The sequence below is a fragment of the Thermobia domestica genome, chromosome 8 (genome assembly GCF_964235325.1).
Source record: "Thermobia domestica chromosome 8, izTheDome1.hap1.1, whole genome shotgun sequence".
Classification (NCBI taxonomy): domain Eukaryota; kingdom Metazoa; phylum Arthropoda; class Insecta; order Zygentoma; family Lepismatidae; genus Thermobia; species Thermobia domestica.
The window spans coordinates 137,179,068-137,323,246 of NC_137461.1; the positions used below are offsets into that span (position 1 = coordinate 137,179,068).

Here is a 144,179-nt window from a genome sequence, read left to right on the forward strand (position 1 = left end):
CTAGCCATTCTTTGCATAAAAAGCTTATTTCTGAAGCCCATCGAGCTTATTTTCTTGAGAGGTTGTTGGCAACACTGTCGCTGTCAATTCAAAACAATGTTGCTTCAACAAGAAAAACATTAATGCTATTAATAGAGTCATACGAAAAATATGAAATTTTTTTTATATAACGTGAGCACGATTTATATTATTTAAAAAATGCAAGAATAAAGGTATGCAGTGAAATATGAACACTACAGGTGTGAACAAATGTAATTACATCTTTTAAAAGAATAAAAATAGGCGATTTAAGTATATTGTGCAATTTGTATACCAAAAGATAATGTAATATATTATAGAGAGCGTGCAGTTTTACTTTTGGCGCACCACTTGAAATAATTGTTCAAATATTAGAAGTATTTGACTAATTCCCTTATTGTTTCCTAAATGATTTGCACTGGGCGACATAAAAATATCTGATATGGCATAGTTAAAATTTAAAGGGGCCATCATAAGCAATTGTTGAATAATTACAATTCGTTTGGGGTTTTCGTATAAATACAGCGGTCCCATATTTGCATAGAAACTACGGAGCAAAAACAAAACAATCTGTGCTAGGTGGCCACTAAAAAGCACGAATGCTATCTAACTGAGTCAGGGCAGTACGAAGCTTGAGGTCCCGAGCGTTAGTTAGGGAGTGCATCCAAAGGGAGCGAAGGTGAGTATACGCATAAGCGAGGGTAGTTTAAAGAGTGGGATTTGACAATGATACGAGTTTCAATGGCATTCGTCATGGTTTCATACTAGTAGCGTTCCACTCGTAAACATAAAATACAAATTCTGTACATTGTGCAGAAATACAGCGCCGGTGGAAAATCTTTTATATGCACTCACTTATTTTATCCGTAGTAAATTATTTGTAAGGATTTCACACTAGTCATACATTTGTAGACAAAATACAGATGTATTTGTATTTAATTCTATCGCTTGCAGAAATTTGTTCTTTATAAATATGTCTTTCATGCAAAGTATTTAATTTTACCTGTATATCTTCCAAAATGTGGTGCGCCAAAAGTAAACCAGCACTGAAAAAAAAAAGATGAGAGTTAATTGTCATTAGTGTTGTATGGCCATTGTACAATTTTAGGGAACAGTTCTAGAATGCTAGGATAATACAAAATGTCCGAGTTTAGCTCATGAGAGGGACCCTCGGTGCGGTATAAATTTACTTTATGGGGTATGTGGATATCTTTTGTGGGTAGTGAGTTGGGCGGATACCCTCAGCACCTATACAAGAAAATTGCTCTTCCTCCTTTATTTTAGCTTTCCGCGCCTGATAACTAACTGCGTTCATTTACATATTTGGCCAAGTCGTTTGATGTTCAGTTCGATTGCGAAGAAGAAAAATAATAATATTTACGATTATGATTGTTGAACTCTGTACGTAACACTTTCTTCAAGTGTTTTTCGCTTGTTTAATACAGTGGCCACGAGAGGCTCTGCTGGTAAAAGCTATCTAGTTTTAAAGATCGTCTGAGACCCCTACATAACTTGAGGATAAAATAAATTGCATGGAAGTTTGAGTTAAGCAACACTGTCAAGTTGTAACCTGGTTTGAGGCCTCAGTTCAGGTCCGTGTGGGACTGGCTTAAGCAATGCAGTTGTAGTTTAGATTTGCAAGTGCACGGTTACTAGTGTAAAATCTTTGCAAGCGTTTTACGACTGTTAAAATAAATGAGTGCATATGAGAGATGATTGTATTAGATACCATTTTGCAACGGGAAAGTATTTCTGCACAGTGTACGAAAGTTGTATTTATGTTTACAATTCTAGGGTTAGTAGTGTAGAACGATTACAAGTGCTAATGGAACTCACTGCGAAAATCCAGTTCTTTTCATTTCCTGCTCTCGCCTGGTTAGATAGCATTCTTGGTTTTAAGTGGATACCTAGTAGTTTTATCTTTTCACCAAAGTGTAGTTTTTATGTCACATTTCTGGATGCTGTATTCAGTGGCGGCGGTTGGACGTTAAAAGTGGGGGGGCAAGACATGATCTCAATATTTGTATATCAATATTTGTTTTCCTGGTTGCTTCTAACATTTTGTTTGACGAAAGGTTGTATAACTATTAGGATACTGTCTTTTCCAGTTAAAATACTGTATATCGTGTTTCATATTTTATTAATTAAATTGGCAAGAGCAACGCAAGTATATACTAGCTCTTTTTACTCTTAAACAACGAAGGTGTAAGAAGAGATTTGATTTCTTCCTCAAGAATATCTTAAAATTCTGTCTGAAAAATTGTGTGATCAGATTAGGGGTCTATTTAATAACAAATCTGCAAAACAATTAAACAGAAAAAATAATGTTAATCGAATAGTAATGAAAAATGAGGCTTGTTTTGCAAAAGTTACATTGAAACGGGGATTAATGAACAACTTATATTTTTAATTCCACACATGGCATTAAATGTATGTTATTACTCTTAGAAAGATAATAAATACTAGAAGCATATGCTGCGACATTTAAAGAAGTACTTTGCAGCTTCCTGATGCATGTTCGTTGCCATTAAGTACAGTTTTCAATTTCTTGGAATACGTCAAAACTCAACAATACTTAGAATCACTCCAGTTATACAAAACAATCCTAAAACCTAGAATAATGTTGAATTCACTAAATTTAATTGTATATAAAAATTGTATATGTATACCCCTAAACTCGTATATTACATTGCAAACATTGCCGCGCCTTCACAAGTTGTGAAGGACTTTTTTTTTTTTTTTTTTTTAAATACGAAATGTTATTTCAATTAGTACCAAAGCGGCTGACTAACATATTGAGTCCTTGTAAGAAGAAGGAAAGTACACTCGAGTTGTGGCGCTCCAATAGGTTAATTTTTGGGTCATTTTTCGTGGCAATTAAAACCGAATTCCTGTAGCTTTCTTAACTGAACGGGAGACAACCAATACGTACTCACGGGACGGCAAATATTTTATGGCACAATTTTTATTCTATGAACCATTAATACATACAAAAATTTTATATTTCCAAATGAAACTATATACATTAATGTGTCATTTCAAAAAAAAGTGGGGGGGCAACTGCCCCCCTTTGCCCCCCCTAATCGCCGCCCATGGCTGTATTTATACAGCGATGTTAAGAGAATTATCGCAATTTTTAGTTTGCGTGTACGCAAATTTCTGTGAAATAAGGACAAAATGCCTCTGAGAAGCTTAAATCGCAACAGTGAACAGCATCTACGCAATAACAACAGTGAACAGCACCGGTGTTTCCGTCAATGTGTTTTTTAAATAATCTTAAGATGAATTGAAAGGATTATAGCTGTGAAATATGATGAATTGAACGTTATAAGTAAGTTTTCAACAATATTCTTTTCTACCTAATCTAATTACAATATTTACAGTTAAAAGCATATAAAGTTCTTGTGTCTTAAGGACATTGATCAAAATAAGAACAGTTGAGTTTTACACTACCGTGTTTTACTTAGTGTTGTTCCCAATGGCAGAACTCTCTTCGTCTTTCTGGATGAGCTTTTGTAAGAAAAAAAAAAAAAAAAAAAAATTGGAGGAATTCTGCTGAAAATTTCTACAGAAGGAAAACTTGTGATCAGGCCTGTATTTATATATTGTGCGCGGAGTATAATTAGTACAAGGGGTACAGAAGCACGTAAAAAACAAAATTTACAGGAGAAATGAATGATGCAAGTACTTAGACGTCATATAACGTAAGCAAATCGAAACTAACCTAAGCTAACCTGAACTAACGTAAACTAACCTAGTATTAGTAGAAATGTCCTATGTTTAGCAGAAGGGGTCCAGCTCTTTTCTCTAAAAAATGTTACAATTTTGGTAATTTCTGTTCACATTCGGTTAGTTTAGAATACGTTAGGATAGTTTAGGCTAGCTTACATTAGTTTAGTTTAGTTTAGGCTAGGTTAGGGGTCCCGCATAATTTTCCAAAAACCGATAGAATTTTGCTTATTTTTACTAATATTAGGTAAGTTTAGGTTAGTTAAGGTTAGCTTAAGTTAGTTTATGGTAGGCTAGGTTAGATTTGGTTACGTTATGTTACGTCGAAGTACTTGCATCACTCATTTCTCCTGTAAATTTTGTGTGTTTTACGTGCTTCTGGACCCCTTGTACTAAACATACTCCGTAGAAATAAGCGACTTTTTTTTTTTTTTGAAAATTATGCGGGACCCCTACACTAATATAACTAACCTAAACTAACCTAACCTAACCTAACCTACCCTAAACTAATCGAATGTGAACTGAAATTACCAAAATTGTAATATTTTTTAGAGAAAAGAGCTGGACCTCTTCTGCTGTGCTCTAAATAATTTGCCGACCCCTCGAAAATGATCTATATTAGAGTTGAATTCATGGTTTTTCAGGTCGCTGAGATGAATAGTGGCAGTTTTAATCTAATTCAATTTCTTGTTCATACTTCACTTCCCAGAGAGAGGGTGAGATGGTAAGAGTGCACTTTATGCTGAACATTCATTAAATCCGATTCCTCGGAACAGTTCAGAGATCAGTTCCCAAAAATAATCCCATGAATCGAAGCAATCGATAAGTAAATTCTGGACAAATTCTGCAGACCACCTAATAGGCAATCGTAACCTAACTTCGCACCAGCAAACTAAGGTGTATCACAACAGCGACAATAGATTACGATTGCTAACCAGAGATTTACCACACTCACCAAGAATTTACTCTTCAATTGCTACGAATAATGGAAATATCCTTGAGAGGTGACGCTAAACTATTCCGAGAAATCAATTCAGGTGAAACGGTAACAATTCTGAGATCGGCGCGCAAATCCCCCCCCCCCTCAAGAACCAGTAAAGAAAACATCCAAAAAAACAAATAATAAAACCACTACTATAAGTCTAACGTAATAAGGAAAAAAATAAGTGCAATAAAATAAAGTAACACTCACCACTTATTATAAATCAATCCAAAAAATAAATAAATACATTTCACCAATGGAGCAACCAGCAGCAAACTATCCACTTATGACTACGGCGCATTCAACCGACATTAAATTTGAGTCTACCGAACAAACTCTCGTCCACCTCAACTGTTATTCCAGGACCTCCGATAAGGTTACTAGAATTTCTAACGATGTTTCAAGACACACCTCTCTACAGAAACACAACCAATCCGAAACAGTGTGCCTATTAAGCAGGGTTGGCAAAAACCATGGTTTTTATTGAAAAAACCAAAAACCAGGTTTTTTTTGTTTAAATAATTTACTCTATGTATTTATATTAGATATGGACAGAAATGAGTTTGTTTCGCTTTCGCGTTATTATGCAACAACAAGGTTATGCTGGAATTGGGTCATATAAGCTTAAAGCGGAATTCAAACCGCTTCTCGGCTTCATCCAAGAAAAATTGTCCATTTCGGCACGAAACCGGGACTAATTTGGTCACAAATGCGATTGCCGACTCACTCACGAAGGACTCCTGATAAAAGTACGTTGTACTTATCTTTACATAGACCTAGTTAATATAATTGTCAAGAGTCATTTTAGAAGGACAAAATGATAAACAGTTACACAAGTAAAAACATTATACAATTATATATAGATCGGGAAACTCCCATCTTAGCCATTGGGAAAATCCTGTTATTACTTTAAATGTATTTGTATATAAAATTTTAAGGTCAACGTATCATAATCACTACGCTAAAACTGAGGTATTAAATTACAAATTTGGTACGTAGATATCATTCAATAAAATTAAAACAAAGTCAAATCCAAGCTGATGTTGAAAGCTGCGTAGGCAGTTGATAAATTTTGCCAATTTCTATTAATATATTTAAGCAATCTTCGCTTCTTTATAAAACATCAGGCAAGTAGAAATATATAATTTGGTTTTGTTTCGTATGTTTAGGCTTAACATCCTTCGAAATACTAAGGTTATCACGGAGAAGACTTTCGCTTAAAGGGACACCTCGAATCGCTACTTGGTTTACACTTGAAAGATGGGTTGTGGTTCGCCCGAGAATTGAACACGGGACCCTTTGATTAAAAGGTGAAAAGTACATAAACGTAATGCAAAAGTGGAGACGTCACCATGAAGTTCACATGATTTAAAGCATTTTTCGTTCTTTTTTTGTTTGGTTTAAACCAGTTTTTTTTTTTTTTTTTTTTTTTTTTTTTTTTTTTTTTTTTTTTGAAAAAAAAACAGCTGGTTTAAACCAGCCAACCCTGCTACTAAGTTTCGAGAAAATTCGTTGATAATGAAATCATAATTAGTAACATTACATACAAAAACATCTCTTATCATCAACGTCTCCTTTAGTCTAACCGGCATAACCGTGAGACGTAAAACAAGAGATTTAATTTTTTTTGAAAAAAATATGATAAACATTCTTCTCAATGTTAATCAATCCACATAATATTGCGAAACGATTGGCATTCACTTCAGCATCACAAACATATTTGAACAAAATAATAATAATAATAATTAATATCCGAACCCGAAACTCACTTGAGAATACTAGTACGCTTATTAAATATGAACTACAAAATTTTCGCCTTGTGAAAAGAATCAAGGGACGCCCGGGTGTTTTGATGAAACAAGGACCTGTTTCTTTTAGTGATTCGAGGATGTATAAGTAGATAGATAGATAGACTGACTGACTGACTGACTGACTGACTGGACTGACTCACTCACTCACTCACTCACTCACTCCCCCCAATCTCCGACCCTTCAAACAAATAATGCAAACTGATAATATCCTTACAAATGTTTATTGTTTAAAAAATTATGCGTGGTGAACCAGGAGTTGATGTGTATACAATAAAAAAAAAAAAAAAAAAAAAAAAAAGGGTAATTTCAGTGAAGACGAAAACGATAAAACTACCTATTAACTTTAGAACTAATTGTTTTTAATCAGCAAGTAGGAGAAAATAATGACAAAGTGAGCGTCTTGTGGGTTTCTTCCATAGCATTTTCTTCTGAATCGAAACTTCTGGCTCGTTTGAGATTCAAATGACGAGTCTGCTATCCTGATCATGGGCGTCCGAAGGGGGAGGGCAGGGTGGGGCCCACCCCCCTGGGTCACGAAAATGTATACGTACTATAGCAAATCACGTATATTAAATACCAGACTTAATTTAACAACTACGGAATGGACCCTCCCTAGAAAACTTTCTTCGGGCGCCCATGATCCCTGACTGAGGACTTTTGGCTTTTCTTCACCAATATGTTGGTATCGAGGAACTAAAAATATCAGTTGAGTACGAGTAGGCCAAATCGAAGGCGTACACAAGCATAAAGAAATCGATTGTACAATTGATAATAATTTAGATCAACTTTAAGTCTAAAAGAAATTTATGAAATATAAGTGTCACTGTTAACACTAAACAAATTGAAAATAGTTCGGAAAATGTATCGGTAAATATCGGTGTCCATTCGCCGATACGGATACTCCCAAAAGTGGCCGATATCACCGATACCGATATATCGGTACACCTCTTAAAAAAAACTACATTTCAGTAAAAGTAAATGAAGTGAAGGAAAACAGACAAAAACGACTGATTTTGTGCATCTTTAAAGAATTATACATTCATTTCAAAAACTGTGTCCAATGATACAGAGAGGTTTCTCCAAACTCTGTAGCTACAGACCTAAATGATGTGTCGTTGTTGCCTCTGCAGGTACCCACACAGTTTGTGTGTGTTTGTGTTTGTACCATTAAAATGTCAAGCGTTTGGTAGAAGGAGCAGGTCTAAATGTTGACTTCCGAGACATGTTAGAACTGATGACATGTGATATACGTAGGTACAAGGGTATTATGGATGTTTGTCCTAAGTGCCCTGGTATAAAAATTATTGATGATATGCTTAATACTGAGATGGAAGAAATGGATGAAACATACCAATGTTTAACAGCAGGGTTTGATTTAAAAAAAAAAAAAACGTTTTTTTTTTCGTTTTTTTTTTTCGAAATATTTTAATGTCTTTGGGGTAAAGTGTGAAAATGTGATTTATATTTCAAGATTGTCATTGTCACAACTTGCAACAATTTTCTGTTCTGGCCGTCATTTTCAAAGTTTACAATGGATCGCCGAGAAACTCTATACAGCAAATTTAAAATGTTTCATGCTTGTACCCTGAAAATTTAAACTTAAAAGACCGAAAGTTAGACCCTGTAGTGTGTGTTGTACAAGCAGAGAAACGAAATGATGTAGATCGAGTCATCTCAGGAGCCTCAGTGACGTTCGTCTAATATGAATACTAAATACATTAATTTAAAACAACCAATATATGTATATATAATTCATGTTTTATGAAATGTTTCAAAATATCTTATGTGAAATATTTTCCAGCGTAAAATAACTGGTTTTATTGTTGATGTTCATTTCCGATACTTTGTGCGTTTAATTACGGGAATTTCCCGAGCACTTCTTTCGCGGCGGGGTTTTCCCGAAAATGCAGCTTTCTTTACTGTACATCGAAACTTCCACTAGTACGGAAGTTTAATTCCACACTTGAAACAGTTGCGTTACATAGTCTTCGGAACTCCGAGCATTAAGCTTCTTAAATTTGACAAGAATTTTCACGCTATTGCTGGTGTTGATTCTACAGAATGCTTATTTGAGGAATAGCAACTAATGACTGAACTAAACTGTTGTTGTTCAAAAACCAAATTTTATTGAAGAATACTTGTTTTGCAATCAAAGATAAGAAATAATACTAATAGTTTTGCTGATGTATTTACATATTTACTGGTGTTACCGACACATATGACTTTAAAGGCGTCAAACGTATGAAGGATAACGTTCCTTGGCTCCGCCGAGTCGGCGAGCACACTATTCACGGAAAGTACTTTCTCAAATATAAAATTTTATATTTTACTTCAAATAGGCTATAAGCATAATCCTTACATTAATTTGTTCTATAATTATCTTAAGCTAAGGTGGTATTACTTCTGCATTCAGAACTTTATAAAGGTCTTACGTTGAATATTGATGTATCAGGGGGTCTACCAGTCAGGGAATTTGTAGGGTCAGGGTATTTCATTGTGTGTTAGAGAAAATCTTGCACAGGACCTCTATAATAGAAACTAACCTAAGGCAGCTGGGGCTATGGTCTCGCACCTCATAAACCTGCAAGCATGCCAGTTTCTTCATTATGGCCCTACCGGAAGTACCAACATTTTGGGGTGCAGAATATGTGCCACTTCAATAACATGGGAAAGATTTTTCAGTTTCCCATAAGACCCACCTAAAATTGATTTTTTTTTTTTTTTGTTACTTAGATAACGCTGTCAGAAACCCAGGCCTCCCATCTGTCTTGTTTTTCTATTTTTTTTTCCTATATTTTGGAAATGTGTGTATATTTGTCCTATATATGTCCTATTTTTAATCTTGTTCTTTATTTCCTGTATTTTTCAGTCATTGAATTATTAAAAATACAAGCCAAGGGCAGTTTCAGTGATTATTTAAATTGCTATATATTAGCAATATGCTAAATGTTTCTTAGCATTTTTTTCTGAGGACTAGTCACTAATTCTCCTATTATTTTTTTTTAATTTGCTTTTTCCTATCTTCCTATGTCCACTCTTTTTTCTTTGTTTCCTATGTGCTTGTTCTTCCCCAGCGAAGCTTAACTGAGGAACCTTGCCATGCTCCAGTTTCTTATAACGCAAGCTGTATCAGCGTTTTCTTTCAACAGTGTTTGCAGCAGTATTGGCTGGTCATTGAGGTGTGTTGATATTCACCAACTTTCCCAGTGCCTTCCAATATTGCTGTACATAATTACAGCAGATGAAGTAAAGAGGCAATACACATCTTTCCTCAACTTTGAAAGTTAATTTGGAGTGCTTTTCAAGAAAAGCAGACAGGTTAGATCAGTTATATTCACAACTACTCAAGGGCAAAGAGGAATATAAACAACTATATCATTTTGTAAAGAAATGTCTTATTTTATCTCATGGAAATGCCTCTGTTGAGTTCGGCTTCTCAATAAACAAAAATATCTTATTACCTAATCTTCAAGAAGTGTCACTTATTGCACAACGTCTAGTGTATGATAGTGTTCTTAAATTGGGAGGCATTCTGAACATCGAAATTACGAAGCCCATGATACATTATATGCGAAATGCATCACAACAAGAAAGGAAGCATTAGCAGAAAGTCATATTCAGAAGGATGAACAATCAGAGCGAAAACGAACGGCTCAAAAAATCAAAGGACTTGAAGCTAAGAAAGCCAAACTTCAAGAAAACACTAACCAGGAGATTGCTAAATTAGACAACCAGATAGAAGTGTTGCAGAAACTGTAAAAAATCTGACTAACATTCTAAAATGCATGTAAATACAGTTTTAAGGTTGTATATTTGTTCGTGAACATTTAATACTACTCTGTGGAGTTAATATATATATATATGTGGAAAGTTGTATAACGCCAGGGATAATGGTCTAAGTTAACCATCTGTGTAAACAAGAAAGTTATTGTATGGGAAAACCCATTTCTAAAAGTTTTTGCATTTAATATTATGGTGTGATTACTAAATACTAAAAATAAATAGGAGTAGAAAGGGTGGCTGTGAGGGGTGAAGGGAGGCCACTAAAATAGTGATAAATTACAGATAAATGAATTGGTTCGTTTGTACGTTTGTAGAATATTGTATAAGCGTATAAACAATGATGAAAACTTACAGTTCACTTTAAATATAAGTTATTTTTCATGAGTTATACTAAGAAAAAAGATAGCGACAGAGTCAGGGAAAATTATAATTTTGTCAGGGAAAATCAGGGAATTTGATTATGCTTGTGTGGTTGGCACCCTGTGTATACTTTAACGTGAAAGCTCTATCGACCAAGGAAGTCCAAAATCTGATTTAAAAAAAAAAATAACTTTCAATGTGATCACCTTAGTTGTACCAATAATGTACTAACAAAAAGCTCTAAAACCCAGTTGGGTTTTAAGTTTTTTTTTTTTTTCTCAGATGGGTCCAACCCGAAAATCGGTGGGTTTTTTCGGGCTGGACCCACTTCGGCAAACCCTGTTTAACAGTGGGTGAGTAGACACGTGTACCTTAACAAACATTGTTTTGAGTTCCAGTAAATTCATTTGAAAGTCTCATACAGAAGTTGTTAGCCCTCAAACAGCATCACTATATCAAAACCTCCGTCTGCTCCTCTATAAGCCAACCTCGGTGATACTGATTGTTTAGTATTGGCTATTTTATTTTATTTTTAAATAGGAAATACGCTCATAATTCAAGATTAAATACAAAGTTATTTGGTAAATTCTCAATCCACTTTATGTCCTTTTCGTATATTATATGTTTGAACATCATCAATAATCATAACGGCTCGCCCGACACACCATCGACGGACAGATGTCGTATGCGAATGACCATTGACTATTGCATAGCTACATTACGAATACTTGCTCAGGAATTGAGTGTTCCACATCAACATGTAGTTCGGTATTGGCTGGAGTGTACAGACAGTTTTTAGTGGTGTCTATTGCTTCAGCTCACTTTGACTGCACAACGTAGGTCGGAATGGTGCTGAGAACGTCACAGATGGCGTATCGAATGGCATGACATCCTCTTCTCCAGAATCTATAGCATGATAGACACATGAGTATCTGGTAGCATCGCGTTGATCAATGAATGATTATGCCTTTTTGTCCTTTTTTCCCTAGAGATTAGATTAATGCAGTTCAATGTGTCATCTTCATATGATAAGTCATAGGGTGGCCACCATATTCGACAATTATTTTGGCTCACGCGTTCATATCATCTTTCGCTCATTGAACATAGTAGTCCATGATCGCAGATGATTCGTACATTCCTACGCAGGAGAACATGAAACGTCTGTACCTCTATACGCCTTGCTGTGTTGAACGAAATATTGGCGCCTGTGATGATTTCACTGATTCCGAACTTCTGGTAGACTCCCAAAGCGCCATCACACGTCGCACAGAACAATAAGAGTTATTATTTCATCTTTGTACAATAAGTTATTTGTGTATCAATTTGGCGTTATTAGCTCTTTTCTTCCCTAGTTCTACAACTTTAATGGCCAGTAATCCTATATTATTCTACAAAGAAATATGTAATTGAGGAAACGAGCGTGTTTTTGTTCAAGTCAACTCGCCAATACAATTGAAACAAACCAAGTAAGTAACGCCTGAAAACTTATGTCACTAAAATTTCCTGAGTAAAGTCTTTAAATATTTTGAATTACAAAGAAAACGCAAGTAGTTCGTGCAAAGCGTCGAAAGTTACAATATTCTTTATTTGCATGTGGGTGTACATAAAGTACGATTTAGTTATACTTAAGACTAACTGTAGTATGCAATGATAAATGTAAAATAGTGATTCTGAAACAATGGTGAATGAGAAATATTTCGAGATTTCCACTCTGCTCTGCTGGTATAAATACTACTTGTCCATCGTAAGATAGAAAGAACACTTTATTCATAAATAGTATTACAACTCAAAGATGAAGTTAACCTATAATAATTTGTACATTTCTAGAGAAAAGAAAATAAGTGAAATTTCCTAGATAAATTAGTTGTATACAATCGTGATCAAAATAATGATTACAGTTCTTATTTTACTTTCTAAGAACCATGTATTTACAATTACATATTTTCCGTGAAGTTTAAAAGAGTAATAAAATCGGTAAATACCTCGGTAAAGAGGCATTATCGTTGCATACAACATTACTATTTCTTTTGGAAGGATTTGTTGAAAAATTATGTCAATAACGAAAACCAAAGAAAGGAAAATTTCATTATCCTTATATCCTTAAATATAATAGAATATAAATTATTTCTTATCTTAAAAATTAACATTGTTCTTGGTTAATATTTTGACTTTCTTCTCTACATTATTGTTGTTATACTTGACCAGATCCAAGTTGTTAATTTTACTTACTAATCTAAAGATTGTCTTTTTCTATTTTAGATGTTACTGGCAAAGTTGACATGAACCCTGAGATTCCAATGGATGGCCAGATAAAAGACTATAGTGAAATTAAATCGAGTAAAAGCGAAAATAATAATGTAAATGGTAATCACTCCATTGAATTAACTAATCAAGATAAACAGACTGATACTGGTGAAAAAAATGGGTATGATGATAGCCATACAGAAGAAGATTTGGTAAATCATTTCGATGAATTAAGCGAGGAAACTGCTTTAGTTAATGACGGAAACATAAGTAATAATAATGATAAGTGCGTGTCTTCTAATGTTGGGATTTACAGTGCGCCGAAGTCTAATCATATGAGATCGCTCGAACAATCTAACGAACAGTGTTTAGAAAATGATGCGGAGGACAAGAGAGTTGAGAAATCAAAAGGGAATGAAACATTGAAGAACACAGGGCAAGAAGTGCTTATAAGTTGTACTTTGGGAAATGGAAAAAACATTTCAAATGATAGTGGCAAAAATTTACTTCAAGAACTCAATAAAGAACTAAGAAATAACGGACAGGAAATTTGTCCGGGCTCTGTCCGTATGACATTAGATATAAGTAGTGATAATACTGACTTTAATGAAAGGAGTGAAAACGGTATGCTGTATAAAAGGAGGAAGTTGAACTCAGATGATAGTAGTGATATATCTTCAAAACTTCATCCATGTAGTAACAATTCAAGCAATGAAGCAAGCAGTGAAGAAAATACTGACACAAATCGTAAAATGCTCTCAAATGACGGTCATGATTCTCTTAGTCACTGTTTTGATCTTCCAGTGAAACAAATTGCTAAAGCGTGGAGGGACTTTTCCAACAAGAATATTGATAGCTACACAAGAGGATGCAAATGGTAAGTCATGTATACAAAGATATAGAGGAATGCTTGCTCTTAGTACGGATAGTTATGAGTTCGATTTTTAATGTGCATTCGGTCACTTAACGTCTAGGGCATTCAAATGTCTGTTAAATTGGTGTGATTACAATATCCGAGAATGGAAAGAGTCTAAATCAGAGAAAATAGTTAAAAGCATTACGTATGATATTATTTTCGTGGGGAGGTTTAAGATGAAACGTGGATAGTTTAACAGTTGATGTGTTGGAACATTCGGCATGTTATATATTTATTGTTATTACACGTTTAGGGAAGGTACGGGTTATGAACGCAGCATACATCAAATCTTTACATTGAACCCAATGGGCTCCAGCTACTCTCGCTTCAGATCAACTTCACATAAATGCCATAGAAGCTTATTTGCAGTGATGGTCGTATAGTAGTCGACAAAGGTTTAATAAATTAGGTAAGGTTGAAAAGTTGGTAGCCAGTTAATAAGACATGTCTTCTAAAATCAAGCTATTTCCTTATTGTCAAGACTAAAAGCAAAAGGTAGAAAGGGGTAAAGGTAGAACTACTCATGACTTTACCTCAGATTTTTAAGCACTGAAAACTATTTTTTTTAACCTAAAATAATCTGTAAGAACTCTTAGTTTATGCTTTTAACCATTTCGTTAGTTTCATGTACCGGTATATCAAAAATTGGTTCAACAGATTCTACACTCCAAAACAAAGGAAAAGAGTCATTACAACAATCAATCTGGGCCACTTTGTTACCAATATATTGAGAGTCTTTTGAAGACGAGAGTGCATTTTACATATATTCGTTTGTAGCTGACCATTGATAGTACATGGTGTCCACATTCTGGAAAGTCAGGGAAAATCAGGGATAGTCAGGGAAATGGATTTTAGTCAGGGAAAGTCAGGGAAATCACAAGAAAAGCTTGCCAAGTCAGGGAAAGTCAGGGAAAATGCACAAGAAATTGTACGATCAATTACAAACATTACAATTAGAAAGATTTCTTGTATGTTTTGCAGTTGATTCCTGGAGGGACAAACACCATATGTTGATGGAAATGTACAAGTATTTTTGAATTCACCTTCTGATGCTTATCAGAAGGTACTTTCCCGCCTTCCTAGCGGCTCATTTTTTTCTTCCGTTTTTTTTTTTTTTTTTTTGTTTGTTTTGTTTTGTTTGTTTGCTTTTTACTTGACAGTAGAGTATTTTGAATCTCTTCTTGGTTTCATACATACTTTATTTTCATCTTTTTCTAACACCTGTACTATAGGAATACCAAGTCAATATTTCAGGCTCTTTGGTAGGCTAAGCGAAAAAAATTCAGTTGTTAATATCAGTTGAAATGTTTCGCACGACCTGAGCCCAATAATGAAACATACCAAAACTGAGGGCTTGTCTAGATACTTAATAGATTGTTTCGCATGGCCTGTACCCAATGATGAAAAGCAACAGGATGATTCAAAAGACTTGCACCATAAACTACATCCGTGAACATGTGATTGTGAGTCAATGATGCAGGCATAATGGGCTTGCTTATTCCGTGAGCGCTTGCTTCCCGTAAACAAACTTGGCCTAGCTGTCAGTCCAAAGTCCTTATCAGTTAACTATTCCTTTGAACACAGTGTTTTTTATATAAACAGGGCTCCCACTTGTCCTGTTTTCCTATATTTTGGAAATTTGTGACAATTATTATAGGACAAATATATATGTCCTTTATTTCCTTTATTTTTCAAGTGCAGTCCCAATGATGATTTAAATTGCTACATATTAGCAATATGCTAATTGTGTCTTAGGATTTTTTCTGAGGGACTAGAATATGCATATGCCTTTATGAGCTATACATATTTGCTAATTTAATTGTATTTAAATTTTTCTTGTATAGATCATTAGTTTACAATGCCAAGAAAAACTCGATTTTGCGATCAGTGGCTAAGTGATCAGTCCATATTTATTTTATTATTATTTTTTTAAGGATACAGCAGGTCTACTAAGTTTAAAAAGTAAAAAGATACTCTTATTTTGTATTAATCTAAATCTTGTTTCCGGTTGCCCTTGGAGGTGAAGGGTGACCTTTTCTTACAATACATTTATATTTTTTTCTGTGCTTCAGAGCATAATATTCTATTGTATCTACCTATCTACATAATTTCTAAACCGCAAAAGTTGGACCGCTTTGTAGTTACTAACATTGATATACTTACGAGATAACAGGTGCTGATAGTAAACTGTTACCCCAATTTGATTACCATCACTAATATATGTACGAGCTTTCGAGAACTAACTCACTGTTCTCATCATCAGGCTTAGATGGGAGAATAGGATGGGTGAGGGCAGCACGGACGATGATGTGAACAGTGAGTTAGTTCTTGAAAGCTCGTACATATATTAGTGATGGTAATCAAATTGTGGTAACAGTTTACTATCAGTACCTTTTGTCTGGTAAGTATATCATTGTACGTAATTTCTAATTTCACTTCCAAAAATATTTTAGATGCCTTTCTTTGCATTGCTTCAGAAATTAATATCACTTTCTCTTTTTGCAGGTTTAAGTGGGATGTCAACTCAATAATCTGACCTTATGAGTCATCATAATGGCTAATAAGTCAACTTCTTTTAATGATCAATGGCTTGATGAAAAGTTGTACCCGGAATTTTCATGTTGGATTGGACGTGTACATGGAAATAGTGGATGTGCGTTTTGCAAAGTATGTTCAAAATCATTCAAGCTTAGTAACATGGGACGAAGAGCAGTGTCCTCTCATGCTAAAGGACCTCAACATCTTAAGAACTTGAAAGCTAAACTCATGCAACCTGCTGTCAGTGTGTTTGTGCCTTCCAGTTCAACAGGTCAGTCATCAGGTACAAGTGACTGTAGCCAGGAATCTGATCAAACTGTGTGTAAGCATAAAGATGATCAGCCAGAATCAAGTGAAGGAAGTGGTGAAATCAATAGCAAAAATAAAGAGCGTGGTTTACATTCATACATACAGACCGAAGAAGTTATGAAGGCAGAAATAATATGGACTTTGGAGTTGGTTGCAAAGAAAATATCCTTGAATGCTTGCCAGAACATTAGCCAAACTTTCCAGTTGATGTTTCCTGACAGCTCTGTTGCTTCCAAATTTACCCTTGGGAAGACAAAAGCCTCTTATCTAGTAAATCATGGCTTGGCTCCATATTTTAAAGATTGTGTTATGGATAGAGTTAAACAGGCTTCAGATTATGTCATATATTTCGACGAATCTCTGAATAAAGTAGTTCAGAGAGGCCAGATGGACCTAGTCGTAAGATTCTGGGATGTAAATCAACAAAAAGTTTCTACATCATATCTAAATAGTGTATTTTTGGGACGGGCAAGAGCCGATGATCTTTTGGAGAGATTCAGAGAGGGAATAGGTCTTTCATTAGACAATTTACTGCAGGTTTCCATGGATGGACCAAACGTAAATCTCCTCTTCAGGGAAAAACTTAAGAGTGAAATGTGCCAACGAAATCCCGATGGAAAAAGTTTGATAGACACTGGTGTTTGTGGACTACATGTTTTGCATGGTAGCATGAAAAATGGGCTAAAGGCATCACAGTGGCATTTAGACGAGACTCTTAGGGATATGTATTACCTTTTTAATAACAGCCCAGCTCGCCGGGCGGAATATACTACCATTACAGGATCCACCGATTTCCCCAAAAAGTTCTGTTCTATCAGATGGCTTGAGAATGTGGATTGCTTGGAAAGGGCTGTGAAAATTTATCACAATGTGAAGAAATTCATACAAGATTCTACACTACCTAGTTGTCGGCAACAATCTTCTTTAAAGGAACAGATGAAAGACCCTCTGTTGAAGAGTAAGTTGGCTGGTTATAGAGTTGTTTCAGCAGAATGTGAAACTTTTCTTCGAAGATTTCAGTCTCCAAAGCCACTAATGCCTTTCTTGCACACAGCACTTTTGGACTTAATGCATAGTTTATTGGCTCGATGTGTGAAACCAGAAATATTGCAGCAAGCTGACTCTGCTCAAAAACTGATGTCTTTGGAACTTTCAAATGAGAACCTTCTTCCTTCAGCAATGATTGACATTGGTTTTGCTACGAGGAAAGTATTAAGAGAAACCGTATGTACAGACAAGGAAAAAGCAGAATTCAAACTTGAGTTTCGCAAATTAATCATAGGTTTAGTTCAGAAGTTGCGTGAAAGAAGCCCGCTGAAGTACAGGTTTGTGCGTGGTGTCACTTGTTTTGCCCCAAGTATTATTTTGGAGCAGCCATCTCTAGCAAGAAAGAGAGCGCAGATTGTTCTTGAAGACCTTCACAGTGCAAACAGGATTTCGTCAGATGTGGCTGAACAGGCAAAGAAACAGTTCAGTGTATTGTGTATTGAAGCACAAGGTTCCTTGAAATCATACTTTTGCGAGTTTACTGCAAGACACGACGATTCTGTAGGATTAGATGAGTTTTACTACAAGATGCTAAAGGATGATGTCAAGTTTGCTAGCCTTTTGAATGTAGTGAAAATTTGCTTGATAATGTCACATGGCAATTCACCGGTTGAAAGTGGTTTCTCCATCAACAAATCACTACTTGTAGAAAATCTTGTAGAACACTCTCTGGTGTCTCAAAGACTTGTGCATGATGGTATCAGCAGTGCTGGGGGTGTAGGTAATATATCCATCACCAGGAGCTTACTACAGTCTGTAAAATGTTCCAGACGAAGGTACCAAGATTATCTGGACAAACAGAAAAGTGTACAGCGCGAAGAAGAAAAGAAAGTTGTAGAAAAGAGAAGGATTAATCAAGAGCTAAAAGATTTAAATGACAAAAGACAAAAGTTGCAGAATAACTTGAAATCAGAAGAAAGTGCTCTTCAAGCAAGAATCGATGAGCTGGAAAAGAAGAAAGGCAGTTTGTAATATGGAACACTTATTAAAAATATAAACTCTGTTATTCCCCACTTTTATGGATAGTTGTGCAACCATAAGTGAGAAATTTTCATGTGAACACATTCTCCATATTGTACAGAAGACGCTTTATTATTATTATTATCATTATTATTTTTTATTTTAAACCATGATACTTTTCAGTTTTATGTCAACATGTGCTAATATAATACATTTTGAAAACTTGTAAATGTACGTTAAAAAATCTTTCTGTATCTTTGTAATCTTGTGTGCATAATGTGTAATAAAATGTAATAATACGACAGTAAATAAGGTGAGAGTTGGCTGGCTATGGGGATGGTGGAGGCCAGAAAAAGTCAGGGAAAAATTGGAAATGCAGTCAGGGAAAATCAGGGAAAGTCAGGGAAATTGAGATGGAATTTTCTGTGGACACCATGTAGTACACAAGTCTTGTACTAAACGAAATGATGGTTTAAGTAATTGGAAGGAATATATTGTAGATTTTAAATCAGGAATTTAAAAACGATAGAAAATTTAAATAGTAAACTCTGAGAAACGAGTTAGTAAGCTCTTTTCGATGTAAGTAAAAGGAATGTGATTGAGTTACAGAAGGTTGCCTACGATAAAAATAGTCGACTTTCATTGGCCCTCCCCAGCAACACATTTAACCACTATTATGTCGCGATGCGTTGCTGGCTCTGACGCTTGTACTTGATAACAGTGTCAGTTGAACTCGATCTGTGGAACGATGAAATGACATCTCTCTGAACGGGGATCATTTGTGGACTTTCCTCCTCCCGTTAATGCCGTCAGCAAAGCTGGTGTGAATCTCATCATCTGACGATGTGCCCAACGGGTTACTGGGGTACATGATCGGCCGAAAATTCTGAGAACAGCCCGTTCGAACCCCCAATTACAATGTACGCCATTAGGAAAGCCGTGACAACCCTCCAAGCAGAGAAATTTGGCCAAATAACACGGTTTCTCAAACGGCACAGTTCCCAACATTATCGTGAAGAACCTTGTATTGGAAGCGCGTCATAAAGCCCCACATCCAGGAGAGATTCACATATACCAGAAGACTGTATTAATCATACCTCATAGCAGACATGGAAATGAGCGTGTACCCTGAATAAGGAGTGGCCCTACTTAGGTGAGACCAACAGAATTCATCCAAATAAATCACAAGAGCCGTTCTGACTTTGTGTTGCAATGTAAGAAGTTTTCCAAGAAATATTGCAGTCGGGGATGCTGCCACTTGTCTAAGAACCTTCCAACACCAAAGACAGCGCTGCTTACCTCTAGGAGAACGTCATGGATCTTCTGTATAACACACACATCTCCCACTTGTTCGGTGACTAGACCATAAATTTCCAGATCCACATGGACAAGGTCTCGATCATCACAGGCGTTCCATGCAAGAAAGGGAGAAAAGATGGGAATTCGAGTGATCCTGTTTTCGTCTGTCTCTTATGAAATCTCCGGATGCATCACCAGTGGACTACTGTAGGTTTAAACTCCTCAAATACTGTACTTACTGGACGTCGTCCTCATATCTTGGAGAATCTTCGAAAAGTTGCCAAAACGGTGTGAAGAAATATTCCACATCCGATTTGACGCAGAAATTTGCTACAGTGGAAACTACTGCCGGTCAGTCGTTCGGGTCCATGGGTGTTACACTGAACACATTCAGTAGTGAAAAAAAAAAAAAATAAATAAAAATAAAAATAAAAAAATTAAATAAATTACGAGCCAGGTAAATGGTTCAAAATCGACTATTTTTATCGTGAGCAACCTTCTATAGATGAGTTATTCTCTATATTCTTAAGTGAGTTTAAGAATATAAAGAATAAATGATAGAAAAATGTTAAGAATATTTCAAGTACTAATTGAACTATTTTTTGTTGTACTACCTTATTTGATAATTTGTAATTTAAAGTCTGAATTATTTATTGTATTATATTTCTTTTTTATATATTATAAGTTTACTGTAAGCTTTCAGAAATATACAAATAATAGCTTTAATATACATGTTCTCCACATCCACTCCTTTGCAAAAAGCTATTATCACACTCACATACACTGCCTTTGGAACATTAATAACGAATACATACTAAACTACAACAGAAGAATACCAACACACAAACAATACCTTCACAAAGAAAATAGGTAAACAAATATTAATTTTGGAAGAATCAAAAATTATCTGGAAGTTCCACTTAATTAGCACAATAATGTTTCAAAATAATTGTTATTACAATACATAACTTCGAAAAAAAAAAAAAAGTTGTGGTATTTAGAAACAATGGATAACAATATAATATATATGTAAAATTTCTCTGAACGTTTATATATTATTTTTATTATTCTATTGTTCGCTTGTTTCTGTTGTACTAGAGAAGAAACACCTCCTCCAGTTCCCTTCCAGGCGGCAACGTACCAAGAACTGACGAAACGTTGCCACGTTGGACCGCAATGGATATACAGTGTACGTTGGAATAAGAAGGATGCTGAACGAACATTTCCAGAAACGATAGATATGCGTCTGCCTCTCTGATATATATGCAAACGATAGATATGCCTCTCTGATAAAATCAAGGCTTCTAGAACCCCATGCTCCACTGGTCTCGATAGCTATTGGAGCAAATATAAATTTATCGAGGAGATTATTGTATTTCCTTTCCTTTTCTGCCTCTCTACGTCTAGCAACTTCTCCAGCATTCACAACGGTCAATGGCAGGCTTGAATGGGCGAATGTGTCTGAACATGTAAAATCCCATACTAGAGATTTGCCTCTCATCCAAGGTATTAATGTCATGCCATCAGGTCGTTTACCATCGGAACGACAACAGCCTGACGGTTCACGAATCGAAGGTATTCCTGCCGTTGTGAGGGCTCGCGAAATGATGTCATTAACAGATGAATGTCTGGTGTTTCTGCCTATGTTCTTCATGCATGAGAGGCCATGCAGGCCGCGTTGGGTAACTTGATCCCCGCAAGCTGGACAGCGATGTGGCTCACAAACAGCTGAACCTAGTCTTAGGGCTACTGCGATTCGAAAGGTTTCATTAGATATGTGAAGACCTAATTGGGGAGAAGGTAACGCATTTAACCATGCACCAGCATGGAGAGATGACGCAGAAAGAAGTCTAGCTTTATCCTCTGGGACAGCAACGGATTGTAAAAGAAGTTTATGGAAATGTACTGCTATTGGTGTGTACCAAGATGCCTGAGAACCTCTTTTGCTGATTTCTGGAAGGTCCGTATCTGTTATATTTATCCATTTGGTAGAGCCTTCTTCAACTATCCCATCTGGGTCCAGTTGATAGCCTTGAGGAAGGAGAGCCTCGATTAAACGAAGGGATCCGTGGTAGGACGCTAGAAAGGTAGGAATCGCCATATCAACGGTTCGTCGAATACCAAGGCCTCCTAATCCAACTTTTCTTTATTTCATAATTTGTGAATAATCATAATTCTAATAAGAACTTCCATTGAAATGCTTAACTTCCACTTTTAGATGTACTGCTTATTCAAAGCCTTCCAAATACAAGTACGTGTGTATAAGAATAAGTGGGTAAATCTTTTTGGCAATCAAAATTGGTGTTATGGTTAAATGTGTAGTCTATCTAGTTTTATATATTATTTTCATGTGAAAACTCCTTACAGGTCTCCTGATGGTTCCTGCATCGTAACAAATAGCAATGATAATATATTACGAATCTTTGATTACCCTTCCGAATTATGTTCAAGCACGCTATTAGATAGAGAAATTGAAATGAATTCAGTTTTAAGGATGAGAGAAGGTGGCATCATTTATGATTTTTGTTGGTATCCACAAATGAAGTCATTGGATCCATCAACATGTTGGTGAGTTTTATGCAACTTTGATCACAAAAGTAAAATAGTTAGGACAATTTCTCAGTGTCTTAGGTTTGATATGAAGAGTGTTATGATACCTTGCGTCTGGCAGATATCTTTTATATTCTTACTAAATATGGAAAATATAATTAGAGAATATATATGGAAAATATAATTAGAATCATGCAAAAAAGAAGAAGGCACGTACAATTGCCTATTACATTGAGATACATTAATCTGAATAACAATAAAAATTCATTGAAGTTCTGTAATAATAATCAAGCCACATTTAATGAAGAACAAAATTTGTTTATTTCTAAGTTTAGTTAATTAACTATTAAATTTCTTTTACGTCATAGATTTTTAAACAGTAATTTACATTCAGAACAATTTGAACTTCAGAGATGCAATCTCGTTTTCATAGGCCCGAGTGATAAGGTAAAGCCAAGGGTTTGAATATTTTTGAAATGAATGTGACTGGACAGACAGATGGTTTTGCCCACTCTAACTAACAGGACAGACGCCACTAGTGTAATCAGAGCTACAGTAGCCCTTCTTGTAAGTTAAAGAACACTTTAGGGACTCAAAAATTATGAATGGAGTCACATTCTGCTTCCCTGAACATTTATAGTAAGAGTCAGAGTATATAGGACATACATTTGCTCCTGACTATCCGGCCTAATGTGGCGGAAGAGCATGCTGGATAACAAAGAGCCGGAGTTCTATAATTTTCACTTCCTGTCCCAACCATACAAGTAAAAACACTTTTTTATACTAAAACCCGCTCTTGTTCTTATTTTCTAGCCTCTTAGTGCAGGCCAGACATTATAAATGTTTGTTATGTGCTGTAATGTACGATTTTAAAAATATATTACAGAAAAAGGAAGATCAAGAATGAAAATATTCTACACATATAATTTAACAATGTGTAACTTAATGGCAGGTAACAAAATGATGTACCATATACAGTATAATCATACAATTGTAAAATAAACAAAACATTAACGTAAAACGTAGGCCTAATTATTTAAAATATGAATTAAAGTTACTTTACTGTTTATTATCAAATGTGAAAAGGTAGACCTAAGAAGAAAGAAAAAACAGGCAAAATTTAGTTTTTAGTTTTTGAACAAATCGTTGACAGATTACTGCTTCTCGGCAAAGTAACGGTTTGTATGAAAACGTTAAAAATCTAGAACTTATTTTTTATTTCATTACATAGCTTTTTTTGGAGCGGAAGGGGGGAGGGCTATGCCGAATAGGCGAAGGAACTTATTTGATTCTTTGTACGTCTGCAAAATCGTGAACTTTACACAGATAAAGGAATAGGGAAAAGCTTTATTAATAAACGCTTCTATTTGCAATGGCAGGTAGAACAAATTCTACAACTATGCCAGTTTGTTTAGTTACAAGACTTAAAAAAAGATATGCAGTAAAAAAATTCGTAATATTTTAAAGTTTGTGCTTACAATCAATGATGCGATTATCACTGTAAAAGTTCATTTTTAAGTGGATTTTTCTACAATCAATTAAGGAAATGACTGGGTTCAATCTACAAATAACGTTCCTTGTCTTACTAGTATTTAAGTAGTTAGAAAAGTACTGATAGTTTTACTAATTGTTAACCTTACCAAACTCCAGAAGGAGAATGGAGAGGAATTAGTTGAAATTGTTGAATGAATGAACTCTGTAATCAGAAACGCGATGAAAAATGTTAGTAAGAAATATAGAATTAAAATCTTCCACATAATTTCAGATTTTAATGTTTATGTTTAAAGTGATTGAACATCGTACGGGTAAGGCGATATTATTTTTAAAAAGATTTCTTCTTTCTTTGTTACTTTCGTTCTTTCTTTTTCTTTCTTTCTTTCTTTCTTTCGTACCTACTTTTTCTTTCTTTCTTTCTGTCTGTCTTATTTTGTTTGTTTGTTTATTTGTTTCTTCTTTCCGTCTGTCTGTCTGTGACTTAGAATAGAATATAATCAGATTAATTTTTGTAAAGTATTTATTAACTTTTCAATATATCAATTGAACAATGTAATGTAAATTAAAATTATATACGGAAGTATATCAATTTAATGGAAACACATTGAAAAAGTGAAGCTTACCAGATTTATGGCGTTGGACTATCTTTCTTTTTCTGAACAGCTGTTTATCTGATACGACGTGGAATGGAGTCATAGAGAGCGTGAATAGTAGCAAGTGAAATATTACACCAATGTGTCACTTAGTTTCGTAAAAGAGAATGGGGCCGAAACTCTGGCTGGATTGGCCAGAGGAGATGTTCAGCTTTATCCTGATGTTCCTAAACCAACAGCTCCAGTTGTGTAAATAGGCACATTATCATCCTAGAATATGGCATCATTGCCCGAAAACAGGCTATACCCTAGGATGTACAACATTACAGAGCTGCCGTTGTGTTTCACATTTGGGCGAGGACACTGCGGATCATACCCTTCTGTGGGCGCCACACCTGAACACGGCCCGTAGTTTGAAATAATGACTCATCGGATCATATCACACGTTTCTAGGTATCAGCGGTTCATGTTGCATGTTCACGGCATCACTGGCATCGTACTAAAGCGTTATTGTCCCTTATTAGCGGTTTCGCACGTGCAACCTAATCTTGTATGACCATGTCATGTAATCCACGGTGGCTGTAATTGTCGATACAGGTTGTGGGAGGTGCTGCTTGAGATCTTTTCACTTGCATGGCAGTTACACGACCGTTCTGAGTGACAACCCATTTTAATGTTCGGTGAGACTTGTCACTGAGGGTTTTCTACCGACCACTGTTCCTCTTCGCCGATTTTGCCCCGAGTTCTGTAAACCTCCACCATCTTAGATACTGTTCGTTACGACATACTCAACATACTCTCGTCATGCTCTCATCATATAACCGAGCGCCAACAATTTGCCCTCTTTGTAAATTAAAGATTTTTTTTTTCCACTATGACCATCTGCTCAGTTCACTGCATAGTGCCGTACTACTACAAGTAGTACAGAATTTGCTGTAACACAACTCTACCAACAGCCTGGCGCTGCGTTCGTCGCCTGATCATTGTAAGCCTAGATATATGACGTGTTTCCATTAAATTGATAAGCTTGTATATAAAGTAACATGTAACCAGCAGCGAAATTTTCTGTTGACGAAACGTTTTAACTACGTTTTCTTTTAACTTTATTTTCTCTTTAATTTTAAAATAGCTTTTCCTCTTGCTATTCAGATTGTATCCTTTTAGTCTTTCAGTCACTTTATTTGGAGATGTAATGAGTATCCATGTGTATATTTTACATGTTTATTTTATTATTATTATTATTTGATAATTTTAGTTCTCTACGATTTCGTCTAAAATAATAAATCACTGTAGACTGATATAGCTCGATAAAGGGAAATATTATGGTGATTTTAAATAATAAAAAGCTTCTGTGTTTATGATTATTGGATTATTCCTTATATGACGCGTGTACTATGTTGATCTTTGATCTTTTACGTATCTTAATAGAAAATTAAATATATGAACTCATCTAAGGTATTTCATTTTCAATCTTGTTTGTATATAGTTCATTTCGACGACTTTTTTTTTCTATGTGCTCTAATGAATGCAACAGAGTAAGAAAGTCGCCAAAATTATATTTCTAAATATGTATCCATTTATCTTGAAACTTCTGTGTAACTTTTAAACTAATAGATAGGAATTGCTGAAGTTTTTACAATTGAATTATCAATGGGAATAAAATCATTTGTCATACTATACAGTGCCAGCAGATTAACAGTGTTGCTAATCCAGCAAAGTTAAATTTCAAATGGCACTTCACCTGATTGTTCCATTCTTATTTCAAATCTACATGAGAAACGAAAGCTTTCATTTTTATTATTCAGTGTTACAAACTGAAGACGCTAGATTATCATAAACATTCAAACTTCGAGATCTCTACAAAGTAATGAAGCGTAAGTGAGATGCACAAGGCAGTGAACTTCTGTAGTACCTTAATGTCGAATATTATGATCATGATGTTACGTATTTCGAAGTAATAAGAAAAAAAAATAAAAGTTAATCTAGGCCAATAAAATTAGACTTTAAATTCAAAATTATTCTGAACAAGCTAGATTTTCGTAGGAGATCTTTCTTTTGATATCCCAGCGTATCCTGAAAAGTACCCTTAATTTGAGCTGTGGATTTTTTGTTTTGGGAGGTAAAACTAGAGGGGTTCCAAATTTTTGCAATTATCAGTTTTCGAGGAAAATAGCTATGAGAAAAATTGTAGTTTATAAAATTTTACACAAAAAAAAAGTCCTTAGACTTTTTCCCTGTACAATCAATCGTTTCAAGGATATGGAACGAATTATATCTGAATAGAAATAGTACACACCACTATAATCTTATATGTATATAAATGATTGTTGGTTTGCGTGTTTGTCCGGTATATAAATCCAAGCCGTTTGCTTGGCATACTTCTAAGTAACTTTAACGAAGGGACCATACTCTTGAAGAATTTAGGCTATTTATAATTTTTTGTTGCGCATTCTAAAGGGGGAGGAGGCGGACTTAAAAGGGAAGAGATAGTTTATCTTATGTATAAAAATGAACATTCGTTTGTTTGTTTTTGAGGGGGCGCGGTAGCTCAGTGGTAGAGCGTTCACCTGCGGTGCTTGGGGTCCCTGGTTCGATCCCAGCTTGCGCCGTGTGTGTACTTTGTGGTGGACAAACACCGTGCTGTGGGTTTTCTCGGGGTTCTCCCACTCTTCATTCCACCATTTCACTCATCTCTCATCATCATCATGTCCTTTAGCCTAACCGGCATAACCATGGGATGTAAAAAAGATTTCATTTAATTTTTTTCGTTTATTTGTTTGTCCTGTATACAAATCCGCTCCATTTGTTTGACATATTTCTGAGTAACTCCGTTTAAGAGACCATAGTCTGAAAGAGATTGTAGCCTATTTAAAATTTTTGATTCGTATCCTAATTAGGGGAACTCAGAGAGGAAAAAGTGTTTTTTCTTTTGTGTAAAAATGAATGTTTGCTTGTTTGTTTGTCCGGTATAAAAATCCACACCGTGTGCTTGACACACTTCTTAAGTAATTGTATCGAAGACACCGAAGTTTGGAAAAGACAGTAGTTTATTTAGAATTTTTTCACGTGTACCCTATGGAGGGAGAAGGGGGGGTTCAGAGTGGACGAGGTATTTTAAGATTTATGCCAAAAATAGAATATCTCACGAGCTTCTTACGTCAGAAAGATCAAGCTTAGTTTCTAGAAAAAATACTGTGTGTATAAGACATTGCTAGCACAAAGGGGAGTGGGAAGGGTGTGGCGTAAAAATAATCGGGAACAACTTATATTGGTATCGAATCCGTAGTTTTCGAGTCGCTGAGAAAAATAGTAACATTCCGATGCCTTTTAAATCGAGGTTCAGCCTCATCAGCATGGGTCATAGGAAAGAGTGAAAAATAAAACATCAGCAATGACCAATGTTAGTGCCGAATCCATAATTTTCGAAGTCTTTAAGCTGATTTTTTGAAGTTCCGATATCATTCAAGCTCAAGTTCACCAAAGAACGTGCATGCCAGCTGACCTGAGAATGTCAGAGACTATGCTTCGTCGTTATTTATAATACACAGTTCTTTATGTTTTGACTTTTTTTTTTCTTTTAATTAATTTTGCCTTTTCTAATTTTTCTGGGCTAGGAGTCTCCCAATTGAAGAATCTTAGAGAAATCAATTTTTACTAATTACAGTGCCATCTATCATGAGCCCGATAAAATGTTTCAAATAAAATTTACTTATTTTTCCTCGTAGAATCCAAATCCGTAGTGTAGAATGATAGTGGTCTCCATTTGAAGTTTCTATGTTGCCCCCCATCCCAATCACTTGGGGAGAGGGAGCTAATTTTATCACAGGTGAATTTCTCCCTCCAAAATATTAACTTTTTATTTTGACATTTTCTCCGTCCGATGCTTATTTTTCCAGATATTTTGCAGTCTCAAGTTAAATACGTCATTCTATTTCTGTTCAAATGAAGTTCAGTCTGTATCTTTGAAATGATTGATTGTACGAAAAAAAAAAAATCTAAGAACCTTTTTTGTGTAGAAACTTGTAAAATACAATTTTCCTCGTAACTATTTCTCTCGAAAAATTTATAATTTTGGAAATGATTGAAAAAAACTAGAAATCTCCCTCCCGTAAAAACAAAAATCTACAGCTCAGGTCAAGAGTACTTTTCAGGATATGCAGAGGACATTAAAATAATAGTCTCCACAAAAATCCAGCGTCTTCGGAAGTTTTGTGTTGTGTGTGTATACGTGTAACTTTCCTAGGCTATTATTAATTCTACTATTTTCTTTCAAAAGGCTTTATTTCGAAAAAGTGCTTAGACAAGTACCACATCCAATCACGTAGATCGTTTCAATAGTCATGAAGATTATAATGCCGCACAGTGGTCTGAAAACGGAAATTAGTCCGACAAAAATATTTGTTGTAGAACTGATGCTACAAGAGCATTGAAAATGTTACAAAAAATTAAGGCAAACATTGCCCTAATATAGTATGCAGTTTGGACCAATACCTATATGTGTAGCATTGTAATATATATAGAAGTAATTAATATTACGTATGCTACTTTATGACGGCGCAACTACATTTACCTTTTCTAATGATTGTGCGCTAACCGTGGCATTGTCAAATACAGAGACAATGTTAACAGCGAAATTATTAATTGAATTGAAACAATTTGTTATTAAATATACATATTTAAGTGGGAAATGCTACGTCATACACTAATAACAACAACCACCAACATGATGCATGTCCTCCCATAATTACGATTACAGAAGCTTATGTCTGCTTGAAATGTTGTGGTTTATACCAGATAAACATAAAGATAGTAATCATAATAAAACACGAAAATAAGTTCAATTTACATTTACCTAAATTTGAACAAAGAAAAAAAAATAAAGTCTTTTTGTGTGGAAGATGTCTATTTAATTTTTTTTTTTAAAAAAAAAGGAAAAAAAAAAGCTCTTGATACAGTAACCTTTGTGTCGATTACACAGCTGAAGCTCACTTTCTTCATTCACTTGTGCGCGATACTGTGAGAGCACGAACGTCACGAAGTATTCTAAGGAATCAGCTGACCTAGGTGACAACAGTTTGGAGTTTCGTTTGCGTAGGGCCTCAAACAGTGATCCGTTTGTCACCATAATTCTTGATTGCTTTTCCTGTAAGTACACAGAACAGTGCGATTCTGTAATTTAAGACATAACAGTCCAAACATAACTTATAAGTTGACTTACTTCAAAGCATCACATCCATACGATGTTTAATTGTTTCTTATAATGATTCCCCATAAAATTTACTACGCACGTCTGAAAATGAAAGTTAGTTGGACAAAAATACCCGCAAATCGTAAAAAGGGACAAAAAAAATTAAATGAAATCTTTGAATTTTATGTCCCGCGGTTATGCCGATTAGGCTAAAAGAGACGGTGATTATGAGAAATGAATGAAATGGTGGAATGAAGAAAGTGGGAGGAAACGGGAGAACCCCGAGAAAACCCGCGAGCACAGTGTTTGTCCACCACAAAGTCCACACGGCGCGAGCTGGAATCGAATAAAAAGGGAAAAGTGGGACGAGAAAATACGTCGATTGTAGGGAAACGTACTCTTAAAATGAATTCACATACCGCAGACCTCTACTAGCCCCTTCGTGCAAGTTCTGGACTATTGAAAATTCATCTTCTAGCAAGTTTGTATAATCAAGTCATAGGATGATGTCATACTTAATAGTGTAAAATGTGGGAATAACACATCCTTGAGAACATCACAGGAAAGTATCAACATATCATACATTCAGCCTCTAAAATTACTTTTCGAAAGCCACACTTGTCTTGAATTTGACACAGCTTTTATTCGGATTAGCACATCTAAAACAGGAGTGGTAACAAAGAAGACACATTCGCGTGGTTCTGGGAAAGGACAGATAGGGCCCCCGACAGAAATATCATAAAAATGGTATATTCAGTCTATTGGCAGCACAACCCACCAAGATTTATTCAATTTCTTGATACTCAATTTTACGACTTTTGTCCGGCTAAATTCCATTTTCACACCACTTTATGCCGTTTACAGCAATTTGATATCTCAAACAGTTCTGGAGATACAAGTAGAGATTACTGTACTGCTTAAAATGGCATATTTGTAAGAAATTTTTGAAATGATTATTGCTTTTCTTTGCTTCTATATCATTACACCAATAGTTGTTGGTAGTTGTAATTACAATAGGGTCTCGCAATTACATAACTTTAAGCAGTGTTGCTAATACTACTAATGTGTATCATATATGCGGAACATTTTGAGATGTAAGATTACTGTAAACGGCAATATGATATTTACGTCTGTTAAAAAACCATTTACTGATATGAAACTCAATTAGTTTTTCGAAATAAGGCATTTTTAAGAACTCTAATTCTCAATCACTTGTAACTTTTTCTTCCTATTTATTCGAAATGTTTCATTTCATGATTATAGTGTTTGACACTAATGTCTGTTGGATGTGCATTGGCCTGGTGGTCGTACTTGCGTTATTACTGTTGTAGAGACTTCAAAAACTTGAATGTTTGTGATGCTGTTGTTTGGATGTAGTAACACCGAATAATAAGTGTAATATTGCACATTTAGATTTGAAATATGAAGTAATTGATGTTGTACCATTCTAAAAATATATAACTTCATATTGGGTTGGCAATGTTAGTCGGATGTCGGATGGTATTGCAATATGTCAAACTATATCTTCGTGTCGATATTTACATCATACAAAATTTCAGCAGTTTTTATCAATTAGTTAAAAGTTACAGGGACATTTCAAATGGTTCATGTTTATACAGTATATATTGAAAGAACACACAAGATATTGAGGAGCTTATACTTTAATAATATGTTGTTATCGTACTGAAACTTATAAAAGTAACTATCCTATATACTTCTGTATAATTCAAAATTCGAAAATGCCAGTTTTGCGAAAATTTCATTATGAGTTTCGCAACAGTGGTAAATATTTTAAACTACCCACTTAAACCTTGCAAAGTATTTTTTTTTTAATTATATATTTTGCATTATAACTATTCTGTTTGATGGTATGTAGATGTTCGTAGTCTTTAAACTAGAAAAAAATGTGTGAGAGAGTGTTGTATTCTGTTAGAGGAAAACTTCCGAAAAAAAGAAAAAGTTATATTTGTTATAAAAATAGTATTACTTTAATATTGTACCTGTTAATGCTAATTAATTTAATATTGTTACTTACATGTTGAAGCCTGGCTAGTTCATGTCAAGACAGCCCTGTTCATCTGCTGGATGCATTCACTGGAGAACTCAGATGTTCGTACATCTCTTATAATATGTAAGTGATGTGAGGAGCTATCGCACTTGTACGGCTGTAGTAAACTATATATTACTTCGGTTTAGATCATGGTGGTTTAATTCATTGGAGGGCTATTTCTGCTGGGACAGACAGTACTTGTGACAGACTTTTTTTTTTTTTTTTTTTTTTTAATTTACCAGTAACCAAATAAATACAACCCTCATCAAATGTTGTACAATGCCGTTGAAAAATAATATTTCTTAACCTTCTAATTTCGGTTCTTAATTCTTCAGACTATACATACTTGTTCTAACAACACTTCCATTACGGGGAAACAAGTTAAGAAGGCGTGTAGCATTTTGCTAAATGGCATCTAGTCGTATCCCATTATCTCTTTGCTTTGAAAAGAGGTACACGTGAATGGCAACTTTAGGTTGGAGAAAAGCATGGAACCATATCTAGTGAGAAGTCACGTGGGAGTGTGGTAATTTGTGCTTTGACGGAAATTCTTTTATAACATCAGCATTATGGGTGGAAACATGATAATGATGGATCTGTCATCACCCTGACCTCCTCACACCTCCATGGTCGTTAAAAAAATATAAATGTCACTTTTATTTTGTTTTTGACCCGTCGTGCGAATTTCGATCGTGCAGGATCGTGAGATTTCCACTCCATGGATTGAGGTTGTATTTCCGGACCATAGGGCCAATCATAGAGAGTCGTCTTGTCTTTTCCTCAATCAGATGTTTGCGAATAAACTTTTCTACCACATGTGCATGACCAAATATAAAGTTAGAATCGAGTGCACAGAACTAAAGAAGTACCAATTTCATTCCCTCTTTCTGTCATTATAACGATACGGGCTCTATTGATTTTCGTTTGTTGACAAATTACAGGTTTCGCTCTCGGTTGTTGTTCGTCAGTTATATTATTAATTATTTTCCGTAACTCCCATTTGTGCCTATATGGTTCGCATACGCATCTTCGGCAGGGGAGACTCGGGTTCGATTCCGTATGGGAGCTCATGCGCTTCGGATTCCATATTAAGCTGTATATCCATGTCATATATCCTCGATGCTAAAAACATACTAAACTGTAATCCAACCAACCTAGTGTAACTCCTATACACTCACTACCGGAAAACTCATGCGCCTTCCTAATTGTTTCATCCTGAGTTTCATCATTTTCTTGACAAAACTTTATATATTCACGTTTCTCTGCAGTTCACTCATGGTTATATAAAAACAGAAAACCGATACCACTCCATTCAGCGCACAATAGCCATGTACTGTCAGCTTCTTACACACTCATTGGCAGTGATACTTGTCTCATGTGTAGAGAGGATTTTATGATAATTCGCAAAATTCTGACCGTGCAATAGGAATGTAGAAAGAGAAAAAATAAAGATTGATCGTTTTTGAGCAGAGTTTGATACTTAAATAGATAAAGTAGATAGATTTGAATTCTGTCTAGAAAAGACATAGGTTAAACGTAAATTGTGAGAAAAATGACACTTAAGTTTGTATTTCTTTCTCTTGTATGAAACTCTGCTATTCATTGTTTTCTTTTTGTATTTCCTTTTTCTTTTTATACATATATCCCATTCATAATTCCTCAAAGACTTATACGACTTCTTTCCACAAGAAAATATTCCTTTTCTTCCAGAGCTGAATTTTAACGCTTACAAAGTATTAATGAAAGAAGTGAATGTGGTTAAGATGCTAAAAGTTTGTTAAGCAAAGAAATGTAATCATAACAGTGAGAAAAGCTCCATAGGAGGAAGAAGTCTCAGCCTTTGAAACATAGCCTCATGGACATATTTATCTGGACTGGAATAAAAATATGAAAAATATTAGTTCAAATTGTTCTAAGCTAATCAGTTTACTCTTTCAAAAACTATAATTTTCCTTTCCAGTATTCATAAATTTCAACACTACTTCGTGGATTGACATTAGAATTAATTTGATACTATAATTATCAAAAATAGAATAGTACAGTCTAAGTTTTGCTTCGTAATAAGATTGGCTGAAGGCTGCTAATTTAAAATAAGCTAAAAATAGTTAATTTGTAAACACACACTTTTATTTACTTCCTTTCTATTAACTGTATTGTTAAGCTGTTCCCAGATTCCTTCCTTAGTTGATTTGATCAATTCACGTGCAGGTCTTAGAATTTTTCTTGCAATGTTTCGTGTGCACGGTAAACTATGACGAGGTTAAAAACTTAATATAAATTCCCTGCATTGAAATCCTCTTCTCTTGTAGCCTTATTGCTGTGAAAAACTTACGTAGAAGATTGTTTATGAAGACATAATTTTATGTCAATTTGTAGGAATCTTGCTTACTTCTAACAGGGATTTTGTGAACATGTTATATTGTTAAATCTATCCGATTATTTCATAAATAATGTCGTATTTTTGGACCATGAGGTAAAAAAAGGATAACTTACCTGGAACACTACCGTTAATCAGAAAAATGGTCCTCATCGGACTCCAAAAAATTGTAGCACCTGTCAACCAGTTGTCGAATCCACCGCTAAAGAAGTCACCGGTTGTGGAAGCGAAGAGCTGGGTCACTTTCGTCGCACGTCATCCTAAAGTCGATACACCAGAGCAGGACGTTTCTTTAACAATGCAATCCGTACGCATTCAAGCTGCTGACAGTAGACATCTGCATTGATTGTCTGGTTACGTAGCAAGAGCTCAAAATGGCTTATACCACGGATATCCCAACAAAGATTCAACAAAACTTTGCGGAGGTGGAGGTCCAATTTCGGAAAAATTCCTACGCCTACGCCCCTTCCCTCGTTTGCATGTAAAGTTATGGTAGAGGACTGACATCTGTTGTTGCTATTTGTTTAGAAATGGCTCACGTCTGTGATGGGTGAGCAAGGAGCTGCAGATGTCTAACCGCTGCTGCTTCTGTTGAGGCATTAACGCATGAGATACACATTTATCGAATTTCGACATGTACCCAGGGTCCTGGAGATGATGATGAACGGTTAAATGGGTGGCATGGAGTTCACTGGCCAGTTCTTCAACATTTTACATTGAATTTGCCTCCACCTCTGCTCGCAGGACATTGTTGTCCAGTTCATAGGCCTCCCTTCTCGTGGCTTATTGGTGAAGCTGGTGTCCCCAGACCGAAACCTCTGGAACTACCTTTTGCACTTCCACACATCCACAACGCCCTGATTGTATATGGCATTGATGTTTCCTGCTGCTATGTGGCTGAGTGTCCCTGGTGAAATTGAACCTGTATGTCGTGGCGTATGTGACCTTCGTACACTGCCATGATCAAACACAAGGCAGAATCCCAAAACGTTGAGTAGACTGTTCTTCTCCACTCTGCTGCACAATGAAGTTCCGTATTTGACACTAATAGCACGTGCCGTCTTATTTTACCATTCACTCGTGAGATTACGTCATTGTAGCGGTCATTGAAAAAACTGCATTACTTATGGAATGAGCTGATACGATTAAACGTTAATTGTTAATTGTACGTTAAACTTCGATGATTACACGCATAAAGGAATCGTTCAAAACAAATCAATGTTTATTTTATATAGTACGTATGTAGATTTAGATATCTGAAATTTTCTAGCAACTTAGAAAATTAGACTTTAGAGTCTAAACTGAGCCTTGTGTTTCATATGACAGTGAACCTTGTTTTGTTATGCATGTGATTTTGAAATAGGATTTAAAAAGAATAATAGCTACACTTAGTAACGGAATTTGTATTTCTTAGTTTTGTTTGTTTTCCTGAGAGCTGCTATTTCAATTACCCTTTCAATCAAGTTTAGAAAAATAGCAATATAAAATCACTTAATTCTCGGGTCTACTGCGTTTCATTTATATTTGAAATTTAGTCACTTTGTGAACTCCGAGGCTATGTGAGATAGCACATATAAACTAATTGAGTAGTTTAAACCATTTGAACTCTCATAGTGTTATAACTAAAACCTTTGCATAAAAGTTGGAAACTCCAACGATGTAGTCAAAGGAAAACCAAAATGTTATTTTCATCAGAAAATGGTAAAAGGATTGACATATCGTTATTGTACAGTCGTATGAGAAATAGGTTTTATCACCTAGTATGAAGATAGGTGGGTTGTATGCAGTTAAGGGGTAGAAAAAAAAGAACGTTGCAGTTTGATTGTGATACTAGTCACCCAGATATAAAACTTAAAAGGCGATTCATCCTTTTGTTTACATTATCGTATTAATTTATTTTCTTTTTTACAGCGTGGAAGCGGAAGACTGAGAGAAATAAGAAAAATCATTCCGCCATAAGTTGTAAAGTTATTCTGTTTTGATATAACATGGTGGATATACTTTTTATTTTTCAACAATTCTTACTTCTTAAGATTCAAAACAAGTGAATTTTGTAGGAGTAAATTAATCCCTCTCCCGATTAGAAAAAAATATATGTTCCTGGATAATTTTGGCTTAATAATAACCTTCGTTCGCTTCTATAATGTACAGCATCGCTTGTTTGATATCTCGTATCCATGAAAGAACGAAAGTGCGATAATTGTAAAGAAAAGGAGGAATAACCTTTTAAGTTTTATATTGGGGAAGCAAACTTCACATACGCACTGGAAATTCACCCTTTTTCATCATATTTGTATATAACCTATCTGACAGTGTTATAAACCAGTATAACAACCATGACTGTATAATAACAAAGATAAATTAACTGACACCAACTCACCCGGTAATTTTACTTGATTTGAACACCCAGAGGGATCAATTTGATTCCCTATTCTATTATGTACCAATAAGCAAAACAGTCAATAGTTTCCATCAGTTTTTCAATTACTTTGAATAAATAGAAGCTCATTATTATTTACTTTGGATAAAGTACTAATAAAGTAAGGCACTTACTCCATATCAATTTGAAACAAAATCTTTGTAGATTTATAATTTTTTACAGTAGAGTATAAGCCTAACTTAATATTGTTTTAGCAAAAATAGTACATGACGTCCAGTCATTTAAAACCACATTAACCTGCGTATCATTAACTTTTTTCTGCATTTATATGTTATTTTAGGTATACGTTTACCACACACCTATCATTTTGTAGGTACCACATTGGCCTGAGTACTTGTTTATGCATCTTTCCTGAACTTGACGTTTAAGGCACTTCTGTGCATTTCCGAATCAAAGTCGTAATTTTTATTATGCATTTTCTTATATTTCTTTCATTTATCTTCACGCTGTTGTCTTTTTACCTTGGTAAACAATCATAGTAAAGCCATCTATCTCGAGAATCTTCGAGGAATACAAGGATGCTGTCAGTGTCTTTATTTTGAAATCCCCTTTCTTGCGTTATCTAGTGTCCCCAAAATGCAGGTTGCTTTTACTTGTAGAAAGTCAGCGAGACTGAAGGATGTGAAATAATTGACCTGTGATGTCTGTGAACAACACATCCAACACGGAGCCATGAGAACCGTATGGCAATGTATTCAGGCACCTGCTGAACTGTGGAATAATTTTATCACCACAGAAACTTTCTCTGTGAGACGTATTACCACATACAAAAATACATCTCATAGAAGACAAACTTCTGCAACCTGAACACCTAATGCAAATGTATTAACAAATGACAACTACATTCCATAGACAAACTCAATTATTTTGATATATCGCAGATTTGTAGTTATCAACATAAGTATAATTATCACTTAGGGCTCTATGTATATAAAATAAGCAATATAATCTTGCTAGAGAATGTTATAGTATTTGGAATCAAAATTATCCCATTCTCGTTCAAGATATATTTAACAAATATAACGTGTAATTTCACAAGCCAATCTTTGTTTCTGACACTTGCTGCTGAAAAATTCGTAAGAAGTCAAAATGGTAGCTTGAAACCCCGAGAAAATGGTAAAAACAGAATAAAATATTTTTGCAAAGGATCGATTTTACCCTCCTTGGGCGTTCTAGTGTTAAAGATTTAGAAATTACTCCATAACTGGGTTGTAATAACACTGATTTCTTGCTTTTTCACATGTTCTATCATTGTGTTATTTGAAATTAAGTTAAAACGGTGTTCGGTCTTTTATTTTTTTTGTTACTATTAACCACATGAAGCGTGCTATTTGGTTAGTGTTTATCTTTAATATGTTGCTCAAATTCTTGTTAGGACTTAGTGTTGACTCCCTGAACTCGTGAATTTTCATTAGCGTTATTTCTTTGCCGTACGTTTTGTTTTACAGGGTACATGAAATAATAGCTGCTCACAGTGTAGCTTTCAATCTGTACGGAGATAAATTGTACTGTGGATTCAAAAATTCCATACGAATTTTTGATACATGCATACCAGGGAAAAAGTGTGAAGTCAGAAACTTAAAGTGTAAGTTGTTATTTACCTCGTTATTCAAACTATATGGAAACTAATAGGTTTATGTCGCTAATAGAAATGCTAAAAAGCAGTAAATTTGCAGTATGGCTTTTAGCGAAATTTTGATCAAAAAATAGTTGATTTACATCGATGCAAGAGGACCATTAAAGGTACATAGACATTTGTTGTAATTAGGCTAGTGTTAAATTTAATGATTCGGTCCTAATTTTTAATTCTAACAAACAATTTGATGTAGTACATGGGTCATAGACAATATTTTCAGCAGCAGAGAGTAGACGCTGAAAGAGAATACTAAAATGTAAGTGTGTCATGTTAGTTGTGATTCTTATTTTAAAGTAGCTTCTTAAACATGTATGGTGAAATTGTGTCAGTTCATTACCTTACAGCACAACCTACGTAGAGGTCCTATAAACTTTTTTTTTTTTTTTTTTTTTTTTTTTACTTTATTAGCAGTATACATACATTTTTAGTGATACTCATCTTCCAGCTACTACATTGAACTGACTTTCATCAATAGAAGTTTGATCAGATCAGACTAGGACGCTTGTATGGCCTCAACCTCATACAGCGTCGGTAAAATATTTAAGGACATCGTTAAAATCAGACATTCGCTTTCTGCCTAGATAATGTGATATACCTTCTGTATATATTCTTTAATAATTGTGATGTGTGTTTGTGTTAAGTGAATCTTTCGTTGTTACGTGTTGATTATTTACACCATTTTGTAGTTATGATAGTTCTAAAAGTTCTTGAAAAAATCTTACACCTTTCGCTATACGGAAGATGTTTTTTTCACCAAATGATAATAGTTTGTCTTAGTTTACTGTTTGTTTCCTTAAATACTTTTTTCTTTTTAATTTACTGTTTAATATATTTTTAGACATGTAGTATATTTTTAGAGTGTAACTTCATCCATTTAATACTTTTCTGACCAGAGTATATACTTATTTATTAAAATTTAAATAATTCGTAAGAATTTCAGTAACTGAACGTTATCTTCATCAGACGTTAACTAGCAGAAATATCTTCATAACATTAAATTAATACTATTGTATAATTTCAATTGTTTCATTCTGTAATTTTAAATTTTTAATATGTAACGATCAGGTATTGTTATAATTTACTGTTTTATTTTAAATGCTTAGTATAACTGCTTTTTTATAATCAATATTATTTTCACTTTTCTATTTTATTATTGTTATTATTTTAACAAATTATTGCAAACATCATTTAATTTTGAAGTTGCCTCTCATTTCAATGTTCTATCATATACTTTTTATTGCTTCTCTTAATAATTTTTCGTATCCTTGATTATTAAGCTTGCATCCATTCTAGCAATCTATCCCATAATTCATGTATTTAAAATCCATTTGTCCATTTCATTAATCTTTCACTTCTTTCTCTCTTAATCCTTCGCGCTACTTTTCATTTTCTTATTATTGTTCTCTCTTTTTCTAGACCTTGAACCCCTTCACAATCTATATTTTATTTTCTGGTCAGAAAAATATTAATGGTAAAAGTGTATATCATTAATGTCATTGCATTTCCAATTTTTGGATATTACCTAAGAATCTCTTCCGGCTATTGTTTATATAAGAAAATATTTTCTTAATGCTGCTGGAAAATGTGTTTTAAAGTCTTTTTGAAACCTCACATAATACGTAAAATCTGAACTTAGGTATATTTTATAAAATGTTTTTATTTCTTTATTTAGCAAAGAATCCATTTGTTGGCAATCAGAGAGGAATAATCTCATGTATCACATTTAACCCAGCAATACCTTCTATATATGCAGCTTCAAGCTATCTAAAATCAATAGGTAAGTTTTTTTAAAGTTATATTTAGCATTGATAACTAAAATTGATTGAAGTTAGCTTTAAATATATACCAGGTTCTGAAATAATGACGATAACGAATATAGCCATGATGTCTAGCAAACGTAAGGCAAAAAATTGCTCCCTCCAAAGTTACAAGCGGCCGAAAACGACGGAGAATATCTTTAAAGTTTCATGGCTCAAGAACTATGGGATCTATCGTAATCGGATCAAGGGATTACGCAGGAACTAGTGCATGCTGTATGTAAATATCTATGTTTCAGAATCTTGCGGTAAAGATACATCGAATTTTACAGAGAAAATTGGGCACAGGAAGAGACTTTTAAGCACTAATTAGACATAAATGACACTATTCATTCAAATGCCATTTTAAAAATCATTCCATTTTTCTTTTAATGATCAAAAATGACTAATATCACTTTCCCCCTTTATATAGTAATCAAAATATTGTGTTCAGGAGATATACAACCACGAACAGCATAACTTCACATCAAAGGAAAGTTTTTCAAAATGGTGTGGAGTCAAATCCTTTCAAATATTCTATTAGCAAGAATGATCCCACATGCAGATGAAATTATTGGAGATTATCAGTGCGGATTTAGACGAAATCGATCAACTATCGACCAAATATTTACCATTCGACAAATACTCGAAAAGAAGTGGGAATACAATACCCCGGTACATCAACTATTTATTGATTTTAGAAAGGCCTACGACTCGGTTAGGAGAGAAACATTATACAGCGTTCTTACAGAACTTGGAATACCGAAGATTAATTAAGGTATGTTTAAGTGAATCCCAAAATAAAGTCCGAGTAGGAAAATTTTTGTCTACGAGCTTTCACGTCGAAAATGGCCTGAAACAAGGAGATGCGTTGTCGCCATTATTGTTTGTTCTGGAATACGCTATAAGGAAAATCAAAGATAGCAACCAGGGCCTAGAGTTGAACGGTATTCACCAGGTTATGGTACATGCTGATGATGTAAATTTAATAGGGAATGATAGGAGAACAATAGAAAGAAATGCAGATATCTTATTAAACGCTTGCAGGGACATGGGTTTAGTAGTAAATGCAGAGAAAACTAAATACATGGAAGTGCGTTGGGACCGTAATACGGCAAATTATGGATGCGTTAAAACATTAAATAATACTTTTGATAAAGTGGATACTTTCAAATATGTAGGATCAATATTAACAGACGAAAATCATATTCATGAAGAAATTAAATGTCGACTAAAAGCAGGGAATTCGTATTACTATTCGGTTCAAAATCTCTCGTCGTCACGAATTCTGTCGAGGAATTTAAAGCTTAAAATATATAAAACGATAATCATGCCTGTTGTCCTGTATGGTTGCGAAACATGGTCACTTACTCTGAGGGAAGAACATAGACTGAAAGTATTTGAGAACAAGATCCTGAGACGAATATTCGGACTCAAGAGGAACGGGAATGGGAAATGACGGAAGCTTCATAACGAGGAACTACATAGTTTATACGGTTTACCCAACATTGTTAGGGTCGTCAAGTCTAGGAGGCTTAGGTGGGCGGGTCATGTAGCTAGAATGGAAGAAAGTAGAAACGCTTTCAAAGTCTTGACTGGTAGACCCATAGGAAAACGACCATTAGGAATACCTAGGCGCAGATGGGAGGATAATATTAAGATGGATCTCGCAGAGATAGGAATACAAAGTAGAAACTGGATCCAATTAGCTAAGGATAGAAGTCAGTGGAGAGCTTTTGTGAACGCGGCACTGAACCTCCGGGTTCCATAGGCCATAGAGTTAGTTAGTTAGTTAGGTGTGGAGTCAAATTTCGATATTAAAATGTAATTTGGTGATGTTTGGAGGTGTATTTACAAGCTGCTTCTTGTTTAAGAGTAAAAACAACTAAAATATCTTTCAGTTCGACAATTACTTCTATCTTGAAATACATAGTTGTTTCATAAGAGCTAACGATTGTAATTTAGTTGGTCGTTAGAAAGTACAAATGTATTTAAAAGCAAATATTTTTGAACTGGCAGAGAATTGAAGCCAGATCTCTGAATCGCTAGCTGTTACATTACCACTGAATTACCAGAAAAATACAGTTTTCCGGCGGTCTTCATAGCATTGTATGTAAACTAAATAATTTAAAATGTAGCTGTTTGAATCCTGTTGAAGTGCTTGTACAATAGATTGCTGCGTCTGGAAACTAACTTCTAGAGTTGCGATGTTAATAGAAGCTTATAGAGCAGCAAGGTGTGGCCACGGGGAAAGGACGGAGGACAAATGGGAGCTCGGTTTATCAAAAGATTTTCTACTCCCGTAAATCTTACGCGTTTAAATCTGAATGTTTACGGCAAGTGAAGAACGTTTATATTCGGTTGGTGCGAATGAATTTTCCACTTCAGTCGCGTCAATTCCAGAGGCCTAAGTCTGTAAACGGTAAATGAAAATAGTGAGGGTCTTCTAGCACACACTCTTGGCATCGCTGAAACAATTATTGGATTCCGTAGTGAAAGAAGTCTGGAGTTTGCGATGGGAAGAAGTCCTTAACCGCACGTTGCTCCACCCAATCATCAGGAAAAGTTCCCTCTCAAGAAGTGACCGAGATGTTGAAAGAAGTGGTAGTCAGTGGTAGAGATATCGATTGAATGTGACAGATGAGTTAGAGTTTCATACTGCCAATTCTTGGAGAAACTATATCACCGTATGAGCAACAGACTTGTCATGCAACATGACGACACCATGTATATTGACCATTGCTGGATGCTTACAAACAAGTTTACGGCATATTTCATGGATCTGCATTGATGGTTTCATCTTCCCTGAGAAAGACATAATAGATCACTCCCACTATAGATAACCATACCAGCGACAACACGTCCTGTGGGTGGAGAGGTAGTTTAGGAAACCGACCTGGAGGTTGACTACTATCCAATCATTGTCGTGACGATTGTTTACGATTGTCATAACAGACATTTATTTATTTATTTATCTGAAGTGACAAGCCGGTGCAGGAAACTTTCCAGGTTGTTCGTCACATTCACACAATTGCATACCTCCCGACGGCGATTTGTTTCCAGCGTTCCCACGAGTCCAGTGTTCTCACCTTACTGCTTATACACGGAGCCCCTGAACGACAGTTGTATGCGTAACTCGTTTGCAGTGCAACGAATATATGTCCAAGTGCCCGCTTTAACGATGTTGCTGAAGAGCTCATCCGAACATGATATTGGTTGGTGTCCACGGGGATCATTTTGCAATGCTGTGTCACCGGAACGAAATTTTGACAAGTCAACGGCGAATGGTACGAGAAATTGTGCATTCGTCATTCCTGACCCAAATGCACTGAATTTTGTGGCTTACTATGCAGAATGTCTATAAGTTTCAATTAGTAAAACAAAATCACTCGTAATTGTATGTTCTTCATGGTGCAGTTGCATAAGACCGTGTTTATCAACGCACTACTTCCTGACTGTCTGGATACCACCACAGCCTCTTTGCTGGATACTGTTGTGTTGCTTACGTGAGTTTCCTACCAGATGTCAATATTGACATTTCATTCGCATCAACCTAATAATAGAAGATGAAATATTTTTTGATATACAAGGGACTGATCTGAAAAAGTTCGTATAATCAAAGCCAAAAAGAGTGTGCGTGGAATGATGAAATTTGACAGTTACTCTACATATTCCCTCCCGAAGTTCAGTACGCTTCCTCGCACCACTGTTTCGTAGCATTAATCACCTCCTTATCAGATCCAAAATGGCGTCCTTTCAAGTGTTGTTCTAGTTTGGGAATAAGTAATAGTCCGTCGGAGCTAGATCTAGGGAATAATGAGGATGATCTAGACATGGAAACCTTAGATTATGCAATGTCAGTTGTGTTTTTGCAGTGCTCAATAGACAAAGACTTTGTCCTGAAGGAACATTTTTTAAAAATTTTTTTATTAATTTTCCGCTGCGTTGCACTTTCAATTTGTCTTTTAGTTTTGTGAATAGTGCAGAGTAATACTCTGCATTAAATGATTGACCTTTGAGTCTATGAGTACGACTCCATCCTTATCCCAGAAGAATGTTGCAAATAGTTTCCCAGCCGACTTCTGTCTCTTGTACTTCTTTGGGCGATGGGAACCCAAGTGCTGCCACTCCATTAACTGTTGTTTTGTTTCAGGATCGTAGTGGTACAACCGTGTTTCGTCCATGGTTACTATTCGTGACAGAAATTAGTCGACATTGGGGTCAAAATAAAAGATTACTTCCCTTAATACTCTCACTCTTTCACGCTACTAATCTACTGACGGATTTTTGGGAACCCATTTTGTCGAGAGCTTGCGAATGCCTAAGTAATTATGAATTATGCTACGGACACGTTCCCGAGAAGTGCCCACAATCTGTGTCACACGTTTCGCTGTGATATTGCGATTTTCAAGAATAATGTCATTTATTTCATCCACGATTTCTGGGACAGTCACTGTTTTTGGTCGTCCTGCACGTGGAGCAGTATGTGTTGAGAAATTACTACGTTTAAACTGTGCCATCCACTTGTTCACCATTGCATATGACGGAGGAGAGTTCCGTAATGTTTCACTGGTTTCCTCATGAAATTGCTTTGGTGAGTCCTTGGTGGAACAAAAATTAGATGACAGCTGTGATCTCAACGTTCGTGAAATTCGCTAGTCGGGCACATATGATCACTTCAGGGACTTGAAAAACACAATACAAATTTTACAATTTGCATGAAAATTTATATTTGTACATACAGAGAGATGTTCTCTAAAACTGTATAATTTAATCATTCTAATTGCACTCCTGGGTTGGGCTGCAAATCTTTCAGGACCTTTTCGGATTTTGTAAGCCACAGAACTGATGTTTAGTGACTCACTGAACATTGACATGCACGCTCGCGGCACACAAGCGTTCTGTATTAGATCGCAGAAGACGAGATAAACTCTGCCTACATTTGAAATGAAATATTGTAAAATATTTCGTTAGATAACTTTCTGAAAATTAAATATCCGATATATCAAGAAGGTTGCAATTATTTTGAGTAACTTATGAACAAAAACACTGGTCCGAACTTCCTAATAATTAGCACAATACTGATTAGTCATCCACTGTGTTACTCTCAAACGCCGAATTGGATGCACGTAGGTGAATTTCTTTAGTATCATGGACATAAATGGTCTGAATTTAATCTATTTTTTCTTTGTTGCAGTCCTTAGCTCTTACGAAACAACTACGTATTTCAAGATATAAGTGATTGTTGAACTCTTAAAATACTTTGAGTATTTTTAATCTTAAACAAGAACAAGTATTAACTACATCCTACAAACATTACCAAATTATACAGGGTGGTCCATAGTTCTTAGTACAGTGAATTATTTTGGAAGCAAACATGATTAAAGCAAATCTGACTAGCGGAGGGCGGACTTGGGTAAAGGAGCTACCGATTGATGCATGCGCGGTGAATGGCGGTCATCTTGATGACCGCCATCTTGGATCCAGGTTAATTTTTTCAAGTAGGAAGGTAGGCATGTGACACATCAGTTAACACTGTATTTTGCATGGGAATGCAGTCCCGCAAGCAGAAATGCGTTATCATGTCCCGTTCCAAAGTTATGACGCCCCAAAGTCGACAGTTTTCTGTTTCCTTGCAGGGAGAGCGACATGGCACTAACGCTGCAAGAAAGACGTGACGCCCCAAATTTAACAGGTTTTCTTTTCGTTCCAGGTACAGCGAGATGGCACTGATGAAGCAGGAAAGAATTGAGATCATCCTAATGTCTGGAGAAAGAAACAGTCGTGTGATTGCCCAGGACTTCAACGCGCGCCATCTTGAAAGACCTGCAATAAGCCACAGCACCGTTAGCTACCTCATTAGGAAATTCAGTGTAACTGGTAATGTTGCCGACAGACCACGGTCACAGGCGTAGCACGTGCTTCCGTGATGAGGATTCTCCATATAAACAAGTGGCATCTCTTCAAGCTGTAGCTTGTCCACAACTTTTCAGAGGATGATCCGCACCGGCTTTGTCTCAATGTGACCGAGATCCGCACTTCCCAGCGAGCGCTCTCTTCACAGACGAGGGAAACTTTTATTTGGATGGGGAAGTGAATCAGTGAATCACCAGAACATGCGATATTGGTCGTATGCAAACCCACATGCGATCAATCCCTGCAAGAGGGTTACTCCTGCTTATATCATGGTGTGGTGTGGCATATCAAACACGTCAGTCATAGGACCCATATTCATTCCTGCTACCCTAAATGGTGTCTGATATCTGGACATGTTACAGGAGTTGGTGTTTCCGTTGCTTCTCCGCTCCGATGTCACCTTGCCGCGATATTTTCAGCAAGATGGTGCCCCACCGCACTCTGCGCTGTCTGTGCGGAAATGCTTGAATCTGCATTTTCCTGGACGTTGGATCGGTTACCGAGGACCTGTGGAGTGGGTAGCCCGGTCGCTGGACCTCACTCCCTTGGATTTTTTTATGGGGACACTTAAAACACCTGGTGTATCAAAAGATTCGGGATGTTGCACACCTACAGGGACGTATTCAGGACGCCTGTTTTAGCATCACCCCCGCTGTGTTGTTACTGGTTCAGGAGGGTTGGATTGAGAGACTCCGGTTGTGTTGTGTTGCAATGGACGGGCAACATGTGGAGCACATCCTGTAGGTGGGACTTTGGGGCGTCATAACTTTGGAACGGGACATGATAACGCATTTCTGCTTGCAGGACTGCATTCCCCTACAAAAGATAGTGTTAATTGGTTGTGACATGCCTACCTTCCTATTTGAAAAAATTAACCTGGATCCAAGATGGCCGCCATTCACCATGAATGCATCAATTGGTAGCTTCTGTACTCCGACTTCTCTATAAAATTCGATGCATCTTTACCGCAGGTTTCTGAAACATGATATTTAGGTAGGGTGTATACTAGTTCCTGTGTAATTCCTTGATTGGATTATGATAGGTCCCATAGTTCTCGAGCTATAAGGACTATTTTCCTTCGTTTTCGGTAGCTTGTAACTTTGGAAGGGGCTTTTCCTGCCCTATTTTTACTATATATATATATAATATACTAGATGAGTCATTTATCTTGAAACGTCTTTATAACTTACGCAGAAATTTTGCACCTTGCAAACATCGACATGGGAACATTATTTGACATATTGTGCCGTATTAGCAGTGTTGCCAACCCAACATAAAGTTTTGTGTTTTCAAATGACACTACACATTAAGCGAGAACAAATAATTCCTTACTTATTGATCAGTGTTGCAAAGTAAGGACGGCACTGTATTACAAACGTCCAAATTTTGAAGGCCTCTTGATAATATAAACTCAAGTGAGATGGACGGAACAACGCATATCCAAAGTTTATGTCGGCTACTACGATCATAATATGAGGTATTTCGAATAAATAAAAACCAAGTTACAAAGAACTGAAAAATTGCCTTTTTTGGAATTTAATTTACGAACTCTCGAAGTATTTTGTACATAGAAAGAACAAATGATGAAAGTGTTATAATGGCGAAATGAAACGTTGAATTAAAAGTTGAATGCAGAAAGGTCCACAAGCTCTTTCTGTATTCAACCTTTTCATTCGACGCTTCATTTTCGCCATTTTAACACTTTCGACATTTTCCCTTTCTAGTACAAAGTTCTTAAATTAAATTTCGTAAAAAATGTAACTCGTGGACAGCACTATTTCACCCAAGTGTTAGATCTGGGTTGTTGTTGTTACAGGATTCATGGTGTAAAAACTTTAAGTTGATAAAGTGAAAATACGAACGTAATGAAGAATATTTATCAACCTTTTTCGAAAGGCATAATTTCGAAACAGTGCTTTTGAAAATAGATTTTTAATCCGTTGTAACCTGGCTCATATTTTTGAAAGTACATTATATCAGGATTATAGTGTTCGACACGAAAGTCTTGTAAAGTTATTCATTGTTCCATCTGTCTCACGTTATTACTGTGAGACTTTCAAAGTTTGGTCGTTTTTTGATGTTCGTGCAGCATCCTTAGTTTGCAACATTGAACAATAAATGTGGTATTTTATGTTTTTGTTGAATATGTAGATTTGATAATTGTAATAACCTGATGTATTGCTATTTAAAAAACTCAACTGTATAGTTGGTTGGCAACACTGTTACTCCGGTATTATTGCAGGATAAGTCAAGCAATATTCTCTTGCAGATATTTGCATGGTACAAAATTTCAGCGTTTTTTATCTGTTAGTTTAAAAGTTACAAGGGCGTTTGAAGGTAAATAGTCCACCCTGTGTATACATTGAAGGCGTAAAAAGTGAAACTAAACACCCAATTAAATAAACGGGAATTCCGGCTCTTTTATGGTGTTGCTGCAAATCGGATTACAGATATTGTTGGTGTGTCGTACGGTCCTAACCTTTCGTCGCTGCCAGGTTTGTCATCCGACTGCGGATCCATGAGCAAAAGCAACATAAGGATGTGTTGTGTCAAAATCTCAGTAAGCGTGGCTCGAATATTCTATCCTTCACGTCCAGGATGACCATCGGTGGAGAGTCTTAGGTCTGTTGGTACGTCCCTGAGACAAAGCGGCAGTTGTTGCAATGAAAGAGCGCATCTCCACGACCGAAGAAGACAATAATGAGCCTCACCTTAAGGTAGATCGTGACCATTGTGTTTCTCGATATTCGCTGCATTTTTCATTGTGGATTTGTCCTCCAGGGTCAGATCATCAGTACAAGATTTTATTGCGGCGTTTAAGAGAGAACACTCAACGAAAGAGACTGAATCTGTAGCGCACGAAGAATTGGATTCTCCACGATGTTAGTGTATCCTTCCACTGAGCACTCTTTGTTTGTGAATTTCTTGTCAATCAGAACATATCGCTTTCGCATCCACTCTACTCACAGACTTAGAACCTGCCTATTTTTTTCTTTTTCCTACGATTAAGACGAAGCTGAAAGGTAGACGTTCTCACACTATTGCCGAAATTCAGCGCGGATCGTACAAGCTTACTGATTTGCTTACATAAAATGACTTGGCTTCCAGCAGCGGAAGAAACAGTGGGACTGGTGCATTCCTGCGTAAGGTGACTATTTTGAATGAGATACTGTTGAGGGCGGAAATGGTTAGATTTCCGTGCACATGCCTTAAAAGAGGAAAAAAGAAGAAGCATAGATTGTTTATCATGATTATTAAGTTAAGATTGTAAATTGGTGATTGATGCGAAATCTTCATGTCTTTAGGTAGAAATTAAATATATGTTGTATTAGAGGAAACGGCTTAATTATTTTAAAAATTAAGACATAGAGTAATATAAGGTGAAAGAATAACAAATGGCACAGTCGGTATTTCAAAGCTAAGTGCAGTATTTTTTATATAGGCCTAAGTACTAATAATGACAATGCTCAAAGAACCATTATATGTTAATTTAAAATGCAACGATCAGATAATAAAATTTGTGCTGGATACAGGGGCAGCCGTTTCAGCTGTTGGGTATACTTCACCGTTACTAAAAGGGATACTGATAGAGCCGTTTCAAGGACGACTTAATAATGCTGATGGCTCTCCTATTAACACATTAGGTAAATGTACAGTCAAGGTACAGCATCTAGAACACAATGAAAGCTTATCCTTAATAGTCGTTAAGCAAGAAGAGTTCTATCCTATATTAGGGAGAAGTTGGTTGGATGCTTTGGTTCCGCAGTGGAGAAATCAGTTGGACTTAATGTTATATAGTACTGAAGAATTGCAACAGATGGAAGTTGCTGGAAGTCAGTCGGTAAATGTTTTACAGGATCAGATTATGCAACAGTTTAGTGAAGTTTTTAATGGATCTATTAATGTCCCAATTAAAGATTTTAAAATGTCTATTCCTTTGCGACAAGGTGTCACGCCTATATTTAGGAAAGCGTATGGCATACCGTATTCACTGCAGGAACAAGTTAAAAAGGAATTAGATAATTTATGTAAGGCTGGAGTTTTAAAGAAGATTTCACAAGCTGATTGGGCTACTCCAATGGTAATCGTTAAAAAAAAAAAAAAAAAAAAAAAAAAAAAAAAAAAAAAATGGAGCTGTAAGGTTATGTTTAGATTTTAAACGTACACTAAATTTAGTGACAGAAAAGGTTAGTTATCCTCTTCCTAAAATACAAGATTTGCTCAATAAATTGTCATATGCAAAGTGCTTTGTATTGTTAGATCTGAAGCAAGCTTACTTACAACTGGAAGTACAGGAAGATTCACAGAAATATTTGGTAATTAACACACCATGGGGTTTATACTTGCAACATAGGTTACCTTTTTGGATAATGTCATACAAGGTTTGGATGGAGTAGCTTGTTATCTTGATGATGTGCTTATCTGGGGAATTACAGTAAAACAATGTTATCAAAGAACAGTACAGGTCTTAAATAAATTCAGGAATTAGACATACAGGTAAACAAAGAGAAAAGTATTTTCTTCGTTGATTCCATAACATATTTAGGATATGATATTTCTCAGAAAGGTATTCTGCCTGCAAAAGACAAGTTACAACCTATACTGGATACGCCATCTCCTAAAAATATAACTCAGTTACATTCCTTCCTAGGTATGCTAAACTTCTATCATCGACACGTACCTTTATTACTATCATGCATTCCGGAATTATACAAGTTATTAAAAAAAAGTGTTAGGTGGGAATGGACTAGCAAGCAGGAGACAGAGTTTCTTTTAGCAAAACACATGCTGCAGAAAGCCAGAATTTTACATCCTTTCGATGAAACGGCAAAGGTGGTATTGATGACAGATGCCTCCCCAGATAGAGAAGGGGCAGTGCTGCACAATGAAGTAGACGGTCAGTTTAAAACAGTATCTTGTGCCTCAGCAACTTTATCGGAAGCAGAGAAAAAATATTCGCAGTTCGAAAGAGAGGCGTTAGCAGTGGTATTTGCAGTGCGTAAATTCCATAAATTTTTGTTTGGTATAATCTTCAAGATTATCACAGACTCTCAACCAGTGAAGTGGATTTTTGGATTGAAAGCCCCACCTGATGGAGCTTCTCCAAGAATGCAAAGATGGTTCTTACTATTAGCTAATTACGATTACGATATTGTGCATAGTAAGTCAGTCAAGGTGGCTGATTTTTTGTCAAGATTTCCCTTGGATGTTCCTACAGAGGAAGATCGAATAGCTCCGGATTACATCAGTGAAATTTCATCTACAACTTTAGATAAAACAGAGATAGAAGAAGAGTCTAAAAAAGATCATGTGATACTGAAGATTAAAGAGTGGATGTTACAGGGATGGCCCAAGAGATTGCCACCTTGTTTTGATTATAAGGAATATCAGGAGATGTACAGAAGAAGATTTCAATTGGAATTATATGGAAACTGTTTATTTTGGAAAGGAAAAATAGTGATTCCTCGAAAGTTGAGAGTACTATATAAGGAAAGATTACACAGAGATCATCTGGGAGAGTATGCCACAGTGAAACTGGCGAATGATGAAGTATGGTGGCCTGATATGAACAATGAATTGCGCAATTATGTAAAAAGTTGTGAAGTTTGTGCAGCTATGGCTAATAGTTCACCTAGAAATAATTATTGTTCTTGGCCAAATGCGGAAAAACCTTTTGGTAGAATACATGTAGATCATTGTCAGTTGTTTGGGTTCCTTTTTCTAATAATGGTGGATACCTACTCACACTGGGTCAAAGTTTGGAAGGTAGATTCTACGAACACTTACACAACATTAAATTGTTTAGAAGAGTTATTTGAATTAGTAGGATTTCCTGGAACGATAGTTACTGACAATGGGCCGCACAGTGGGGCGAAAACGCAAAAAGCTGGCCAAAAGTAAAAAAAAAAAAAAAAAAAAAAAAAAAAAAAAAAAAAAAAAAAAAAAAACGAAAGTTAATAATATAGGAATTTTTTTATGTATTTGGCTAGAGTCCATAAATAGAATAGGGTTTTTACTTTATTACGACTACCTGAGCCACTCTTAAGTAGATCCTTCAGCATGTCAAATGCGTAGAGAACAATAGAAGAATTGTGACGCGTCCGTAGAAACGGTTGTAACTTTCGAAGGCGTTCATAGTTTTTAAATCTGTAAAGTTTTCATATATCGCACTGGTAAGTAGAATAAGTGTATGAAGTGAAAAACTAATAATAATGATGTAATAATTTATAATTTGAATCGCAAGTCAGGAAAAATTTTCACATTGTTTATATATTTTATTAACTTAAAGCGTTGAAAACATTATGTGCACCCTCGTGCACCACGTTCATATTTCGTAGAATGGTAGTCTGAATATTAATTAATGCTATCGACAAAAACGTAGCTGCCAAAACGTGCCAATTACGAAGCGTGTTGATGTTAATTATTGTTCATTTAATGTTACAGTGACAAGCCGTTGCAGTTATCATAACCGAATCAAATACCAATAATTTGTGTCATTTCAGTAATAATACATTTCTAATAAATAAGAACGTAAGCAACAAGTAATTGTTCATCAAAATATGTGAAAAAAGTGAATGTTGTTAAAGATACATTGTGAAAATTACGAAATATGTTGACATTCTTTTTATTCCGCCATTTTGTTTTTTCAACTTTAGTTGCAGAATCGTAATCAGCAACCTCAATAACCCCTTTATAGCCACTTTTGAGAACATTTCTACGACTTTTTCGACTTTTGCAAATTTTATTCCGCCATTTTGGACCCGCCATTTTGTTTTTTCAACTTTAGTTGCAGAATCGTAATCAGCAACCTCAATAACGCCTTAATACTAAATTTCATTCAATTTGAATATAGTTATCATATTTTGGCCAGCTTTTTGCGTTTTCGCCCCACAGTGGGCCGCCTTTTAGAAGTTATGAGTTTCAAGAGTATTGCAGGAAGAGAGGTATTAGATTAGTATCTACACCACCATATTCCCCAGAGAGTAATGGTAGCGCTGAGAGGGCGGTGCAAACTTTCAAAAAGTTAATAAAGAAGAGATATGTACAGAATGGGTATCATATTAGTTTTCAATGCATAGTTAGATGGTTAAAGGAGATTAAATATGCTCTTTTACACACACCGTTGAAAATTATCAATACTTCACCAGCTTCCGTGGTGTTATCTTTTAAACCACACACATGGTATAATGTTACTCCGGCAGTATTCAATAATCAGGCTGAAACAAAGATTGGTTCGAAACGAGTGGAACTAACTTGGAAGGAGGGCATGTTTGTATGGGTAAAGAATTATAGAGGAGACGTGATTAAATTTATTAAAGGACGTTTTGTACGGCACTTAGGTAATAACATTTTAGAAATGCTAGTGAACGGTACCATCCGCAAGTGTCATAAACACCAAGTAAGAATTAGTGATTTGAATGACAGTATGGAGAATAAGGAAACAGTGAACTCCGGGAATAAGAGTGAGATGAAATTAAAAAGTCCCTAGTATAAAGTTACTGGGAAGTTAGGAGCAGACCGTCGGTTGGAAAACAGTTATTTGAATGGGGCCAATGGTGAAAGTGAAACAAGGAGATGTATAACACAGCAAACAGAGGCTAGTAGTACAGAATACAGGAGATGATCAGAAAGAATACGTAAGCCGCCGGATAGATGGGGATATGAACAATAGTTGAAGGGGAGGAGGATGTTGAGGGCGGAAATGGTTAGATTTCCGTGCACATGCCTTAAAAGAGGAAAAAAGAAGAAGCATAGGTTGTTTATCATGATTATTAAGTTAAGATTGTAAATTGGTGATTGATGCGAAATCTTCATGTCTTTAGGTAGAAGTTAAATATATGTTGTATTAGAGGAAACGGCTTAATTATTTTAAAAATTAAGACATAGAGTAATATAAGGTGAAAGAATAACAGATACTTTTTAAACTTAAATACGTAATGTACTTTTTGTCAATAGAGCTAGACTGGAACCTTCTTGGTATACCCTTGTATACGCTGTAGATTATGCACGTATGCCAATATTATAAATCCAATGACTAACCCATGTAGTTGTGAAAGGCTGAAATAAACAAATCTTTTGTTTAACGTATGTTGGTAAATATGAAATCATTGTAATCATGGTAGTGGTCTTCGCGCAACTATGTATTAAATAATTGTGTAGCTTCCATTATTTAAGTATATTCACAAAGCAAATATGTTCTATATATGTGAAAACTTGTAGATTGCTTAAATTAATAACATATTACTTCAAGTATACAGTGTGCGAATTACCAGTGGACGAGGGAGCAGAGGATCCTCATTTCGAAGATATTGTATCCCTTCTTTATACGATGAAAATTACCCGTGGGAATGTCTATATATAGGAGTGTACATGAAAGATATACTAGTTTATTGCCATTTATTGCTCAAGTACATTTGACTTTCTTCAGTGAAAATTCTCTTCGTTACTACACTGTTTGTAAAATTCCAAGTGTATATAATGCATATGGTGGATCATTTCTTGGTGAGTACTGTTATTTAAAGAAAAAAATATGTAGAAAAGACAACGCCTTTATGTAAGATACCTTACTGGTCTTGTAGAGTAACTGAGGAAATTTTGAGAGAAATGTCTGCAACGATATCCAATTTAAGTAAACTATGAAGTACTTAACTCCTTTTTTTCAAAGTAAAATGTACCAATATTATTCTCTATTCAAATATGTATATTGTTATAATTTTAGTATTGCGCTTTTACCTTGAGGATTAGTATTGTGGATCTATTATGGTTTGTAACTTTTTCTTTATCAGGTCTCTATAGCGAGCCAGGTGGAATAAATTTGTGCGTACTACAAGGACAAAGTGGAGGAATTACTCACATGAAGTTCTCGCCAGACGGTACTAAATTGTACAGCGGAGGAAGAAAGGTATTCTTGTTTGAAATTTGTGTTTAACAGAAAATAAATTATCAATATAAATATTAATAACATTTCCGTATCTCACTGTGTTGATTTAGAATATGCTAAACATGAGATAACAAAGCCAAAAAAAGAGAAAAAAGAAAAAATCAAGAGCTAAAGATTGTTTATTTCAATTTTGTTATTCAGTCGCCTCTTAAGATTAGACAGCTCTTCGATAGTCAAGAGCAAGATATTTTTTTTTTTTTTTTTTTAAACATTAAGCTCTGGCTATATGGTTAGCAGGTGTGTCCTCGGTGTTGGAGACCCGTGTTCGATTTCCAGCGGAAGCTCATGTAGTTCGGATCCCTCTTTAAATTTTAGATTCACGTCTCATATAGCCTTCGTGCGGAAAGGGACTCTAGAGAAAAGAAAGAAGATATGAAACGCAAATATTAGAAACTAATTTTCGTTGTACACAAATCTCAGCTGTATTTTGTTGCGAAATTCATAAACTGATCAGTTTTTTAATACTATAAAAGAATATTTAGTTATCAGACAGCTTACGTTTTTAATGATAAGAACTACTTCGAAAACTTTTTCTTTTCTATCCATAAGAGAACAAACGTAGGTTTTTCTTCATTTGTACGTGTCTATGAATAGTGTTCACAGAAAAATAATCAGAACATCGCTGGTTTGTTGCTCCGCCTTACAACTTCGTAAGTTACGGTATTGTAAAATAGTAAAATTTTCTTAGAAATCTGAACTAAACAAAACCATAAAAGTACATATTTGGAAGAGGAACAAATGTTACACCGATGAAATAACAAAGATATGTTTTATGTGCAAGTCATAACATATCTGTACATGTGATACATTCAAATATTTATTTGTGATTATATTATTTATTTAGTTATAACAGGTTTCAGATACAGCACTAGGCCATTTTACACTGAAACATTTTAACAACTTGATAACACAACAATTTCGTGGTGCGATACCTGAAGAAACATAATTTTTTTTTTAATCTTGCGAACTTATAACTATTTTAGCTGCTAATAGAAGAAACGTGCCGTTTTGGTGAAGTTACAATATACTGTCGTACTTGGCCACTTAAAGTTGCATTGTTTAGAATTTATATCTCGTAACTGGGTGAAATTCAGAAAAAAATGTGATGAGGATAGTTTTCGGGCTTAAAAAATATCACACTTTTTTTTTTCTTTGTAAGACTAAGATTTTGACACAAATGTTGAGAATTTGTAGATTTTTTTAATGTTCACTGAATTGTTTTTCGTAGAAATTTATTGTGTATGTTATACGTATATTTAGGAAAGTAGTACATTACGTATACCGATAATAAATCGATCGTACCAAAATGTTTATCTTTCAAGGATAAGGAAATACTGTGCTGGGATATAAGACACCCTGGTCAAATCCTGTACGTAATGGAAAGAACGGTGGAAACCAATCAAAGAATATACTTTGATATCACTTCAGACGGGCGGTATCTTGTATCTGGTGAGTATGTCTTCACCAGTTATTATTATTATTATTATTATTATTATTATTATTATTATTATTATTATTATTATTATTATTATTATTATAAGATGAACGAAAAAAAAGAAAGGATATTCTTGTATTTATACACACGGTCGGAAATTTGTCTAACCCTAGACACGTCCTATTTGGGTAAATTTTGGTGTTTCACAAAAACCGTAAAATCTATCTTATATATTATCATATTCGAATAAAATACAACTTGTCATATTCACAATTGATCATTCTTTATGATCAAGATACAGTAGTTGAGCAAGCCGTTGACCGATATGCTGGTCAAACATTATTTAAGTGTAAACATTGTTAAGAAGTACATTTTATATCTAGTCCTAAGTATAGAGAATTGTGTTGAAAATGTATTTTCATTTTTAGAACATTGGAAAGAATGGCCTAATAAATGGTTCTAATTGCCCGACTCTAGATTTTTGTAGATTTGTATTAGCAAAGAACCACATTTCCCTACAATTAGTTTAGTTTGTAGAAAAATAGGAAACTTCATGTATATAAATAATAAAATAGTTATCTCCCTTTGATGTATGTTAATATACAAACCTTAACGTATAGAAAAATATAATTTGGGGAAGGTTGGTCTCCACTGCAGCTTTTCTGACATCTGTATTGATCAAATACGTACCGTGAATTTGCTATTCTACAGCGATGCCTATTAGTTGCCATTCCAGACAGCTCGAGACTTTTCATCTTTATTCATACAACTCAAATGACAAAACGAAAATGTGCGCTGATTTGCCAACCGATTACACATGTTACTTACCCTTTTTCTTTATCGTAAACTTGTTCAGCATCAGAACACTCTACACGTAGTACTAGATATGCGTTTTGAGAACAAAAGACAAAACTTGCAACGAGTAACGCGCCCAACATCTCCTACCTTGACGCCATTGTTGTCCTACTTTATCAGTAAATATAAAAGGTTTGGCATAATATGTATACATTTCACTATGATATAATATAGCGTCTTATTAAATATAGTTGATATTATAGTTGATAAATTGGGAAAAGAAAATAGGAATTGCATGGCCATTTGAGGGAGTTTTAAAAGAAATAATATTGTGTACGTATTTTGATGTAGTGACTACGTTTACTTGTTTTATTATGTTGATTTTTTGTATTAATTCGCTATTTTAAATGACCATAGATTTTATATTACTGGCCGTCAATTCTATTTAACACGGTTATGTAAATCTGTGTAAATGCGTTTTAAAAACCATTTCAATTTGGTACGTTGTGTGTATAGTGTTTATATGTGTATTATAATCAAGGCTTGCAAGTACTAGCCAGCCAAAAAATCTACTAGCCAGACCATTTTGCAGTCACATTGTTTATACAAATAAATTGATCGGACTTTACTCGCCAAATGTAAAAAAGTACTCGCCAGTGGCGAGCAGGCGAGTGGATTTTTCAAGCCCTGATTATAATGTATAAATCATAAAATTATTGTATGTAAGTACAAGAATGGAATAAAAGAAGAAGGCAAGTTAAAGGAGTGTATCGATACCGTACACCGGGAATACCATTGGAAACAAAAATTAGAAGCGTTAAATGTGGTATTTAGGCTTTTCATCAAAATAGCTATGAACTTGTTTCAGCACCTTTTGATGTTTTTCCTAGAAGGGAAGTAAAAAGAATGGAGATTGCAACTGTTCTAATAAGAGACCATATCTCGAAATCCCTGAAATTTTATAGTGAGAGTTGAGTTTGTTTAAATTTAACTTTACTCACATTATTGTTGGAATTGCGTCACGAATCTGGTTCAATCCGAGAAGTACCGAAGTTTACTTTTTCCGCCGAAGTTCTATTGCCGAAGTTTTCTTTTTACGCAGTGTTAAGATCTTGGATCATTATCCACAAAATATTATTTTTTGATATATACAATGTGTATTGCAAAGCATGATTGTACTTTTATACTTGTATGATATATTGTATACTAGTGTACTTGTAATGTATATTAGTGTTAATTTAAGCATTGGTTTTTAAAACTCATAAATGCAAGAGCTAGTTAGAGAGTTCAGGATGAATCCTCAGGTTATTAAACTTTTATCAGCATTGGGAAAATCGTTTGGGCTTTAATAAATTAGAGACATGAAATTTGGTACTTAGATTTTTCCTTTAAAATAACTGAAGACATATTTCAACACTTTTTGATATTTCTCTTAGAATGAAAGAAAAAAGGGTGGGAATTCCAATTGTTATAATAAAAATAGCCATATCTCGAAATTCCTTAAGGTTAGAGACATAAAATTTGGTACGTAGACTTCTCATTTAAAATAATTAAAGACGTGTTTCAGCGTACTTTGATATTTCATCCAGAAGGAAAGAGAAAAAGATGGGAACAAAAGATGATATGGGTTGCAATTGTTGTAATAACATGACCATATCTCAAAATCCTTTGTAGTGGTGGTTCGAGACATGAAATTTGGTATTTTGCTATTTAACTTGAAATAATTAAAGACATATGTACTTTTCCGAATTTCAAGTTTCTAGCTTAAGCAGTTTGGTCTGTGTTTATCAGTCAGTCAGTCACTTAGTACTTTTTCTTCTATATATAAAAATAACTGAAAACCTGTTGCAGCACCTTTTGCTATTTCTCCTAGAAGGGGAGAAAAAAAATGGGTGCTGCAATTCTTATAGTAAGATGATCATATCTTGAAATTCCATAATGTTAGAGTCATGAATTTGGGTACTGAGACATTTCATTTAAAATAATTAAAGACATGTTTGTACATCTTTAAATATTTCACGTAAAAGCGAAGAAAGAAGTGGGAAGAAAAAAAGGGTAGGAGGTTGCAGTTGCTATAAGCTAGTATATCTCGAAATCCCTTATGGTTGAGACATGAAGTGTAGTACTTACAGATTTTAATAGATTTAAAAAAAAAAAAAAAAAAAAAAAACATGTATTGCAGTATAACTGTAAATACAACTTCTGGAGGGGGAGAGGGAACAATTTGAATAATATTGAAATTTCTCTTTTTATTCAGAAATTGCCGAATATGGGGATTAGCTTAAGTTGGAGATAAGTAAAAATAGGAGAATATGTTTTTCAGCGTTTTCGAAAATACCGCTTCTAATGGGGTAAAGGGTGTCACTTCTGTAATATCCAAATTTCTCTTTCTTTAGTGAGAAATTGCCCAATGTGAGGATTTGCTTAAGTTGAAGATGTGGAATTTGATATACAAAATTGTAAATAAAAATAAGAGAATACATGTTTCAGCGTTTTCAACTTACCCATTTGAAATTAATTTTGAAACATAGTTTATACACTCGCTCAAGGGTTTTTATCATGACACATTGATTAACGGGCGTATCCTAAAGAAGTAGGGTGGATCAAAATTTATACCAAAGATAGAGTATATTGTGGGATTTTATAATACACCTTTATTAAAATGCGTATCCTAACGGAAGAAATGCTTTCAAATATTTTCTATAAATCTATTTTCCTCGTACGAAGAACGAGCATTTCATCGCTAAGAGAAACGCCTTTGGCATCCCATGGCTTGCACCATTTAGCAATGGCAGTATAAAGATTTTCGATCGTATTCACCACTCTTCATGGAAAACCTGATCCATTTCCTTGAAAGGTGATATTGTGATATTGTTAAGGGAAGAGGACCTGGCTCTGTTTTCCAAAATGGATCACAATGGCTCAGTTATGTTTAAATCTAGTGATTATGGAACCCAATTGAGATGTGATAGTTTGTGTTGATACTCCTCAGACAACACTTGGAAGTACCTTGAATACATTTCATATGGGCGTGTTAGTCCTCCAAAATGAACTCTTAAGGTATACCAATCATTCTCCCATGCACGATAGCAATGGTACCTGCAGAATACCAGTACACTGTATTGCCGTCCACAACATGACAAAACCTCTTCCATGCTTTACAGTTCGAAGAGACAATGTGGATTGTAGATTTTGATTATACTTGCCAAGCGTACACCCCTCCTTTGAAAGAGAGTAAAGTAAAGATTGATTTATATGACCCTTTACATGTTTCCATTCATTAGCAGTCCAGTTTGTGCCACTGTGCTATGAAATTCTCGGTGTTACGAGAAGCCTGGCATAGCAACTCCTCATTAATACTTTTGTAAAGTTCTCACCCACCACACTTAGTGGAAACACGATTCTTTGAGTGGAAGTTGGTTTCTCTAGTCATTTCCGTGGCCCTCTTTGCGATGATAATCCGATAAAACAACCTCCTGTCCCTATGAGAAAGTTTCGTTCTTCGCACACTGTTGTGTTTAACAATTCCCACTGTATGCTGGAATGAAGTTCTGACACAGTTGCTCGCGATACCCCCAGGACACCTGCAGCTATTAGTACAAACCGGCCAAGTAGCTGGACACTAAAAGACTTCCCTCCGTGAAAGATTGCAAACTCATACATAATGACACACCTACACAATATTACGGTATTCATGGATGAACTGATCACAAGTAGTAATTAATCAGAGTTCACACCGAAGGTGGAAATAAAACCGATCATAATCTGCAACATTGATATACAGTCAAGATGGTAATTTGGTGATGGCTTTTCATGGCTGCTTATTATTGTCCCCCATTCCAAAATGCTTTAGTATTAAAAACAACAGTTACTGTTCACAAGAACAGCTTTATATATCGTTCAATCAAATAGGAGTGAACATTTGATCTTTCACTGATTCAGGGGCACTAAAATTATCGGTAACATTCGTTTTTCTGTAACTTTATACGAGTTCACTACAGTCGACTAAAGTTTGCTACGGGGATGAATAAAAATGTAGAGCCACTGCTACAGGATCCATAAATTCGATAACACATGACTGAAACCATTTGGCTTCTATTTGGTACTTATCTTTGATAATGTACCTTTGGTGTATGCCACTGAGTGTTTGTGCTGTATTGATTAAGCGTAAATTCATCAAATGAGAATACAAGGTGTATGCAGTATGAAACCCATGGGAAGTTTTTCTCAGAAATGCACTGATGCAATTATTTGTACCATATCTTTAATTGTTTTCAACTTATAGCTTGTTATATGCTGCATAGTACAGGGTTCATTATGAAAGTAATGAGCATGATGCTACCCTGACTCAACAATCCACCGCAGCGCGTGCTGCCGGCGCGGAAAAAAGTAGTGGGTGGTCTGTCCTTCCAAACGCGCCCAGAGTCAGTCTGCTGCGAGCAGTGACAGCGTGTGGATGTCGATCCGCGTGAAGCACGTTTTTACAAGTTGTAACACGGCGCGATGGGGGGTTCGCTCGAACAACGCTACGCTATAAAATTTTGCGTCAAGTTGGGTAAGAATGCTACGGAAACTTACCAGATGCTGAAAGAGGCCTACAAGCAGGAGTGTTTGTCAAGATCCCAGGTCGGAAAATGGCACAAGTCGTTCAAGGAGAGTTGGGAGGAGGTCGCCGACGAGCCCCGTTCTGGACGCCCAACAACGGCCAGGACCGACGAAAACGTTAACCGTGTGCGTGAAGTGTTGCGCTCAGACCGGCGTGTGAGCATTCAACAAATCGCGGACACCCTAAACATGTCAACATTTGCGGTACATTGGATAATGACCGAGGACCTGCAAATGCGAAAGGTCTGTGCGAAGCTTGTGCGGAAGGTGTTGACGAACGAACAAAAAGAACTTTGAGTTTTGCGTTGCAAGGAGTTGTTGGCATTGTGTGAAAGTGATCCGGACTTTTTAGACTCGGTCGTAACCCTCGTAACTGGAAACGAATCCTGGATGTTCGAATACGATCCAGAATCCAAAATGCAGAGTGCGGAGTGGCACACCTCATCCTCCCCCCGCCCCAAAAAGGCGCGCATGAGCAAATCCCGAATCAAAACCATGCTCATTGTCTTCTTCGACGTTCGAGGAATCATCCATTTCGAGTTTGTGCCACCAGGACAACCTGTCAACGCAGGATTTTATCTAGAAGTGCTCAAGAGACTGAAACGCAGGGTCGCCCGCGTTCGAAGTGACATCAAAGACTCAATGAAACTCCACCACAACAATGCACGAAGTCACACCGCCTTTACCGTCGTCGACTTCCTGGCCCGGAGCAGAACCCCAGTGGTCCCCCACCCTTCCTATAGTCCTGACCTGGCTCCTAGTGATTTTTTTTTTTTTTTTTTTGTTTCCCCGTTTGAAGAGACACCTCAAAGGAAAACATTGGTACTCCGTGCAGAACATACAAGCCCATGTTACAAGGTTTTTAAAAGCCATTCTAGCCGAGGACTTTAAAAATGCTTTCCAGGCGTGGAAAACATGTCTCCAGAAGTGTATCGATGCAGAAGGAGCGTATTTTGAGGAATTTTAACGATTTATAACAATCAGAACTTTCATAATGAACCCTGTATGTAGGATACATCACGAACAGTGCACAGTGTAGTGTCTTTTAGAGTTAAACATATTTCTAGACGTCGATGTTTACCAAAGGAACATATTGATAGGACAACCTCAAGTGAAGTTCTGCTCATTTGCTATTGAACAGTGGTGATATCTGCTTTTCTGTAAAATCGTGTTTTGTATCCATCATAGTCCACTAAGTGTTTGTGACATTGACAGTAGCTTCAGGAAAAAGAAGAGGAACGAAGTAAATCGTAAAATAATGATAATAATTAAGAAGGGAAGAAAGCATAGTGTACCTCGTAATGCAGGTACCATTTTTGAACCATTTTTCAGGTGCTGACAGTGAGAATATCCACAATAATACTGAGTGTAAAACAGCGTACTTAATTCCTGTTTCGTTTTTCTTTTTCGTAGGAAATAGCTCGGGAGATGTTACAGTATGGGATACATTAAGTTCACCCAGAAGTGATAAGGAAGAGCAACTATTACAACCGATTACAAGTTTTCAGGCTCACAGTGATTGTACAAATGGATTAAGGTATTGTATTCACATACAGTAAAGAGGTAGATAAGATACTCACCTTACTTTTGTGTATCATGCTACAATTAAGATTCAAATATGTTGAACATTGAAGATTTACTGACAGCTGTACGGTAGACTTACTTTAATCCTTTCTTCCACTGTGGTCCGTCCAGTAATTCGCCGATTTCTCTTGGACTCTGCGAGCGTGAAAGAGGAACGTGTTACTGGCCTCACGGTATCTAGGGATTAACGAAGAGTCTACTGTACAACTTTCCATTAATCCGACACAACCTTCTCTAGCATCTGTCGGATTAGGGAGTATACTGTACAATCTTTCTGTAAGCCGATGATTTCGGTAATCCGACACAACTTTCTGTAATGTCTTCCGAATTAAGGAAAGTCTACTGTACTGTATTCCTGAGAATGAGTGTTTATTATAAAATAGGCCCTTATATGCCTGTATTTGAAATTAGCTTCAAAATAAACTTAACAATGCTTTAACTGGTTAGCGCTTGTTGAAATTACCTAAATTCGTGAAGCTAGTCGTTAATTTTATCCCATGATTTTGTTTCAGTTGAAGTTTTTTCAATAAAGCACAAATATTTATATGGTGCATCGCTTATCTTTGACGCTTTTAACGGTTTGACTAAGTATTTGAAGACAGTTTGGAATATACTTGCATTGAAAAGTGGCGAGCTCTTGTTAAGAAAAGCATTAATAGGTGTGGGACTTCCGGTTTGCTCATTACGTTTTTCCAATCATCTGGTCGGTTTAAGTTCTTCATGGCAAAAAGTTTTAATTTTCACTTCATATAGGGGCATAACCATGGAATTCGAACGGCTACTTACTCTCCTCAAAATGTTGAAATTTTAATATTGGATGGTTAGTATACAGGGTGTTTCTAAACAACACGGATAAAATAATGGAGGCAAAAAGGTGAGTGAAGCAGTGTTTTCTGTCAGAGCCATGGCCAGCCGAAAATTTGTCGGGAAAAATGGACAAAAAGATGGAAGTCGGGTAAAAGAGAATGTTCATTATTTTTAGTGGTATATTCCATTAATATTTAATTGGATATGGTCTAGGAAAGACGCAAGAGTAACAACTCAAAGAAATTGAAGAATTCATTGGGTATGTTATCAAAACGTTGAATGTGGAAAAAACAAAAACAAAGTACAATATTTCGACGATTAAAAAATCATAGTACATTGTTAAATGTAGAAGAATACTATTAGAATTTGAAAAAAGGAGAGTTACACATATGATTAATCTATTTGCCCTAGTACACTCGAAGGAAAAGCTGAAGTGGAACAAAATCTTTAACATCTCACGGTGATAAATTTTAGGCTAGTGGAGACGGATGATTAATGAAAGGTAATCAGTATGAAAGAGTTCATGGAATGGAAGTAGGAAAAAACGTATCTCCGAGAAAACTCACAGACACGATGTTGTTCATCCAAACTTTCATGGACTGAGACGAACCAGGGACACCCTCGCACCAGAAATGAACGTTCTGTCACTGAGCCACCGTGCCGAGACTTCGGAAGAAAAGCTACGATTCCGGTAGATGTATTGGTTGAGTAAATTCTTTGTGTGTAAACCAATGTGCAAAAAATACTGACGCTCAAAATGTTAAATTCGAAGAAATTTGTTCGTTCGGAAACGGCAAGAACATTTTTTTTTTAAGATCAGGTATTCTCAACTGGTGGTTGAGATGCTTTTATTACTATTATTATTTGCAAGGAACAAGGAGGTCGTATGGGGTCAGTAAAAAAGGATGTTCTGGTATTTAAAAGGCTGGAAACCACTGTTTTAGATTAATTATAAGAAAATGTAAATTGCATGAATAATATGTAACACTTCATCAGCCTCGATTTATGAACTTAAGCGTTATTAGTCGTTTCACAGATAATGTGCCTGATAAAGTGATCCAAACGGTTCTCTAAGCTCTAGGGACAAGCAAATTGGAATGAACTACATCAGAAATAGTACAGTCGTGAAAGAAAGTATTCTTCAGTTGACAAAATTCTTTTCTTAATAACTCAACGATAAGAAAAACCTATTACAGTACTGATTTTGGCAAGTTATCAAATTATAAGTACCTATGAATAACAACAAAAAGACTCAAATTAATTCATTTGTACCCGAGTTATTGGCAAAAGAAAATACTGTCAAATACTTTCTTTTCCGTGTGTATACACAACTCCAAAAGTGCACTACCATCTGTAATTCTCCTCTTCCTGCAATAGTAGGCAACCCAAAAAACTCGGCCGTTGTGTTGGGTCAGAATTCGAAAGGCGTTGGACCAAACCTCAATTCTATTACAAATATATCAGTGTGGCAAACTGCAAGAAAGAGAATAAAGTAAATTGCTAAGAATGACGGTTTTATTATTGTGAGGGAAATGGATGACACAAAAAGTTACAAAATGACCTTACGTAAGCAGTCGAAACGAAGTGAATGGTAAGAAATAGATATCAGAGGAAAGCAGTTTCTTTCCTTAAAAAAAAAAAAAAAAAAAAAAAAAAAAAAAAAAAAAAAAGCGGAAATAAGAAAATAGGTTGCATAATGTAAAGGTTTAATATAAACGCCTAACAGCACAGGAAACGGAAAGAGAGACAAACACAGACTAAGGGACAGCATTAGCGTAGTAGATTTGCGGGCCTCCCATGCAAGATAAACAGACAGACGGGACCCTACTTGTAAACCCAATTGTTATATTATTACTATTATTATTATTATTATTATTATTATTATTATTATTGAAAACTAGTTTTCTTTCCGAATCTCTTGATTTTGCCTAAGAGTATGTCTGATATAGCGGTTATGTGTGCAGTTTTTGTCAATGAGTTGTCTCAAAGGCCAAATGAGATTGAAATCTCCGAGAGAGAGGAACAAAAACACTTTTTTATGATAAATTCTAGGTGAAAGTTCGAAGCACTTGTTCCTCACAGGTGCTTTTTTCTTTCTTTCTTTTTCGGGAAGAAAAAAGTTTTGGCGCCTAAGAAATTACAGTATATAATGCAAATTTGCGAGTGGATTTATTTACATTGCTATTTGTGGTAATAAATAAATTGTCATTGGAAGACATTATTGTAAAAATTAAATTTTGTTTCGTCACCCATCGCAAGTCTTAGGAACCCCCTATCCCCCCCCCCCAAGATCGATATCGAAGGTTCGATCGATGGTTCCTTATAGACGTAGCAAATCTTGCATATTTCGCATTTCATACATGGATAAAACAAATTGAAAAATTATAGGATGTAAACGAATTTTGTCAAATTAATTTAAATAAAATCTCTCTTGAAACCCAAAAAGTGGCCATTTTCTAGTCATTTCTGTACATTTGTCTGTTCCGAATATCCACTCTCGATTCCACCTATTGCGGATATAACATTGTAATTCGCAATGATAGAATTAACACGCTAGAGCTGAAACGGGTCATCGCAGTGAAATGGCGATTCGATTGAGACTCCGTGACCCACTGAGAAAAGAGCCTTTGTGTATTTCCTTGACATAGATTGTGTATTTGTGTGTGTGAGAGAGAGAGAGAGAGAAGAGAAACATGCAAGACATAATAAGGAAACGTCAAGAAAGATGGATAGAGAGAGAGACGAATATTAATATGAAAACTGCTTATCATTACTCTGTATGATGAAGACTGCACACGCTGTTTATTCGGATTCTTACCTTGTAACTTCTCCAACCAACGTAGGTAGCGAATGTTTTATGAAAAAAAAAAAAAAAAAAAGAAAGAAAGAAAAAAAAGCAGACCAGATGAGGATTCGAACTGAAATTTTCCGTTTGGAAGTCTAGGACGGTATTAATACACCAACGGTTATTCTACCTGAAACATTACGTTACCCCTACCCTACGCTGCCACCTGAAAGTACAACTCAAATCTTGCTAAGTTCAGTTCTGCTCTTTGGAACGAACCGGCTTCTTTCTGTAAGATTATTTACACCAAAGTGAGAGCCGAAATTCATTCATTCGAGGACATGGAGACAAATTAGTGCCTACTAATAAACGAAATAACATACAATCCAGGAAAAAAAATACAGAAATAATAACATGCTATGCAGTAATTACGCCGTGCAAGCTCAAACCCCATGCCGTGAACGTCGCCAACACCTAGTGGCCCACTTGCTGGTGAATGTCGACCGTCGCTATAGCGACGCGTCGAAGGATTGCCGCTAGTATGCCACTGGCGGCAGGGTTTCGTCGAGTCGAAAAAAATATCTAGAGTCGGGATATTGAAGTTACCACAGAGTAGCAGCGAAGACTTCATTTTGGTCCGGATTTCTTCGATTCGTCGCGGAGAATCGCGATGGGACGAACACGAACTATCACCAATCATGTGCATGCGGTTATTATTATATACTAGCTCAATATACCTATTCTTCGTATGGGGCAGTATTTGGAAGTCAACGCCTGTGGGAGTATCACCATTCATTTCAGCGACCGCGAAAATTATAGATTTGACAATTAATATCGGTCATTTTGGATTACTTTTACATGACCGGCCCGCAGCCAACTAGGGTGAATTTGGAAGTTAATGCGATCGAAGTTTCACCATTGATTTCAGTGACCGCGAAAACTGAATTCTACAGTAATATCGGTCATTTTCTACTACTTTTACATGTCCCGCTAAACGCCCCCTGAGACCCCCTGGTTCAAATTTTAGCAAAGTGCATCGCCTTCGTCTGGACCCTGGACCAAGTATCTGTGGCCAAAATTTGGTAACTCTCGTTCAACTTGTCTGGTCCCCAGGTTGGTCCCGGTAAACGCTCCCGTGAGACCCCCTCCTGGTTCGGATTTTGATAAAAAAAAATCTTTCACCTTGGTCTGGGGCCTGGACCAAGATATCCGTGTCCAAGATATGATAACTCTCGGTCAACTTGTCTGGTTCCCAGGCCGGTCCCAGTAAACGCCTGCCTCCCCTGAGACCTCCCTGGTTCGATATTTTTTTTTACCAAAAAAAAAAAAAAAAAAAAAGAGGCTTCGTCTTGATCTGGAGTCTCGACCAAGGTAAATGTGACCAAATTTTGTTAACTGTCGGTCCTATCGTCTGGTCCCCAGGCCGCACACAGACAGACAAACACACAAACAAACTCCTTATTTTATTTATATTAGATTATTTTTTCCTGACGAATTGTTCCTAAAGTTAGCTCCAGGGGTCAAGTGTAACCCTGCCTTTACATCATGAAGTGAAAAGTCTTGAGATGAGTGCGTATAATTGTTTGAATTTAGATGGCAAATGTCACCGATAATTTGAAACTTAATATGTTAGAACCATGAAATAAAATAAATAGACGCGCGTCATTTTGTTATAACATTACATAGCGAAGAGAATTTATCTGACCCCAAACGATTATCGTCGAATATACACAGTTAAAAGAGTACTCTGATTAGCCAAATTCAAAAGACCTCAATGATTTATACCTCTACAAGCGACGTTTTTTTCACCGCCTCATTGGCCAAGTCTAAAGAGCACTCGCCTACTAATCAAAGGGTTGCTGGTTCTTGCTCACTCCAAGCTGCTTTTTCTTTTTACTTTTAAGTGTGTTTTAGATTCACCTTAATGTAAACAAATTACGCACTTACGCGATTTAACATATTTTGGGGAGTAATTTTTGTGGTTCATTGGCGTTTCATCGCATCTCTGCCGCTGGTGGTATAATTTTCAAAACGAAAGTGGGACCACGGCGGATCGTCGCTGCGGGGCCGCCAATTTTGGCGAGATGTCGCTAGTTGTCCATCGGTGGTCCACCGACGCTTACGGCATGGGGAAAGTACGCTTATAATAATAATAATAATAATTATAATAATAAATGTTCAGCTTCCCTGTGCAGTTGTCATTTCAACTAATAATAACATCAATATGCGGAGTCAATCTAACGAACGTTCTTTGAAGATTAGGCAGTTCTTCCATTTAGGCTTCCGTTTCCAGAAAATCCACGCATGTAGTGTTTATCCACCATAAAGTCCGTATGACATTAGATGGGATCGATCTTATGTATACATAAAAGTCGGAACCAGTACTACACATGTTATTGTCGAATAACTCAAGCTTGTGTGCAGCGTTACAAAATATTTACTTACGTCTTGTGCGCGTGGACATAGGTTCGAGTCCATTGGGGACCATAGAATACAGTGGTTCTTAACATACTTTAGCCAAAAATGGAAGTCCAGTCTTTAGGAGCTCAGCTATTCGTTTTAGTTTTCCGTAGTAATTATTATTGATAATGAAATAAATCATCATCCACGACGAGCTCGGTGGTCGCCGATTTGCCTCAGATTTAGATGTGCTAAATGTGGTGCAAAAGTGGCTTCACGACCAACGGAAAACCTTTATTTGGAAGGAATACGAAACTCGTTGACCGTTGGGCCAAGTGCATTGATAAGGAGGGAGATTACGTAGAAAAATGATGTGCATAGTATAACCCTAGGTTCATGTAAATAAACTGTAGAATGAAAAGTGTAGATAATTTTTGACTTGCCCTCGTATATTAAAATATTAAAGTAGATATGTTCATTGCTGCAATCAGTTGAATTGATTGTGAGTTAACGTCCCTTTCAGCAGCGAGGCTATATGAGACGGGACCTACTGATTAACGTGGAATCCTAACCACATGAGCTCCCGCCGGGAATTGAACCCAGGTCTCGCACGCCAAAGGCACGTACGCTAACCGCTGAGCCATGAAGGAGCTCTCATTGCTGGAATGAATGCATTCTGTATATAGGAGAGCAATTTGCAACGCACAGCGGTGGCTCAGTGTTTTTGGTATACTTGGACCCGGGTTTGGTTCCCGTTAAGAGAGCCTTTGCAATTTTAACTGTCCTCGATAATTTTGTGTTCGTGTCCGGTAGTCCTGAATAGTTGATAAACAATATATGTTATGGTGTTTCCTCAACAGATGTAGGTACTGTCATTGCTGTTTCAAGTGATACATGACGTATGATAGCGAAACAAAATGGCCAGTGCACGCCTGACGTTTGAGGAACGGAAGTCATTTCTAAAGTGGTATTTCGAGTTTAACACCTCTGAGCTTTACCTTCATATAACCTTGAACGATGTCGTGTACTGCAGGAAACAGACTACATTGGGGGACTTTTTGTGAAGAAATTACTGCGATATGTGCAGCATTTCCCTGCTCAAGCAACCGCTTGCTATTGTGATATGTATCTGGACTCACTCACGAACACCTACCGTAACTATACAGATCTTAAGAAATTGTTTTGTGCTAAACTTGTGATACATACAATATACAATTTTATTTCGTTAAAATGTGTATACTTTTTTACTATGATTATACTATTTAGTGAAGAGTTGTAGGTTGAATTCGTCAAAAGTAGTTGAGACCGTGCAAGTTCATGCAGTATGAGGATAAATATGGGAAGGATTACAGTGAATTTACACAGTTTGAAAATGTTTCTCTTCCGTTTTAAAAGTTGTATGTGGTGTCCTATGAGTTCAAATGAATAAACTTAAAGTTTGATGCAGATTATGCTATCTAATATAAGTAGCATTAACTTGTGAATCTTCTCTTTCAGCTTGCATCCATTATTGCCTATCATCGCTACATCATCTGGTCAGCGACATTTTGCTGAGCCAAGAGGATCAGATAATACAGACAGTTCAGAAGACGACTCAGAAGAAATATTTACAAGAAAGTATATAAAATCTGAAAATAGCCTGAAACTGTGGTGGGCAGGAAGATGACATCCGTATGATTATATCTGTTAAAAAAGGGACTCGTTGATTTGCAATATTAACTTTTTGCATTTATTCTAAATTATTATAGAAATGTTTACCGATTTTATGTATTTCCACATTTCTTGAGTTTTATTAGTTCAGCGATTATTATTTAATGTAAGTTGTGTAATGCTGTTCCATATTTCGCAATATATGTATCAGACAGTTTCATCAATCAAGTCATTCTTTTCTCTTAGCAAACATTGGTTTGTTTCAGTGAACGAGCTTTCTACTCTGATAAGACAGTGTTCGAAGCACATTGTTCGATGTGTGAGGTGCGTGAGAAACTAAAAGAAAAATCTTTGATCTTTAAGTTTTACGTCCCACGTTATGCCGTATAGACTAAAGGAGACGGTGATAATGAGAAATAAATGAAATGGTGGAATGAAGGAAACGGGAGTACCCCGAAGAAACCCACGGAGACGGTGTTTGTCCACCATAAAGTCCACTTGGCGCGAGCTGAGATCGAACCAGGGACCCTACGCACCAGAAGTAAATGTTCTACCACGGAGCCACCGCGGCCCAATGAAACTAAAAGAAACAGAAGAAACTGTAGTCTTTGCTTTATAATTTGATTCATTGATTTGGAGTTTAACCTTCGTTTCAGCGTCGATGCTATATGAGACATGAACCTACAATTTTAATTGGGATCCAAATTGCATGAGCTCTCACCAGGAATCGAACTCCAGTCTCCCACCCCAAAGGTGCTTATGCCACCATATATCCATGAGAAAGGTCTACGAACTAACACCTGTTATTTGCATACTTCCCTAAATAGTGTACTCACGATATATCACCATTAATAGATCGTTGCTCTAGGGCAGGTGTGTGCAAGTAGGAACAGAGAGTGGGCCAACCACAGAGGATTTGCTGGCGTCGAGTGCCGTACGAGACAATGACAACCTTTTTCACAAGAGTTGAATAGCCATATTCAATTTATAAAATCATTCGTCGTATACTAATATCACAAGAACATAAAAAAACTGTTATAACGGTAACCAAAATATTAACTTACTAAAGAAAAGGAGAAAAATGTATTTATTTACCATTTTAGCGGAACACTTCACCAGTCTGCCAGTGTTCGGTAGTACATTCTACACTGGATGTTTAAACGCGGAGGATATTGTGAAGGCGGACATCAGTTATACAAGAAAAGCTTTCAGCTCAGTTTAAGAGATGACATAAGAAATTCATTTTCAATAACGAGTCAAGTGGACCGGATTAAAGGGCTCAATGGGCCGGAGGCGGCCCGAGGCCCGGCTGTTGCATATGGCTACTGTAGGAAAATATATTGTGCTAGACTTCCGACAGGCAGGTTTTACATCAAGTTTTAGTAGGCACTTTGAATTCTGACAGTACCATTTGTTGTAACTTGAGACATTTCAAATTGATACAATTTAAAATATCAAATGTTTTTAAATTTTCTTCCTTTTTCGCAAATAAGGAACACTTATGTATTCTTAGAGTATGAGCTAAGAATAGCACTGGCATATTTTGATTCAGTTTCGTAATGATGCAGAAAGTAAATATATTTGAGAGAAAACAAATTTTTAAAAATAGGGTAATATTAAGAAATTTAATAATATTCAGCGAATAACGAACCAAGACATAATAAATCATTATGACAGATACCTGAATATAATAAATACCTTCTGATGAATACAATTTTAATGAGAATGTGTAAAAAACATGTGTATTATTGATGGAGTGTAAATTCGATTGGAACATCTTGAAATTATATAGCATGTTTTGTCATTGTTTAAAAAATAAAATAAGATGTTCTATTTTAATATAATTTTCACACATTAAAAGTGAAATAAGTTCAGAGATATTCTTTCTAAAATTAGAATTCAGTATTTGTAGTACTAAATAATATTGTCAAGTGAATAAAACTACTTAAGAATGGGAAGTTTTTTTGCTTGCTTTACATTGCTCAATTTCATGTGTGACACTCATGCGAGTGTGGTACTCAGATAGAACACTGACCTCTAGTACGAGGGGTCCCTGGTTCGATCTTAGCAGTTTGTGCTAGAAGCATTTTGGGGTAACGTTCATAAGACCTAAACGGCACAAGACTTAAAAATATGAACACAAGCCATAAATTTTAGGTTTTCTGTCGGTTAGGTCTTATGCCTGTTCCATTTACTTGCTTTAGTTCTGAAATTTGCCACCATCACACACAACTGCGATAGTGCAGTAGATGCCATAATGCTGGTACGACCGTAGCTAATTCGAATGGTAACAGCTATATTAATACTACTAAAATAATAATTATTATTATGCAGTTACGTATAAATTATACAAAATAACTTACATGATTATAAGAATGAATTGAGACTGTATTTTTCTACATACAAGTTATTTTAAAATATAAATTGCGTCAATAAAAAAGCTGACTCCGTAAAGAGGTAGTGGAAGTTTCACCAAGAAGGAATATACTTTCATATGTCAGCTTTGTTTGACAGTGGACTATGCCATCAGAAATATCAGAGAAGTATTGTACCTAACCTATGTCATAGAAAATATTAACAGTAAATATTACCGTGATACCTTTCAGATGGAATATTACTCTCGCCATTATGGTATAAATGTATACTTTCAATTCGGGGCCGCGGTGATTGTAATAGAGTGTTCATCACTGGTGTGTCGTCCGATCCTAGCTCGCGCCAAGTGAGTTTTGTGGTGGACAAACACCGTTTGCACGGGCTTCCGTTTTGTTCTCCCGTTTCCTCCCATTTTCTTTATTCCATCGTTTCATTAATTCTCATCACCATCTCCTTTACCCTACGTGACATAAGCGTGGGATGTAAAACTGAAAAATTTCATTTTTTTTTACAAAAAATAAAATAATTTATCAGAGTACATTATAGGTAAGCATCACTTACAAGTCTTTCATTAGTTTCAAATAATTTATGATAATCATTGGCGGAGATATGGACCCGCAGACGCCGTAAGTAGGCAAAAACCAGAAAGTAAGGAAGCCAAGAGAAAAAGAGAAAAAAAAATGAACAACCTCTGACTTTACTTTTTCTTTTTTTTTTTTTTTTGTTTTGTTTTGTTTTGTTTTGTTTTTTACCGTGCCAATTTGTTTGAATACTTTAAAGATGGTTTGCTAGTTGTTTTCTCTTTTTTTCTTTCTTTTTTTTTTAAGGAGTGAGAAGAACAGGCGATAGTTTTCTATCATTTTGCATCTCCAAAGAAATTAACAATACGCTGATTTGTCTCCTTCACTATACTATTTTCTTGTACACTGGAAAATTTAGAAAAGTGGTTAGCTTTTAAATATGTCTAATGAAAAACGTAACTACCACTAGTAACATCGTATTTTTAGTAGACTCTTGGCATTTTCCTCTCCTCAGCTTTTTAAACATAGATTAAATTCGAACAAAAACATATGATTACTTTAAGGCACGAAGTATATATACAGAACCATGGGGCTGCAGTAGCTCAATGATTTAGAGCGTTCATCTCTGATACATAGGGTCCATCCCATTTCACATCAAGTGGGGTTTGTAATGGACAAAAACTGTGTGCCTGGTTTTTGTCGGGATTCTTCCGTTTCCTCACTCTCTTCATTGCTCCATTTTGTTCATTATCATCACTGTCTACCTTGGGCTCGGATCATATTCGTGGGACGTTAAGAAAAGGAACCATTAGCAAACACAGTACTACAAACAGATAAATCAAACATGATAAACAGTCACAAAATCAGAAAAAAATTCAAAATTATATTACGAGATATTATAGTCGTTGAATATTTTATTTTATTCAATTGGAATACTTGTTTCCCTCCTGAGAGTATTACGTAAAAAGACTATAGTTACAATCACCCATAAATCGGGAAAGGGAAGAACGAGTTGTATTTCTCGTAGGTAAAGAAACTGTCATAGTATTTATTATCTGTACGAAATGGCGCGTAAGAAATGCTTTTTAATAACATATGCATGTTTTCTACGTGCACCATACTGAAAAATTGATTGACATCTGCATCCACATTCAAGAAACAGAATTTAAGCTAGTTCGTTGCATACATAAGAAAAAGAGTTAAGTGGAACAATTTTATAGAGAATGAATAGATTAATAATATTTTATCAGAATAACGTGTATTAACTACAGAAAGTCTATTCAAAATATGTCGCTCTCTTAGGTAGCAATGCGAATCTCTGCTTCTTATTTTATTTTATTTATTTTTATTTTATCAGTTTTGTCGCTTACACCATTGTATAGGCAACTAATTTCACTCGCGACATAACTAAATTCACCTTAGAAACTTTTCTTATAGAATGCATAAGAACCTACTAATAACTAATATTCATAACCAGAAATAGATATCAGATCTTTGTGTACAGAAATTTGTTTGCTAAATGGAAGTGCGTCAGAACATAAATTGATTCTAAGGGATTAAGAATTTGACTCTAGGTCGCTTCTTTACATACTTGATAACTGGTCTAGGTTTTACGGTCCTGTTTGTGCAACAGTAACGTTATGAAGAACGGAGCATTCTATGTCAAGTATGTTAAATTCATAGCCCTTCGCTCAGTTTTCTGCGACCCTCGGTTCACTCCGACTCATCTCTAAAGCAAACATACAATGAACTGTGTATCCTCAAATTATATAAATGCTTGCCTGAGCAAAATCCGCAAATTTGCATCGTGAATGATTTCAATGTTCTGTAGTACGTATCAACATAAAAACTTTTCTCACTTTTGAAGACAAACAAGTTGCCAGCGAAATTCACTTACGGACACTCATTTGACCTCTATTCTGAAAATTACAAGTGTAAGTAGTATGTGTCCAAATATCCAAACGTTGGATGTAGGAAGAGAAAAATTAAGTGTCGGGTAGCAGTAAATGTTCATCTACGCAGAGTGCGAAATCCTGGGAGATGAGAGAAATATTTCCACGTAACACTTTGCTAAGAAAATTTCCTCCACTAACAACTTGCTGAGGAGTGAAAAAGTGACACTACTGTTGGAAATTTGTAAATTACTTACAGTAATTTATATTAGGTAACTAACAAACAATGGGTGAACTCATGATTAACTTTGTAGCTGATCTTACATAGATATATGATATATGAACTCTCTATATGTGAACTCTCTATATGTCGAAACATTTTAATGCATTTTATTTTATTTATTTATTTAACACTCCGATCTCCCTCCTTCCCAATACTCACTTCGCATATTACGATACTCTGATTCTCACCTACCTACTACTGGATTTGCTTATGTTCGTCCATATTTTAAAGAACTAGATAGAGTCTTAGGTAAGACTTTTTTCAACCTGAGGACCGAGACCTCTAGGGGGTCACGAAGGGAGGTGGAAAAGGCAATTTAACCTACTAGCAGAATTAAAAATAATAATAATAATAATAATAATAATAATATTTTGAATTTCTTGTTTCACTTATTCTAAAATACAACAAATAATTATAACAAATAAACAATCCTTAGTAAAAAAAAGAAAAAAAAAAAGAAATACAGAAGGAATGCAACTGGAGAAAAACTGCGCATTGAAATATACAAATACAACAGAAACTTAATATTGAAATGTGAGAGGAACATTCAAGTTAAAAACTTTTTTTTTTTTTTTTTTTTTTTTTTTTTTTTGTACTACCCATGTACACGCATACACCTGTCCCATTGGTGTGAGAGTACCCGTATCCCTGCGACAGAGAATTCTTTGGGACAATCTTTCAGCAAACACATTTCTTTATCCGTCGTCAGTGTGGAGCTTTTGTCTTCCCAAGTGTTCTTTGAGAGGAACAAAAGGATGGAAGTCGCAAAGCGACAGATCGGGGCTATATGGGGATAATCTAGTATATCCCAACTAAATTTGGTGATAAGTGTGACCGTTGTTGTGGCCGTATGAGGACTCACGTTGTCCTGTAGGATGAAGACGTTATCCTTCACTCTATGGCGTTTTTTGTTTCTTCTTTTTTTTCCCCCTCACAGCCTCTTTGACTTTGGTCCGGAGGAGGTTGTTGTAGTATGCCGCATTGATTGTGGCCCCGCATGTCAGGAAATCAGTGCATATCACAGTCCCAAATTACCGTCAGCATCACTTCGCCAGCAGACGTTTGCGCCTTCAATTTTTTTCGGCGGCAATGCCTACACTCCATACTGGAGTGCTTTGACTCCAAAGTGTAATAATGCACCCAGTTTTCATCGCAGGCAATTATCTTTGCAAGGAGGCTCTCGGCTTCTCTCTGAAATCGCTGCAGGTGCTGAGACAAGACGGTCTCCCTGCACTGCATCTGGTCGAACGTTAGCATTTTTGGGACTCATCTGACTGAGTTTCCGGAAGTGCAGATGTTCGTGGATGATTGTTTCCACACTTCCCACTCTGATGTTTGTTTTCGCACTCAAATCTCTCACACGGATGCGTCAATTACTCAGAATGAGCTGCTTTCACCCGATGAATGTTGGTTTCGTCGACAGCAGTAACTCGGCATGGAGTGCGGGCCACGTTGAGAACGGATTCTCATCCTGACTTGAATTTTGAACACCACTCGTATACTTGCAACTGAGAGAGAGTTTTTGCCATATTGCGCATTTAATTTTCTGAAGATTTCAGAAGGTTTCACGCCTTCCTTCAGGAGGAACTTGACGATGCAGAGCTGCTCCACTGAGAACGCCAGCTCCACACTGCCTGGCTTGTTGCTATTGCCTATCGCCGCTCTCTGAGACCTCTCCTCTCTCTGACGCCATTTCCTAAACTGCCCGTTGTCACGCAAAAAAAAAAAAAAAAAAAAAAAAAAAGTCAGGTCTACCCTATTACAAGTTGGGACAAGCTGCGCACAATACCACCTGAAAAAAAAAAAACAACAAATTCCGGTTATTAATTGAACGTCTGTCGTAATTCAAAATGCGAGACAATTGATTGTTTTATCGGTGGTGCCGCGGTAGCTACAAAGTTCACACACGAACTTGTAAAAGCTGTGCCGGGTTTGTTGAAATCGATAATTTGAAAAGGACTGGTTTCGTTTTGGCTTTGCAGAGTTGTATACGTATGTAAGACTTACGCATATATACAACTGTAAGTGTTAAGCAGCAGTAATCAAAAATCATATTGCAAATCGGAATTTAATTATGGGAGACGTTGGTAAGAGGATGTGATAAAATGGGGGCGTGATATGAAATAGAATGCGAAAGCCTGAGGTAAGATCTTTTATGCATTTACTCAGTTTTTAAATACATCATTTTATGAGTTTTTTTTTTTCCTTCTGGCCTTCATTTTTTTACACTGATGACTTTTAGTCCACTTAACTTACTGAGTCTAACATACCTGTTGTACATATTTGCATTAGTTCAGAACCATACTGGAATTTTACGTAATTTTTGTGCAAGACCTGAATTCAAGGAGAATCGTGAAAAATCACATCCCACAGAAAGAACGTTTCTCTTGTATCTATCTTATATCCAAGGGAACTGGATTACAGGGCCACTCACAGGTCTTGCATAACCACGAATCATTTTAAATACGTATATTCCTTAAGACAATTGTTCTGAAGCCGCTCGTCACGGTGCTATGGGCACTAACACTGATTAGTGAGCGCGGAAAATGATATTGAATGATCGATTGACTTCTAGTTATGTATTTTCTAGTGACTAGGTTTTAAGTACAATACGTACAATTTAAAGTGGGATCTCAATCATTGAAGTGTATCCGGTGGTCTCCCATGGAATTGAACCCGGAACCTTGCGCATTCAAGGCACACAGGCTTGCCACTAAACCAGTGAAGAGTAGTCTGATAGACCCTGCATTTGTACTATACATCAATCAGATGTATTAATATTAGTAGAACTAATTCTTTCTCATTCCTTTTGCTACATTTTGATTTCATGAAAAGTCAGACCTCACTTTAGTGTGCGACTCCTGTAGTTAGTCAAGTCCCCGTTAAGATATATAATATTTGTCTTGTAAGTAGTGACTGATAATTCCTCACTTCGGCTTAAATTTATAATGTAGTAAATGACTTTCCAGTTTTGTTGAATTGATTACTGCTCTAAATGTATTTCTTACGGATTTATTGAAAGAAATATAGGCTAGCTTCTACCACTCGACTCAATTGACATTTGTCTGTCCAACTCTCTAGAGTTTAAACGATTTTAATTATATTTAGTACGCAACTTCCATTATATTCGCATTATATTTAGTACTTAGTAAACAAACCTATCGTTTGAAGTTGAAATCTATTGAGAATAAGGAGATAAAATGGATAAAATCAACCCCGTACTGCAAGTATACACGTACAGTATGCTTAATAACAAATCGATATTTCAATAAACCCAGTAAAAATTATTGAGATTTAACACAATCTACTTGTAGTATATGTTATCTTTAAGACTTTCCAATCATTCTCATTACTCGGGGTTGAAATTTGCTAAGAATGGAAAGATAAATTTATCCAATCCCACGGTTTAAGAAAAATGTTTCACGATAATTTTATTTTTAAAATATTTGAATTTTACGCTATGTGATGCATGTTTTCTTTGAGGTTTTCCCACAATCCCCTTTGCTTAAGGTTAAAATTACTAAAGAACGAGAGTTGAATTGACCCCTAGTGATTATTGATGCAGTTATCCCCAGCCCAAAAATACTCATTATTTATTTTGGGTAAAACCCACATAACACAATACCACAAAATAAAATTTCAACCCCCCCCCCAAAAAAAAAAAACTTTAAAAATATACTTCAAAACTTGGATTGAGATTATAACCTTCATATGATTATTATTATTTACTTTCATCATGTTTCTTACAACACATCTGGTTTCAGAATAGCCTAATATTTGTATTTATCAATAGGAGATCTCCAAAATATAATACTATAGAAAGAAAAAAATATTGGGAATCATGCAAAAAGAATTTTCGCTAATCGAGGTTGCTGCTACGGTGTTCAACTGTTATCTAGAACGAAAGCGAATCCAAATACGTTTCTTTCTTTCCTTTTTCTTTTTTTAAGACCACAGTTTGAAAATTACACATAGACTATACAAGCAAAAAAAAGTTGCATTAAAAGGCAAACAAAATTATATTTTGATAATTACAAATAATTTGAATCAAAAACACTAGTAACACTTCACGTAAGAAAAAAAACTAAATATCTATTTTTTTAAACGCTATATTTGAACAATTACACAAAAACGAAAAGAATTGCATTAGAAAATATGGAAACTCTCGAATTCTTTTTGCGTGTCTGATGAAGTATGACACATAATACGATTCTCTTAAAAGATCCTTTAATCCTATTTATAAAAGTTTTTTTGTCCTCATCTTTGGCTCCTAACCTTGTACTTTCCCATTACTTGCCTGGCGTTTTAAGAGAAACTAAAGGAATCTTCAGTCAGGACAGATGCTGCAGGGATTTGAATTCTGAGGGTAATAGGGGAGTTTATTTTTTCTATATTATACATAATATTACGCACCTCTTGGTTACTCATTCAATGACTTGCCTATATTTTTAAAGGTTTTCATAAATTGCAGTTACGTTGCTTTTAAAAGATCCCATAAAGTTTTCAATGACGCGTTATGGGTTATAACCAATTCACCTATGTGCGTACCCCTGCCACAAAAACAAACTTATAGACGTGTTCAAATTATTAGACTCACGCTCGAAAAATGTCAAGTTGATGATGCAGTCCTAATTTCGAGGTGCTAGAACATGTAATTTATTGTTTACTGTATAGTGCAAGTGGTTATATCACCATTGAACAGCAGATGGCATTAGTAGAGGGGAGGGAGTTCTGAAAGTGGTATTTCAGTTGTAGACAGCTATTGTGGTTTCTATCAACAAGTTACAATCTGAAGTATTGTGGTTGCAGTCGTAAGCAGTTACGACATTCAAAGAGTTCAACAGTTCAAATTAGCCCGTTTAAAGTGATCGTGACGTGTTTTGTGTATGAATCTTTTATTCTATGAAGTCATGTAATCGCGGCGTAATAGAAAAAGCCAGATACTTTTCTCCGAGTAAAGTGGAAGTTGTCAAAATACTTCTGGCGGAAGGAAAATATATACACAACGACAAATTGCTAGTAGACTTGGGGTAGGGCAAAAATCTGTGAGTAAAATCTCCGTTGCGATGAGCAAGAAGCAAATGTATCAGCAAAATAGGGTTGGGAAGTGAGGGCGAAAACCAAAGCTATCGCTAAGAGGTATCAGAAAACTAAAAGGATTCCTCTGGGAAACAGAAACGCAACTCTAGAGACTTAAGCATAAAAATGGTTGAGTATGGTGTAGACATTTCGCCTGAAAATGTTCGAAGGATTCTTTGTGCTGAGGGTATAAAAGTACTCAGGCCAAGAAAGAAAGCAAAAATTACTCCAATCATGGCAAAGAAGCGCCTCGAATTGGCACGAGGCCTAGAACATTGGACTGCTGATGATTGGAAAATAGTGTTTCAGTGATGAATCATGTGTCTTTGTGTCTGATGAATGTTCACAATATGTGCGATGTCGACTGGGGAGGAATTAAAGTTGGAATGCCTCCAACAAACCGTAAAGCATCGTACTTCAGTCATGGTCTGGGGGTGTGATGTCTGTCTTCGGGCCTGGGAAACTGTATCTAGCATATACGAGGGCCACTGCAAAAATCATGGCAACTGATTTTTTTTCTCGAAAATGGTAAAGAATAAAAAAATTCTGAAATATGCAAATGAAAGGATAGTTCATGTGTAAACATTACACATAAGGAGATGGATAAACACACACACCACCATAAATATATAGCACGAGAAAAGAGATGAAAAAAGAATTGTCGTTTCAAACGTGTTTTACTGTCAATTGCAACAGTACAGGGTAGGAATACGTGATGCCATCTTGTGGAGACTCCTGATGCCATGAAACGCACGTAGTTTCTAATGTTCAATTGTATACTGTTGCAATTAACAGTAAAACACGTTTGAAACGCCAAAATTTTTTCATCTTTTTTCTCATGCTATACTTTTATGGTGGGGTGTGTGTTCATTAATCTCCCTATATGTAATGTTTACATTTGAACTAACCTTCCATTTTTTTCATTCGTTACCATTTTCAAAGAAAAAAAAATAGTTGCCATGACTTTTGCAATGGCCCTCGTAAAAGAGGGAACAATGAATCATGACCAATACCTACAAGTTTTTCAAAAAGAATTGCTTCCCTAGACTGCTGTCTGGTTTGATGAAGCACACTTCATCTTTATGCAAAATGGAGCCCTATGCCACCGGGGCAAAACTGTGACAAAATTCTTCGAAAATAACGAAATTAATGTTCTTCCGTGGCCAGGCAATAGTCAAGATATGAACCCGATTGAAAACCCTTGGAACTTCATGAAGCAAAAGCTAAAGAAGAAACATTTTACAACCAAACATCAATTGGTCGAGATCAACAATGTCATGATCATGATGCTGAATTGAAGTCAAAATGTACTAAACTCCTACATAGCATGCCACAGAAGATAAAAGACTTAATAAAGAATAACGGATTTCATACGAAATATTAATCTTTGTGTGAGAGATCATTTTCTTGAAAGTATTCCATTTCATTTTTTGTTCCCAATTTAGATACACTGTATAGTATTTATATTTGAATGTCACCGTACGCATTTGTTTTATTGATATAGAAAAGTATGTGCCATGACCACAAGGAATTAGAACATAGGTACAGAACAGTAATTTGGACTAAGTTCAAACGCGTTTTTTGACGTAATATTGTAAGACCAGTAAAATATTCAGAAACTGAATGTTGAGTCTAATAATTTGAATACGTCTGTAAGTATTCGATAAAATATAGCGGTATTTGCTACCCATTCGCACTACTACAGTAGTCTTTACATGAACACAAGGGTAGCACCAAAAGAAATTTTAGGGCTTATGCCTTTTAGGATTTATGCAACTAGTTGATTTTTAGGGGCTAGTGACACATCCCTGAATTTTGTCAGTAGTTTTTTCCGAAAAAGAGTATACTGACAGGAAAATTGAATTAATGATATTTTCATAACTAGGGAACCTACTAAATCCAGAGAGAGAACAGAAATCAGTTAAAATAATAACGGCAAATAGTTCACTTACCATCATTCATATTTTTGTGTAGTATCTGTTCAATTAGCTCAGAAATTGACTTATGAATTACTCGTGAATTATCATAAATTAATTAAACAAAGAAATATAAATGAGGATGAAAGCTGAAAATTCACATACTACTAAAATTATGAGAGGTTAATGCATCAATGCATAAATGAAACTCAACAATTACAAATAATGAAGCAGTGACTGGGTTAGGTGGAAGGTTAAAGAGTGGAGAGAAGAGAAGTAATTTAACTATTAGGAAATAAGCACTTGCCTTAATTATCCTTTGTTCTCGACGATGCTGAAGTTGTTCCAATTGATGAGATGACTCTAGAAATTCCTGTGTAACTTCTTAGCATAGATGCAATGGAACCAATACTAAAATTAACGATTGGATTTTATATCCCGTCAAATCCGTCAAGGGCGATGAATGGATTGTTGTAATTCAGGTTATTGATGATATCTAATGGCCTGGGCTTCGTTTATGGGCTGCTTCTGCGGCGATGAACTCTTGCTGGTCCCAATTGCCGGTCAGCCTGGAGACGACTTCCAATAGTGGTTACTGTAGTGATGCACCTCACTGTACGTCTCCCCATGCCGTAAACGTCGCCAACACCTAGTGGCCCACTTGCTAATAATTGTCGATCGTCATTATAGCGACGCGTCGAAGGATTGCTGCTAGTGTGCCACTGGCGGCAGAGTTTCGTCGAGTCGAAAGAGGTATCTAGAGTCCGGGGGCCTTATGCAGAGTCGTTCTGATGCGTGATTAGTGCCATACTAAAGACTTCGACTAACATATGTTTCCTGCAGTAGTTAGGCCTTTAGTATGACGCTAATCATATGTCAAAACGACTCTGCATAAGGCGGCGGATGTTGAAGTTACCACCGCGTAGCAACGAGGACTTCAATTTGGTCCATGCTCCTTCAATTCGTCGCGGAGAATCGCGAAAGGACCAACACGAACTGTCGCCAGTCATGTGTATGCAGTTATTATTATATATTATTTTTTCCTGACGAATTGCTCCTAAAGTGAGCTCCAGGGGTCAAAAGTAACCCCTGCCTCTACATCATGAAGTAAGAAATCTTGAGATGAGTGCATATAATTGTATGAATTTAAATGGCAACTGTCGCCAATCATTGAAAGTGAATATGGGAGAACCATAAAATAAAGTGAATAGACGCGCGTCATTTTCTTATTAAATTACATGGCGAGCGGATTTTATTTGATCCCAAACGGTTATCGTCGAATATACACGGCCAACTGAGATTAACCAAATTAAAAAGACCTCAACGATTTTATTTTACAAGCGACGTTTTCTTCATCACCTCCGTGGCCAAGTAATGCCGGTGGCAATAGCCGAGTGTTCTCGGGCGTTTGGCTTCGGATCATGAGGCCAATCCACTGGAGGTTCGAATCTCTCTGAAGCGCATGGTCGGAATTTTAACTGTCTTCGATATTTCTGTGTTCGTGTAACTGTCGTGTTTGGAATACGTCGAAAGGGACGTGAGGTGCCACTAGCGAGCAATACCCCGGTTGGGGCGATTTAAAAAAAAAAGTCAAAAGATCACGCGCCTAGTAAAAGGTTGTTGGTTCGCGCCCACCCCGCGGTATTTTTAAAATTTTTTAAAGTGTTTTTTTAGGCACCTTAATGTAAACAAATTACGTATATAGGCGGTTTAACATATTTTGGGAGAGTAATTTTGTTGTTCATTGGCGTTTCTTCACATTTCTGCCGTTGATGGGCCGTTTTAAAACAGAAGCAGGGCCGCCGCGGATCGTCGCTGCGGTGCCGCCAATTTTTGGCGAGATATCACTAGTTGCCCATCGGTGGTCCACCGACACTTACGGCATGGGGGTATCAACACAATCCACCACGAGAGTTGTGCTCCAACAGTTTTGATAGAAGAGATCGATGACGTCTTGGGTGATACGACCTGAAAGTCTCATGCAACAAAAAGAAATGTGGGTGATGATTGAAGGAACAAGTCTAACGTTTATTAGCTTTTCTTACAGAATGATGAAATGAATGGAATGATTTTACAAATACTTGTCTGGTAATGAATAGTCAAGTTAAAATGTTTCTTCAAGTTCTGTTAATGAATTGAATGAAAATTAGAAAATACTTTAAAATAATTCAATTTTAACAGTAATTTAAATAAACCACTGAATATGTAGTCGTAATAACTTTACAGTAATTTCACAGTATTGCACAGTACTGCACACATCGATGCTGAGATTACATACACGGAAATTTTAATTTCTCGTAGTACATACCTATATATACAATGTGCTTACAATTAAAGTACCGCTATTCACGACGGCCCAGCATGGGCTGTAATCAACGTATTACATTGAAATTTGGTAAATATAGTGATAAGCAGGGCCCGGATCTTGTTGACAAGTCAACTTTTTTCTGTTACGCATAGGACAAGGCAAGTTCAAATAAAAACATTATCCATCAACTCTTGGTTCTAAAAATATATGTTTTTAGTGTCAACTTTTGGTCACTTTTTGCCGTTTTGAAGTTTCGGGTCAATTTTTAATATTTTAAGGTAACTTTTAGGTCACTTACGGTCTTTTTATTCTTTTTCTTCTACATAAGGAAATCTTAAAATGAAAACTTTTTACGGATTTAAAAGCACGAAGTTAAATGATCTTTTTTCCTGCTTCCTGATTATTGGGGTGGAAAAACTGTATTCCTAACAAGTTAGCTGGTTGACGAGGGCTGGGGGTTCGTAAGTGGCCAAAGCAGATGGTTCTGGTTGTTTACCACAATGGATATGACTACGTGAATAACTAAAAATAGATTAGAAGACGTTCAAAGGCTTTAAACAGGGTTTTTATGTATTATTCTGGTGTATACACTCTACACTTGCGAACTTTTATTCTTTAAGTGTGCTTCCTAGTTTCAACTCAAGAGTGAATTGATGGTTTCAGTATGTAGAATGCCTAGGCCTAAACCATCTGCAGCTTCTCATTTAAGACAGATCGTTTCTGAATTTGGTGAGGATGTATTTAGTACTGACGGTATAATATTGTTTTGCAAGGCATGTGAAGTAAAAGTAGCAGCAGAGAAAAGATACACTGTACAAAAGCATATCAGAAGCGAAAAACATTTACGCGCAGTTGAAAACAAACATAAAACCAAGTGTTCGCAGTTGTTACTTGTAGAGAGTGCTTCGAATAGTAAAGGCAAATCCTCAGTTTTCAAAAGAGTTGTGTGAAGTTTTTGTGTCTTCAAATATTCCTCTTTGGAAACTCAACAATGTGAAATTGCGGGATTTCCTGGAACGTCATTCCATTCCAGACGAAGCGATCTTAGGAAAAAATACATGCCAAAGTGTAACGAGGACACAATGAGAAAAATAAGAGAGGAACTTTGGACTCAGAGAATTTTTGTTTCTATAGACAGACTAGTGATATGAAGGAACGCTATATAGTCAATATTATTGTTGGAGGAATGAAAGCCGACGAACCTAGCAAAATATTTTTGCTAACTGGTGAAGTGTTGGAATCTGTCAACCATTTTACAATATGTAGACTTTTCGATAAATCGATATGCCTACTTTGGTCTGAGGGTGTCCAACATGGCCATGTTGTTTTTGTAACAGATGCTGCTCCGTATATAATTAAGGCTGCTAATTCAATAAAATCGTAACAATATTTACAGTTATCTACTGCAATGTTGAATAAGGTATGAGCTAAATTTTCTGACGATTACAAAGTTCCTGAGTTAGTTTGTTGTATCACAGCTTATAAAATGTTTATATGTTGCTTAATTGGATATAGACCTATATATCTGTAATTCAAATATGAAATGCTAAGCTATTTACTAAATTGGTCAAAGTTTAGTTTTAATATTATTGCTTTTTTAAATCAAAGACACAAATGATCAATGGACTGCAAGTAACTAAAACAAAACTTTTGAAAATGAGTGAGAAATGGTAATTAAAATCCAATAAATATTCAAAAAATGTCAATGTTTTAACGAAATAAACGTTTAAAAAACTGCAAGTTTTAAGGTCAACTTTTGTGAATTTTAGGGTCATTTTACAGGAATTTTAGTGTCATTTTATAGGTCACTTTTTAGAAAATTTTAGGTCAACAAAATCCGGGCCCTGGTGATAAGATTTATGCGGAAGCCAGTTAGGCTGAAAAATATTAGTTCCACTTTCCGCCACCAGGGAAAAATGTAGCGCTGTACAGGCTTAACGCGAGCTCACATTTCATACATATGGTCGCGTGAGGATCAACATGGGTTTTGATAAGAGAGACCGTGTACTGTTAGTAATATTGGTCTATCAAAACGGGAAGAATTACAGTGCAACATTGAAGGAATATCGGCATCTGAAAGAAATGAGAAGAGGACTGCTATCCAGGCCCGTAACCAGATGGGGCTAGGGAGGGCCTGGCCCCCTAAACTTTTCGTGGTCCCTCCAGACAACACAAACGACACAATTTAGATATGTGTAAGAGAACTTTTAATGGCTTGGTCCCACTAACATATTCATGCCCCTCCCAAACTTCTGTGGCTGGTTGCGGGCCTGCTGCTATCACGAAACGGGTTAAAGAAGATGGTATTGAAATTCGAAACAACAGGTACATTGTGTGTTGTGACTTCAGGAAGAGGAAGACGAAACATTCCAACGGAGGGTGTTGACGAGGTTGCTGTGGCTGTCATGGACCATGCAACATGTTTTTCATATTCCGCTACAATTGTTCAGGCAGTGTCATGGGAATTGCCCACCCCTTGGTCAATAGTGAGGAAAGTTCTTAGGACTATTTTACATTGATATTTCACAGGATTCATAAAGTACAGCAATGCCTTGAGTTTGCCTTTCGGTTTTTGAGCACGGATGAAAGTGGATGATGTGTGACCGTGAGGTATCCTGTATACTAATGAGACACATTTTACACTAGAAGGGGCAGTGAACATGCAAAATTGTCGGGGATGGGGTTCGGATAATCCACAGAACAGCCATTACACTCTTCGTACGTGACTGTGTGGTGTGGATTCAGAGGAATATTCATTATTGACCCATTTTTTTCTTTGAGGAGATGATACCCCAAGGAATTGTCAACTGTACCGTAACGTCGGAACGTTATAGGGGCGTTTTAGTGCGATATGTGATTACTGCGTTACAGGTACGAAACTGTTTGGACACGACTGCCGCTCACGACGCGGCAACGCCGCACATCGGTCGCCATATGAAAGAGCTGCTTCGTGAAACCTTCACTTCTGATCGCAGCATCTCCTGAGGTTTTCCTGATGCGTGACCCGAAAGATCCGATCTAAATTCGTGTGACTTCTGTTGTGTGGATATCTGAAAGCTCGGGTCTACCAAGGAAATGTCTAGTCGCTGGCGGATCTCAAGGATAGCATAAGGGAACATCTCGTAACAATTCCGCCGGAAATGCTACGAGCAACATGTCATCAATGTGTTTGATTACCATATGGAGCGTGTTATGTAAATTGTCACTGTAACCGCAAATATTAATAAAGTTATTCTTATTGCACCTTTTGTTACCATGAAATGGAAATAAAGTTCACCTTTCGTTACCCTCACATTGTTCCTAAAGTTGTTCACTTTGAGCCATCTGTTACAATCACCTGCTCTTCACCTTGTTTGCATTACATTTATCTCACAAGTTTGACCTAGATAATCGTCTTATCAATAATTCAGGAGCATTTCCACGTGCGTATTATCTATACAGCGCCACATTTTCCCCTCGTGGCGGATAGTGGAACTAATATTTTCTTTCAGTTTAACTTGCTTCCGCATGGTCTCATTACCATATTTACCAAATTTCAATGCAATACGTTGATTACAGTCCGCGCTGGACCGCCGTGAATAGCAGGACTTTAATTTTAACCATCTTCCCCCACCACGCTCAAGTACAGGTGAATGTTGGTGTTCCGTCTTCCACCATCACCCCCGCCCACATAGGTATAAACTGAATCTAAATATATCTAGGCCTAAATAATAAATTACAACTTTCATAATAACACTACGTATTTTAAAGCACTTAATTACATTTACCTGCATTAGTAAGTAGCACATGTGTCATTAAAAACAAAACAATACCAAGATGGCGGCCTAGTGAAAGTTTGATATCATCGTCTCCAGTAAAATCATATAATTTATCTATATTCGCATCTAATGTAGCGTGAACAAAATAGTCAGTGATTTAATACTGTAAGTACTAGGGACATTTGCCGTTCTCATAGAGTAGGACAGAAGAAGCCTGGTAGTACACGTCCAATTATTGTTAAATTTGTTAGTTATCGCTCACGGGCTGAAGTGTTTAATCAGAAACAGAAGCTAAAGAACTCTGGAATTGTGATAAGAGATTTATGCAGTTCACGATTGCAGCTACTGCAAAAGGCACTTAAGAAGTTTGACCCCAAGAATATGTATACAAGGGACGAAAAAATTGTTGTCATCATCAATGGCAAAATGAACTACGTTACGAACGCTTCGCAATTACAGGAGCTGTAAAGTTTGCACTCTACAGTGTGTGAATGATGACCTTGTGTGTAGTGCAAAAGTGTGTAGCTTGCAGGTAGTGCAAAAGTGTATTTATGTTACAGTTATATGTTCTGTTCTGTGTTAGAAATATATTTTATACTTTAAAGGACAACTATGGTAAGTCGACATCAATTTTGCTCTTTTGTTATCTGCGTGCCGTGAGTTGACAAATTTGTAATATATTAGTGGATATAGAAGTTGAACTTGTAAAAGGGTACTTGTACCAATGTTGTAAGTTACTTATTCATCACGTTACAAATCTCGACTGGACACGATGAAGTTAACAAGCCAGAAAATGCAAAATTTTAAGTACTGTTTTATTAAGTGTGCGTTAAGTGATAAATACAAAAACGCCTATGTTAGAACTGCATTTATAAGGCGATTTTTTCCCATACTGTTATTTCTTCTTTACTGTAAGTTCAGTCATCTATGTTCTATGATATTTTATTATCTTTATTTGTAGAAAAGGCAGTCATCATATGTGTGTCAGTGTAGCCTTTCAGTTTCGTCAGGGCTCAATTACTGCTTTAATGGTGTTTTTTACATACATTTTAGTTATAACCTTTGTATTTGAATATGGGTAGTACAAACATAAACAATGTGGGGTTTCAGATCCTTACTCAATCTGCTGCTTCGTCAAATTTTAAGATTATGCATGCAAATGTCCGTTCTCTTTTTCCTAAAATTGACGAAGTACGGCTACTCGCTGTCTACACGAAGTGTTCCATTTTGATTATATCGGAAATATGATTCTATAAGTACAAGGCAAATTGAGACTCCAGGATATTCAGTCATTCGCAGTGACAAAGGGAGGGGTGGAGGCATGCTGATTTACTACTTAAAACATATTAAAGTGAAAGTTGTTGATTTTCAATCTAACGATGTTTATCAAGATATAGAAATTTTAAATCTTGTTGTTAATGTGAACCACTTGTCAATTGGTATTACTGCTGTATATAAATCTCCCAGCATACCGTATAGGGAATTGTCAGTAATCGAAGATGCCGTATTGGAACTATATACACAAGTCGACCAAATATTCGTTGTTGAAGACTTCAATTGCGATCAACTCTCTCCAGATAAACAAGAAACTATTTACTTGAAATCTATTATTGACATATTGGGTTTCACACAGTTAATAAATGAACCACGAGAGTCACTGAAACTACCGAATCTTTGCTAGATTTAATTATTACTAACAACACGGAACACATACACTCGTTTGGAGTTAGTCCACCCATTGGAACATCAGACCACAGCGTAATTCACGTCACTCTCAAGCTTCATACAATGTACAAAACTCCCAGTAGAGTAATTCAGTGTCGTACTTACGCTTCATTTAATACCGAATCGTTTTATCATGATACACAAAATTACAACTGGGATAAGATTATTCAAGTGAAAACAATAGATAAGAAAGTTGAATTTTTTACAAAAGTCTATAGTCGATATTTTGATAACCAGACACCGCTCAAAACGAAAAGACTATCTAAGAACACTCTTCCCTTTATTTCAAGTAACACAAAACTTTCAATGAAGTTGCATGACCGTGCTTACAGAAAATATAAAAGAATGAAGAATCAGTTGCATTGGGAGGCTTACAGACGCTTGCGTAACTTCACAACTACCGTCGTTCGACAAGAAAAGACTGCGTATTTTTCTGATCGCATGAGATCTACTAATCATGCACGTAACTTATGGAAAACTTTGCGTGATCTTGGTGTAGGTTAAAAAAAAAAAAAAACATTCATGCTTGATTCTTTCGGCTGATGTAAATGACATTTTGGAGCTAATTTCACATTTCAAGAGTGTTTATAAAATGTCTGAGACAAGCACTTAAGTACTTGATCAACAAACGCATTGGCTTTCTTCGCGTAAACTAAATAGCAATATTGAAACATTTAAGTTTCACACTGTAAACGAAACAGAACTTAAAACTGCAATACACAGTACTAAGTCCAACACATGTGCGCTTGATGGAATAACAGGAAAAATACTTCGACTGTCCCGTTTATTTTAACTCCACTTACTCACATAGTAAATTACTCATTAACTCAAGGTTGTTCTCCAGAATTGTAGAAGCGATTGAAGGTTGTTTCACTGCCGAAAAGGACAGTTGTACAGTCGCTTGATGAATTTTGTCCCATCAGTATACTTCCAATTATCTCCAAAGTAGTAGAAAAGGTAGCATTTCAGCAATTAACAACTTATATCAACAAAAATGAAATATTGCCTGTTACTCAATCCGGCTTCCGTAAAGAGCATAGCACAACCACAGCCCTTTTAGAAATTACAGATTCAATTTTGAGTTCAATAGAAAATTCAATGGTAACAGTTTTGGTCTTGTTGGATCTTTCGAAGGCTTTCGATCTGGTAAATCATGAACTCCTATTCGACCCCAGCTCGTGCCGTGTGGACTTTATGGTGGACAAACACCGTACTCGTGGGTTTTCTCGGGGTTCTCCCGTTTCCTCCCACTTTCTTCATTCCACCATTTCACTCATCTCTCATAATCACCGTTTCCTTTAGCCTAACCGGTATAATCGTGGGACGTAAAACTTAAAGATTTCATTTCATTTCATGAACTCCTACTGGCCAAAATGAAATATTACAATTTCTCGGAATCAGTTATTAAATGGTTTCACAGCTATCTCTCTTGTAGACAGCAACAAGTAATACTAAGAGGAGAAAAGACTCAGGTATCTACCCCATCCCTGATAAAGGCAGGAGTTCCGCAAGGTTCAATATTAGGTACCCTATGATTTTCACTCTTTTCAGCAGATCTTTCTACAGTCATAAAACATTCATCAGTTCACTTCTATGCGCATGATACACAGATCTTCATCAGTAGTACACCTGAAAATACCCAGACAGCAATTTAAGCTTGCTGCAAGTTGACACAAACTTGCTGTTGCAAGGTCAATTAGCTTGCCGCAGGCTATACTATGCAAGCCAATTAGCTTGCTGCAAGCTTGGGGGCAAGCTAGTTAGTTACATCTGGGCAAGGCTTGCGGCAAGCTTGTTTTCACAAGTTAAACACAAGCCAAATTATCTCAAACGCAAGCCAAGTATAAGTGTATTCTCATCAATGGCAAGCTTTATTAAGCTTATTGCAAGCGAAAACACGCCAAACAAGTTATATGGAAGCTCGCAGTAAGCGAATTTAGGTAAAACAGTATGAAATCAGTATAATTTAACCGTCTGACTAAATCTATGCTACAATATATTTTCCGCTCGCCTTTCCAATTATTGAAGCAAATGCACAACCGTGAAAACACCCAGTCTCCGATCCGCTTCTGCAAAACATCAAAATAAGCATAATTGTTACTGTTTAGTTGTGACAAGCAACGGTCACGGTCACGGTAATGTTGAATTTTTGTGTAGAGTATCGGGCCGAAGCCCCTGACTCCATGAGTAAGATGGCAGAAAGAATATATATACAGATGTGCAGGTGGCTTGTTGGGTAATACTATTGTTTTGTTATGTCTGTGAGACTACATCTGCAACTGTCGCAGAGTAGCTGATGTTGAAGTCATTACGATCTAAGGAAAGATATTAAAGGCGTGGCGTGCGATGAACGTTCCGTAGGGCGCATTTGGTTCCTATGGTAGCTATAGCTGGATTTATGTGCCTTGGCAAAGTATGCCAGAACTTATAGTGGAGATGCCGTAGAACTTCCTTAACAGGAGGCAGCTCTAAATCTTCCAGAACTTGGCTGTTGCGTGTATATCTATCGTGACCAGTGATGATTCGACCGGCTCTTGTTTGCACACTTTCAAGTGTTTGAAGATGACTGTTAGCAGCATGTTGCCAGGCAGGGCATGCATAAGAAAGAGTTGATAGAACTATCATCTTCAATATGTGCACGCGGACCTCATGAGAAATTGAACTGCAACGAAAGATGGGGTACAATGCTGATATTTTGCGTAATGCAAGTTGCATTATGTCTTTGATGTGTGAGGCGAACGTTAACCCATGATCTAATGTCACACCCAGATATTTAGCGTGTGTGGCGTGAGGAATGTGTGCGTTCTCATACATTAAATTTCGAGGGACGCGGATGCGTCGTCGACTGTGGATGACAGCACAGCTTTTGTCTGCATTGATTTTAATTCTCCAACGCCTTGCCCATTCCTGAAAGCCGTTGAGTTGACGTTGCATGTAGATGTAACACTGTGCAAGTGAGTTTTTTTTTTAAGTTAGCTAGCTATGGTGTAGCTAGCACCCATTGCGAGGGCTACACCCTCTATTAGGGAAAGAGATTTAACATATTTGTGTCGGAAAAAGAAATATTTTCTGTTGGGCAAAGAGACATTTATGAACTGTATTAAACCGCCATAAGTTTTATTTAATTATTTATTTATTTTATTATATTATACGTGAGGAGGTCCTGTTAGTGACAAGCGGGTTTACTGTGCATGATATGAAGGTGAGATATGGGCCGGTACGTGTGATGTGCTGAGGATACTGATGATGTTATAGTCCGGATGATTTGGAGGTACGGTATTTTTATATAATGCGAAAAGCAGTGAGAGAGGTGTAGACGTGTGGTGATGGCTGTGAGTGTAGGGAGCGTCGCTGTAAACGGTTTCAAAAAATAAAGCGTGTTCGTTGTCATACCGTTGAGTTATATATTTAATACGAAGAGCTTCAATATGATAAAGTAGGTGAGGAAATGTGATGCGGTCGTACAATTCACGGGTTGGACTTGGTAATTTAATGCGGTAGGCTAGGCGGAGAGCATGTCGTTCCATTATTAACAGCTTTTCGTAATGTTTTGCGCTTGCTGATATCCAGGAGGTAAAACCATATGTAAGTACGGGACGGAGGAAGACCTTGTAGGTGTTGATAAGCGTAGAAGAATGGAGACCCCAAGTTGTACCTATGAGACATTTAAGTAAATTTAATCTATTTTTGGCTTTGCTTACAACGGTAGCGAGGTGTGGACGCCATGTAAGATGATGATCAAATGTTATACCCAAGTATTTCACTGTCTTTGAGTGCTGTATGGCAGCATCATTGACGGTAAGGGCAAGACGAGCTGGGTTTCGATGAACTCGTGATCGACGTTTTGGAGGAATAAAGACTATGGCCTGAGTTTTGGTAGCGTTTATTGTTAAGCGCCACGTCCGACACCAATCGCTAAAGCGACGGATAGCTTCATTCATCGCAGTGTTTATTTGAGAGATAGTCTTTGTTAACATGCAAGTGATTTTTTTTTTTTTTGTGGTACGGGAATAGGGTAACATTGAAAGTTTTATTCATCTTATTGCTTTATCTTTATAAAAATAAGTTCCTACTCCCAGCCAGTAGAGGGTTACGCCCTCTCTTTGGCATAGGTTACGATACGTATTGGTGTTGCTAATACAAGTACAATAGATGGTCTAAGTGCAATTTGGTTACACGGGGAGTTAATCTTTATTTTATTCAGGTTCTATTTTATTTGATCATGGTAAAAAAGAAAAGTAGAAGAAGTAAATGAAAAGAGGAACATGAAGTGCACTGTCTCAACACAACACAGATGTGATAGTGTACCAGATGAATGCTATGTTCTGTCCAACTTTGGACGTGATGAAGACCAACGGTGCCCTGGTAAGACATAAGGTTGTTATTGTGCAGAGGATGAAGGGGCTATGTAATGAGGAACGACGGATGATGAAAAAGCTGCAACTGCGTCTAAATCCGGATGATCTGGAGGTAGGGTATAGCGGTAAAGTGCAAAGAGTAGCGACAAAGGTGTATCCTGTAATTTGCGAGGTGGATTGAACGGGATGTCTGCTTGCATTGTGGTGAGGAGTAACGGATGCCGGGACTCGAATCGGTTAATAATATACTTCGTCCGTAAAGCTTCAAGATGGAACAGAAGATGTGGAAAAGGCATAATGTCGTAAAGATCTTGAGTAGGACTAGGAAGTTTTATTCTGTAGGCTATTCGTATGGCATGTCGTTCTAGTATCTTCAGTTTTTCATAATGACGCTGGAGTGCGGCTATCCATGCAGTGAATCCATAGGTCAGGACTGGTCGTAAGAAAACTTTGTAGGTATTAAGAATGGTATTTGCTCGTGGTCCCCAAGTAATGCAAGTGAGCTGCTGGTTCTTACAAATATCTAATACGTTGTTATATTAGCCGCGAGTACTTGAAATTGCTATCTTTTTATATAAAAACGCAGAAAAATGTTTATACTTTAAACACAGCGTTCAGATAAAGTTTATACTGTAAGTTAAACTTGAAGTTTATATTAAAATATCTGCAACAGTTCTGTATTCTTTCGCGAAATAAGTAGGCTCAAATCTACTGCCATCTATGTTCACATTTATGCTTTATACATAAATACTATAATTCGTATGTGCCTCATGGTTACCGAAATATGAGGAAATAAAGAGCGACATTATAGGTACGTGGGACTAGAGTACTAGAGTACTAGACGGCACAATTAAAAAAAAAATAATTAAGTTTGTCCTTTATTCAAGCTGAATGCTAACAAGTCGCTAACAACGCGAACACTACCTTGTCGCCGAAAGTTAAGAGGTCAGCGTCACGTGGTTTTTGACAACAACTGAAAATCGAACACGTGCTGGCTTTTTACTTCAATCTAAAGAAAAGCGTCTCGCAAGTGAAGCGTGGGTTGCCCGCACTACAGCTTGCGCTAAGCAGAAATAAGCTTTTGTGTATAAGCCAAAGCGAAATAAAATCAAATAAAAGCGACAGGCAAGCTTGCGGTAAGCAAACATGCTGTCTGGGTATTATGGACACAATAGAGTTACTTAATACGGATCTTTCAGCTGTTAGCAACTGGTGCCTTAAGAATGGTCTCTATTAAAATGTTTTCAGTGTATTGGGAACATCACATCAGTTAGCAAAGTCAATCCTGATGACATAAAAGTAACTGTAGTGAATTCCAATATTCCATTTTCTCCCTTTGTAAAAGATCTAGGCTTAATAATAGATCAAGGGCTTAGCTGGAATAAACACATTTCTGAACAGTATTTTAAAGCTAAGCGAATCTTACGACAGCTTTATAAATTAAAAGGCTATTTGTCGCAAGAAACAAGACTATGTCTTTTTAACACTACCATTCTGTCTCTGTTCGATTACAGAAATATATGGTGTCTCTCTCTCCACTCAAAATACTAGGGCAATTCAGAAAATACAAAATTACTCTATACGCTTCTCTCTCAATTACAGAAAGTTTCAGCATATTCTGCTGGTACTTAATGAAAAAAAAAATCTTAACCATGTCCCGAAGACGATATCTCCGATACTGTTGTTTACTATACAAAATAAATTCACATAAAACACCACCTTACTTGCATCATAAATTAACATGTAGATCAGAAATTCACCGTTACAATACCCGAGGAAGTAATAAACTGAATATGCCCCGGTATTCTTTAAAAATAACAGAGAAGGCATTTTCAATTTCGGCAGTAAGAATCTCCCTACCAAAGTCAATCACCGACAACCGTACAATTCATTTAAATCATCACTCCAAACATTATTATTTAGAGATCAGAGACAAAGCATTGGCACACATGAAAGGTTTATTGCAGTATAAAATTGGTATGAAATTGGACTAGTAGTAGCCTATGAGTATAGGTTTTTTTTTTTTATTTACATTTACTGTTTTGTTTATCCTTAGTACTATTGAATGTATCATGTTATGTTGTTATTTGTATCTTGTATCTTATTTGTGTCTGTTTTTTTCTTTTCTTTGTAATGATGACAAGGGTTAGGTGGTAGAGCTGCCCAGGCTGAACCTCGCCCGCTGAAATAAAGAGAAATTCAATTCAATTATAATGGAAATTTTATTGAACAGTTGTATTGTTTATTTTCTTTCTTTTTTGGCAGTCGGGGTTGTGACATAATGTTGAAATGGCAAAGGGTGGCAGGGTTGGTAATTGAATAGGTATTTACTGCATTATTACAACAATTTTATTATATAAAATCGGACACCAAGTACATGTATCAGTAAATTATCAGAGCGTTAAGATGATCACAATAGAACTTGTAATAATAATAATAATAATAATAATAATAATAATAATAATAATAATAATAAGGGCAACAATAAAGCATAAAAAGCAGTAAAAGCATAAGGATTTACCACCTATGGTTGGTACCATATCTGTGATTTTGACCACGTTACATATTCAAATTTGCTAATTTTATAAGCATAATGTACATAAATAAAGCAAAAAGCATAATGATTAATGTTTTATATTCCAGAATCCTGTGTATGTGTACAACAAAGAAAAATTTGTTAATATATTTTGTAGCTAAGAAAAAATTATCAACAAAGGCTGTTATCAACGCCGTAAACAATGCAAATCAACTGCCAATTGCCTTTATGCGTAAAAATGGGAAGTTCAAATTCCTCCCCTCTCCGGCGTAGTCGCTAACGCTCTCGCCTTGGAGCGGTCCCGGGTTCGATTCCCGGTGGGGACACTCGGTTGAAAAAGTAAAAAAAAAAACTTTTTCAGGCCAGCCATCCTGAATGAGGTTTTCCTGGTCTTTCCTCATTCACACTAGGCAAATGCCGGTGTGGTACCTAACTTATAGGTCCCAGGCTTCTTCCTTTCTTCCCTGTCACTGGATAGTGTGATCGCCGAGGGACGTCATCCCTTAAAACATGACAGGCTGAATGGCCATAGATGCCGAAAGCCCAGAAATCTAAATCCTAATCATATTCTCTCCGCACCTTGATGCAATTTTGTATCACCGTATCTTGATGCACCGTATTGATGTAAATTTTGTAGGAAAAATTAATAGTTTCATATACATTTTTAATGCTTGTGTAATAAAACGGGTAAAATAAAACAAATCTTATATATAAAAGAGAACGCACAAATCCTTTGTTACCTCATCACGCTAATACGGCTGAACCAATTTCTTTTATTTTTGGGGGGTTATTAGGATTTGGACCCTAGATGGTTTTTATCATATCACTTTAATTTTTAATTACCAGTGTCTTGAGATAATTGACCATTCAAGTGTCCATAACGTACAAATCCTTTGTTAGTTCATCATAGGTAAAAATAAACGTATTTATATGCAACCCGCATGACCGTGTCACTCGGCGGGTTAACATAAATGACAGGCGATATAATGTTAACATTTACTGCAATCTACTATGGTTTTTATCATATCACTTGATAGCGAAAACTTCCGGGGTGACCGCAGCGAAGCGGGGCGGGTTAACATAAATGACAGGCGATATAATGTTAACATTTACTGCAATCTTCTATGGTTTTTATCATATCACTTGAAAGCGAAAAAGTAAAAATTATCTAAGTAACAAAGTTTATTGCGTTCCGGGGTGACCGCAGCGAAGCGGGGTGAACGCTGCTAGTATGTAATAGAAATGGGCAAAAATGAAGTAAATTCAAGGAACAGCATTTTAAGACATAATTTAGGAAAAAAGATAGGCCTAATGTATGGAAAATAAAGCATAATATACAGTTGTATAAAGCATAAAATTGGTCGCCGCAATAATAATAATAATAATAATAATAATAATAATAATAATAATAATAATAATAATAATAATAATAATAATAATAATAATAGGGACATTCCATGTCAAATCAACAAGTCATCAGACTTGACCAACTCAGATTTGTGTAAAAATTGGTGTACAGCTTTATTACAGTGGGAGATGAAAAAATCCAAAATATTACCTCTCCCCCCTGAAAGTGTCTCCATACAGGGTGTTCAAAAATGTCAAAAAATTGTATTTTTTCAGTTACAGTGATTATTAAAACTTGTTATAAAATGGTTAATATGTGCACTAGAGAGTAGTATAGCACGTACTTCTCACGAACTTGTTCCGAAAATCTCACGAAAAACGCCCTAAAATCCGCCATTTTGTACCAAAATTTACCCATGTTCCCAAAATCTCACGAAAAACGCCCTAAAATCCGCCATTTTCTACCAAAATTTATCCATGTTCCCAAAATCTCACGAAAATGAGGTTAAAATCCGCCATTTTGTACCAAAAAATTTACCCATGTTCCCAAAATCTCACGAAAATGGATGCAAATTTCCTCTTGAATGTTTTATCATATATTTTAATACAATATTATATTAATTTATACAATTTATGTTGATTACTTACCATTTTTTCCCCATTCCTTTAAGAAACTTGTTTCTTACTTGGTTATTCCTCCTTCAAATGCTCAAAATACCTAAAGGAACTTCAGAGCATGTCCACACAAGTCTTTTTCGTTAATCTTGAACTCAGTTGGTCTTGGTATTCAAGAAACTAATTTTAAACAAAGAACGCACCTATAATGAAAGAATGGGATGTCATACAATGAGGTAACCAGTGGGGGAAGAGCACAGGAAGAGGGGGGAGGCAGTAGTCGTATTGCTAAATGTAACCTTCGTGTGAGATCTTTCTTCAATAAATAGCCGACAATTAGCTTTTGTAATCGTAGCAGATGCTTCTTTTGGAGGTGTCTCGTAATTCCATCATTGTGTCAATTAAGGAAGTAAGAAAATTGTCAATTTATTGTGAGATATGGATGTTGCACAATACTTGAACCGTAGGAGGTGAGAAAGACATGTCAAATTAGTTTCATGTATTTAGAAACATGGGAAACTCTGGATAAAGAACAAATGTTAAAATATATTGACTGTCTAAGATGTAAGGCGTAGGAGGGAGGGAGCCCTTTGACGGAGTACTGAACGTAACATAGACACCTGCTTGTATGTGTGTGTTCCAGGGTTTTTGGAGGTGGAGGGCGAACTGTACTTTTCTCTGGACATTGCTTAATGGGGGGACTGTGACTTCTACTGCATGGAAACTGAAAAATATGTGAAAAAAGAAAGAAATAAGAATCATTATTCTAACGACAGAAAATTTAAGAATGAGATAGGTACGTGTCATTTTTTAAAAGTTAATGTATTGCCCCATATTGAGGAAACCGCATATAAGATGGAGGGGTGAAGTGTGTTTTTGTTTTGTGAGCAAAGGATCACTTTAAACCGGCGTTTGACTTCTTACGCATTTTGTTAAGACCTTGCCACATACGTAGAGGGGGAAAAAAGAGTGAGCGTTCCTACCTGAGTTTCAAAGAGGAAAAAAAGAGTGAATGAATGTGTACGCAAGACAACTTTCCCTTTTGTGCTTTTGGAAGAAGTTTTGAAGGAAGATTTCTGTAGGTATTTTTGCATAAATGATTTTATCCTTTTAAAAAACTAGAGTAATGAATTAATTATTTATGAATATTAATGAGATGATAATGAATATTAATGAGATGCTAAAGAAAAGGATTACAAAGAATGGATTTTACTGTTTTTCGTATATTTAGAGGCATTTTGCGGATATATGTAATATACGGCACTGCGTATTGTACGTAAATGTATGAGATAATGTGGAAGGAAATGCGCGCAACTCTAAGAAACATATTTTATGTAATGATATTGTATTTTCAGTAGTTGATATGGGATTTTAGCATAGAATATCATCTTTTGAATACTGTATGGGTCTAAGGGTGTACGAAGCTTAGACGAATGACAAATTGCATGTATATATGATTACTTTGTAACTGGGTACATCTATGTGTAGCTGATATGTGATTTTAACATAGAATATCATCTTTTGGATACTATATGGGTCTAAGGGTGTACGAAGCTTAGACGAATGACAAATTGCATGTATATATGATTACTTTATAAGTGGGTACATCTATGTGTAGCTGATATGTGATTTTAACATAGAATATCATCTTTTGGATATTGTATGGGTCTAAGGGTGTACGAAGCTTAGACGAATGACAAATTGCATGTGTATATGATTAGTTTGTAAGCGGGGTACATGTATGTGTAGTTGATATGTGATTTTAACATAGAATATCATCTTTTGGATACTATATGGGTCTAAGGGTGTACGAAGTTTAGACGAATGACAAATTGCATGTATATGTGATTAGTTTGTAAGGGGCTACATGTATGTGTAGCTGATAGGGGATTTTAGCATAGAATATTGTGTTTTTGGATACTGTATGGGTCTAATGTTGTACGAAGCTTAGACGAATAAGAAATTGCATGAATATATGATTAGTTTGTAAGTGGGTTTATGTATGTATGTATGTATATTGGTTTTTATATTGGGACAGGAATATATGTATCATATTGTAGACATATTATCTTTCGTTTGCATGTAAGTGTTTTAAGCATGTGTTGTTGGTTGCGTAGCTTTAGGGGCTATACTATGGGGGATGCAAACACCTGAAGTGTTTCTATTGTATTAATATTGGATTGTAGCCTTATTTTATTGTATTGTAGAGCTGTATATGTTGTGGTGATACGCTATGTGAATGCAAACACATGAATTGATTCCTTATGTATATAGATTACCTTGAATACCATGTTAGAATGTATATATTGTGATTTTACGTATTTAACCTCTCGTAATATTCATTGGATTGTTTGTTACTCAAACTGTGAGGCTGAACACATCATGTTACCTCAAAATGTGAGCATACCACAGATGTTGTACGGATATTTGAAGCACAAAGGATATCACTATGTTATAACCCATTTACATATAGATATCTTTTCAGTATAGTATTCTAATGTCTTATATTGATACCTTTACTTACTTCTAAGATGCTTGTTCACCTTATAGAAGACATTATGACAACAATATGGTTTTCAACTTAGAGTCATTTATTGTAGGAGCATAAAATATGATAAATAATCTTATATGAAGCATAGGTAGTCCTTTATCTTATATAGAATACAGATACTTTGTATTATATGAATATTTGTTTGGAGAAATAAAACATATTATTATAAATTGTAACGCTTTATTGTATTTATATACTCTACAATATTTTATTTTCCAATATTGGCATATTGATATACATATATAGATATATTTAAATAAGATATATTTAAATAAGATATTTACATTATATATACGTACAAGTACCAATTGATAGGAAAACTTATGGACATACTTGATGATATTATAACATCATGCTACCTTTAGACAGTTTACTATTTACATATACACAGAATACCAATCATTTAACACACTTAATACTTTGATAACCATATGGCAATGTTCTATAGTCAGTAATACTGTTATGATTTAATCGTCGTCTTTTATTTTGAACTTTTTGATGTGTTTTAGTTTCAGACTTGGATACGATGACAAACCCAGGCTTACGAACAATTCTTCCTGGATTGTGTAACTGTTTCTTGTCAGCTTTATCCCGAACTAGTTGATAAAAATGATCAAAGTTAATTTCTTGTCGTGTACGATGATTTAAAGTTATTCCTCTAATTTTAAATACATAATCTAATTTCCCTGTTTGAACTTCTTTCATTCTATAGGCATAATTTTTTGGCCCTAAGCCTATAAATGCATCAATTTCCCACCCATCAGGAACTTCATTAGTTAACTCACCTAAATAGGAACCCAAAGAAAGTGGAGGCTTTTCATTACGTTGCTGCACAAACATAATACTATCAGTGTCGCAGTACAATACACGATCAGGATCTATAGCTGTTAGTAATTCGTAAAGTTTTAAACGTGCCCAAGAGGTGATGAAGGCTGCAAGGACAACATTGGAAAATTTCCATGGCTTGTTTTTGTTTTCAATGTTCTTATATGATACAATGAGATGCCGCTCTCCAATAGGCAATACAGTTTGTACCTCATATTGGGGTGCCCATAGATAACTTAAAAATTTTTCTGGAGTATCTACAATTACAGATTGAGATAAATCTGTTCTTTGTCCCCATTTCCCATACAAGGAATTGAGAAATATTTTGGAAATATATCTTAGACCAGGATTTGATTCAATGTTATTTTCCGTTAACTGAATGCATTCATGTTCATAATAGTCTGCAATATATTTTTCTTGATCTTGTTTAGTTTTGCACCAGCTAGGAAACCCTGAAGACTCCTGTTTCATTTTTAAGAAGGAATTGACATAATTTTTAAACAAATTATTTTCTGATCCAGATAATTTGAATTCCCAAATTTCGATAATTTGTAGAATTTTGTATCCGAGATCTAAAGCTACATGAAGTTCAGGAGTACAATATGTACCAGTAAGGACACGCTCGGCATCATTATGCATACAGTTGTTGTCACTTTGTTCCATGCACGTACGGCATAACCCAAACAAAAGGCGATCATTACATGTATATGGTAAAATTGGAAAATATAAGTCTTTGGGAGGTAAGATACTACATTTCACTAATCCATGAATACTTTGCACTTGTGGAAAGTCAGGCCCCTTGTATATTATAGGTTTTCCTATAGGCAATGGCTTACGTGCCATCACCCAGGGGTAAAGACTGGTAATATCATAATATGCCACAAACTCTTCGCTGGTACATTCGTACAAGGCATTAAAACATTCTGTACGCCCACCATGAAAACTATCTTTAGGTATCAGATGATCAACAAGATCATGACACTGTGTTTGAATAAACTGTTGTAATTTTTTATCATTTTTTACCATGAGGTCCCATTCACATTCCCACATTTCAATGACATTAAGATTTAATTTTTTAAGAAATGCTATTTTTGTGACGGTGTTTTCATACCGATCTTGTACTGATGTACCTTGCTTAGAGGATGAATCTAGGGACACGTGTCGTAGTGTAGGATAACAGTTTAAACATCCGTGATAGTAACATCCATGAAATTCGTAAACTGTATTTGTTTTAGTTTCAAATCCATCAACCTTACACCTTCCAAATCGTTTTTCCAAACCATTTCCAGAATGAAGAATTTTATTACCAGTAGTACGTTCTAAGTATCGCAGCCAGTACATTGCCTTCAGACTTTGACGATCACGATGGTCAAACCCATAAGGTGGAATAATTGGAATAATTTCTTTGGGTAAATATAAGGTACGATATGTTAGTATTGCCAAACTAGCAATAGTTGGTGCAGCGATAAAACATTGGATACCATTTGTTTTGTCTTCAATTAAGTTTGAAAATTTAATGACAGCCTCTGCTAAAATTTTAACATCATTCCGACAATATTCAATCATTTCCTTTTGGAGATTATACTCCTCATTACTTGCAACACGTTCTTTGTGCCATATGATAAGTTGCTCTCGATCTTCAGTGCTCCTTGAATCAGCATCAAAATATTTTAGATCAGGAATTTGGCCTATATAATTTTGGTTTTCTAATGTATTAAACAAGTACGGAAAATCTCCCTTTCGTAAATTTGCAGAAAGACCCAACGTTTTAGGTAATTTAGATAATTTAACTCCCATATACAAATATGTGTCACGAAAGTAAATCTTTTGTCCTAAACGCATTTCAATAATTTTTTGCCCTGACATTATTACTTCAGGTGTAAAATGATGGTTTATGATCAAAGTTTTAGCACAGAATTGCATATCATAATTACTGCCATTATGGGAAAGCACAATGATTTTTTTAAACATTGGTCGAGTTATTAATACATGATTAACAAATTCTTCAATGTTGTGAAAATCAAACGAACGGAATCCATTTTTATCGCCGCATACAAAGCATGTATCATCAAGCTTCATGTCCTTACACTTGTAACAAGCATGAATACAATTTACAAAATTTACATGATGTTCTTGTTCTCCTTGTTCATTTTTAGGAAGCAACATTGTTTCTACATCAAATATAATGTACAAAAAGGTATCTATATGTTTCATCATAGCCGTTTGAACAAAACAAATATGATCATCGCTTACATATGAGTAACATGTTTTACAATAACGTTCACCACATTCATGTTCAGACTTGCGTGAACGCATGTCAATCATAGTACCACAATGGACACAAATTTTCTTTGTTTCGCATAAACTCTTTCCGGAAACATTTATTGTTTTATGATTAGCAAAACATTCTTCTGAAGAAAACAGTCTATGACAATTAATGCATTCGCGTTTAATATTATTATCATTATTACAAACATTGTGATACTTTTCACACATTGGGCATTTGAAGTTACACTTATGATTTTCTGTACGATGATAACCTTCCAAACAATACTGACAATAATTTTTCTTGTTTAATAGTGTTGTAATACTAGTAATTAATTCATAGTGTCCCTCCGTATACAAAATTAAAATTTTCTTTGATGCATATATTCCAGGATAAATTACATTGTAGTTTCGAGTTAAACGATTTTTTTCGTAAACAACAATTTGATAATGAGGTGCTAACTTATTTTGAAACTTTTTTACATCATCAATAGTACATCCATCATGGATTTCAATGTCAACTTTAGCACTGACACACAAATCCTTTGCTTGTTTCATCAATCGTTCAGAATGATTTTTTAATTCATATACGTAATTATAACGATGATCAGCCCTACCCATTCCAAGAATAATACTCTTGGGAAGACAATACACATTCTTTTGTACAGGAATAGTACATTGATGCATATGTGTTACAAGATCAACATATTTTGATGAACCCATAGTTCGTCCCCTACCTTTACGTGAATCAACAATATGAATTTTGAAATTTACTTTATCACCTAAAATAATTTTCATTACTATTTAAAACATTTTCAATTTTACGAAATAAAATGTCGGAGCTTAAATTTGACTTTTGACGCCACGAAATGTATATTGGTTTATTAATTGTGGAAGCAGAACTTTCTATTGTTATACCAACATACATATCATCATCAGCATCATTTAAAACATGATCCTTTACAAATTCAAATAACAACTGAATATATTTTTCAGGATCATCTATTCCACTAGTGTGCATACGTTCAATTGTAACTTCCTTTCCCGTAAGTCCAAAATAAGTATAATGTTTGGTTCTATTATTAACAATACGAAAATATTCATTTGTTTTACCACTCCCATACATGGTAGGTTGTGATACATTATTAGTATTAGGACTTGGAAAGTTTATAAAATTTTCCATGAAAACGCTAAAATCATTTGTAGTTAAACTATTAGCTTTTCCTTCAGACACAAGTTCCATAAACTTCTCACGAGCTAAATTCTTTATATTATCTTGACGAAAGAAGCCTACATGATATAAATCAATAATATCTTTTGCAGACTTACATTTTTTCAAAACAACATGAGAATCACAACCAAAATGCATAAACAATGCCTGCAATAACTTGGAATAAGCTTCATTGCTTACCCTTGCACCCGTAGCATGACATTGTGTTATCACTTCCCATGTAAATAAAACTTCGTTTGGATTTTCATATCCACGTGCTTCTTGTGCCGACAACATGGTACAGATGACAGATTGTCCTTCCATTGTGTGATTGACACACTAAATATGTAATTGCAATATGAATTTTTTGTCTTATACAGTAGATATTTTACACAATAATGTACACAGAACTTTGATATTTCTTTTCACAGTTTTTAAATGATAAGGTTTCGTAAGTAGACTTTTATGATATGATTCACAATGTGTTGACCAAAGATACACTTTTTAAAAATTTTACACTTACCAGTAAGTATAATAATAAAACTTTCCTGAACTTGTTTTAGTTCACAACAGATTTAGTTGTAAGTTTACCGACACTACACTTGAAAGCTTGTCGGGAATTGCACTAGCACTGGCCGTTAACTACAATCATAAAAGTTCCCGTAACTTTTTTCAGTTTAGTTTCGATGCACTACCACTTGTCACTCACTAAGTATATTTTAGTTCACCGAAAATATACTTTTAAGTTTATCGGTTAATCCTTTAGCACTTTCCGATAATTGTAATTTACAAATTGCCGTAATAAAATTGTTTTACATTAATTACAGTACGCAGAGTACAAACAGGAAGTGTGTTTACTTTTTATTGATTGTTTATTATTAACACTAGTAAATGGAAATTCCAAGAACTCCACACGAAGATTCCCGAAGATTGCCGAAGGTTCCCGAAGTTTCCCGAAGTTTTCCGAAAATTGCCGAACCTAACCGAAGATGAACATAAGAGTTTATCCACAATTCATGTACATGTTGGTTAATGTACCACACGAATGGTTTCGAAAATTGCCAAACTTAACCGAAGATGGACATAAGAATGTATGAACAATTCCTGTACACGTTTAGTAAATGTAAATTTCAAAAGTCTTGTAACTTTAAGATATATTTCAAAGTTTATTATTAGATGTAACTTTATAACAAAATTGGTATTTAAAATAAATGATTTAAGAACAAAGAGTATACCAATGATTGGCTTTACTTTAAGAGTAGTAATTCTATAGTGCGCGGCGCGGCTTGCTGCGCGGGATTTATAGTTTAAAATTTAATCTCGTACCCAAACGCATTTCGTTTTGTAATCTCGTACCCAAACGCAGTTAGCTTTGTAATCTCGTACACAGGTGCTTTAACATATTTTAAATTAGTAATACTGATATTACACAATATGATGTAATTTGTAAATGCACTATTAAAGTTTGCAACACTTGAAACAATTTTAGGTGCTTGTTTGTATGCTTTTCCACTGTGTTATTGGCCTAAAAAATTCCTTTGGTAGTAGTGCTAAAAATTTGTTTTGTCTACATTGCTACAAATGTTTAAACTGGTTTAAACCGGTTTAAACTAGTTTATTGTTTTTGTTATACAATTATTCAGTTCTGCATGAACTTCGTTGTTAAATTTGATTGTGAAAATATAAAAAAATCCTGTGCAATCTCCTTATTTATTTAACCTTTCATAATAAATTAACCGAACACTACGTGTCAGCATATGAAAGATAATTTGAAAATATTAAAAAATGAAGTAAACTTAGAATTAATTCCAATAGAAACACAAAGTAACATAGTTACAAATATTTTATTCGTTCGCTTCATTAGCAGCTCAGAGGAATTACATTCCGAAAATATTAAAATTAACAAAACATAAATATAAGAAAGTTATTTTAGCATGACACAAGATGATTAAACTTAAAATTTATTACATGAAGCTCTTTGATTGTTAAATGGAGAAGTAAAATTTAAGTCAGTGTTGCAATTGAATACAGAAACTATCAGTAAAAGTACAAGTTTTCAAAGTACAAGTTTTTAGGCCAATAACACAGTGGAAAAGCATACAAACAAGCACCTAAAATTGTTTCAAGTGTTGCAAACTTTAATAGTGCATTTACAAATTACATCATATTGTGTAATATCAGTATTACTAATTTAAAATATGTTAAAGCACCTGTGTACGAGATTACAAAGCTAACTGCGTTTGGGTACGAGATTACAAAACGAAATGCGTTTGGGTACGAGATTAAATTTTAAACTATAAATCCCGCGCAGCAAGCCGCGCCGCGCACTATAGAATTACTACTCTTAAAGTAAAGCCAATCATTGGTATACTCTTTGTTCTTAAATCATTTATTTTAAATACCAATTTTGTTATAAAGTTACATCTAATAATAAACTTTGAAATATATCTTAAAGTTACAAGACTTTTGAAATTTACATTTACTAAACGTGTACAGGAATTGTTCATACATTCTTATGTCCATCTTCGGTTAAGTTTGGCAATTTTCGAAACCATTCGTGTGGTACATTAACCAACATGTACATGAATTGTGGATAAACTCTTATGTTCATCTTCGGTTAGGTTCGGCAATTTTCGGAAAACTTCGGGAAACTTCGGGAACCTTCGGCAATCTTCGGGAATCTTCGTGTGGAGTTCTTGGAATTTCCATTTACTAGTGTTAATAATAAACAATCAATAAAAAGTAAACACACTTCCTGTTTGTACTCTGCGTACTGTAATTAATGTAAAACAATTTTATTACGGCAATTTGTAAATTACAATTATCGGAAAGTGCTAAAGGATTAACCGATAAACTTAAAAGTATATTTTCGGTGAACTAAAATATACTTAGTGAGTGACAAGTGGTAGTGCATCGAAACTAAACTGAAAAAAGTTACGGGAACTTTTATGATTGTAGTTAACGGCCAGTGCTAGTGCAATTCCCGACAAGCTTTCAAGTGTAGTGTCGGTAAACTTACAACTAAATCTGTTGTGAACTAAAACAAGTTCAGGAAAGTTTTATTATTATACTTACTGGTAAGTGTAAAATTTTTAAAAAGTGTATCTTTGGTCAACACATTGTGAATCATATCATAAAAGTCTACTTACGAAACCTTATCATTTAAAAACTGTGAAAAGAAATATCAAAGTTCTGTGTACATTATTGTGTAAAATATTTACTGTATAAGACAAAAAATTCATATTGCAATTACATATTTAGTGTGTCAATCACACAATGGAAGGACAATCTGTCATCTGTACCATGTTGTCGGCACAAGAAGCACGTGGATATGAAAATCCAAACGAAGTTTTATTTACATGGGAAGTGATAACACAATGTCATGCTACGGGTGCAAGGGTAAGCAATGAAGCTTATTCCAAGTTATTGCAGGCATTGTTTATGCATTTTGGTTGTGATTCTCATGTTGTTTTGAAAAAATGTAAGTCTGCAAAAGATATTATTGATTTATATCATGTAGGCTTCTTTCGTCAAGATAATATAAAGAATTTAGCTCGTGAGAAGTTTATGGAACTTGTGTCTGAAGGAAAAGCTAATAGTTTAACTACAAATGATTTTAGCGTTTTCATGGAAAATTTTATAAACTTTCCAAGTCCTAATACTAATAATGTATCACAACCTACCATGTATGGGAGTGGTAAAACAAATGAATATTTTCGTATTGTTAATAATAGAACCAAACATTATACTTATTTTGGACTTACGGGAAAGGAAGTTACAATTGAACGTATGCACACTAGTGGAATAGATGATCCTGAAAAATATATTCAGTTGTTATTTGAATTTGTAAAGGATCATGTTTTAAATGATGCTGATGATGATATGTATGTTGGTATAACAATAGAAAGTTCTGCTTCCACAATTAATAAACCAATATACATTTCGTGGCGTCAAAAGTCAAATTTAAGCTCCGACATTTTATTTCGTAAAATTGAAAATGTTTTAAATAGTAATGAAAATTATTTATTAGGTGATAAAGTAAATTTCAAAATTCATATTGTTGATTCACGTAAAGGTAGGGGACGAACTATGGGTTCATCAAAATATGTTGATCTTGTAACACATATGCATCAATGTACTATTCCTGTACAAAAGAATGTGTATTGTCTTCCCAAGAGTATTATTCTTGGAATGGGTAGGGCTGATCATCGTTATAATTACGTATATGAATTAAAAAATCATTCTGAACGATTGATGAAACAAGCAAAGGATTTGTGTGTCAGTGCTAAAGTTGACATTGAAATCCATGATGGATGTACTATTGATGATGTAAAAAAGTTTCAAAATAAGTTAGCACCTCATTATCAAATTGTTGTTTACGAAAAAAATCGTTTAACTCGAAACTACAATGTAATTTATCCTGGAATATATGCATCAAAGAAAATTTTAATTTTGTATACGGAGGGACACTATGAATTAATTACTAGTATTACAACACTATTAAACAAGAAAAATTATTGTCAGTATTGTTTGGAAGGTTATCATCGTACAGAAAATCATAAGTGTAACTTCAAATGCCCAATGTGTGAAAAGTATCACAATGTTTGTAATAATGATAATAATATTAAACGCGAATGCATTAATTGTCATAGACTGTTTTCTTCAGAAGAATGTTTTGCTAATCATAAAACAATAAATGTTTCCGGAAAGAGTTTATGCGAAACAAAGAAAATTTGTGTCCATTGTGGTACTATGATTGACATGCGTTCACGCAAGTCTGAACATGAATGTGGTGAACGTTATTGTAAAACATGTTACTCATATGTAAGCGATGATCATATTTGTTTTGTTCAAACGGCTATGATGAAACATATAGATACCTTTTTGTACATTATATTTGATGTAGAAACAATGTTGCTTCCTAAAAATGAACAAGGAGAACAAGAACATCATGTAAATTTTGTAAATTGTATTCATGCTTGTTACAAGTGTAAGGACATGAAGCTTGATGATACATGCTTTGTATGCGGCGATAAAAATGGATTCCGTTCGTTTGATTTTCACAACATTGAAGAATTTGTTAATCATGTATTAATAACTCGACCAATGTTTAAAAAAATCATTGTGCTTTCCCATAATGGCAGTAATTATGATATGCAATTCTGTGCTAAAACTTTGATCATAAACCATCATTTTACACCTGAAGTAATAATGTCAGGGCAAAAAATTATTGAAATGCGTTTAGGACAAAAGATTTACTTTCGTGACACATATTTGTATATGGGAGTTAAATTATCTAAATTACCTAAAACGTTGGGTCTTTCTGCAAATTTACGAAAGGGAGATTTTCCGTACTTGTTTAATACATTAGAAAACCAAAATTATATAGGCCAAATTCCTGATCTAAAATATTTTGATGCTGATTCAAGGAGCACTGAAGATCGAGAGCAACTTATCATATGGCACAAAGAACGTGTTGCAAGTAATGAGGAGTATAATCTCCAAAAGGAAATGATTGAATATTGTCGGAATGATGTTAAAATTTTAGCAGAGGCTGTCATTAAATTTTCAAACTTAATTGAAGACAAAACAAATGGTATCCAATGTTTTATCGCTGCACCAACTATTGCTAGTTTGGCAATACTAACATATCGTACCTTATATTTACCCAAAGAAATTATTCCAATTATTCCACCTTATGGGTTTGACCATCGTGATCGTCAAAGTCTGAAGGCAATGTACTGGCTGCGATACTTAGAACGTACTACTGGTAATAAAATTCTTCATTCTGGAAATGGTTTGGAAAAACGATTTGGAAGGTGTAAGGTTGATGGATTTGAAACTAAAACAAATACAGTTTACGAATTTCATGGATGTTACTATCACGGATGTTTAAACTGTTATCCTACACTACGACACGTGTCCCTAGATTCATCCTCTAAGCAAGGTACATCAGTACAAGATCGGTATGAAAACACCGTCACAAAAATAGCATTTCTTAAAAAATTAAATCTTAATGTCATTGAAATGTGGGAATGTGAATGGGACCTCATGGTAAAAAATGATAAAAAATTACAACAGTTTATTCAAACACAGTGTCATGATCTTGTTGATCATCTGATACCTAAAGATAGTTTTCATGGTGGGCGTACAGAATGTTTTAATGCCTTGTACGAATGTACCAGCGAAGAGTTTGTGGCATATTATGATATTACCAGTCTTTACCCCTGGGTGATGGCACGTAAGCCATTGCCTATAGGAAAACCTATAATATACAAGGGGCCTGACTTTCCACAAGTGCAAAGTATTCATGGATTAGTGAAATGTAGTATCTTACCTCCCAAAGACTTATATTTTCCAATTTTACCATATACATGTAATGATCGCCTTTTGTTTGGGTTATGCCGTACGTGCATGGAACAAAGTGACAACAACTGTATGCATAATGATGCCGAGCGTGTCCTTACTGGTACATATTGTACTCCTGAACTTCATGTAGCTTTAGATCTCGGATACAAAATTCTACAAATTATCGAAATTTGGGAATTCAAATTATCTGGATCAGAAAATAATTTGTTTAAAAATTATGTCAATTCCTTCTTAAAAATGAAACAGGAGTCTTCAGGGTTTCCTAGCTGGTGCAAAACTAAACAAGATCAAGAAAAATATATTGCAGACTATTATGAACATGAATGCATTCAGTTAACGGAAAATAACATTGAATCAAATCCTGGTCTAAGATATATTTCCAAAATATTTCTCAATTCCTTGTATGGGAAATGGGGACAAAGAACAGATTTATCTCAATCTGTAATTGTAGATACTCCAGAAAAATTTTTAAGTTATCTATGGGCACCCCAATATGAGGTACAAACTGTATTGCCTATTGGAGAGCGGCATCTCATTGTATCATATAAGAACATTGAAAACAAAAACAAGCCATGGAAATTTTCCAATGTTGTCCTTGCAGCCTTCATCACCTCTTGGGCACGTTTAAAACTTTACGAATTACTAACAGCTATAGATCCTGATCGTGTATTGTACTGCGACACTGATAGTATTATGTTTGTGCAGCAACGTAATGAAAAGCCTCCACTTTCTTTGGGTTCCTATTTAGGTGAGTTAACTAATGAAGTTCCTGATGGGTGGGAAATTGATGCATTTATAGGCTTAGGGCCAAAAAATTATGCCTATAGAATGAAAGAAGTTCAAACAGGGAAATTAGATTATGTATTTAAAATTAGAGGAATAACTTTAAATCATCGTACACGACAAGAAATTAACTTTGATCATTTTTATCAACTAGTTCGGGATAAAGCTGACAAGAAACAGTTACACAATCCAGGAAGAATTGTTCGTAAGCCTGGGTTTGTCATCGTATCCAAGTCTGAAACTAAAACACATCAAAAAGTTCAAAATAAAAGACGACGATTAAATCATAACAGTATTACTGACTATAGAACATTGCCATATGGTTATCAAAGTATTAAGTGTGTTAAATGATTGGTATTCTGTGTATATGTAAATAGTAAACTGTCTAAAGGTAGCATGATGTTATAATATCATCAAGTATGTCCATAAGTTTTCCTATCAATTGGTACTTGTACGTATATATAATGTAAATATCTTATTTAAATATATCTTATTTAAATATATCTATATATGTATATCAATATGCCAATATTGGAAAATAAAATATTGTAGAGTATATAAATACAATAAAGCGTTACAATTTATAATAATATGTTTTATTTCTCCAAACAAATATTCATATAATACAAAGTATCTGTATTCTATATAAGATAAAGGACTACTTATGCTTCATATAAGATTATTTATCATATTTTATGCTCCTACAATAAATGACTCTAAGTTGAAAACCATATTGTTGTCATAATGTCTTCTATAAGGTGAACAAGCATCTTAGAAGTAAGTAAAGGTATCAATATAAGACATTAGAATACTATACTGAAAAGATATCTATATGTAAATGGGTTATAACATAGTGATATCCTTTGTGCTTCAAATATCCGTACAACATCTGTGGTATGCTCACATTTTGAGGTAACATGATGTGTTCAGCCTCACAGTTTGAGTAACAAACAATCCAATGAATATTACGAGAGGTTAAATACGTAAAATCACAATATATACATTCTAACATGGTATTCAAGGTAATCTATATACATAAGGAATCAATTCATGTGTTTGCATTCACATAGCGTATCACCACAACATATACAGCTCTACAATACAATAAAATAAGGCTACAATCCAATATTAATACAATAGAAACACTTCAGGTGTTTGCATCCCCCATAGTATAGCCCCTAAAGCTACGCAACCAACAACACATGCTTAAAACACTTACATGCAAACGAAAGATAATATGTCTACAATATGATACATATATTCCTGTCCCAATATCAAAACCAATATACATACATACATACATAAACCCACTTACAAACTAATCATATATTCATGCAATTTCTTATTCGTCTAAGCTTCGTACAACATTAGACCCATACAGTATCCAAAAACACAATATTCTATGCTAAAATCCCCTATCAGCTACACATACATGTAGCCCCTTACAAACTAATCACATATACATGCAATTTGTCATTCGTCTAAACTTCGTACACCCTTAGACCCATATAGTATCCAAAAGATGATATTCTATGTTAAAATCACATATCAACTACACATACATGTACCCCGCTTACAAACTAATCATATACACATGCAATTTGTCATTCGTCTAAGCTTCGTACACCCTTAGACCCATACAATATCCAAAAGATGATATTCTATGTTAAAATCACATATCAGCTACACATAGATGTACCCACTTATAAAGTAATCATATATACATGCAATTTGTCATTCGTCTAAGCTTCGTACACCCTTAGACCCATATAGTATCCAAAAGATGATATTCTATGTTAAAATCACATATCAGCTACACATAGATGTACCCAGTTACAAAGTAATCATATATACATGCAATTTGTCATTCGTCTAAGCTTCGTACACCCTTAGACCCATACAGTATTCAAAAGATGATATTCTATGCTAAAATCCCATATCAACTACTGAAAATACAATATCATTACATAAAATATGTTTCTTAGAGTTGCGCGCATTTCCTTCCACATTATCTCATACATTTACGTACAATACGCAGTGCCGTATATTACATATATCCGCAAAATGCCTCTAAATATACGAAAAACAGTAAAATCCATTCTTTGTAATCCTTTTCTTTAGCATCTCATTAATATTCATTATCATCTCATTAATATTCATAAATAATTAATTCATTACTCTAGTTTTTTAAAAGGATAAAATCATTTATGCAAAAATACCTACAGAAATCTTCCTTCAAAACTTCTTCCAAAAGCACAAAAGGGAAAGTTGTCTTGCGTACACATTCATTCACTCTTTTTTTCCTCTTTGAAACTCAGGTAGGAACGCTCACTCTTTTTTTCCCCCTCTACGTATGTGGCAAGGTCTTAACAAAATGCGTAAGAAGTCAAACGCCGGTTTAAAGTGATCCTTTGCTCACAAAACAAAAACACACTTCACCCCTCCATCTTATATGCGGTTTCCTCAATATGGGGCAATACATTAACTTTTAAAAAATGACACGTACCTATCTCATTCTTAAATTTTCTGTCGTTAGAATAATGATTCTTATTTCTTTCTTTTTTCACATATTTTTCAGTTTCCATGCAGTAGAAGTCACAGTCCCCCCATTAAGCAATGTCCAGAGAAAAGTACAGTTCGCCCTCCACCTCCAAAAACCCTGGAACACACACATACAAGCAGGTGTCTATGTTACGTTCAGTACTCCGTCAAAGGGCTCCCTCCCTCCTACGCCTTACATCTTAGACAGTCAATATATTTTAACATTTGTTCTTTATCCAGAGTTTCCCATGTTTCTAAATACATGAAACTAATTTGACATGTCTTTCTCACCTCCTACGGTTCAAGTATTGTGCAACATCCATATCTCACAATAAATTGACAATTTTCTTACTTCCTTAATTGACACAATGATGGAATTACGAGACACCTCCAAAAGAAGCATCTGCTACGATTACAAAAGCTAATTGTCGGCTATTTATTGAAGAAAGATCTCACACGAAGGTTACATTTAGCAATACGACTACTGCCTCCCCCCTCTTCCTGTGCTCTTCCCCCACTGGTTACCTCATTGTATGACATCCCATTCTTTCATTATAGGTGCGTTCTTTGTTTAAAATTAGTTTCTTGAATACCAAGACCAACTGAGTTCAAGATTAACGAAAAAGACTTGTGTGGACATGCTCTGAAGTTCCTTTAGGTATTTTGAGCATTTGAAGGAGGAATAACCAAGTAAGAAACAAGTTTCTTAAAGGAATGGGGAAAAAATGGTAAGTAATCAACATAAATTGTATAAATTAATATAATATTGTATTAAAATATATGATAAAACATTCAAGAGGAAATTTGCATCCATTTTCGTGAGATTTTGGGAACATGGGTAAATTTTTTGGTACAAAATGGCGGATTTTAACCTCATTTTCGTGAGATTTTGGGAACATGGATAAATTTTGGTAGAAAATGGCGGATTTTAGGGCGTTTTTCGTGAGATTTTGGGAACATGGGTAAATTTTGGTACAAAATGGCGGATTTTAGGGCGTTTTTCGTGAGATTTTCGGAACAAGTTCGTGAGAAGTACGTGCTATACTACTCTAGAGACGTGAAACGAACACAATTGGAAAGCCTAAAGATTGCTCTACAAGTTGTACTATATTGAAAAAACCTGTAAAATAAAAAGTAACACTTCAAAAATTCAAATTAAGATATGAATTTTAAATTTGGCATAGAAATGTCCCTTTGAATTTGTTCAAAATAGTTCAGATTGTAGTCTCATATGTGTACTAATACACCACAAAGTTGCATTTTGGGCACTCAATGGGATCCGATTCAAAATTCAACATAAACCAAGCATTGCACGATAGTGATCATGTGAATATCTGGTTTCAGATCGATAGCCATTTGCCTGGAGCTATTTACCTGCAGCATCAAAGGAATGTATATTCGATTTCATTTGTTTCTTGATGTATTCATTTGAATTTACACAATTATCCACCTTTTGAGTTATTTAGAGAGGTATTACGTTTTCAAACAGTACTTAATACAGGTCATTATTCTTGTTAGTCAGATGGATGTTTCTAAATTTATATTGGCTACATTGATAATGTTATTATCATTCCTTTCAGGGGCGGACTGGCAACCATAGGGCCCACCCTGCTAAACTGAAATGAGGGCCCACTGTATAAAAATGTAAAAAATGTACTTGGCATTCTTCATATGTATTACATATAAAAGTTCATCTTCGAACCCATAAATAGTATCCCATATATTCATACAAAAGCAAAACATTAATTACAAAAAATCTGAAGTAGGAACGTTTTAATAGTAACTCATACAGTGTGTAATTGGCATTATCATTTTTTATTGTAAACACACGCAATACCGGAATTGGTGCTTTCAGTTATTTATATAGTGCTACTGTTTTTTATGTAATGAATTTAAACCATTTATTTAAACAAATGAGTGTCATGTTTTAGAAAACCCAAAATATATACATGTGCAATAAGTAAAAACTAATCTCAAGGCAAATTTGAAACACTAAATAATTAAAGCACTGACAGAAATAATGTAAGTTTCTTTCCTCATAAATCAGTTCTAATATCAAATTGGTTGAAATTTTCTACTGAATTGCATACTGTAGCCTAATATAATATCATATTAATATGAATGGCAGAAATGTATCCCAATATTATCTTCATTATGCCCCAATTACACTCACAATTTCAAATATCTACCTAATTGTTTGGAGCTAGATACAAGATCGTCAATCACTTTGTCGTAATCAAACGTATATGATTTTTCTATGTATAAAAGAATAAAGTCTTCCAACAAATTTTGTCGAAGCGATGAACGCAACCGATTTTTGATCACTTTCATAATCGAGAAAATTCTTTCACATGATACTTGGGTACACGATAGAGTTAGAACATACTTATACGCTTTATACAACGATAGATATAATGGACCATAAAGTTTTAATTCGTGAAGCAGCTGCTGTGCACAAACTAGACACACTTTATCTTGTTGCTCTGGCTAAATGCATTGAGTCTTATGGGAGTCCGCTCACTGAGGTGACAGCGACAGAAAAGTTGCCGAGGTGTCGCCAAGCAGGGCGACAGCAGGGCAACAGCTCGGCGACGGAACAGTTGCGCAACATCTAAAAATGCATTGAGTTTTATGGGAGTCCGCTCACTGAGGCGACGGCGACTAAAAAGTTGCCGAGGTACCTCCAAATAGAAAGGAAAAAAATAAATGTTTTCTACAATTTTTTTTTTCACGTAACAGTTCGTTCCGTGTGTAGCGCGTGAAAAGAAGTGTTCGCAATGGAAACTAATACATTCTTTGATTAGTGACTAGCATGTCTTTAGTGATAAAGACTATGAAAAATTAATTGAGGATATAGAGAAACGCTCAGCGTTAAAGAAGAAATATATATATAAAGAAGAAATTGTGGAAGGAAGTGTGTTTCGCTGTTATAAGAAACTAGAATGAGCTTTCCAGCCAAGAAAAAAACAACACAGAAAGGTACATTTTTCGACAATGACATATCGCTGTCATACTACACACTACTACTTTCATTAATTTCCCACAACTAGAAAAAAAATACAGATAAAATTATCATTTTCAAGTTTCTTTCCATTTCAAATATAAAAAAGAAAAAAAACTTTACTGTATAAAAATGGCCGATTTTAAAACGTGAAGAATACGCGGAAAGAACGAAGAAAGCCAATTTTTATTTTATGGCTATACGTAGAACATTAAGAGTACAGTTACTGTACAGTGTTGTCGGATTGCCGCTTTTGTTAGTTTCGTTCTGTTAGTTATTTCCAGTCCTTTTATATTTTCGTTATTCTTCTCATCCTTTGATTCGAATAATTGTTCCCATTCATATTAGTTTACACAATGCTGTTTCTTTTGTCACTCATTGACGTTCAGGGACGTCATTTAGGGGGGGGCAGGAGGTGCAATTGCTCCACAAGAGTTTGAGGAATACATATACTTTAATCAATTGTCTACTAATATACTAGTACAAAACGTGAAAGTCTTATGTCTGTGGTGCTCTTGCCCCCCTCAAGTGAAGTCTGAAATAACGCCCCTGTTGACGCTACCTTCGAAAGTTTATTTAAATTTATTTATTTAACCATTGGAATGGGCGGTAGTTTTTTTTCTTTTTTAATATCCGAAACCAGCGATTATGTGAACTGTTCCCGTTGCCGATTATGTAAATTGTGATATTAAATGCTCGGCAACTTTTCTGTTGCCGTCGCCAGAGAGCGAGGGTATGGCAACAAAACTGTTTTGTCTCCATGAAGTTGCTGACTGCAGGCGACAGCGACGAGATAGTTGCGCAACTGTTTTGTCGCCAGTGAGCGGTAGGCCTTACAGGTTTGCATTTCCATCCATCTTCCTCCTCACTCTCAGTTACGTTATCTTCCTCTTCTTCATTTTCCTCTTTTTCACTACTATGAGCATGTTGCTCGCAGCCATGCTCATTTCTTAAAATATCCTGCTTTTTACATATTGGTGGATTATAGTTCCTATAATGACGAGCAAATTGGAGCAGTTCCTATTGAATTTGTTCTCTTTCCAGTTTGCAATAATGTGGCAGAGTATTGAGAGCTGAATCAGGTAGTTCTTCTAAAGTACTTATCTCATGGAAACGGATAGGATCCAGCTATGCAATGTCTTTCATGAGACTGTCATTGCAGATAAACCGAGAATATGATTGCTCAATTGCAGTATCGAAAATAACATTGAAAACGTTTATCTGAAACACTTTTAAAAGAGAATCTAAAATTCTTGCCTCATCATGGGAAAGCTCGTCTCCTTGAAGACTTGCTACTAGTATTCTCTTTGCAAGGAAAGAAGTTTTAACTGCAACATCGTATCCTGCATCCTTCAATTGCCTTTTCAAGTCCTTTGCAAACTCCATAGCTTTATTTTCAATAGAACAAAACACGTTTCGTTTTTGCTTTAAGTCTGATTGTAAAGTACAAATAATTTTTGTAGCCGTTAGATAATCCAAACCAGATTTTTGCAAATTACTGCGAAGTAGGTGTACATAGGTGAAAAAGTTGGCTGAAAACAAAAGCCACAAGAGTGTTTTCAAATTTACACCAGTTCTAAACCAAACTTGGCTTTAAATGTGACTTCTGCTTGAAAATCACTCATACTTGCAATAGTGAGTAGACATTGAAGCAGCGTCATGAACCTCTTCCGATCTTGCAAAGGTGTCGAAAAATCATCAAAGATATTTTTTAGAGCTCGATCTTTACTCTACCACCTTGTCAGATTTATTTTTAGTAATCGGCGAAGTAGCTGTCTACCACTTGAGTTTTCTTCATTGTACTTAATCCATACTTGCATTCTTTTATATGAATCGCAGATGAAAGTAACTGTCATATTTGAAGTAACCCAAGAAAGTGTCTTCGATGTAATATACAAATAAAACACGAGTCAAGGGCAGCAACTTCATAGTAATTGTTTGAGGTTTGTATAAAACAATTGTTGATAGTCGCTTTACCGCACTGAAAAAAAAAAAAAAAACGAAGCCTAATCTGATTTCTTTCTTCGAAGCTTGGTCTGAGGACAATGCAGTTCAAAAGCATTCCGGCTCCACCTCCACTTTCCACAATAACAATATCTACGAAACTATTGTTTCTTTAAAACATCGCCACTCGCCGGCTTGTAAAAGGACCGGAGTAGGCAATGGTATCCAAATCCAATAACAGCCTGAAATCTACTGTATTTCTTAGTACATAATGTGAGATAGAGTAGTTAACGTGCTCGTTTTTAACAGCTGCTGTATCACAAATCCCGCAATGTTTTAGGGCCTGATTGTCTCATAGACAGAACCTTTTTAAGTCGATAAACGTGAAGAAGAATAAGGCCTGTTCATGAAAGCTTAACTTTACTACTTTCTTTATGCAAAACACAAGTTTGCGGGAGTTACCCTGCCATATTTTTTTTATGCTGGTAGGTTTAATTGAGCACATATTTTTAAAATTGGTGGAGGGGCCCACCTGTTTGGGGGGTCCACCCTGCATTTGCAGGGTAGCAGGGTGGGCCAGTCCGCCCCTGATTCCTTTGTTTCATGATGGCTGTCACAGATATGTGGAAGTGGATAATTGAAATAGGAAAAAGGATTTATTGACTAATTGTTTGTGCTGAAAGTGTATGAAGTGATTGTGAGCAGTGTCACTGTGTTTCGTAACACATTTGATACAAATATTGTGGAAAGGAGGAAAATATATCCCTCCCTTTCATAATATGTTCTGTAATAGCAATCCTGAAACAAAGGAATGAAAATAACATGTAGCAATGTAGCCAACATAAATTTAGAAATATCCATACTGACTAACAAGAATAATGACCTGTATTAAGAACTGTTTGAAAACGTAATACCTCTCTAAATAACTCAAAAGGTGGATAATTGTGTAAATTCAAATAAATACAAGAAACAAATGAAATTGAATATACTTTCCTTTGATGCTGCAGGTAAATAGCTCCAGGCAAATGGTTATCGATCTGAACCCATATATTCACATGGTCAATATCGTGCAATGCTTGGTTTATGTTGAATTTTGAATCGGATTCCATTGAGTGCCCAAAATGCAACTTTGTGGTGTTTTAGTACACATATGAGACTACAATCTGGACAATTTTGAACAAATTCAAAGGGACATTTCTATGCCAAATTCAAATCTTAATTTGAATTTTTGAAGTGTTATTTTTTTATTTTACAGGTTTTTTTCAATATAATACAACTTGTAGAGCAATCTTTAAGCTTTCAAATGGTGTTTGTTCCACGTCTCTAGTGCACATATTAACCATTTTATGACAATTTTTAATAATCACTGTAACTGAAAAAATGCCTTTTTTGACATTTTTGAACACCCTGTATGGGTACACTTTCAGGAGAGAGGTAATATTTTGGATTTTTTCATCTCCCACTGTAATAAAGCTGTGCACCAATTTTTACAAAAATCTAAAATCGTCAGGTCAGATTTTGCCATTTCATTGTTTGATTTCACATAGAATGTCCCAATAATAATAATAATAATAATAATAATAATAATAATAATAATAATAATAATAATAATAATAATAATAATAATAATAATAATAATAATAATAATAAAAACATTTCTTGTTTCCTCTCTTATAAAGATGTGTTCTTACATTAAAAAGAACCAGAAGAAAAATAACCATATATATACACACTGATAATAGTGAATCCTTGCCTCTCGCCCCGGGCGCCTCATCTCAGGCTAATGCTCTGGTTTCTATTGATTATTTGAGCTCCTCCGTGGCTAAGCGGTTAGCGTACGCGCGTTTGGCGTGGGAGACCCGGGTTCGATTCCCGGCGGGAGCTCATGTGGTTCGGATTCCACGTTAATCAGTAGGTCCACGTCTCATATAGCCTCGCTGCTGAAAGGGACGCTAAACTAAAATCAACTCAACTCTATTGATTATTTTTCAATGAAAACATTTTCCTGCGTTTTCCTCATCTTACGTACACTTGATCTGATGGTAACAAAGTATCTGTTTGTTGGTTGGTTGTTTATTAATACGCGGCGTTAAATTTACAGTAAAGCACACTGGCGCAAATCCCGGGGGGATGAGGGGGTCATGTTCTCCCAATCTTGGACCTGGGGAACTGTCCCCCCAATAATCTGACGTAAAAAGTGCTTTTTGGGATAAGTGTCATGATTTGCGTCCGTCTGCCACAAAGGAAAGTGAGATGAAATTGATTTATCTAGGCTTTTCCATTAAAAAAAAAAAAAATCATACTCTGTAGTCTTAAACTGAACTTCGTGCTGTGATGTGTTTAGTACTCTCATCAATATGTATTAATTCCACTTCCGCTACTTGGGTACAAATTGCAATAAATGTAAATGCCAGAGGAGGGTATGCCCCTCCCTTCATGCTGGAAAATTCTCAGCTGTAGGTATGGGCACAAATCCCGGGGAAATGGGGGACATGCTCCCCCAACATTGCAACTGAAGGCTCTCCCAATACTCCGATTTGAAAAGTGCTTTTTGCAGGTAAGTCTGATGATTTGTGTCCGACTCCCACAAAGAAATGTGAGATGAAATTGATTTCTCTTGGCTTTTCCATTTTTAATGAAAATGAAGGTATGCGACTGTGCGTGACGTAACCTGATGTAAAATCTTATCTCCTCTCCCCTAGGCCCAAGCACACGAAGAGTATATAGACTACCTTATGTCACTAGAGCACATCTTTTCAGTAAATGCGCATTTCACAGACTCTATATTTGTAATATCAGCCTAGGCGTCTACTAATGCATGCTTCGTAAGCAAAGAATGCTAGAATATTTTTCTCCGTAATCTTAAGGTTACATCTGTTAACTAAAGAGTATATGAGATGCGTCAGATTTCTGTAACGATTCCTGTAATGCTATTGAGATTATCATCATTTTGCTCAAATAAGAGTATTGTTGCGTCATATATAATTGATTTTCTTTCTTCATAGTTTGGGGGAAGTCATTATTTATATTATTATATTATCCAAAATTTTAACGTTGATCTTTGTGGGTGCCTAATTAGAAACTTACCAATTATAAATATGCATGTATTCAGATTTCAGAACGTGTTCACGGCAGTAATTTGTAATGCGGATATGTACTACTACTTTATCTACATCGCCTAATATATAATATACTCTACAACAGGTTCACCTCACAAATCAGATTCATCTACCGTAATATGAAAATCTTTGAGTTTTACGTCCCACAGTTATGCCAGCTGGGCTAAAGGACACTGATAATGAGAATGGTGGAACGAAGAAAGTGGGAGGAAACGGGAGAACCCCGAAGAAACCCACGCACATGGTGTTTGTCTTGGCGGGAGCAGGGTTTGAACCCGGGACCCCATGCACAAGAGGTGAACGCTCTACCACTGAGCCACCGCGACCCCTTACCGTAATATGGGTTTCATCTCCATTCCCTAGAATAAGTCTCAACTCTGCCCACCTCCCAATGTTGAAGACAACCAGAGGCGCATTTAGGAGTTTGTTTCGAGTGGCTATGCTCAACACAGGGAAGGAAGTGGGCAGTTGCCCACCTGAGATTGCGAAAAACTAACCATTAGAACGAGCATCTCCCCACTCAGACCTCTTATTTTTTCCCTCTCAAAATACATAACGTTGGCAGAAAATTGCCTTCTGCATTGGAACAAGCAATCAGTGAAATATTTTCGCCTTTGTCTGCTGACGAAAGCACACTAACTTGCTTAGAACCTTTTGTTGCTCTAGAATTTAATTCTAGTCCTGTTCCATCACAATTAAAAATAATACCTGCTCTGTTGAGTAAATCATGTTTCTCACAGATTTCTAAAAGAAGTTTAAAATAGTTTCCAACATTCTCACGATTCATAGCTTCTACTCGATCGCTAGACAAATTCCGAGATTTTCTTCTTTCTGACGTAGGAAATCTCATGAAAGACTACAACCAATCCCATCCAGCCATTCCATTCGTTTTGTTAAATTTATGCTTCAGACCATAACGTTCAGTGAAGTTGTATACTAGTGTTCATATCTCTCGTCCGGTTGGAGCAAATTCTGCATTTTATAGTTTTTGTATGTAGGCAAAAAGCACTTCCTCATATTCATGACCAAGACAACCTGAAAAAAATATAAATACACAATGATCATATATGTCATGGAATATGATGTATAGAAGTATATGTACATTGTGTGCTAAAGGTTTTACTAATAACTAACTCTATGGCTTATGGAACTCATAGCCACTATATCAAACGTTTGCCCTTTCCGAAATTTAAAGTATTACCGGGAGAAAACTGTACTGTATATTTTCATTTTCAACTTTCTCGGTATTAATCGCGAGGTTAGGAACTTCGTGACTACCCGAGCAAGAATTAAACTTGCATCTTTACCTGACGTTGATGTTGCATCTTTCCCAAACATCGGGGAAAGATGCCAATTGAATTTGCGCGCCAAAACTGCCACAAGACATGCTGTGACGCACGTGCACTTTAACACTGCAACCCCCTCTATACAGCAACTACATGTTTCACGTCATTATTAATTGTATTACAAACTCATGGAGAAAATGCGACTTATTTATAAACAAAAACATGCTTAAATTGATAATTTCTACATTTTACCATGAAACAATTGTATAGTATACTCACCGACGTGACTGACGACGTCCCTTCCTTCTTCTTTACCTCCGCTAACAGCCTGCCGAAGCTCATGCTATTTGTTGTTGTTACAACGAAGTTATAGCAAAACTTGCATCTCTACCCGAAGCACTCTACGTGTCGATTATTTTTCGATGTTCTACAAGTGTGCAAAGTTTCGTTCAAATCGGTGAGTGACACTTCCGTAAGTCTCCTTGTGAGTAAAAGGTATTAGTATCAGTTGCTGCTCTCCAGAGTTTCTATACTCATACTTTGATCACTCTAGTCAGAGTCGTCACTTTTGTCTCCAAGGTTAATCACATCAGTTATCCTGTCAAGTTCCCGGTATTTCGTTCACTCCATCTGCACTACATGTTGCACAGAATCTTTCCACTTTTCACCCGTTACCATTTCTAACCCTTCCTCCAAAAGAGTATTTACTTCACTAAGTGTAAAAGGTTTATTGTTTCGTGTCACATGTTACTTTACTTGACTCCAAATCAGTTCAATTGCATTAAGTGTACAGTAGTAGAGGGGTATTCTTAGAACTTCCCTACCTGAAGAGGCCGCCATTTTGTCCACTTTATATTTGCAGCATTCACTTTTGACTGCAGGAGGTATAAGATAATTAACTCAGTTTTAATGAGCGAGTCCTCATAAGAAATGCTTTTATTTTGCAGCCATTCTTTTATTTTATTTTTTGTCCAAGACATAGTGGGAACCCCGTCTACCTTTACACTGTGATAAGATGCGTTATCCATGACTATCACGCAGTTCGGTTCTAGATGTGGAAGTATGTTCTGAAACCAAGGTAACATTTTACCTTCACCGGTAGGGTTCTTAAGTCCAGTGGAGAGTCCAGAAAGAAAGGCTTGTTTACTAGAATTCACAGTTTCATCTACCATTACCCTTGACACGGTATGAGAAGCATTTACCCATGTCTCATCAAGATAGTAGATTTTCCTACCCTCTGCTCTGTACTTCTTAATTAAACGGAGATATTTTCTCCATAATACTATGCCATCCCTATCAACTACCTTTTATTGCGCGATACATACTTGAATTTCATTATTTTCAACAGTCTATGGCAATGCATTTTTTAAGAAATCGCTACTGGGTATCCAGGCACAAAAGGCTTTTGACACACATAGCAAAATTCAAACACACAGAGATTTTTTATAGTGTACATTTTTGAAATAGTGACATACAAAATGACAGGCTTGAAGATTATGAGTAACATTTTATTCGCTTTCTATAGAAATCCTAAAATTTTGGAGAAGCCAGCCCCTTCCCCGCGTGCGTAAATTCGCCACTGAAAGTAATAGCTAAAATAATTTAAGCTATTATTTATATATTTTTGAAAGTTTATAGTAAACTCATGATATACTTATCATAGTCTGGTTCTGGCTGTCCCCCAGTTTTTACTTCTACATCCTCCTCTAGTGTCGACACTCTGAATCAGCAGTTCATTCTTGCTCCACATCTCGCCATTTCCGATCTTAGGTTGTCATGTCAGAAACACAACTGGCTATCTTCGCAACGCAAAGTGTTCTTCAAAAGTGTAAAAGTTCTATTCACACTATTTTATTAGAAATAATGAGTCCTAATTGTAACGAACCAAAACAGTGTTGTAAGTTAAAGGTAAGTAAATATTCAATTTCGTAAAAATTAAATATCCAAATAGCAAGTTGTTTTCTTCTGTTATTTTCTCTCAGAGATTATTCAGAAGATATATAAGCCAAATGTCATTTGAACCGTTACATGTGAGAGTTCGGCTTCAATCTTTCTACCTTTTTTAGTAGGTCTATTAACTATCTCTGTATTGGAGTAGAGTAGGTAGAAAACGAGTTTGCGAAACGAAGAAAAGAGGAATATCTGAAATTTCAAGAATGAAACTCTCCAATTTTATACCTATCCACAGAACACAAGATAATATATATATAGTCACAAAACCATAGCCTGTTGAATTAATTTTGACAGTAATTCAAATAATATATTGTTTAAGTACTCTTCCAGTAATTTAAAGATTTATGAAGTGTACTGGGTATCCAAACTGCTGGGCCTCGGTATCCAAGCGCTGGGCCTGGGTATCCATTTGGATACAAAAAGGTAGCTTAAAAATGCCCTGGTCTATGGAGAGTTGTGTGAGTTCATCATCGGTATTTACAGCTACCAGAATTTTATTTAACGTTGGCAATTCATTACGGAAAAAGAACTGATCTACTTTTGATCGAATTGCCGATTTCGTGAAGTCGTCATAGTTTTCCGAGAAGAAATTACTTGTACGCGTATTTTTTGGACTTTTTAAAATTTATTTTCATTAAATTTAGTTTCCCACCTAATTCTATAAATAGTTGCCTTTCCCACACTTGTCTGTTTCACGATCATGTCGGCTAATTTTTCAACAGTTAAATTAGGGCGTTATTCTCTTAAAGCATGGAAGACATTCAAAATGCAACGCTTCTCACCATTTCGTAACGCTTTCCCGGGTTCATGTATTATCACAGAATTACTGCAAACATCATGAATGTCGCTTCACAAAGCGCTAAATACGCAATTATTTCAGTGTTGGGAAGTAAAGTAACGCAAGTAACGCGTTACTTGTAACGCGTTACTTTTTAAGTAATGTTTCCTAGTAACGCGTTACATCTTTTCCAAAGTAACTGTAACGGTAACGCGTTACAAATTTTTAAGTAACGTACCTAGTTTGCGTTACTTTTTCCGCGTTACATTTCGGATGAGTAACTACAATATATGTATATTTTTTTCGGAAACAAATGTTTCTTTCCTGTAAGTGAATTTCTCAGAATGAAACAATCGAGCATGAACTACGCATGTCAGTGACTGACACCCAACAGTGACACCCAGAGAACAGATAAGTTCGTAGTGCCACTTGCTGTTTTTTGAAGATGAAGACAGCCTTAGGGAAACCACGTGTACTGATTGCAAGCACCTGGAAGATTTTGTCGTAGATTTTGACAGCTCCAAATCAATACATTCAGTGAGTGAAATAGGAGTGCAATGATACTGGTAGTCTATTTTACTTTGATTGGTGTTGTTTTTATAAAGATGGAAAACGAAAATATTTTACTGTTCGAACATTTGAAAGAATACTTTTTCTAAAGAGCTGAGGATGATGGTGGACAGAATTTAAAAGTAAAGTGTCTGAAGTGCCCCGGCGCAAAATATTTATCAACAACTAGGGTGCCATAATTAACGATTTACAGTCAGGGGTTAATATGAATAAACTGTGTTCTGATGAGAAGGCCTACTTTATTACTAGAAAATAGTTTGCTGATGGTATGTAATATTGGAGTTCTTTCAGATCAGTTTCAAGTCGAGTCGAGTCAAGTCGAGTTTCGAGTCTAATCAAGGGTAATATCCTCGAGTCGAGTTCCGAGCCGATTCAGTTTTTCCCGTCGAGTTTCGAGTACAGTCGAGTTTGATAAATGGCTTGTTCGTTTTAAGTCGTCTTAAAATCATGGCCTGATTACACTGGAAAACGAAAGCCATGAGAAATGTAAGCTAAACAGTAATATGGAATACTCTTAGTGTTGCTCACGAGAAGGGACACTACTCGCATCTTGTCTCGTCTCGATAGCGAGACCACAAGAGCTATTTTTTTAACAAGCTCAGCTCGGCTCGACTCAACTGAGAAGATGGCTCGAGCCGGCTCACTTGGGGTGAACCATCGGCTCGAGCTGGCTTGGTAGGGATGAGCTATTTGCTCAGTTCGGCTCAACTGAGCCGAGGACTCTAGCCGAGTCGGTTGAGTGAGCTGTTGGCTCGGCTCACTTCTTGGTTCGGGTAGATAGTGAATGAGCTGTGATCCGAGTTGCTCGAGTCGTTGACAATTCGGGCCGAGCAGTTTTGAAGATATTTGGCCAGTGCCCTATAACTTTTAACAGTGTTTGCCCGAATACTCAACCTAGACCCTCAACCCAAATTCAGAAGCTCGTAAACAATGTCCTTGACTCCTAGACTTCACGACTACCGAGGTTGGTAATCAACTAGTTTTTTAGTATTCAAATACAAACCGCCCATCTTTCATAATAATAATAATAATAATAATAATAATAATAATAATAATAATAATAATAATAATAATAATAATAATAATAATAATAATAATAATAATATAAGTTGTAGTAGTAGTAGTGTCATTGATAATAATTATACTGTCTATGTAATATACTTGAAGAAGTACTCGAAACTACACACCGGATTTGGCTCGAGTCGACTCGAAACTTGACCCCAATTCGAGTCGAGTTGGAGGAAATTTTTCGAGCCTAGTTCTCGGTTCGATCTCAAAGGTGTCTGTTTCTAGTCGAATCGAGTTTCAAAGAAAACTCGCACGTGTCCATCCCTATAAGTAATGTAATATGGCATTTTATCAATGTTACATTATATTCACTGTTAAAAATAATTTCTTAAATTTGCGAAACCGTTTCTTATCTGTGCACCGAGAAAATATTTTCTTAGAAATGAGATTTTGCAATTCCCATTCATAAGGAAAGTAACAGTATATTTTCTCTTTTCGCTTTATACAACCTCATCTATTTTTCTTCATTTTTCATTAACGAGAGTTTCAAACTCCTGTTTCTAAGAAAAGATCTTCTCGGTGCACAGATAAGAAACGATTTCTAAGATTTAAGAAAGTATTTTTAACAGTGTTGAAGTGTTCATATATCAAGTAAAAATTCGTCCTTACATTTACATAAAGCGACTCAGAACGTGCAATAATAATAATAATAATAATAATAATAATAATAATAATAATAATAATAATAATAATAATAATAATAATAATAATAATAATAATAATAATAATAACAATAATAATAATAGCGGTAGTAATAGTAGTACGGAAAATTGAAGTCATATTTTTTTCACATTTTTAAAGTTTTGGACCTAAAAGTAACGCGTTAGTAACGCGTTACTTTCGAAGTAAAGTAACTGTTACTTTTTTGGGGAAGTAACGCGTTACTAACGCGTTACATTTTAAAAGAAAGTAAAGTAACTTATAACGCGTTACATTTTTACAAGTAACTTACCCAACACTGAATTATTTACAATTTAATATGCACTAATTTCACACGACGCTATATGTAATATACCGGTAGTCGCCACACACGCTACGTTCATACAATATTTGCGCAGGTCGATAGTCTGCGTACTCGATACCCAGACAGCTAGAAGATTACTTTCCTTTAAATTGTAAATAAAGACAGAATGTCGACAGGATTGGTTTGCTTCCTCTCCCGATTCTTAAGTGAAACAATTATGGAAATTAACTTTATAATGAATTAGTTCTTATTTCTAGAAATGCAATTTAATAAATAGGACTAAAGCCAAAACTTTAGTACATAAATTGTAAGGAACACTTTTCTTAAAGACAAAAATTAAAAACAGTAATTGTTTGTTGTTCGGGGTTGACAGGTAAAAGAAACAGCAGTGCTTTCTCAACATCAGGTGCGAGCGAATTGACGTATAGAGTGTGCACGATGCTGTTTATTAGAAAAGCTTCCCTCCCTGTGACGGTCAACAGCTTGCTTTCCACTCTGTACTGGAGAATGGTGGGAGGGAGGGGAGTTTCCTATCAGGTTGCCTTAGTGTCGATTCCATATTTTTTCATGTGTGTGAACCTGGCAGAACCCATTTTCGGATATTGAAAATAAAACATGTAGATCGTTTGTTCATCGTTTGTTCACGATTGTTCACATAAAATTTTCGTTTGTTCACAATTTATAAACAATTTATACGAAAAACAAAATGGGCGGTGCCAACTTCACGCAGCAGAACCCATTTTCAGAAATCGAAAATAAACCATGCAGATCGTTTGTTCATCGTTTGTTCACGATTGTTCACATAAAATTTTCGTTTGTTCACGATTTACAAACAATTTATACGAAAAACAAAATGGGCGGTGCCAACTTCACGCAGCAGAACCCATTTTCAGAAATCGAAAATAAACCATGCAGATCGTTTGTTCATCGTTTGTTCACGATTGTTCACATAAAATTTTCGTTTGTTCACGATTTATAAACAATTTATACGAAAAACAAAATGGGCGGTGCCAACTTCACGTACCTGAAAATTATCAGAAATCGAAAATAAACCATGCAGGTCGTTTGTTCATCGTTTGTTCACGATTGTTCACATAAAATTTTCGTTTCTTCACGATTTATAAACAATTTATACGAAAAACAAAATGGGCGGTGCCAACTTCACGTACCTGAAAATTATCGGAAATCGAAAATTAACCATGCAGATCGTTTGTTCATCGTTTGTTCACGATTGTTCACATAAAATTTTCGTTTGTTCACGATTTATAAACAATTTATACGAAAAACAAAATGGGCGGTGCCAACTTCACGTACCTGAAAATTATCAGAAATCGAAAATAAACCATGCAGGTCGTTTGTTCATCGTTTGTTCACGATTGTTCACATAAAATTTTCGTTTGTTCACGATTTATAAACAATATATACGAAAAAAAAATGGGCGGTGCCAACTTCACGCAGCAGAACCCATTTTCAGAAATCGAAAATAAACCTTGCAGATCGTTTGTTCATCGTTTGTTCACGATTGTTCACATAAAATTTTCGTTTGTTCACGATTTATAAACAATTTATACGAAAAACAAAATGGGCGGTGCCAACTTCACTTACCTGAAAATTATCAGAAATCGAAAATAAACCATGCAGGTCGTTTGTTCATCGTTTGTTCACGATTGTTCACATAAAATTTTCGTTTGTTCACGATTTATAAACAATTTATACGAAAAACAAAATGGGCGGTGCCAACTTCACGTACCTGAAAATTATCGGAAATCGAAAATTAACCATGCAGATCGTTTGTTCATCGTTTGTTCACGATTGTTCACATAAAATTTTCGTTTGTTCACGATTTATAAACAATTTATACGAAAAACAAAATGGGCGGTGCCAACTTCACGTACCTGAAAATTATCAGAAATCGAAAATAAACCATGCAGGTCGTTTGTTCACGATTGTTCACATAAAATTTTCGTTTGTTCACGATTTATAAACAATTTATACGAAAAACAAAATGGGCGGTGCCAACTTCACGCAGCAGAACCCATTTTCAGAAATCGAAAATAAACCATGCAGATCGTTTGTTCATCGTTTGTTCACGATTGTTCACATAAAATTTTCGTTTGTTCACGATTTATAAACAATTTATACGAAAAACAAAATGGGCGGTGCCAACTTCACGCAGCAGAACCCATTTTCAGAAATCGAAAATAAACCATGCAGATCGTTCGTTCATCGTTTGTTCACGATTGTTCACATAAAATTTTCGTTTGTTCACGATTTATAAACAATTTATACGAAAAACAAAATGGGCGGTGCCAACTTCACGCAGCAGAACCCATTTTCAGAAATCGAAAATAAACCATGCAGATCGTTTGTTCATCGTTTGTTCACGATTGTTCACATAATATTTTCGTTTGTTAACGATTTATAAACAATTTATCCGAAAAACAAAATGGGCGGTGCCAACTTCACGTACCTGAAAATTATCGGAAATCGAAAATTAACCATGCAGATCGTTTGTTCATCGTTTGTTCACGATTGTTCACATAAAATTTTCGTTTGTTCACGATTTATAAACAATTTATACGAAAAACAAAATGGGCGGTGCCAACTTCACGCAGCAGAACCCATTTTCAGAAATCGAAAATAAACCATGCAGATCGTTTGTTCATCGTTTGTTCACGATTGTTCACATAAAATTTTCGTTTCTTCACGATTTATAAACAATTTATACGAAAAACAAAATGGGCGGTGCCAACTTCACGCAGCAGAACCCATTTTCAGAAATCGAAAATAAACCATGCAGGTCGTTTGTTCATCGTTTGTTCACGATTGTTCACATAAAATTTTCGTTTGTTCACGATTTATAAACAATTTATACGAAAAACAAAATGGGCGGTGCCAACTTCACGTACCTGAAAATTATCAGAAATCGAAAATAAACCATGCAGGTCGTTTGTTCATCGTTTGTTCACGATTGTTCACATAAAATTTTCGTTTGTTCACGATTTATAAACAATTTATACGAAAAACAAAATGGGCGGTGCCAACTTCACGCAGCAGAACCCATTTTCAGAAATCGAAAATAAACCATGCAGATCGTTTGTTCATCGTTTGTTCACGATTGTTCACATAAAATTTTCGTTTGTTCACGATTTATAAACAATTTGTACGAAAAACAAAATGGGCGGTGCCAACTTCACGCAGCAGAACCCATTTTCAGAAATCGAAAATAAACCATGCAGATCGTTTGTTCATCGTTTGTTCACGATTGTTCACATAAAATTTTCGTTTGTTCACGATTTATAAACAATTTATACGAAAACAAAATGGGCGGTGCCAACTTCACGCAGCAGAACTCATTTTCAGAAATCAAAAATGTACCATGAAGATCGTTTGTTCATCGTTTGTTCACGATTGTTCACACAAAAGTTTCGTTTGTTCACGATTTATAAACAATTTATACCAAAAAGAGAATTGATAGTAACACCTTCACGTACCTAGAAATATAGTGGATGTTGCAAATAAAGTCTCCAGGAGAATTTGAAATTATTTTTATATATAAACCTTGACAAACGATGTTATATTCCGGTTTGGCGGGAAGTTTGGTATAGCCACATATGTAGCAGAAGACATCGGGCTTAGTTATGCATGTGAGTTTAGTTGAAGAAGCCGTGATCCAATTGGAATACTGGAAAAAGAGTGTGTTAAGAACGTATACAGACGAATCATCTTTAAGAAGCAAAAATTAAAGAACTTTCTTAGTTTTTGTGAATCCATATATTTTATTTCATCATTTAGTCCTGTTAAAATTTATTTGAGAAAATAAAAACAACAATCCCCATCTGGCAAATATGAGATGAATTTGATAAGGTAAAAGAACGTGCAGGTAGTTGACCTCCGTGAAGTTAACGATCAAAAGTTTAATAAATCGACATTTTTTAGAGTTCTGTGTAGCACTCACAGAGTTCTAGAGTTCTTGCTAGGTTAGACCAATAGTTCTGGGTAAATAAAGATTTTATAGTGATTTTAAAATTTCGCTCCTAACTTCACGCAACACCAAAAATCTTAAAATGTCTATAGTTTTTAGAGTTCTGAGTAGCACTCAGAGAGTTCTAGAGTTCTTGCTAGGCTAGACCAATAGTTCTGGGTAAATAAAGATTTTATAGCGATTTTAAAGTTTCGGTGCTAACTTCACGCAACACTAAAAATCTTAAAATGTCTATATTTTTTAGAGTTCTGAGTAGCACTCACAGAGTTCTAGAGTTCTTGCTAGGTTAGACCAATAGTTCTGGGTAAATAAAGATTTTATAGTGATTTTAAAATTTCGCTCCTAACTTCACGCAACACCAAAAATCTTAAAATGTCTATAGTTTTTAGAGTTCTGAGTAGTACTCAAAGAGTTCTAGAGTTCTAGCTAGGTTAGACCAATAGTTCTGGGTAAATAAAGATTTTATAGCGATTTTAAAGTTTCGGTGCTAACTTCAGGCAACACTAAAAATCTTAAAATGTCTATATTTTTTAGAGTTCTGAGTAGCACTCACAGAGTTCTAGAGTTCTTGCTAGGTTAGACCAATAGTTCTGGGTAAATAAAGATTTTATAGTGATTTTAAAATTTCGCTCCTAACTTCACGCAACACCAAAAATCTTAAAATGTCTATAGTTTTTAGAGTTCTGAGTAGTACTCAAAGAGTTCTAGAGTTCTAGCTAGGTTAGACGAATAGTTCTGGGTAAATAAAGATTTTATAGCGATTTTAAAGTTTCGCTGCTAACTTCACGCAACACCAAAAATCTTAAAATGTCTATATTTTTTAGAGTTCTGAGTAGCACTCTCAGAGTTCTAGAGTTCTAGCTAGGTTAGACCAATAGTTCTGGGTAAATAAAGATTTTATAGCGATTTTAAAATTTCGCTCCTAACTTCACGTAACACCAAAAATCTTAAAATGTCTATATTTTTTAGAGTTCTGAGTAGTACTCAAAGAGTTCTAGAGTTCTAGCTAGGTTAGACGAATAGTTCTGGGTAAATAAAGATTTTATAGCGATTTTAAAGTTTCGCTGCTAACTTCACGCAAAAACAAAAATCTTAAAATGTCTGTTTTTCTAGAGTTCTGAGTAGCACTGAAAGAGTTCTAGAGTTCTTGCTACGTTAGACCTGTAGTTCTGGGTAAATAAAGATTGTATAGCGATTTTAAATTGTCGCTGATAACTTAATTCGAAACCGAAAATCTTAAAATGTCTTTATGTATTTAAAATTGTCAGTAGCACTTGAAGAGTTCTAAAGTTTCTCATGAAAATTTAGAACAATTCTCGCAAAATAAGGGAATAAATGGGAAATAAATGTTTCGTCATAATCTACTGACCACACATGCATTCGGTGCAAATCATTAACAAGTATATAACACATGCCTAATAAAATTTAAACAATGTTACCCAAAACATCGGAATCGACAAGTGCTACTCAAAACTCTCATCAGAACTCTATTTCATCACGAAATAAGAGTTCTAACACCTTGCTCACAGTCATCTTGCGAGCGTCCCATAAATTGTTAATCTAAATTTTTATAGAATATTTTAATAGAGCTTGAGTAGTGCTAGTCAGAAATCTCATCGGAACTCTATTTCATTGCGAATTAAAAGAGTTCTATCACCTTGTTCAGAGTCTGTTCGCGAGTGGCGCATAAATTGTTAATTTAAATTGTTAGAAATAAATATTTAACCATTCTACCAACAGAACCCTGTAGAACTTTACGAGTGCTACTCGGAACTCTTACCCAGCACCAAAATATACAGTACCAAAATGTACTACATCCACATATAAAACCAGAAGGTACCATATCCATAATTTCTAAAATTTTAAATATTTTATTAAAAATTACTAATTACATGTATTCACCGAATTATGTATCATAAAAATAAATTGTAAAATATTCTACCTACATGAAACTGAATCACCATTCTACAGCAAAATTTAACGATCATAATTGTTTTTTTCTATTTCCTTTAAAAATTCCTAACTGTGATATAGTACATTTTAGAAACAAGCTCCTCAGTTGTTGATTTAAGTTGCTATAAAATAAAAAGTTAACCATTCTCGGATAGAAAACAGCATAATCGTCAAGTATTGACTAATGGGCATTATCGTATATTTTGTGACCTGTTTATAATTTTAAAAAAGTAATTTTGTCGCCCGACTTTTTTGTTAACAATGTCAACAACAATCCTTGTGTTTAACAATGTCAACAAGAACTCTGCAGCAAATACCATAAAAATCCTATATTTATTGTTTCCGTTTATTGTTTATTCCTTTTATATAGAAAAAAAATGAAATTTACATTGACAATATAATAAAATAAATTGTTTTCAGCTGAAATTGTATATGTAGCGGAAGTAGTAGCTTAAGGTGACCATCAAGTGGTCCACATAGATCCGCCTTAGAAATTACCTCATTCTAGTAAAAGGTACAATTATTATTTTTATACAAAATTATCGCATATTAAATGCAAGTAGTGTTATCTAAAAATATGTTTACATACTACACTGAAGAATGGTTGAATTAAGCCCAGTGAAAATTTAAATATTTTTTATTCTAACAAAATTAAATCAGTCCGTTAACTTATTATACTCTCTTATATAGACATTTTAAGATTTTCGGTTTTGCGTGAAGTTAGCAGCGAAACATTAAAATCGCTATAAAATCTTTATTTACCCAGAACTATTGGTCTAACCTAGCAGGAACTCTAGAACTCTTTGAGTGCTTCTCAGAACTCTAAAAAAATATAGACATTTTAAGATTTTTGGTGTTGCGTGAAGTTATCTCCGAAACTTTAAAATCGCTATAAAATCTTTATTTACCCAGAACTATTGGTCTAACCTAGCAAGAACTCTAGAACTCTTTGAGTGCTACTCAGAACTCTTTAATAGCATTAATTTTTTCGTGAATGCTTGAAGTGGGGATCGGGTTCACGCTGACCACCAAAGATATTTTCCTTGTAGCACCTACACTAATAAAGCACTAACGTTAGGAGTTGGTGCACAAAGAAGTACTAACGATGCACTAACGATTGCACTAGAAGAGATCATTAGTGCTTTTGAATTTGGCGGAAATTTGACGCAATGAAAAATATTCCATAAATTTCTTTTGTGAGTTTCATAATATGTAATTGGCCATAACTCCATTAATAGTGAAGCACTATCAAAACTGCTAGTGATATCTAGGAGCACTAACGATGCATTAACGAATGGCACTAATTTTTTCGTTAGTGCTTTAAGTGGCTGGGCCAGCGTGAACTTGTTCCCACAAAAGATTTTCACTGGTAGCACCTACACTAATGAAGCACTAACGACGTCCACGAACTTGGCCCCCACATGATGCACTAACGATAATTTAATGTCAATCGTTAGTGAATCATTAGTGCTTCTTAGTGCATCAACGACTAAAATTAGTTCTTCATTAGTGTACGTGCTATAAATAGAAACCTTTTGGGAGGCCAAGTTTACGCTGCCCCAACTACTTCAAGCACTAACGAAAAACTTAGTGCCATTCGTTAGTGCATCCTTAGTGCTTCTTACTGCGCCAACACCTAACACTAGTACTTGATGGGTGTAAGTGCTACAGTTAGAAAACCTTTGGGGGCCAGCGTGAACTTGGCTCCAACTTTAAGTACTAAAGGAAATAGTGCTCCTAGAAAACACTAAAGTTCGTTAATGCTTCACTATTAGTGTAGTTATGACGAAGTACATGTCACGAAACTCACATAAGAAATTTATGGAGAATTTTTCACTCCATCAAATTTTCGCAAAATTCAAGGCAATAATGATCTCTTCTGGTGCAATCGTTAGTGCTTCTTTGTGCACCAACCTCTAACGTTAGTGCTTCATTAGTGTAGGTGCTACAAGTAAAATATTTTTGGTGGTCAGCTTGAACTTGTCCCACTTCAAGCGATAACGAGAAAATTAGTGCAATTCGTTAGTGCATTCTTACTGTTAGTGCTTCTAGAAAACACTAACAGTTTGTATGGAATTGATAATTCTGAAGGTGTGCCCCACCAAAAATCTTGCAAAAAATCCAAAATGTGGTAACACTAACAGTGTTTAGTGCGTTTAAGTGTACTAACGATGGTCTAACAGTTGCCATTAACCCCATGTTTCTACATCAATTTGTATGGAATTTAATATTTCTGAAGTTGACCTCCATCAAAAATCTCAAATAAATCCCAAAATATGGTAACATTAACGTTAGTTCTTAGTGCGTTTTAGTGTACTAATGATGCACTAACGGTGTGATAAGTTTGTTGAAAATCTGTCTTCATAACGATGGGCGGGAGAATAATTTAATATGAAGTTAGGCCTCGCAAAAAATCTTCAATAACTCATAAAATCGATAGCACTAACGTTAGTTCTTAGTGCACTAACGATGCACTAACGATGTCCGAGGTTTGGTGTAATTTGGGAGAAGTGAGGGGGCCAACTTCAGGCACGTCTTAAAAGATTATTCTTCCTAGTTAACGTCAATAAATTACTTTAACCATTGTTGATATTATTATTATTATTATTATTATTATTATTATTATTATTATTATTATTATTATAGTACTACTACTAGTAGTTGTTGGTTTGGGCTGTTGAGAGCAATGACAGGATTACTTCAGATTACAGTACAAATTGATAAACTACTGACACAGAGGTAAAAACATTTACGCAACATGCCAAAGTTTCTCCGGAAAGATTACAAGTTTGAAATTGCATGAAAACTGTAGCATTACAGGAAAACGGATTTCAAATTTGAAATCACCGATGACAATACATACAAAAAAACAATGTAACACAAAAAAGAAGGAAAATATTACCCAGTGCAGATTCTTACGTTCTTTGTGCAAGAATTCGGTTAGAATTCTAATTGCACTGTAAGATAACTAACTTCTCATTGAATTTCGAAGTGGAAAAGGGAAGTTACAGTGAAAGTCATAAGTATTCGTACATCGACTGCAAGCTATGATTAAATGCTTTTAGCTCCGACTTTGTTGGAGATAGAGCATTGAAACAAAAGGCATTGCATTTCCCATTAATTTCTTTATTATGTACAAAACAAACGTTCCGTGAATGCGAAAACATAGACACATAATGGCAAAAGAAACCAAAATGAACATGGTTTTGATATGTCAAAAGTATTCGTACACTGAAATTAAAAACAAAAATGTCCAACTGTTCGATCTGTTGTTCACGCCCTCTGGCGGTTAGAACGCCCTCTGGTGTTTTGCAAAGCTAAACACTACCACAGGACAGCGAAACATCAATCAAGATCAAAGATTGATTCAAGACGAAAGACATAATGGGTCGAAACGGGACAGAGACAACAGAAGTAGAAAGAAAAATAATTATAAGGCTTCATAACGACTGCAAATCCTTACGGGAGATATCAGATATTATCGGAAGACCACATTCGACCGTGTAATCAGTCATAGATCGAAACTGCGAAACAAATACAGTCAAAAACATGCTGCGAAGTGGACGTCCACGGAAGAGAACTAGACGATGTGCGCGTATACTACTGAACGTAATGAAGAAGAACCCAAGAGTTAGTGCTCCCCATATAGTGGCAGAGGGAGCCAAATCAGGTATGTCAGTTTCAGAAAGCACTGTGAGTCGTGCTTTCAACAAACAAGGATATAATGGGCGTGTTGCTCGAAAGAAATTTTTTGTTTCCGAAGTGAATCGGAAGAAGCGTCTCCAGTTTGCAAAAGCTTACGTGAACAAAGATGTGGCTTTGTGGGACAAAGTGGTATTCTCAGACGAGGGTAAACTTAATGTTTTTGGTTCCGACGGTAGACAAATGGTGTGGCGGAAGACAAATAAAGAGATGGACCCGAAAAATCTGCGGCCAACCGTCAAGCATGGAGGTGGGAGAGTGTTAGCTTGGGGGTGCACGAGTGTTTCGGGAGTGGGAGAGCTGACAATTATCGACGGTACTATGGATCAGCATATGTACATTGACATCTTGAAGAAAAATTTACGTCCTAGAGCTGAGCAAATGGGCCTGCAAGATAACTTTATATTTCAACAGGACAATGATCGCAAACATACGGCACACAATACAAAGCTCTGGTTACTGTACAATGTGCCAAAGCAACTGGCCACTCCTCTTCAATCGCCTGACCTCAATCCGATTGAGCATTTATGGCACTTACTCGAAAAGAATCTCCGCAAGCGCAGCATTACGAGTAAACGTTCTTTGCAAACTGCACTCGAAGAGAAATGGGCTTCTATAACAGTTGAAGATACGCAACGTTTGGTGCACTCGATGCTGAAGCGCCTTCTAGCTGTAATTAGGGCCAAAAGGAAACCAACCAAGTATTGAATCATGCGCAATAATGTTCTTTCTGAACGTTTCGTAAGTGTACGAATACTTTTGACACATCAAAATCATGTTCATTTTTGTTTCTTTTGCCATTATTTATCTATGTTTTCGCATTCACAGAACGTTTGTTTTGTAAATAATAAATAACTTAATGGATAATGCAGTGCCGTTTGTTTCAATGCTCTATCTCCAACAAGGTCGGAGCTACGGGCATTTAATCATAGCTTGCATTCGGTGTACGAATACTTATGACTTTCACTGTATATTTAGGGATGTAGGATTTAGATTTCTGGGCTTTGGCCATTTAGCTCATTACGTAAGAAGGATGACGTCCCTCGACGAGCACACTATCCGGAGAAAGGGAAGGAAGAAATAAATCTGTAAGTTAGGACTACCCCGGTGTTTGCCTGGTGTGAATGAGGAAAACCCACGAAACCCTCATTGTGGATTGCTGGCCTGGAAAAGCTTTTTCTACCGAGTGCCTCACCAGGAATCAAACCCGGGACCGCACGCATCGAAGACGAGAGCATTAGTGGCTACGCTACGCGCGTCTACTGGAAGTTATATTCGAAATAATAATAGCAATAATGAAAATATATGAGTATCCCCTAAAAATTATTTTAATTTGATTTGAGTTCAGCATCCTTTTCAGCAGCGAGGCTACGTGAGATTTGGACCTGTGGCTTTACGTGGGATCCGAACTACATGAGCTATCGCCGGAAATCGAACACGGGTCTCCCATGCAAAAGGCACGTACGCTTACCGCTTAGCCACGAGGGAGCTCCGCAGTAACAGAAAGTGAACAAGATTATATTTGAGTATTATTGACAATTCAATACAATACACATTCGCCTTTCTCTGGAGCTCCTCGTGGCTATTCGGTTAGTATATGCGACTTTGGCGTGGGAGACCCGGGTTCGATTGCCGGCGGGAGCTTATGTGGTTGGGATCCGACATTAAGCTGTAGATCCATGTCTCATATAGCCTCGATGCTGAAAGGGATAAAAAAGACAAAAAACGACATAAGCGTGAGCCAGGAAACACGCATTTTCGGAAATTCAAAATGTTCAAAATTCGGAACCATGTAGATCGCTTGTTTATCGTTTGTTCACGATTGTTAACATAAAGTTCTTTTGCTGGTAGAGAAGTTTTCTATGATCGAAATTCACTCAGCAAACTAAGAATTTGTGACGAAAAGTTTAGGTCTTGGCAAGGCTCCTCCTAGCCCTCCCTCTAGTTCCGGACCTGCTTCGAGAACAAACAACTATGCCTATACCCCGTACGTAAAGTTTGCTGAGTGAATTTCGCTCATAGAAAATTTCTCTACAAACAAAATAACTTTAAATTAACAATCGTGAACAAACGATAAACAAGCGATCTACATGGTTTATTTTCGATTTCCAATAATTTTCAGGTACGTGAAGTTGGCACTGCCCATTTTGATTTTCGTATAAATTGTTTATAAATCGTGAACAAACGAAAATTTTATGTGAACAATCGTGAACAAACGATGAACAAACGATCTGCATGGTTAATTTTCGATTTCTGAAAATGGGTTCTGCTGCGTGAAGTTGGCACCGCCCATTTTGTTTTTCGTATAAATTGTTTATAAATCGTGAACAAACGAAAATTTTATGTGAACAATCGTGAACAAACGATGAACAAACGATCTGCATGGTTAATTTTCGATTTCCGATAATTTTCAGGTACGTGAAGTTGGCACCGCCCATTTTGTTTTTCGTATAAATTGTTTATAAATCGTGAACAAACGAAAATTTTATGTGAATAATCGTGAACAAACGATGAACAAACGATCTGCATGGTTTATTTTCGATTTCTGAAAATGGGTTCTGCTGCGTGAAGTTGGCACCGCCCAGCTTGTTTTTCGTATAAATTGTTTATAAATCGTGAACAAACGAAAATTTTTTGTGAACAATCATGAACAAACAATGAACAAACGATCTGCATGGTTAAATTTCGATTTCTGATAATTTTCAGGTACGTGAAGTTGGCACCGCCCATTTTGTTTTTCGTATAAGATGTTTATAAATCGTGAACAAACGAAAATTTTCTGTGAACAATCGTGAACAAACGATGAACAAACGATCTGCATGGTTAATTTTCGATTTCCGATAATTTTCAGGTACGTGAAGTTGGCACCGCCCATTTTGTTTTTCGTATAAATTGTTTATAAATCGTGAACAAACTAAAATTTTATGTGAACAATCGTGAACAAACGATGAACAAACGATCTGCATGGTTTATTTTCGATTTCTGAAAATGGGTTCTGATGCGTGAAGTTGGCACCGCCCAGTTTGTTTTTCGTATAAATTGTTTATAAATCGTGAACAGACGAAAATTTTATGTGAACAATCGTGAACAAACGATGAACAAACGATCTGCATGGTTAATTTTTGATTTCCGATAATTTTCAGGTTCGTGAAGTTGGCACCGCTCATTTTGTTTTTCGTATAAATTGTTTATAAATCGTGAACAAACGAAAATTTTATGTGAACAATCGTGAACAAACGATGAACAAACGATCTGCATGGTTTATTTTCGATTTCTGAAAATGGGTTCTGGTGCGTGAAGTTGGCACAGCCCATTTTGTTTTTCGTATAAATTGTTTATAAATCGTGAACAAACGAAAATTTTATGTGAACAATCGTGAACAAACGATGAACAAACGATCTGCATGGATAATTTTCGATTTCCGATAATTTTCAGGTACTTGAAGTTGGCACCGCCCATTTTGTTTTTCGTATAAATTGTTTATAAATCGTGAACAAACGAAAATTTTATGTGAACAGTCGTGAACAAACGATGAACAAACGATCTGCATGGTTAATTTTCGA

At 35.6% G+C, this 144,179-nt stretch overlaps 1 protein-coding gene across 2 annotated transcripts; it reads left to right on the top strand.

The window, feature by feature from the left end:
* Nucleotides 1-3,204: 3,204 nt before the first annotated feature.
* On the top strand, nt 3,205-71,434 carry WDR79 (Telomerase Cajal body protein 1 homolog). Of its 2 annotated transcripts, XM_081769041.1 has the most exons (10): nt 3,206-3,349; nt 12,943-13,804; nt 22,364-22,564; nt 31,866-31,952; nt 38,137-38,273; nt 39,997-40,101; nt 54,823-54,938; nt 56,300-56,426; nt 63,226-63,349; nt 70,886-71,434. In XM_081769041.1, the coding sequence occupies exons 2-10, from the start codon at nt 12,963-12,965 to the stop codon at nt 71,052-71,054; spliced, it is 1,908 nt and encodes a 635-aa protein (XP_081625167.1). In that variant the 5' UTR covers nt 3,206-3,349; nt 12,943-12,962; the 3' UTR covers nt 71,055-71,434. The 2 variants fall into 2 exon arrangements, 1 of the variants encoding a protein (XP_081625167.1); XR_014132730.1 differs by lacking the exon at nt 56,300-56,426 and having other exon boundaries at nt 3,205-3,349; nt 70,886-71,022.
* Nucleotides 71,435-144,179: the final 72,745 nt, after the last annotated feature.

Bases quoted from the DNA above. Each gene is read 5' to 3' on its own strand.
- WDR79 (XM_081769041.1), top strand. From the start codon at position 12,963: ATGAACCCTGAGATTCCAATGGATGGCCAGATAAAAGACTATAGTGAA. The intron at 40,102-54,822 runs GTAAGTTTTTTT...TTTCTTTATCAG, and splicing joins AAGCTATCTAAAATCAATAG to GTCTCTATAGCGAGCCAGGT. The intron at 56,427-63,225 runs GTGAGTATGTCT...TCTTTTTCGTAG, and splicing joins CGGGCGGTATCTTGTATCTG to GAAATAGCTCGGGAGATGTT.